This window comes from Hemiscyllium ocellatum, chromosome 3 (assembly GCF_020745735.1).
Source record: "Hemiscyllium ocellatum isolate sHemOce1 chromosome 3, sHemOce1.pat.X.cur, whole genome shotgun sequence".
NCBI classification, from domain to species: Eukaryota; Metazoa; Chordata; class Chondrichthyes; order Orectolobiformes; family Hemiscylliidae; genus Hemiscyllium; species Hemiscyllium ocellatum.
Window position 1 is genome coordinate 12,046,883 of NC_083403.1, and position 144,179 is coordinate 12,191,061.

At 46.3% G+C, this 144,179-nt stretch overlaps 2 protein-coding genes across 4 annotated transcripts in view; both read right to left on the reverse strand.

Annotated features, from left to right (window-relative positions):
• Positions 1-14,646: 14,646 nt before the first annotated feature.
• On the reverse strand, positions 14,647-92,349 carry LOC132830635 (zinc transporter ZIP9-like). Of its 2 annotated transcripts, XM_060848485.1 has the most exons (8): positions 92,133-92,349; positions 44,547-44,655; positions 42,837-43,016; positions 32,583-32,684; positions 27,693-27,761; positions 24,767-24,852; positions 19,773-19,907; positions 14,647-19,174 (listed from the first exon to the last, which is right to left on the reverse strand). In XM_060848485.1, exons 1-8 carry the CDS (start codon positions 92,226-92,228, stop codon positions 18,941-18,943), a joined length of 1,011 nt encoding a protein of 336 aa, XP_060704468.1. In that variant the 5' UTR covers positions 92,229-92,349; the 3' UTR covers positions 14,647-18,940. The 2 variants fall into 2 exon arrangements, with proteins under 2 accessions (XP_060704468.1, XP_060704469.1); XM_060848486.1 differs by lacking the exon at positions 32,583-32,684.
• Positions 92,350-106,700: 14,351 nt separating this feature from the next.
• The window catches only part of galnt14 (UDP-N-acetyl-alpha-D-galactosamine:polypeptide N-acetylgalactosaminyltransferase 14 (GalNAc-T14)), a 205,891-nt gene continuing 168,412 nt past the window's right edge, over positions 106,701-144,179 (reverse strand). For both annotated transcript variants that reach the window (XM_060855677.1, XM_060855685.1), the window contains 4 exons: positions 143,047-143,130; positions 122,701-122,845; positions 118,798-118,917; positions 106,701-108,522 (listed from right to left, as the gene is read on the reverse strand). In XM_060855677.1, coding sequence (XP_060711660.1) covers positions 108,367-108,522; positions 118,798-118,917; positions 122,701-122,845; positions 143,047-143,130 — 505 coding nt within the window. In that variant the 3' untranslated portion in view covers positions 106,701-108,366. The remainder of the gene's footprint in view (positions 108,523-118,797; positions 118,918-122,700; positions 122,846-143,046; positions 143,131-144,179) is intronic.

The window sequence follows — 144,179 nt, forward strand, 5'->3', positions numbered from 1 at the left end:
CATAAGCCCTGATGAAGGGCTTATGCTCGAAACGTCGAATTCTCTATTCCTGAGATGCTGCCTGGCCTGCTGTGCTTTGACCAGCAACACATTTGCAGCTATTCCATTATGGTCCATATGTCTATCCAATGACCGTTTAAATGCCCTTATAGTTGGTGAGTCTATTACTAATGCAGGCAGGCCGTTCCATGCCCCTACTGCTCACTGTGTAGAATAGAATATCCTTTGTTGTCACATGTACTCCAGTACAGAAGTACAGGAGTGCAGTGAAAAGCTTTTACAATGGCTGTCGTTAATGGCACCATCTTTGGTACAAATCTTGAGAAAAAAAGGATTAAAAGTAAAAGTAGCAGCATTATTTACAATGTCTAAAGAAATAAGTTACAAGTAAGATAATTATGACAGAGTTAAAAGAGTTACGTTAGAGTCTGCTAAAGAATTTCAAATAGCAGTAACTCAGCACGTGGCATAAAGAAACTACCTCTGATATCTGTCCTTTATCTATCACCTCTCAATTTAAAGCAATGTCCCCTTGTGCTAGCCATCACCATTCGAGAAAAAAGGCTCTTATTGTCCACCCTATCTAATCCTCTGATCATCTTGATGGGAAATGTATGTCACTGAATCACCTCTCAACCTTCTTCTCTTGAACGAAAACAGCCTCAAGTCCCTCAACCTTTCCTCATAAGACCTTCCCTCCGTACCAGGCAACATCCTGATAAAAATCCACTGCATCCTTTCCAATGTTTCTACATCATTCCTATAATGCAGTGATCAGAACTGTACACAATACTCCAAGTGCTGCTTCACCAGAGTTTTGTACAGCTGCAGCAGAACCTCATAGCTCCAAAACTCAATCCCTCTACCAATAAAAGCTAATACACTGTATGCCTTCTTAACAACCCTGTCAACCTGGGTGGCAACTTTCAGGGATCTAAGAACATGGATACCCAGATCTTTCTGTTAATCTACGCTACCAAGAATCTTACTATTAGCCCAGTACTCTGCATTTCCGTTACTTCTTCCAAAGTGAATCACCTCACTTTCTGCATTAAACTCCACTTGCCACCTCTCAGCACCGCTTTGCAGCTTATCTACGTCCCACTGTAACATACAACTTTCTCCAGCACTATCCACAACTCCACCGAACCTAGTTGCATCCACAAATTTACTAACCCACCCTTCTATGCCCTCATCCAGGTCATTTATAAACATGACAAACAGCAGTAACAGAACTTCAGGATGAACATTTCCCATCATCCACCAACCTCCGTCTTCTTTCAACTAGTCAGAATACCCTCCATCCCATACCTCGATGTTATGCGCAATAGCCTACCATGGGAACCTTATCAAACACCTTACTGAAATCCATATACACCACATCAACTGCTTTATCTTCATCCACCTGTTTGGTCACCATCTCAAAGAACTCAATAAGGTTTGAGAGGAATGGCCTACCTTTTACAAAACCGTGTTGATGGCACAGTGGTTAGCACTGCTGCCTCACAGCGCCAGGGACCTGGGTTCAATTCCCGCCTCAGGCGACTGACTGTGTGGAGTTTGCACATTCTCCCCGTGTCTGCGTGGGTTTCCTCCGGGTGCTCCGGTTTCCTCCCACAGTCCAAAGATGTGCGGGTCAGGTGAATTGGCCATGCTAAATTGCCCGAAGTGTTAGGTAAGGGGTATATGTAGGGGTATGGGTGGGTTGCGCTTCGGCGGGTCGGTGTGGACTTGTTGGGCCGAAGGGCCTGTTTCCACACTGTAAGTAATCTAATCAAAAAAATCTAATCAAATTATCCCTTTCTAGATGATTATAAATCCTATGTCTTTACCTGCAACCGAAGTAATGCTCACTGGTCCATAGTTACCTAGGTTGCCTCTACTCCCCTTCTGAAACAAGGGAACAACATTTACTATCTTCCAGTCTTCTGGCACTATTCCTGTAGATAACGGCAACAAAAAGATCCAAGCCAAAAGTTCTGCAATTTCCTCCCTGGCTTTCCAGAGAATCCTAGGATAAGTCCCTTGGGCCTGATAGGATTTATGTATTTTCACACTTTCCAGAATTGCTAACACCTCCTCCTTATGCACCTCAATCCCGTCTAGTCAGCCTGTATCTCAGTATTCTCTTTGACAACATTGTCATTTTCCAGTGTGAATACTGATGAAAAATATTCATTTATCGCTTGTCCTATCTTTTAAGGGGATTCTATCTCCTCTCCCTATCTCCTCAGACTCCACACACAACTTCCCACTGCTGTCCTTGACTGGCCCTAATCTTGCTCTAGTTATTCTTTTATTCCTGACATACCTGTAGAAAGTAAAAAATGAGGTCTGCAGATGCTGGAGATCACAGCTGAAAATGTGTTGCTGGTCAAAGCACAGCAGGCCAGGCAGCATCTCAGGAATAGGGAATTCGACGTTTCGAGCATAAGCCCTTTATACCTGTAGAAAGCTATAGGATTTTCCTTGATCCTACCTGCCAAAGACCTCTCCTGTTCCCTCCTGGCTCCTCTTAGCTCTGTCTATATGGAAATCTAGAACCTAAATGTGATCAGTTTACAGCTGAAGTGACCCATTAGACAATGATCTTTTTCTGGTTCCATGCCACATTTTTGGGCTTTTATAGAGTGTTAAGTCTAAGAAACTACCCAATCAGCTATACTGACTAAGTGGGTTCTCTGTGATCTGACATTGCAAGTTTCTGTCTGACATCCAAGGGCTGAATCTTACATGAGTGTCATTTTAGTTGAGTTTCATGGACAGTTTCTCTTCACGAGGCAATGTGTATTTTCTCACGCTGTCATTCCATGCTTGCTTCATTAACTATGTACAACAGTCAGTGGCCCCTGCCACCTAGTGCTCACCTGATTCTACCACTTGCCCTAAGTAGAAGAGCTGAACAGTGCCAGGATATCTCAGGCATCACCCCTGGCACTGGCACAATCTTTAAAAGGCCATTGTACAATAAGACAAGCACTGTCAGTCCGGGGCCGCCCTGCATAGTTTATGACGTTCACCACAGACTTGACTGAGAAGGGAAAATTGGTGTCCTGCTTTGAGGACTGAGACCTGGTCCTGGGCAGTAGTGCAGGTCACAACAGCACCAACCAGCCTGAGTGAAGGTTTCCACCTGGGTTGCTGTAGCCTCAGTCATCTTAGCCAGCAATGTAAGAAGAACATCAATGACCTTCTCTGCTCCACCAGGTTGTCACCACCCTCTCTCTGCCACCTCACACTAATTGTGCTGCTGCACCCACCTCTTACCATTCTCACCATGACAGCACCTTTCCTCATGTGTTCTTCATTAATTGACCCAGACTGCTAAGTCTGCATGCCCTCTGTGGCTCCTACTCCCTTGGGGCACCTGCATAACAGCTATACCAGCCACTTTCATCACATTCAGTCCCTTTCTCTCATTCCAGGGGGAAATGGTACATGATTGTGTGGAAGGAGCCAGGGATGATGACAAAGTGCTCTGCGAGAAAAAGGTCCTGAATCCCACTCCCTACTAAATGACCACTTAACCATGCCCAAGCCCTGGGCATGGTTTTGGGGGCTGTCTTTCATTTACTGGGCTAGAATCCCCTCCTAAAGGGTGTCTTCCTTAATGTGACTGAGCACTACTCATCTGACTTATAACTCTTTGATGAAACCCATGCATTATGTCTGTCACGTATGCTGCCAGCACATAGTGCAGGTATAACACTGATGCAGTACAGTAAAGTGCAGCAACATGTACACCCTATTGGCTGGTGACTACTGATAACTATGACAAATTGCTTGGCCTTGTGCCTGTGCTAAAAGGTAAGGCAAGGCAAAGATACAGTGAGCATTCATGTAGGCACAAGTTAGGCATGTGTTCAACCCCAAAATGCCTTTCAGAGTGCATAAAGCATCCAGGCAGCAGCATTGCAATGAGAGATGCTGGTGCAGCATTAACATGCAGGATTGTACTGTAAGAGAAATGGGAATGTCAATGATGACACAAAGAAACTGGCACATGTCGGATGCCAAGCCACTCGTGGGGTGCAATTACGATAGAGCGGGCTCAGGGGTTTTGGGGAATGCTGTCCAAGATTGAGGTCCAGAAACGCAAACCATGCTGTGGAGTCACCCAGCACCCCTCTAACTATCCTGTGGGGAAGTATAGGTGTTTACTTTTGATCTGGTAGCATTGGAGCCTCCGTGTCAATGGGGAAAGATTTGGTGTTGCTGAGAGTAACAATGAACACTAACCCCATTAACAGGCATCTTGCCACTCATACTGAAACTGTCATCTAGCTTTGTTCCTCCTGACATCAAGAAAGGCCTCACTGTACCTCCCATGCAATTCTTCCAGACTTCTTGCCATAGCTCCCGTCACTCGGGTCATTGAACTTCCACCCTAAATAATTAATACTTAGAAACAATAGTTAATTAAAACATATACTTTGTACATTGTCTGTTGGAATGTATCTTCTGATTGTATCCTTTGAAAGCAAACAATATGCAGTCTTTTTGGAATTTGGTTAGGTTTTAACGAAAAATGGTTTGTTTACATGACTCCAGTAACTTTGTCATAATGCTACTTTCCTTGAAACGCAGAACTAAAATGTCCCTTGCTTTTGCTCAGACCGTAGATCTGAAAAGTAAAGGTAATGTACTTGAAATATCCGCACAGAGGCTGGTATCTCATTACCAAGTCAATCTTTATTTACATGTGCTTTATTCATGGGCTGTGACTGGCCAGCTCAGAGCCAGTCCCTAGGGTGAGGAGATTCTCTGAATCCCCTGTTTATTATCTGTCAGCCAGGGTTTCCCGGTTGTTCCTTGGTTCCCAATCAAGGATCTCATTGTCAATGAGAACCACCTGATTCCAGTCACTACACTAATGCAGCTTGAACCTTCATTTTAAAAAATATGTTCCTAGGATATGACCATTAATGGATGGCCAGTGTTTGTTACTTACCGTTAATTGCTCTTGAGAAGATGGCAGTACACCACTTTCTTCAACTGCTGTCCAGTCATTGCACAGTACTTTTGAGGCAACTGACTGCTTACTAGGTTAGTTAATAGTCAACCACATTGGTGTGGGTCTGGAGTCTCAGGTGAGGATAGCAGACAACCTTCCCAAAAGAACTTTAGTGAGCCAGATGGTTGTTTAATAATCATTACTCTTGTAGTTTAATGATCATTTTTACTGAGATGTCAATTTTACTTCAGAATTGGTATTTGTTAATTTTATTTTGCAACTGCCTGTTGCTAATTACTACTAAGTAAGCATAAATACAGTTGCACCAATTACTCATGAGCTTAAAATAGTGCTGTTAGATTCCCATGGGAAAACAATCACATCTCTTGAAGTGTTGCAGAAAGACAAGATATTAGAAGACTGCATCTTTCATGTATATTAGATCAAACAATATTTCAGTAATTTGTGAATAATGAAATATCTAACACTAACTTTGACTTGTAAATGTTGATGTTAGACTGGGATGTACAAAGTTAAAAATCACATGACGCTAGGTTATAGTCCAACAGATTGGACTATGATCTGGCGTTGTGTGATTATTAATTCACTTTGACAATAGCAGGAGTTTTTGTGATTAACTGTAACATCTCTGACCATTAAAACAATGTATACTTTAGCTCCCAACTGCCTTCCACTATGCTGTTTGTACACAATCACATGTTGTAGAGTTTTGGCAGTCAAATATTCTAATGTCATTTTTCACACAACCACAGACCTATTACAAAAAGGTGTAAAAAGAGGCATCATGTCTATACCAGCTCTCTAAATAAGCATCATAATCCTCTTGTCTTTTCTCCATTCCCTTGCACATTGTTTTATTTTTATATAATCATCTAATTCCCTCTTGAATACCTCAATGGAACCTGCTTCAGCCACACTTCCAGCTGAGCTCTCATCCTCAGCCAATCGTGAAAAAGCTTTTCCTTGCAGATTTTTGACGATTGAAAATTGCTTTTTATGTTTACCCACTATTTTAGCAATGCAACGTAAAATTTAGAAAGGAATTACAGAAACCAGTTTATGTACATACCAATCTCCAATTGCAGTTGATTTCCTTACATCAGGAAACTAAGTTAGCAACAAAAAAAAATGATTGATTACATTCCAGGCTGTGGTAGAGTTGTGAAAATAGAAACTGAGATCTGCCAATTTGGTGATAAAGCACAGATTTCTTGAGTATCCTGAAGCCCTCGGGGAATGTAAAAGAATCCAGTGCCCCTGTTATGATAATATCACAAACAAGTGACTGGGTGTTACTTACACATTAATGATACTGTTTTGTAGGGTTTATGCAGACACTCAAGAAATTAATCCTTTTTAATTGTAAGAGGAAAGAAACCCGAGAGGCAACAGCCTGTGTACGTCAGTGGAATTTTTGTGATGGTCTTATTGCTAGTGAGGCCTAAGTATCGTGGTAAGGTTTGCAAAGTTGGTTCAGTTCTTTTTCCTTAAATAGGAAAGTCTTGGGAAAGAAAAATTAAGGTCAGAGGGAGTTGTTCAGGGCCTTTGTTAAGATTATTTAGTGTTAACAATGTGATTTCTGAAGTGTGACAGATATGCATTCATCATAGATGTGTAAAGATCAAAGTCACATATATAGTGAAGGCTGCCTGTGTAAACTTGTCCGTAAAGTCATCGTAGTCCCAGAAGGCTACTCTCTCTCATTAGACAGAGACAATGGTAGTGGTGTTTTAACCTGTGGCTGACCACAGTTCAGGCAAGGGCAAGGTGGAGAAGCAGTGCTTCATGGTAACCTCAGCCAATGTGGGAATGGAATCTGTGCTGTTGCTATTTCAAACCAGTCACCCAGCCAACTGAGCTAACTGACCCATCTCTGATGTAAAATAATCTACTTAAATCATCTCTCTCTCTCTCTCTCTCTTTCTCTTCCTTGCTCGCTCTCCTTCCATAGTGCCATAATATAGCAATGAATAATGTCAATTATATAAAAAGACTTTAACAAGTGAACTGAATTAAATTTGCACAATACAGCACATTTATGCTAGGAGGAGAAAGTGAGGACTGTAGATGCTGGAGATCAGAGCTGAGAATGTGGTGCTGGGAAAGCACAGCAGGTCATCCTGATGAAGGATTTATGCTTGAAACATTGACTCTCCTGCTCCTCAGATGCTGCCTGACCTGTTGTGATTTCCTAGCACCACACTCTTGAGCACATCTATGCTTGTTTGATAACTTTCCATGAGTTGAAAACTCTACTGTAAAAGCAGATAAATATTATATAAATTGTGTTTGTGTGACAGAATTAGGTGCCAGTTCTTCTGACTGTGCCTCTGAGATGCAAAAGTAAAGATGCTTTCATAACAGAGTCTCAGTTTTCCAATTTGGCCACCTTGTTTTTAACCAGTTGCACCTACTGAAGTGTTCCATTTCAATGGTTCATGAGCCTTTTTACTTGACTTCCTCAGGGGAAAGTTTGTTGGAAGTAACAAGTTAATATTTTGGTGGGCCAAAGCACAGCAGGTTAGGCAGCATCTCAGGAATAGAGAATTCTCTATTCCTGAGATGCTGCCTAACCTGCTGTGCTTTGACCAGCAACACATTTGCAGCTGTGATCTCCAGCATCTGCAGACCTCATTTTTTACTCGAATATTTTGGTGGGACCAGCAACTGTTTGTTGCATTTCCTTTTATCTCAGGGATAAATTTAATCATTTTCTCCCTATTTCACGTACTTACTTTGTATAATTCTCCATATCTTGCAGAGATGGACAATGATACTGTACCAATGTTCTCCTCAATGTTTAGTTCCGCTTGTAAGGCAGCACGACGCTACATTTCGTAGAAAGTAAATTTTTAGTGATCATAATGAAAGATTTCTTCACTCAGGGTGGCAAGTTTGTGAAATAATCTGTTAGGTAAGGTGGTGGAAGGGAAAATGCAGAACAGTTAGATGCATTGTACTGGCCACCAGAAAGATAGGTTCAGAGGATCTACTGTTTCATTTAGACCTGCACCTTTAAATACGTTCATTCTAAGACCAGACATTTCACTTGGGGATAGGTAAGTGAAACACAGGTGTGGTGTCTGTGTGTTATACAGAGACTGCAGTTCAATATAAAAATTCTAAAACATTAGCTCTGGTGGCTCAGTAGTTAGTGCTGCTGCCTCACAACACCTGGGACCCAGGTTCAACTCCAGCCTCGGGTGACTGTCTGTGTGGAGTATGCATGTTCTCCCCATATTTGTGTGGGTTTCCTCTGCGTGCTCCGGTTTTCTCACACAGTCCAAAGATAGATGGAGGACGGGAAAAATTTCTGGCTGTAAGAGCTGCTCCTTTTTTTTGAGGTATTTTAGGTGCTGGAGGTGATTTCCTCAAATTCCAGGAGCAGCAATTACTGTGTTATATGCTGTTAAATTGTTTTGGAACTTCGGAGAAAAAAAGTCAAAACAACATCAGTTTTAAAAGGGAGAAGAACAGACAAAGGAAGCACATGGTGGGGACAGTGCAGGGGGGAGAGAGAGAGACAGAGAGAGAGAGAGAACCTGCACAGTTACTGCCTTTGCTGTTTGAATTCATGTATCACTGGACATCGGAGTGCATCTGGGAAAATTAACAAACAGTGAAATTCACAACTAAACTTGGAGGAACTGTTTGGGCGAAGTTCACAGCACAGAATCAGATAAGTTAATCGTTGTTTTAAGTCTGCCCAATAGAAAGGCTGCAGTAGTGAGTAGAGTGGGTTCTTTCTTGATTATATGTTTTTGGAGATATGTTTCTTGATTAAACTTAAAATATAAGCCATAACTATTAATTTAACCTGGGGCAGTGTTTAGGAGAAGAATAAGACGGTGTTATTTTCTGGGTCTGTAGATTGTGAAGGAGCAAAAATGGCCTTTGCAATGATATGTACTTGTCAGATGTGGGAGTTTAAAGAGAGTTTAAGGGTTACTGTGGATTATATCTGCCATAAATGCTGCTGGATGCGAATCTTATCAGATTGAGTGGATCGGTTGGAGAGGCAGTTAGAAGTGATGAGGAATTTGCAACAGTATGTGATGGATGGCAGTTATAGGAATGGGGGAAAGTCTCAGATACAGTCACATAGATGGGCTAACTCCAGGAAGGGTAAGAGAGGAAGGCAGCTAGGGCAGAGGTCTTTTGTGGATATCCCCATTTCAAACAGGTATGCTGTTTTGGAAAATGTAAGGGGTGATGGATTCTCGGGGGAATGTAGCAAGAACAGCCAAGTTACTGGTATTGAGGATGTTCTCAAGGGGGAGAGGGCCAGCAAGAGGGCATTGTACACATTGGAACCAACAATATGGGAAGAGAAAAGGTTGAGATTCTGAAGGGAGATTACAGAGAGTTAAGCAGAAATTTAAAAAGGTCCTCAAGGGTAGTAATATCTGGATTACTCCCAGTGCTACGAGCTAGTGAGGGTAGGATTAGGAGGATTGAGCAGATGAATGCATGGCTGAGGAGCTAGTGTATGGGAGAAGGATTCACATTTTTGGATCATTGGAATCTCTTTTGGGGTAGAAGTGACCTGTACAAGAAGGATGGATTGCGCCTAAATTGGAAGGGGACTAATATACTGGCAGGGAAATTTGCTACAACTGCTTGGGAGGATTTAAACCAGTAAGGTGGGGAGGTGGGACTCAGGGAGATAGTGAGGACAGAGATCAATCTGAGACTGGTACAGTTGAGAACAGAAGCGAGTCAAACAGTCAGGGCAGGCAGGGACAAGGTAGGACTAATAAATTAAACTGCATTTATTTCAATGCAAGGGGCCTAACAGGGAAGGCAGATGAACTCAGGGCATGGTTAGGAACACGGGACTGGGATATCATAGCAATTACAGAAACATGGCTCAGGGATGGGCAGGACTGGCCGCTTAATGTTCCAGGATACAAATGCCACAGGAAGGATAGAAAGGGAGGCAAGAGAGGAGGGGGAGTGGCATTTTTGATAAGGGATAACATTACAGCTGTGCTGAGGGAGGATATTCCTGGAAATACATCCAGGGAAGTTATTTGGGTGGAACTGAGAAATAGGAAAGGAAGGATCACCTTATTGGGATTGTATTATAGACTCCCCAATAGTCAGAAGGAAATTGAGAAACAAACTTGTAAGGAGATCTCAGCTATCTGTAAGAATAATAAGGTGGTTATGGTAGGGGATTTTAAGTTTCCCAAACATCGACTGGGACTGCCATAATGTTAAAGGTTTAGATGGAGAGGAATTTGTTAAGTGTGTACAAGACAATTGTCTGATTCAGTATGTGGATGTACCGACTAGAGAAGGTGCAAAACTTGACTTACTCTTGGGAAATAAGGCAGGGCAGGTGACTGAGGTGTCAGTGGGGGAGCACTTTGGGGCCAGCGACCATAATTCTATTAGATTTAAAATAATGATGGAAAAGGATAGACCAGATCTAAAAGTTGAAGTTCTAAATTGGAGAAAGGCCAATTTTGACGGTATTAGACAAGAACTTTCAAAAGCTGATTGGGGGTAGATGTTCGCAGGTAAAGGGACGGCTGGAAAATGGGAAGCCTTCAGAAATGAGATAACGAGAATCCAGAGAAAGTATATTCCTGTCAGGGTGAAAGGGAAGGCTGGTAGGTATAGGGAACGCTGGATGACTAAAGAAACTGAGGGTTTGGTTAAGAAAAAGGAAAAGGTTTAGACAGGATAGATCGAGTGAGTCCTTAGAAGTGTATAAAGGCAGTAGGAGTATACTTAAGAGGGAAATCAGGAGGGCAAAATGGGGACATGAGATAGCTTTGGCAAATAGAATTAAGGAGAATCCAAAGGGTTTTTACAAATATATTAAGGACAAAAGGGTAACTAGAGAGAGAATAGGGCCCCTCAAAGATCAGCAAGGCGGCCTTTGTGTTCAGCCGCAGAAAATGGGGGCGATACTAAATGAATATTTTTCATCAGTATTTACTGTGGAAAAGGACATGGAAGATATAGACTGTAGGGAAATAGATGGTGACATCTTGCAAAATGTCCAGATTACAGAGGAGGAAGAGCTGGATGTCTTGAAATGGGTAAAGGTGGATAAATCCCCAGGACCTGATCAGGTGTACCCAAGAACTCTGTGGGAAGCTAGAGATGTGAAAAATGGGCCTCTTGCTGAGATATTTGTATCATTGATAGTCACAGGTGAGGTGCCGGAAGACTGGAGGTTAGTAAACGTGGTGCCACTGTTAAAGAAGGGTGGTAAGGACAAGCCAGAGAACTATAGACCGATGAGCCTGACCTCGGTGGTGGGCAAGTTGTTGGAGGGAATCCTGAGGGACAGGATGTACATGTATTTGGAAAGGCAAGGGCTGATTAGGAATAGTCAACATGGCTTTGTGCGTGGGAAATCATGTCTCACAAACTTGATTGAGTTTTTTGAAGAAGTAACAAAGAGGATTGATGAGGGCAGAGCAATAGATGTGACCTATATGGACTTCAATAAGGCGTTCAACAAGGTTCCCCATGGGAGAACTAGCCATTTGGATACAGAACTGGTTCAAAGGTAGAAGACAGAGGGTGGTGGTGGAGGGTTGTTTTTCAGACTGGAGGCCTGTGACCAGCGGAGTGCCACAAGGATTGGTGCTAGATCCTCTACTTTTTGTCATTTACATAAGTGATTTGGATGTGCTTATAAGAGGTGCAATTAGTAAGTTTGCAGATGACACCAAAATTGGAGGTGTAGTGGATAGTGACGAGGGTTACCTCAGATTACAACAGGATCTTGACCAGATGGGCCAATGGGCTGAGAAGTAGCAGATGAAGTTTAATTCAGATAGATCTGAGGTGCTGCATTTTGGGAAAGCAAATCTTAGCAGGACTTGTACACTTAATGGTAAGGTCCTAGGGAGTGTTGCTGAACAAAGAGATCTTGGAGTGCAGGTTCATAGCTCCTTGAAAGTGGAGTCATAGGTAGATAGGATAGTGAAGAAGGCGGTTGGTATGCTTTCCTTTATTGGTCAGAGTATTGAGTACAGGAGTTGGGAGGTCATGTTGTGGCTGTACAGGACATTGATTAGGCCACTGTTGGAATATTGCATGCAATTCTGGTCTCCTTTCTATTGGAAAATGTTGCGAAACTTGAAAGGGTTCAGAAAAGATTTACAAGAATGTTGCCAGGGTTGAAGGATTTGAGCTATAGGGAGGGGCTGAACAGGCTGGGTCTGTTTTCCCTGGAGCGTCGGAGGCTGAGGGGTGACCTTATAGAGGTTCACAAAATTATGAGGGGCCTGGATAGGATAAATAGGCAATGTCTTTTCCCTGGGGTTAGTGAGTCCAGAACTCGAGGGCATAGGTTTAGGGTGAGAGGGGAAAAGATATAAAAGAGACCTAAGGGGCAAAATTTTCAAGCAGAGGGTGGTACGAGTATGGAATGAGCTGCCAGAGGAATTGGTGGAGGCTGGTACAGTTGCAACATTTAAGAGGCATTTGGATGGGTATATGAACAGGAAGGGTTTGTAAGGATATGGGCCAGGTGCTGGCAGGTGGGACTAGATTGGGTTGGGATATCTGGTTGGCATGGACAGGTTGGACCGAAGGGTCTGTTTCCATGCTGTACATCTCTATGACTCTATATGCAGGTTCGGGTGAATTGGCCATGCTGAGTTGCCTATAGTGTTATGTACATTAGTTGGGGGAAATGGATCTGGGTGGGTTATTCTTTGGAGGGTGGGTGTGCACTTGTTGGGCTGAAGGGCCTGTTTTCACACTGTAGGTAACCTAATCTAATTCTCGGGCACATATCCGCACTGTTGTTGTTCTTGGCATAGTGTGACAGGATATCTTATTTCTTGACTGTGCCTTGGTGTCACATCTCAAATGAAAGGCTGGCAACTCTGTCAGTTCAGCACTCCTTCAGGCAGTGAGGTGGAATGGATTGTTGAGAGCTCACTTCCAGTGCTCCATGTTACAACATAACATTACACAGGAGAGCAACCAAAATTGCTGGAGGCAGATGATTGTAAACAGCACTGAATAAACAGAACACATTACCAGTGTGGATAAAAAGGGTCAGGTGAAATTATTGTTTTTAATATTCATTCTACAAACAGAACAGATTATGCTGACCATGTTAAGCTGTCTCTCCTCTCCCAAGTTTAAAAATCACACAACACCAGGTTATAGTCCAACAGGTTTAATTGGAAGCACACTAGCTTTTGGAGCGTCACACCTTCATCAGGTGATTGTGGAGGACACAATTGTAAGGCACAGAATTTATAGCAAAAGTTTACAGTGTGATGTGACTGAACTTATACATTGAAAAATACCTTGATTGTGTGTTGAGTCTTTCATCTGTTCGAATACCATGATAGTTTCACTTCTTTCATGTGTAAATCACAAAACCTTTTTTAAAAGTTGCATTCTCATGTTAACTGTAACAATTGGTGTTAGCTAGACAATATGTTGAAGGTGTTAGTCCCCTGTGTTCTCTGTCTATGCCACATATACACAGACATGCACACAGATACTCACACACAGCTTTACCGACACACACACTCCCACACCCACACAGGCATCCTCTCAAGAGACTTAGACCACTCTACACTCATGCACACACATATACACTCTCTCTCACACTCACAACCCCCAACCCAGACAGACACACACACAGACACAAAGACCCACATGCACACATATACATATATTTTGTGGGGGGAATTTGTACTTGCAGAGTTACATTGCACTTTGCTCAAGAACTGCATGAATTCATGTAAAACTCTGTTATCTCACTTTTTAGATTAGAATCAATCATCGTGGCATAGACAGAGAACACAGGGGGCTAACACCTTTAACATGTTGTCTAGCTAACACCCATTGTTACAGCTAACCTGAGAATGCAACTTTTAAAAAAAGGTTTTGTGATTTACACGTGAAAGAAGTGAAACTATCATGGTATTGGAACAGATGAAAGACTCAACAGACAATCAAGGTATTTTTCAATGTATAATTTCAGTTATGTCACACTGTAAATTTTTGCTATAAATTCTGCGTTACGATCGAGCCCTCCACTATCACCTGTTGGACTATAACCTGGTGTTGTGTGATTTTTAACTTTGTACATCCCATTCCAACACTGGCATCTCCAAATCATGTGTCCTTTCCCAGAGCATTAGCACCAAGTGACCCAGCCTGCAATTGAAGGAATTAAATTCATAAGCTAGTGTTAATTTATTCTCTTCAAATATTTACCAAAATTTCTTTTGAATTTTATTATCCAATCCACTTCCAGCACCGTTTCAGGCTGTTTATCTCATATCATAACTTGATGTGTGGGAAAAAAAAGCGTGTTCATTTTGTTTCAAGTTCTTAAGTATTTAATCTCTGAGGGGAATAAGTTACACTTAAGTCAACACACTTCAAAATTGAGAGTTGTTTCAACTGTTCTTTGTGTTCTATCTCTTCTAAACAAATGACTGGTATACTTCCACCAGTAGTTAATGTTAGACAGCTCACATATCTGAATCATTAATTGTACTGGATTATAAAAATACAGAGCTTTTCACAGCTTGAATCGAGTAGAAATTCCACACAACCATAATTACACCTCAAGTAGAATTGTAAAGGTATTACTGGGCTTGAATTTCCTCAGAGGTCATCCCAATCTACTGTGATTGTTTATCGCAGACATACCAATTATCCAACATGGATTGCTAAAGCAATAATATAGGTTCTTTATTTGAAGATAAGACCATACAGAGATCATGTTCACTTGGAGTCTATGTGGACATACCTGATCTGTGTTATTGCTGCTGTGTTCTGCCTGAAAAGTCAAAAGATTATATCATATTCAGTATAATGGCAGGGAAGGATGGACAAAGGTTAGGTTCCCTTAAACGTACATTTACATTACCACACAACAGTGTACGTAGAATGTGAAATGTTGGGTGGTATAAACGGTGGATGTTCAGCATCTTTGCAAGTAGATAAAAGTCTGGATGAAGTGTATCCCCAGCTGTTAAGAAGCAGAAGACATGAAATAGGGCTCTGACTAACATTTTGCAATCTTCTCTGACTATACGATGCTAAAATGGGGCTGTGAATATCGTAGCATTTTCTCAAAGTGAAAAAAGCAGAGATTAACATTAAGCTGAAACTCAAGAATTGGTCACATTTTGGCAAAGCTTTGAAGTACAGCAAATGAGGTTATTTCAGAGAGGATGTTTCCCCTCGTGGAAGGGTCTCAGAACAGAGGTCATAGTTTCAGCACCAATTTAAGACTGAAATGAAGAGGAATTTCTTCTCTAAGAGTTGAGAGTCTTTGGAACACCTTGCTGCAGAGAGTTGTGAGGATTGGTTCCTGGCACATAGTTAAGGCTGAAATAGATTATTGATCAGTAGGTAATCAAGGGTTAGAGGGAAAGGGCAGGAGAGTGGAGGTGAGAAAGATTCAGAACTGTAATTGAGAAAGATTCAAACTATAATTGAGAAAGATTTAGAACTGAAATTAAGAAAGGCTTAGAACTGTAATCAAGGGTTAGAGGGAAAGGGTAGGAAAGTGGAGGTGAGACAGATTCAAAACTGTAATTGAGAAAGATTCAGAACTGGTAATTGAGAAAGATTTAGTCAAAGACAGCAAAGGTCTGCGAGGGGAAGCTCATATCTGAATTCTTGAGGAGGATCAATAAGATTGGCACATTGATATAGATTATCTTGATTTCAACTAAGTTTTTTTTCCCTAAGGTCCCAAATGACAGACTGCCAGAGAAGTAAAACCCATTGACTGAAACAGTCCTAAATCAGTTCAGCCCCACGAAGCAGCTGGACCGGTGTTTGGTAACTGAAAGACTTCCAGTGAGAACAGACGGTTACTGATAAATCCCTGACAATCACAGGGCCGGTAGATAAGATAGTCAACATTGTATAGAATATTTCCCTTTGTTAATGGAGGCATAGAGTATAAGAGAAGGGAAGTGATACTGGAACAGTATAAAGCACCAGGTCAACTGCAGTTCAAGAATAGTGGACAGTTCTGTTCACTGCATCTGAAAGGATGAGTAAAGAGGGCACTGAAAAGACTTCTGAGAACTTTTGCAATACTGAGAAAGTTTAGCTATGAGGAATGATTAGTTAGGTTTATTTCTTTTGGAACAGAAGAGATTGAGTGGCGATTTGTTGAGGTGTATGAGGAGTCTGGATAGTGTGAATCAGGTGATCCTATTTCATGCATTACAGCGCATTGCTGCAGCAGAGATTTAAAATAACTTTCAAAGGACCAGAGCAGAGACTAGATCAGAAACACTCAGAGCATGAAATACTTGGATATTTCTGTAAAGCTAGGGCACTCGGGAAACAAATTGTGGTATCGTGAAAAATGTCCATATTACAGAAATGGAGGTGCTGGATGTCTTAAAACATATAAAAGTAGATAAATTTACAGGAGCTAAGCAGGTGTACCCTGGAACTCTGTGTGAAGCTAGGGAAGTGATTGCTGAACCTCTTACTGAAATATGTGTGCCATCTGTAGCCACAGGTGAGGTGCTGGAAGACTGGAGGTTGGCTAATATGCTGCTATTATTTAGAAAAGTGTTAAGGAAAAACCAGGGACTAGTGAGCCTGACATCAGCAGTGGGTAAGTTGATGCAGAGGACAGGATTTACATGTATTTGGGAAGGCAAGGACTAATTAGGGACAGACAGCATGGTTTTATGTATGGGGAATGTCTCACTAACTTGATTGAGTTTTAAGAAAAAAGTGACAAAGAAGATTGATGCAGGCAGATCGACGAAGGTTGTCTTTATGGATCTCGGTAGGGCTTTCAATAAGGTTCTACATGTTCGACTGGTTAGCAGGTTAGAGCACATGGAATACAGGGACAGCTATCTATTTAAATACAGAACTGGCTCAAAGGTAGGAGACACAGGGTGGTGGTGGAGGGTTGTTTTTCAGACGAGAGACCTGTGACCAGTGGAGTGTCACAAGGATCAATGCTGCACCCACTGCTTTTTCTCATTTATTTAATTGATTTGCATGTGAGTATGGTTGAGCTACGTTTGGAGTACTGTGATCAATTCTCATCTCCCTGCTACAGGAAAGATGTTGTGAAACTTGAAAGAGTTCAGAAAAGATTTACAAGGATGTTGCTGGGGTTGGAGGATCTGAGATGTAGGGAGAGGCTGAATAGATTGGGGCTGTCTTTGGAGCGTCAGAGGCTAAGGGGTGATCTTATAGAGGTTTATAAAATCATGAGGGGAATGGATAGAATAAATAGATGAGGTCTTTTTCCCAGGGTATGGGAATCCAAAACCTAGAGGGCATAAGTTTAAGGTGAGAGGGGAAAGACTTAAAAGGGATCTAAGGGGAAACTTTTTCACACACAGGGTGGTATGTGTATGGAATGAGCTGCCAGAGGAAGTAATGGAGGCTGGTACAATTACAACATTTAAAAAGCATCTGGGTGGGTATATGAATAGGAAGGGTTTAAAGGGATATGGCCAAATGCTGGCAAATGGGACTAGATTAACTTAGGATATCTGGTTGGCATGGACAAGTCGGACTGAAGTGTTTGTCTCCGTGCTGAACATCTCTATGACTCTAAAGTGTTGTAGACGATAAGGCACATGGACAAAGAGTTTGAAAATGGCATTAAGCTAGTTAGCTCATTCTTGCCTGTTACTGGCAAGATGGACAGAATGGCCATCTCCTATATCCTAACTTTCAAAAATTCTATAATTATTGAGCAAGTTCAGGGGAAATCCTTACACCTGTTTTTACAGCAGTGGAAACAGCCATGAGGGAACTCACACAGTAAGAAGCCTTTCTACAAGTATTTATGCTTTTCATTAATAATTCAGTCTTTGGACATTTTACACCAGTAATTCAGTCCTATGCAATTATCAACACTCACAATTCATTCCCTTTCCATAGGTTAGATGAGTAAATCCCTTAGTTTGCATTGCATTTGTAATTTAAACCCGAAGCAAGTTTTAAACCAGTAATTCACCCAATTAGTCTACTTCACAATAATAACAGCAGTCTGTGTTCACCCTGGCTTTCTGTACATTTCTCATCCATGTTACAGCATCTACGTCCTTCAGCTGATTTCAGCTGAAGTCACCAGTATTTCACTCAGACGTTCCTGACTCTTGGAATGAATCTCTTCCTGGACAGTGGTGGTTGGAGCTGTGAATCTACTCGGGAAAACTTCTGGTGTTGTGAGGGGGGTGTATGGGGGTTAATACTGGGTTCATGTCCAATGGACGTTAGCTAGCCTCCCTCCACTTACGACAGATCCAAACGGTAATTTCCTCTTCCTCTTCAGCCCACAGTAAGTATTTTAATTTTGCAGAGAGAATAGAAATATAAAATGACAAAGACTGAGCATATGAAATAGGAACACAGAAAATTCCAGACATTCACAGCAGGGCATACCTTAATAGAGAGTGAAACTCATTATCAAAGCTGGGACAAAAGATTTTGCCTGAAACATTAATTTGTGTTCTTCCCTTTCACAATTCTTTACTCATTAAGGATGCATTAAATGGCCCAGTAACATCAAACTAAACACCAAATAAAGCAGCTGCCCTTTTTATATTTGGGCAGAACTAGTAAGCATGTAATTAATGTAAGTAAAAGGAAACTTTAAAAACTAAATATTATCTACCAATATATACAGTAGGCCTCATGTACAGTGTGTGTCTGTCTGTGATAGTGATAGTAATACTAATGGATTAAATATAATCAAAGGACATTGACTGTTTGACTTGTCCTAATGATGCCCCCGATTCTCCCCAACCCTCTGTCATTCTAGTTCATACATCACCTCACTATAAATGCTCCTTGGCCACAGTAATTTTCCTATGTATGATTTGACATTGTGCCCACCCTTATGCGATGTTCACATGTATCACTGTCACAAGGGAAGGAGTGCCCCTCCTACTCAAGGTACACATTCTGCAGCCAGAATACAGGGCTGGCAATGGAGGGCTAGTTTCCAATTCCCAGTTAGGCATCATGGAGTCCCAGTGACAGGAGAACAGGAATAGTGCAGCCTACAATCAGCGTCAGGCTCTCCAGAATGCCCAGGCCTTTCCTGCCACCGTTGCTGGCGACTCTATGCTGAGTTTGACTGCTGACTTCAGGCAATACGTGTACAGACGCCACGTACAGGAAGGTCCCAGCGGAGAACAGCAGCCCGATGCCAGTGGCCTTGGTTTGGTGCAGTGAGCCCACGCTGCTCTGTGGAGGAGGTGGGTGAAAGAGAATGGTCAGACTCAAAGAACAGGCAAAAATCAGTCAACATTTACTGGCTGGTCAACTGCACAGTGCATTATACATCAATAAACCAACCCAGCTCCCACATTTGCTCTGGAATCGAACTGGCTAATAGATTGCATGACAGCACGGATTTAAAACAAAGGAAATCAAGAAGGGCAAGAGGGAGCAACATAGTGAAGAAGAACAGAAAGGGAGAGAGGAAGACCAAAGATAAGTGAAAAGGACCAAGAAGAGAGGGATGGAGAAGCACAGAAAGAAAGGCAAAGAGGAAGAGAGGAGGTGAAAGACCAGGAAGAAGTAAAAAAAAGGAGAAATGGAAGAAGAGGAAAATAAAAATACAAGAAAAGAAGTCCAGATGATGACATCACCATTGTGAACATGAATTCCACTGAAAGACTGAGAGACAGAGCGGAGGAGGAGGAGGATGGGGACTAGAGGAGGCAGAGGGTTAGAGGAAGCAGATGAGGATTTGAGGAGGCTGAGGATATAGAAGGAAGTAGTGGGGGGGGTCAGAGGTAGGTGTAGAGGTACAGACTGGAGGAGGGTCTGCAGGCCTTACCTTGCTGACTATAAAGTAGGTAGTGATGGCGAGGAGTGGTGCTGCTAGGGAGAAGATGAAGAGGTGTTTCTGAATCTGCTTCTTCTCTAAACCAGCATACATCAGATACGAGACCAAACCAAATGATGCAGGAGCCTGAAAATATCCAGCAATCAGAACAGAGTGAAGGAAAAACCTGGCAACCAATCTCTGTTGTTCGATAAGAGCTTTCATTCAAACATTCTGCACACCCTCATTCAATATTTAACACAATAACCTAGATGAACTTTTGGATTAGAGTTTAAAAGTAGGGAAATCTTTTTACAATTGTGAGGGTGGTGGTGATGCATCTGTCATTTTATTCCCTGCATTTAAGAAAGGTTGCCCTGACATTAGAACATAGAACATTACAGTGCAGTACAGGCCCTCGATGTTGTGCTGACCTCTGAAATCAATCTGAAGCCCATCTAATCTACACTATTCCATTTTCATTTATAGGTCTACCCAATGACCATTTAAATGCTCTTAGAGTTGGCAAGTCTACTACCATTGCAGGCATTGCATTCCATACCCTTACTACTCTGAGAAAAGGAACTACCTCTGACATCTGTCCTATATCTATCACCCCTCAATTTAAAGCTATGTCCACTCGTGCAAGCCATCACCATCTGAGGAAAAAGGCTCTCCCTGTCCACCCTATCTAACCCTCTGATTATCTTATATGTCTCTATTAAGTCACCTCTCAACCTTCTTCTCTCTAACGAAAACAGCCTCAAGTCCCTCAGCCTTTCCTTGTAAGATCTTCTTAGGCAACATGCTAGTAAATCTCTGCACCCTTTCCAAAGCTTCCAAATCCTTCCGATAATGCAGTGACCAGAACTGTACACAATACTCCAAATCCTGCCGCACCAGAGTTTTGTACAGCTGTAGCATGATCTCATGGTTCCGGAACTCAATCTCTCTACCAATAAAAGATAATACATTGTATGCCTTCTTAACAACCCGATCAACCTGGGTGGCAACTTTCAGGGATCTTTGTACATGGACACCGAGATCTCTCTGCTCATCTACACTGCCAAGAATCTTACCATTAGCCCAGTACTCTGTATTCCTGTTATCCCTTCCAAAATGAATCACCTCACACTTTTCTGCATAAAACCTCATTTGCCACCTCTCAACCCAGCTCTGCAGCTTATCTATGTCCTTCTGTAACTTGCAATATCTTTCAGCACTATCCACAACTTGACCAACCTTAGTGTCATCCACAAATTTACTAATCCATCCTTCTCTGCCCTCATCCAGGTCATTTATAAAAATGACGAACAGCAGTGGCCCCAAAACAGATCCTTGTGGTACACCACCAGTAACTGAACTCCAGGATGAACATTTCCCATCAACCACCACCCTATGTCTTCTTTCAACTAGCTAATTTCTTATCCAAACCACTAATTCACCCTCAATCCCATGCCTCTGTATTTTGTAAAATAGCCTACTGTGGGGAACCTTATCAAACACCTTACTGAAATCCATACAGACCACATCAATAACTCTATCCTCGTCCACCTGTCTGGTCACCTTCTCAAAAGAATTCAATAAGGTTTGTGAGGCACGACCTACCTTTCACAAAACCGTGCTGACTACCCCTAATCAAATTATTCTTTTCTAGATGATTATAAATCCTATCTCTGATAACCTTTTCCAACAGTTCACCCATAACTGAAATAAAGCTCACTGGTCTATAATTACCAGGGTTGTCTCTACTCCCCTTCTTGAGCAAGGAGACAACATTTGCTATCCTCCAGTCTTCTGACACTATTCCTGTAGACAATGATGACATAAAGATCAAAGCCAGAGGCTCGGTAGTCTCTTCCTTGGCTTCCTAGAGAATCCTAGGATAAATCTCATTCGGCCAAGAGGACTTATCTATTTTCACACTTTCCAGAATTGCTAAGTTAAAAATCACACAACACCAGGTTATAGTCCAACAGGTTTAATTGGAAGCACACTAGTATTCGAAGCGACACTCCTTCATCAGGTGACAATCACCTGATGAAGGAGCATCGCTCTGAAAGCTAGTGTGCTTCCAATTAAACCTGTTGGACTATAACCTGGTGTTGTGTGATTTTTAACTTTGTACACCCCAGTCCAACACCGGCATCTCCAAATCAGAATTGTTAACACCGTCTCCTTGTGAACATTAATCCTGTCTAGTCTAGTAGCCTGGATCTCAATATTCTCCTTGACAACATTGTCTTTTTCCAGTGTGAGTACTGACAAAAAATATTCATTTAGCACTTGCCCTATCTCCTCGGACTCCACACACAACTTCCCACTACTATCCTTGATTGGCCCTAATCTTACTCTAGTCATTCTTTTATTTCTGATATACCTATACAAAACCCATAGAAGGTTTTCCTTGATCCTACCTGCCAACGACTTCTCATGTCCCCTCCTGGTTCTTCTTAGCCCTCTCTTTGGGTCTGTCCTGGCTAACTTATAACTCTCAAGCGCCCTGACTGAGCCTTCACGTCTCACCCTAACATAAGCCGTCTTCTTCCTCTTGACAAGAGCTTCAACTTCTTTAGTAAACCACCGCTCCCTCACTCGACAACATCCTCCCTGCCTGACAGGTATGTACATATCAAATACACGCAGTAGCTGTTCCTTGAATAAGCTCCACATTTTAATTGTGTCCATTCCCTGCAGTTTCCTTCCCCATTCTATGCTTCCTAAATCTGACCTAATTACATGATAATTACCTTTCCCCCAGCTATAACTCTTGCCCTGCGGTATACATCTAAACCCTTTCCATTGCTAAAGTAAACATAAACGAATTCACCTACCTCCAAATCTAACACCTGGCTGTGTTCATTAGCCAGTACCAAATCCAATGTGGCCTCACCCCTTGTTGGCCTGTCTCCATACTGTGTCAGGAAACCCTCCTGCACACACTGGACAAAAACTGACCCATCTAAAGTACTTGAACAATATTAGAAGCAGTTCAAAAGAGATTCCCTCGGCTCAGTCCTGCGATGAAGGGGATTACTTGTCACAAACATCTAAAAAGATTAGGCCTTTATTTGTTCGAGTTTATAAAAATGAGGGATGATCTTATTGAAACATACAAGTTTCTGAGGGGGCTTGATAGAGTAGATATTGAGAAGATGTTTCCACTAGTGGGTGAATCTCAAACTCTGGGATATAGTGACAGAATAAGGGGACATTCACTTTAAACTAATATGCAAAGAAATGTCTTCTCTCTGGGCTTAATGAATATCTATAATTCTATATCCCGGAGAGTTGTGGAGGCTCACTAAAAGTCTTCAAAGAGGAGGTGGACAGATTTTTGAGATATCAGGGGGACTATGAGGGACTGGCAACAAAGAAGAGTTGAGGGCTATGGCAAGTCAGCTATGAGCTTATAGAGTAGTGGGCTGGTTTGAGGGGCTGAATGGCCCACTCCTGCTCCTATCTCTTATAGTCGTATGAAGTCCCAGAAAACTGGGGTGGCCCCTTTAAGCAGTCCATCTCGATCCTTTATTCCTGATGAAGGGCTTTTGCCCGAAACGTCGATTTTACTGCTCCTTGGATGTTGCCTGAACTGCTGTGCTCTTCCAGCACCACTGATCCAGAATCTGGTTTCTAGCATCTGCAGTCATTGTTTTTAACCATCTCTTTACATGGCAGCCCCAATGCCATCTCTGATCTTCGCCTGGCGGTGGTGGGTCTAACTCCAACATGTCCTCACTCTGCCCTGCCTCCCCCACAAACCCCCAAACAAAAATCCTAATATTCCGAGGCACCTTTTCCCAAAGTGGATGTGCTGAGCTGAAAGATTGCCTGATATTGCCCCCTGGGATTGATGAGTGACAGTGTTTCCCACTGACTGTGGTCAGTGAGATTAATTCTGTGGTCTTAGCCAATCATCACAGATTCCACCACAGCAAGGACAAAGCCACGCGCTTGTTCCCAGACCAGTTTATTTATCTTCTTTCAATTTCTCATTGCTAGCTTCCCATTATCTAATCTGAAAATGTGTTGCTGGAAAAGCGCAGCAGGTCAGGCAGCATCCAAGGAGCAGGAGAGTCGACGTTTCGGGCATGAGCCCTTCTTCAGGAATCATTCCCGAAACGTCGATTCTCCTGCTCCTTGGATGCTGCCTGACCTGCTGCGCTTTTCCAGCAACACATTTTCAGCTCTGATCTCCAGCATCTGCAGTCCTTACTTTCTCCCATTATCTAATCCTCACCATAAATAATTGAGCCTGTTTTCATTCTCTTTGTATCCTTGAATTCCCTGTGGTTATTCCTGAACCTCCAAGGGGTGCAGCAGCTGATGAAAGTCACTCACCAACAACACCTCCCCATGGGCTTTTAGGGATGCTTTATAAATGAAGTCAACAACCCCACGTCCCATAAATGAATACTTTTACAAGATTACAAAACTCAAGGTGCTTTAATTCCTAAATCCAATGGAGGGCAGTTTACAACTGGAGCTGAAAATGCAAGGGGAGGTTTACTTGGCTGAACTGAACTAGCCCCATTAACATTGGGTGGTTTCCAGAAGAACAGAACTAGCCCCATTAACATTGGGTGGTTTCCAGAAGAACAGATAGCTCACCTCCTGAGACGTCCCATCTATCAGGCATTCCACCTGATTGGTGCCCCAACAACACCCAAAAGACTCAGCGTCTTTGACCCTGTCCCTGCTACTGAGCATAGTCTCTGCCACTGTACCATACCATACTTGGAGCGAGAAATAACTTGTAGCATCTGCAACAATCTCGAGGTATCACAACATGGCCATCATCGGAATATTTCCCAAAGTGTTTCACTACATTGGCTACAGCAAGCTGCTAAAGACAGCAGTGAGAGAAACGACAGGGTTCTCTGATTTTTGAAATGCTGGCTGGGTGATAAATCAGGACTGGAATCGTTCATGGGGAGAGTCTCAGGGTCAGGATGGAAGGTGAGCTGCAGCAACACCAGATGTCAAAGTTTATTTGGTCTGCTCACCTTATGAAGGATGACAGCAAAGAACACAATGACTTGGAGAGAGATCTGCGATGATCCTGCTGCTGTCCCAAGTGCCACACCATCAGCTATGAGAGGGAAAATCACCAGTTAGTCAAGAGGCATTAAGCTACAGGACAGTGACGTTTCTAATGTGGAGGTTATTGTACAATTGTGTGGAGGTCTGCCTAGACTGTTATCTGTAACACCACATTCATCCTGAGCAGTGTTACTCAGGAAGGATCGATTGGTTTTGGAAGGAGCTGGAGGGCAGGTTCACCAGGATGTTACTGGAGACTGAGGGAAGATTCTGAGGGCAATCTGGACAAAATTAGCTTCGGTTTCCTTTGATGCAGGAAGTTGAAGAATTGAAGTGTTTAAGGTGATGAGAGGATCCCACAAGATTAAACAATTTCCCGAGTTAGGAGAGTGCAGATCCAGGCACAAACCTTAATGTGAGAGCTGCACCTGACAGGGTGAGGTCAGGAGATGCTATCTCACACAGAGTTGTGGGAATCTGGAACACTTCCACAAAAACACAGAAACATCAGAGCAGCAGCACGCCATTCAGCCCCTCACACCTGCCCTGCCACATGGTAGGATCAAAACATTCAGAACGCTGTTGAGGGGCATGCTGAGTGGGGTTGGTAGTGACTGTAACAAGATTCTGGATTAGTGGTGCTGGAAGAGCACAGCAGCTCAACCGGTTTCCAGCATCTGCAGTCATTGTTTTTACCTAGTGACTGTAACAAGGTCAGCCCGGGGAACCTCACGGAATTGGTGCTTCCCTGAGTGGGGCTGTTAACCCGGGTCCAATCAGGGAGCCCTGGCTGACAGGTATAAGCAGGAGTGTCAGAGGTTCTGCTCACTCTGAGAGCGGGTTCTGAGGGAGCTGGATCAGTGTCAGGGACTGTCCAAGAGCAAATAAAGGATGGGATATCAGTCTCTGTGGAGTTTTTTTCAGGATGGAAACTGGAAATACAAGATAAACATGGTTTCCAGACAGCAGACAAACAGACAGACTCACTGGGAAATGATGCTTGCTCCATTTGTGTGATTGGTTTCGAGATCTGGGAGCACTGGATTGTACACATGACCTTACCTCTTCATGTAATACTCTGTTAGAGAATCAAAGGCTCTACCTTCTGTCTGAGAGAGGGGACAGTGCAAAAGGAGAGCTAGTGAGAGTGGGAAAGAGGGGGGAGAGAGAGAGAGAGAGCAGAGATCAAGCAGGAAATTGTGAATGTGAGAGTGGGCAAAGGGGAGAAATAATGGGCAGAAATGCTGGCCAGAGCTGAAAATGTTGTGCTGGAAAAGCGCAGCAGGTCAGGCAGCATCCAAAGAGCAGGAGAATCGACGTTTCAGGCATGAGCCCTTCTTCATAAAGGCTGGCCAGTCAGTGACGCCCATATCCCCAAAATGAATAAAAATAACAAAAAACAGTAGCAGAGCAAAAGACAGAGAGTAGGAAAGGGGAGAGAGTGACAGACAGGTGGGAACTTTCTGAATGAATTTGTAGGTTGAGGTTTATTTTCTGACAGTGTGGTTTTCAATTTCTGAAGGATTTAACAGGGAGGGCTGATGAGGTTTACGTGGACTTGCAAAAGGCTCTTGAAATATTGTCAGACAAGACTTGTGAGCAAAGCTTATGGAGTCAATAAGGGCCACATGGATCTGGAATTGGCTACGAGACAGGAAACAGAGAGGAGTACCGTCAGCAGACCTTAGTTTATCTACTTTCCAGTTTGACAGGTTTGAATTTGGAACAAATGTTGTGAATAACAACATCTTTGTTAGTGACAGCAGACAGACGGAGGGTCATTGAGGCAAACTGACCACAGCCATTACATTAAAACAGCAGGTGAGCCCAATGTTTCAGTCTCCTTTTAAACAAAAAACAAGATTAAGCTGCCTTTCTTTTGGTGTGACCTTGTCTGATTTTCTCCATGGAAACACCCAGTAGTTTAAACACAGCACCTGAACTCCACCAGGAACCAACAGCTTTGTAGTGTGGGGGTATTAAAACCATAAAACATAGGAGCAGTATTAGGCCATTTGGCCCATCAATTCTGTTTCACCATTTGATCATGGCTGATAGGTGTCTCGACCCCATTTTCCTGCCCTCTCCCCATAACCCTTGATCCCCTTCCTAATCCAGAACCTCCTTATCTCTGTTTTAAATACGCTCAGTGACCTGGCTTCCACATCCTTGTGTGGCAATGAGTTCCCCAGATTCACCACCCTCTGGCTGAAGATATTCCTCCTCACCTCCGTTCTAGAGGGTCGTCAGTAGGCAGTGAAGAAGGCCTTCATAGTGAGAGGATTCAAGTACAGGAGCAGGGATGTGATTTTGTAATGATGCAGGGCCTTGGTGAGACCACACCTGGAGTATTGTGTGCAGTTTGTCTCCTTATCTGAGGAAAGATATTCTGGAGATGGAGGGAGACCAGTGAAGGTTTACCAGTCTGATTCCTGCAACGGCAGATCTGATGGACAGGCTGAAACTGGATTGGTCAGGACTATATTCACTGGAGTTTAGGAGAATGAGGAAACCTGTAAAGTTCTAACAGGACTAAAGAGGGCAAATATAGGAAGGACATTTCTGATGACTGGGGAGTCCAGCACCACGGATCACAGTCCAAGGGTATGGGACAAGTAATTTAGGACTGAGGTGAGGAGACATATCTTCACCCAGAGAGTGGGAGCCTGTGGAATTCTCTGCCACAGAAAGCAATTGAGGCCAAGATGTTGAATGTTTTTAAGATGGAGTTAGATAGAGGAATAAAGGGATTAAAGGGTTTGGGGGGTTGGGGAAGCAGGTATTGAGTTGGTTGATCAGCCATGATCATATTGAACGGTGGAGCAGGCTTGAAGGGTTGAATGGCCTACTCCAGCTCCCATGTTTCTACGCGGAGATCGAGTTGGGTACCTGCAGCATGAATAACCAGGCCAAGTGTTGCCGTCAGGCTGGATCCAGCAGCTGGGCCTGAGCTCGTTTCTGTGGTAAAAACATCAAATTCTATGTTAATGAAGCATAAGCAGAAATCTCGCCACATAACAACCCACCGTCTGAAGTACAGACAGGAATGTAATGTTGAGTAAACAATCTGTGCAATTTTAGTAACCTGAAGGGCCTACACTCATGAGTCTGATCTCCAACATTAATAAGCTTTCCAATTTGGCAATCTGAGATGGTTTCCAGAGAAAAGGTGTTTAAATAAAAGGAGATTTAATTTAGGTGTTGAGGGGTAAGAGTGGGGAAGTGGGTAAATTACTCTTGCAAGGACCACTAAGGATTGGAATGCACTGCTCTGTAAACATAAAGTGATTCTATGATAGCCATTTGCATGATCAAGCGTGGAAACAAAGAGCTGAAAAGTTATATGTGCCTTGATTCGTTGCTGGGATAGCCATAATCATTCACTATATTGTCACACCAGAGAGAGAGAAAAAGGCAGCTCAGACATGATACCACAATAAACAGCAGCAGGAATAGGCCATTCAGTCCCTCGAGCCTGCTTCACCATTTAATACTATCATGCCTGATCTCATCTCAATCATAGCTCCACTTTCCTGTTTTCTCTCTGACCCTTCAACCCATCGAGAGGACTATGTTCCAAACAAGCTAATCTGAGTGAGTCCCAACCATTTACCTCTGTACAGGACATAATAATAATACATCAAATCAAATCAAATCAAATCAGGCCGTTACTAATGAAAAATCTATGTCCTCCTGAAATCCAATGTCCCAGCATCTGCCACACTCTGAGGTAATGAATTGCGCAGAATTATGATCCTTTGAGAAAAGTAATTTCTCCTTATCTTTGTTTTAAGTCTGCTACTGCTTACCCTAAAACTGGGACCATTTGTTCTAGATTGTCACAAATAAGGAATCATCCTTTCTCCGTCTACTTTGTCAAACTCCTTTAGCATCTTATATCCCTCAATTACACACAATCTTATTAATTGCTATAGTCATAACAAGCTGCAGATAAGAACGATCCCATGGTTTGATACACAGGAAACAGGGAGGAGTTTGGCTGGTGCTTCTTCATCTGCCTGAATGATAGTGATGGTGTGGGGTGTAAGTCACTCAGCCCTTTATAAATGAAGGTTAATTCCACCCGCTCCAATGTACAAACACAATAGTTTTGTGACAAATGCACTGTGAATGGTTCTGTGTTTGATTTTTGTGAGACTGCGATTCACTGAAGTTGATTGGTCAGGTCTGGGTGCAGACTCAGGGAAAAGGAAACTGGAGAAGTGGCTGGAAGCCTCTGTTTGAGGAAATCAAACCTGCTACAAAACCGGGATCTTTGTACGGTGCTGAGGTATCAAACATACAGCATGCTACTCACTGTGGGCTGAATGGCCTGTTCCTGTGCTGTAATGTTCTTTTAACTGTGGTTCTTGAATCAAAACATGATTAAGAGGATCCCACAGCACACTTTGCCCTGGAAACCCAGAACTGTCAGATTTCCTCATCACAAGAATCACCAAAGTCCATGTTGTTGCTCAGAGATTCTAACTGCTCAATCGACTGCTGTAGTTGTGTTTTAGAAGTTGTCTGATCACTGCTCAGTCAGTGTGCTGCATAGGACTCTTATCCACTTCTCACACACCAAACAGGTCACCCTCCTTGTGAGCTGATGACCTGGGCTGATCCCTTCCTCACTGGAAATACAGAGAGGCCCAGAGAGACACCAGAATGAATGATACTGCTCAAATCTTGAAGCAGTATTAGTTCCATGTTCTAAAACCTTCCAATGGAAGAAGCTGAGAAGGATGAGGAGATTGATGAAGGAACTGGTGTGAACAGAGGATTTGGGCTCACATTTCTGGGTTCTAGGGACTAAAGCAGAAACAAAGAAACGTAGAGGATAGGAGCAGGAATAGGCCATTTGACCCCTTGAACCTGCTCCACCGTGACTAGTGGGTTACTCTTCGGACAGTCAGTGTGGACTTGTTGGGCCAAATGGCCTGTTTCTATAGCATAGGGCTTCTATGACGATTCTATGATGGCTGAGGATTGAGCTCAATACCCTGTGATGATGCTGTCAGTTTAAAAAGGTTCTTTTGACCTTGGCTTTTTTTTGAAGAGAAGTCACGCAGGCAGAGATGCCAAACAGTCCAGTTTAACAATGATATGGAGGTGCCAGCGTTGGACTGCGGTCGACAAAATTGCAAATCACACCACACCAGCTTATAGGCCAACAGGTCTATTTCGAAAATACAAGCTTTCGGAGCACTGCTCCTTTGTCAGGTAGCTAGTGGAGCTTGGTGAAGGAACAATGCTCCAAAAGCTTATATTTTCGAAATAAACCTGTTGGACTATAATCTGGTGTTGTGTGATTTTCAACTTAGTTTAACAATGTCAGAGGAGTTGCCAGTTCTCCCAGTTCAGATTTTTTCCCATTTGTTTTTAGCTGTAGCACTCACAAGATGTGTGAGCCCAGAGGAGTTGCAAGCTTCAGTAAAGAATTCCCCTGACTTTTCTTCTGAAATCTCTCTCTGGAAGTTGTTCCCTCCTACCTGTAAGAATCTGTGTTTGAATTTACCTTTATGCCAAGGGGGTGTTTGTTTATGGGATGTTACTGTGTTGGAATGGTTAATTAGTAATAGTTACTATAGCAGGTCGGTTAAGTTTTCCAATAGTTATTCTAAATTCTATTTTCTTTTCTTTGTGTTTCAACTGTGGTGTTCAAATAAATTCCAAGTGGTTTGACCAGCTGTATCACACCTGGACTACCCACATCACACCTGCCTTTAAAATAAGAAATAGTTAGGGTCTGGGCTACCTTCTTAAAATATTTTGAGGGGGACAGACCTGGTCCATAATAACACTAATCCCACCCTCCCAAACCTTTTCCCTGATTTCTTTAGTCACAAGATCTATATCCACCTCCATCTTGAAACCACAATGCTTTGGCCTGAACCACTTCCTGTGACAGTGAATTCCACAGGCTCACTATCTCTGGGTGAAGCAATGTTTCCTTAAATCAGATCTATCTTGCTTTTCCCCTTATTCGTAAACTATGACCCCTGGTTCTGCACTCCCTTGTCATCGGGAACATCCTTCCTGTCTAGTCCTGTTAGAATTTTATAGGTTTCTGTCAAATTCTCCCCTTGTTTTCCAAACTCCAGCGAATACAAGCCGAACCGACTCGATCTCTCCTCATTGCTGCCATCTCAGGAGTCAATGTGGTAAAGCTTTGCTGAATTCCCTCTATAGGGTGTGTCAAGGCCACTCCCTCCTGCAGTTCCCAAATGCCATCAGTATCAACCCTGGCTCTGTGAGTCACACTCACATCCACTTCAGATATTTGAGCTCAAACTCGCAATAAGTTAACACCCATCTGTCCTTTCAGTCTTAATGATCTCAAGGCATGAGAGAAGAACAGGAGAGAGGTTGGCGGTGATTTTCCTGATGTCCAGGTCAACATCGAGCTCTGCAGTTTCTGTACAGACGGTGGACAGTTTTATCATTAGGACATGAGAGAGATTTGGGGCGGTGATGGTGCTGTGGTATTGTCACTGAATCAGTCAACCAGAAGTCCAGGAGAACTGGGTTCAAACAGCCAGCTGGAGGATTTGTTCCATTCAATTCATTAATAAATCTGTGACATTAAAACCTAGGCTCAGTGACCATGAAACCACTGTCAATTAGTGTAAAAAAACCCCCACTAGTTCACTAATGTCCTGTAGGGAAGGACATTTGCCATCCTCACCTGGTCTGACCTACAGTGAAGCCAGACTAAATCATCCAATCTGAACTGGCCTTTCAAATGGCTAAGCAAACACTCAGTTTGTGGCTATTTAAGGATGGACAGCAGATGCTGGCCTAAGTGAGGCTGCCCACATTCCATAAAATAAAAAAAACAACAAATATGATAGTTTCCAATGTTACCCTAGCTGTGATATTGAAAACTGTGGTAGCACAACTATCCACTCTCCCTACTCAAACTCTTCTATACCACAGCAACACTGGCATCGATCTGAAAATTACTCGAAAAAAGAATCCAACTTGGCAAATTATCGGCCCACTAGTCTACTCTCAATCATTAGGAAAGTGATAGAAGAGGTTATTGACAGTGCCGTCAAGCTGCACCAGCTCACAGTTTGGTTATCAGTACCACCTGGCTCTCCAACCAATTACAACAAGGATTGATAGAGAGCTGAATTCCAGAGATGAACTGAGAGTGACTGCCCTTGATGTCAAGGCTGCAGTTAACTGAGTTTGGAGAAGCCCCAACCAAACTGGGGTTAATGGGTGTCAGGGCAGAATGTTTGCTGGTTGGAGTCGTACCTGGCATATCTCAATTTCTGGACATCTCTTCAGGAATTCCTCAGGGTAGTGTCCTAGACCCAACCATCTTTAGCTATTTCATCAATGACCTTCCCCTCATCTAAGGGTAGAAGTGGTGATGTATCATTGATGATTACACAATGTTTATCACCATCTGTTACTCCTTACCATCAATATCCTCCTTTCTTTGACCAGTTATTACAGTCCATTTCCTCATGTTTATGAACACTTTCTACCAATCCCCTCTCAGCAGTTCTCTCTCCCAAGGAGCACTACAGCAATATAAGAAAGCAGTATTGCATCATCTTTCAAGAGCATTTCAGGATAGGAATAAATGCTGACCCGTACAGACAATGCACATACCCCCTCAGCAAATACAAACCAGTTGGTGTAAATGGGCTGCGATGTTTCTTACATTACAAGAATAACTCCTAAACATGAGATGGTTTGGGATCTCCTGAGACCATGAAATAAAAATACTTTTTAAAAATCGATATGCCTGGGTTGATGTACCTGTGATGGTACTTGCTACAGGTTGAGTGTTTGATGCAGGGTGCTGGGAGGGGCTGGACTGTTGACCATCTGAGACTTGTTGGCATGCATTTGGGGACTCCCCTACAGAAACAGAAGAGGAACAAAGATTAGAATGCTCGCTGCAGAATGGACTGACATACAGCACATTAATGGCCACAGCAGGTATTATACAGGTGTACCGAAGTACAGGCAAGGAAGTTACATTGTATACACAGCTGTACTGTAATACAGGCAAGGAAGTTATACTGTATTATACAGGTGTACTGAAGTGCAGGCGAGAAAGTTACATTGTATTACTGTATATAGCTGTTCTGGGGTACAGGCAAGGAAGTTAGAATGTATTATACAGGTGTACTGAAGTACAGGCGAGGAAGTTACATTGTATTACTGTATATAGCTGTTCTGGGGTACAGGCAAGGAAGTTAGAAGGTATTATACAGGTGTACTGAAGTACAGGCAAGGAAGTTACATTGTATTAATGTATATAGCTGTTCTGGGGTACAGGCAAGGAAGTTAGAATGTATTATGCATTCTGGAGTACAGGGGAGCATGTTACAATGTATTGTATAGATATACCTAGCACAAGGAAGGAAGTTGCAATGAATTATACATGTGTACTGGAGTACAGATGAGGATATTACTATGTGTTATACAGATGTACTGGAGTACAGGTGAGGATGTTACTATGGGTTATACAGGCGTACTGGAGTACAGGTGAGTATGTTACACTGTATTATACAGGTGTACTGAAGTACATGTGAGGATGTTACACTATTATACAGGTGTACTGGAGTCAGGTGAGGCTGTTACTATGCGTTATACAGGTGTACTGGAGTACAGGTGAGGATGTTACACTATTATACAGGTGTACCGAAGTACAGGTGAGAATGTTACACTAATATACAGGTGTACTGGAGTACAGGTGAGGATGTTACTATGTATTACATTGGTGTACTGAAGTACTGGCAAGGGTATGATTTAGACATGTTACTGTACCATGTGCCATGCTCTATATGCCCTGCCTCTCAGACACTCAGAAATCCCTGGTCACTTTGAACAAGCCTATCCAATCTGCTCTAACCAGGCTGGGAATATGGAGGCAGTGCCACGTCTCACAAAGTTGTCAAAGCTACAGTTTTTAGGACAAGGTCATGAACTCCTTTCAGAGTGGGAAGGATTGTAACTGATGCCCACTGACAGAACAAAGGAGTTTCTGTTGACGGGCAGGAGCATGTTTGTCTCACATTTCCTGGGTCAAGTTCCAGGAAGCAGCCAAGCACAAACATTGCATTGTAAACCCAGTGTGAGCTAACTCACAATGATCTGGCTTCAATAAGCAGCTTGTTAGACAAGGAGGAGCAAGGAACACAAAAGCTCAGGACTTATCCAGTGCAGGAACAAACATCATGGCAGGCACTTGTGAGGTTTCAGTTTTTCACCCATGTATCCGTACATTGTCAAAGCCTATGACTGGCAATTACAGCATTGGAACAGGCCATTCAGTCCCACCAATTCATGCTGGTATCTAGCCTCCAATCTAACCCCGGATAGTTACCTTTCATTTCTTCTTTGAGGTGGAGTGGGCTGCTTGGTTGCCACCTCGTGTTTGAGGCTGACCTTCTGCAGTCTCCAGCAGAGTATCAAGCTGGTTGAAGAACTCAACATTCAAACTGTGCCAAAGATCTCTGCTCCCATACTCATTGAAAGGGAGAGGATGTTGTATCAACACAGAACTGCTCCAGTTGAACCAACTCAAATCTACCAAACAGTGTGATTTTTGCCACATGAAGAAACAGCGCTGACCACCACTGGTGCAGGCACAATGGGGCGAATGGCCTCTCTGCACTGGGAACAATTTGTTTTTGTATTCAGTCATGGGGTGTGGGTGTCACTGGCCACACTAGCATTTACTGCCTGCCTCTAATTGTCACATTGCTTTGGGTCTGGAGTCACAGGTAGGCCGAACCAATGAGGTGGTGAACATCAGATGGTTTTTTTTCCTGACAATTAGTCAAACATTCATGGTCATCAAAGACTATTCATTCCAGATTCATTTTGTCATCTGCCATGGTGGGATTCAAACCGGGTCCCCAGAACATTACCTGGAGAATACCACTGGAGCGTCACCTCTCCTGAATTCTGATGGCACAACACCTCATCTTCAACTGAGATACTGGCAGTCCTCAAGGGTCAACATTGAGGTTAACACTTTCAGAGTGTTGGGAGCTCCTCCCTTTGCCTTCGTTACCCAACCCCACATACCCAGATCCTGTTCTAGATCAGCTGCACCAACACAGCCAACCCATTTTCAATTACCCAGTTTCTATTATCACCTATTCAGCATTCTCTTTTTATTTATTCACTCGTGAGATGTGGGGTGTCGCTGGCTGGGCCAGCATTTACCACCCGTTCCCACCTGCCCCTTGAGAGGGTGGGGGTGAACTTCCTTCTTGAACCACTGCAGTCCATGTGCTGTAGGTTGACCCACAATGTCACTAGGGAGGGAATTCCAGGACTTTGACCCAACGAGAGTGAAGGAGCGATGATGTATTTCTAAGTCAAGGTGGTGAACAGATTGGAGGGGAATTTGCAGGTGGCATTCCCATATTTCTGCAGCCCTTGTCCTTTTAGATGGAAATATCGTGGATTTGGAAGGTGTTGTCTCAGGATTTTTGGTGAGTTTCTGGAATGTATCTTGTAGATAGTACACACTGCTGGTACTGAGTGTTGGTGGTGGAGGGAGCGGATGTTTGTGGATGTGGTGCCAATCAAGTGGGCTGCTTTGTCCCGGATGGTGCCAAGTTTCTTGAGTGTTGTTGGAGCTGCCCCCATCCAGGCAAGTGGGGAGTATTCCATCCTGACATGTGCCTTGTAGGTTGTGGACAGACTTTGGGAGACAGGAAGTGAGTTACTCGCCGTAGCATTCCTAGCCTCTGACCCACTCTTGTAACCACTGTGTGTATGTGTTGAAAGTTAGGACTGCAGATGCTGGAGACTACAGTCAATAGTGTGGAGCAGGAAAAGCACAGCAGGTCAGGCAGCATCTGAGGAACAGGAGAATCGATGTTTAGGCAAAAGCCCTTCATCAGGAATCTGTGCTGATATGATGAGTCCAGTCAATTTCTGGTCAATGGTCACCCCCAGGTTGTTGATAGTGAGGGATTCAGTGGTGGTGACATAACTGAATGTCAAGGGGTGATAGTTATAATTTCTTTTATTGGAGATGGTCATAGTCTGGCATTTGTGTAGTGTGAATGTAACTTGCCACTTGTCCAGATCTTGTTACATTTGAACATGGACTGCTTCAGTATCTGAGGAGTCACGAATGGTGCTGATTATTGTGTAATCATCAGCGTACATCCCGACTTCTGACCTTCTGATGGAGGGTAGGTCGTTGATGAAGCAGCTGAAGATGGTTGGTCCTAGGACACCACCCTGAGGAACTCCTGCAGAGATGTCACGGAGCTGAGATGACTGACCTCCAGCACCAACAACCATCTTCCTCTGTGCCAGGTATGACTCCAACCAGTGAACAGTTTGCCCCATGATGCCCACTGATTCTGTTTTTGCCAGGGCTTCTTGCTGGCACGCTCGGTCAAATGCCGCCTTGATACCAAGGCCTGTCCCTCTCACCTCCCCTCTGGAATTCAGCTCTTTTGTCCATGTCTGAACCAAGGCTGTAATGAGGTCAGGAGCTGAGTGGCCCTGGCAGAATCCCAAACTGGGCGTCACTGAGCAGGTTATTGCTGAGCTGGTGCTGCGTGGTAGCACTGTCAATGACACCTTCCAAAGTTTTACTGATGATTAAGGGCTTATGCTCGAAACGTTGAATTCTCTATTCCTGAGATGCTGCCTAACCTGCTGTGCTTTGACCAGCAACACATTTGCAGTTGAGAGTAAATGGGGCAAGAATTGGCTGAGGTGGATTTGTCCTGCTTTTTGTGTACAGGCTACACCTGGGCAATATTCCACATTGTTGGGTAGATGCCAATGTTATAATTGTACTGGAACAGCCTGGCTAAGGGAACAGCAAGTTCTGGAGCACACGTCTTCAGTACTATTACTGGAATATTGTCAGGGCCCATTGCCTTTACAGTATCGAGTGGCTCCAGCTGTTTCTTGATATCACGTGGAGTGAATAGAATTGGGTGGAGACTGGTATCTGTGATGCTGGGGACCACTGGAGGAACCCAAAATGGATGATCCACTCAGCACTTCTGGCTGAAGATTATTGAGAAAGCTTCAGCCTTATCTCTCACACCAATATGCAGGACTCTTCTATCATTGCAGTGAGTCCACCACCTTCATGACTGAATGTGGCAGGATTGCAGAGCTTCGATCTGATCCATTTGTTGTGGGATCACTTAGCTCTGTCTATCACTTGCTGCGTATGCTGTTCAAGGAATCCTGTTCACACCTCACCTTCAGGTATATCTGGTGCTGTTTCTGGTGTGCCCTCCTGCACTCTCCATTGAACCTAGGTTGATCCTCGGCTGATGGTCATGGTTGAGTGGGGGGGTATGGTAGGCCATGAGGGTGCAGGTTGTGATGGAGTACAGTTCTGTTGCTGTTGATGGCCCATAGCGCCTCATGGATGGCCAGTCTTGGTTTGCTAGGTCTGTCCGAAGTCTGTCCCATTTAGCATGGTGTAATGCCACACAACACGATGGAGGGTACTCTCAATGTGGAGGAGGGATTTCATTTCAACAAGGATTGTGCGGTGGGTCACTTTTACTAATATTGTCATGGACAGAAGAATCTGTACTGGCAGATTGGTAAGGATGAGATCAAGTATGTTTGTCAACATACCCCCTTGTTCCTGGCCAACATCTCTGCCTCAGACTTGCTGCAGGGCTCCAGCTAGGTTAACACAACCTGGAAGAGCAGCACCTCATTTTCCACTTGGGGACCTTGTAGCCTCTGGACTGAATATTGAGTTCAATAATTTTAGGGTTTGAGTTCTCCCATGTCCTTCGCCCAACCTCCACATATGGGACCTTATTATCACATGGTCTGCTATTACACATTGTTCGTCATTATTAACAGCTATTCAGCCTCCTACCCTGATCGTTATCCCCTTCTTTCTCTGTCCAACTGTTTACACGTCTCCACCTCCTGATGCTGCCTGGCTTGCTGTGTTCTTCCAGCCTCCTGCTTATCTACTTTCTCTCTCTTTGGTCTCTATCCTCACCTATCATTTACTCTTTACCCCCTCTCCCATCCTATCTTCTGCAAGTAAACTCATATTTTCCCAGCTCTTACCAGTTCTGAGCAAGGGTCACGCAACCCGAAACACTAACCCTCTCCACAGAAGCTGCCAGACTTGCTGACGTTTTCAGGAAATTTATGCTTTTGTTTCCAATTTACAGCATCTTTCAGTTTTGTGGCTCAGTGGTTAGCACTGCTGCCTCACAGCACCAGGGTACCAGGTTCGATTCCAGCCTCGGGCAACTGTCTGTGTGGAGTTTGCACATTCTCCCTGTGTCTGCGTGGGTTTCCTCCGGGTGCTCTGGTTTCCTCCCACAGTCCAAAAGATGTGCAGGTCAGGTGAATTGGCTATGCTAAATTACCCATAGTGTTAGGTGCATTGGTCAGAGGGAGGTGGGTCTGGGTGGGTTACTCTTCAGAGGGTCGGTGTGGACTGGTTGGGCCGAAGGGCCTGTTGCCGCACTGTAGGGAATCTAATCTGATCTAAATAGTTACTTATGTTTTTCCATCTTGTTGGTTCCCTCATTACCTGCCGCAGACCCAGTCTAGCAGTTATGTCCTTTAAAACGTGACCAGCTCCATCAGTAATGATGCTGTCGAGCCAGTCTTGGTGGTGCACATTGAAAAGCCCCATTCAGAGGACATTTTATGCCCTTGTCATCGTCCAGGCTTCCTTCAAGTGTTGTTCAACATGGAGGAGTGTCGATTCATCGGCCGAGGGAGGACGGGACGTGGTAATCAGGAGGTTTCCTTGCTCATGTTTAACCTGAAGCCAGGAGACTTCATGGGGTCCAGAGTCAATGTTGGGGACTCCCTCCCGACTGTATAACACTGCGCCATCACCTCTGCTGGGTCTGTCCTGCTGCTGGGTCACGACATATTCAGGAATGGTGATGGTGGTGTCTGGGACATTGTTTGTAAGGAAAAATACCCTGAGTACAACTATGTCAGGCTGTTACTAGAGTATAGAGGAACCTTGGTTATCCAAAGGACACGGGCAGGGAATGTTCCACTCGGTTACAAATGCCGAATTACACAGTTTAACCGAGCATCAGGACCGTGTGATCTAGTTTGTACAATCCAAAATTCAATCTGGTTAATTAAATGCCGGATAATCGAGGTTCCTCTATAGTCTGTCACACAGCTCGCCCAATTTTGACACCAGCCCCCAGGTGTTAGTGAGGAGTACTTTGCAGGGTTAACAGAGCATTTCCTGCTGTTGTCTTTCCTGATGCCAACGTCGATGCCAACGTCGATGCCAAGTGATCCTCTGGTTTCTTTTCTTTGTGGATCCTTCACAGTGATCGATCCAATCAAGTGGCTTCCTTGGTGATTTCAGAGGGCAGTTGAGGGTCAACCACATTGCTTTAGGTCTGGAGTCACATATAGGAGAAAGTGAGGACTGCAGATGCTGGAGATCAGAGCTGAAAAGGTGTTGCTGGAAAAGCACAGGCGGTCAGGCAGCAGGAGACTCGACATTTTGGGCATGAGCCCGAAGAAGGGCTTCCTGAAGAAGGGTTCGTGCCCGAAACGTCAATTCTCCTGCTCCTTGGATGCAGCCTGACCTGCTGCACTTTTCCAGCGACACATTTTCAGCTGGAGTCACGTATAGGCCAGACCAAATGAAGATAAGACCATAAAACAGAAGAGCAAAAATTGGGCCATTCAGCCCATCGAGTCTGCCCCACCATTCAATCATGGCTAATAAGTTTCTCAACCACCACTCTTCTGCTTTCTCCCTGTAACCCTTGGTCCCCTTGATACTCAAGAACCTATCTATCTCAGTCTTAAATATACTCAATGACCTGACCTCCACAGCCTTCTGTGGCAATGAATTCCACAGATTCCCCACTCTCTGGCTGAAGAAGTCTCTCCTTATTTCCGTTCTAAAAGGTCTTCCTTTTACTCTAAGGCTGTGGCCTTGGGTTCTACTCTCTCCTACCAATGGGAACATCTTCCCAACACCCACTCTATCCAGTCCATTCAGAATTCTGTATGTTTCAATTAGATCCCCCCTCATCCTTCTAAACTCCATCGAGTATAAACCCAGAGTCCTCAAGCTTTTCATTCCTGGGACCATTCTAATGAACCTCTTCTGATCACAGTCCAAGGCCAGTAAATCCTTCCTGAGATTTGGGGCCCAAAACTGTGCACAATATTCCACATGTGGTCTGACCAGAGCCTTGTAGAGTCTCAGAAATACATCCCTGCTTTTATATTTGTGGTAGATTCCCTTCCCTGAAGGATATCCCTGAATCAGATGGGTTTTCTTGACAATTGACAATTAATATTTCATGGTTATCAGTAGAAGCTTTATTCCAGATTTGTTTTATTGAATTTTAAATTTCACCATCTCTCCTGGCGGGATTCAAACTGCGTCCCCAGAACATTAGCTGAGTTTCAGAGTTAATATTCTAGTGACAATACCATTAGGGTCATCACTTCCCCAGGCTTTTCCTGATGAAGGGCTTCTGCCTGAGACATCGATTCTCCTGCCCCTCAGATGCTGCCTGACCTGCTGTGCTTCCCCAGCAGCCCCCTCTCAACTGAGGGCTCTTCCCCAGATGAGTATCAGCAATCCCTTTGTCTGCTCCCCCTCTCTTCTCTCTCTCTCTCTCTCTCTCTCTCTGTCACTGTTTCTCTCTCCCTCCTGTAACACAATCTCATCTATCTGTCTCCTCCCCCAGGCACCAAATTCCCAACCACAGTCCTATCATCATCCTATATATCACCTTTTCCCAGCTGCTAGCTGTTCTGAAGAAGGGTTACTGGATTCCAAAGTTAACTCTGTTTTATCTCTCCACAGCCAGACCCACTGTGTTTTTGTTCCCAATCTATTCAACATCTCCTCATACGACAGTTCCTCCAAACCTGGCCTCAGCCCAGTGGACCTTCTCTGTAATAATCTCCAATAGCAATATATGTTTCCTTTGATAAGGAGCCCAGAACTGTTCCCAGTATTCCTGGTGTAGTCTGACTCATGCCTTGTACCTTTTCAGGAAGATGTCCCTGTTTTTAAATTCCACTCCCTTTGAAATAAAGGCCAACATTTCACTTGCCAGAGCACGGTGAGGACAGCAGACTGTCCTTCTCAAAAGGGCAGATGATTTTTTTTATGACAATCAACATTGGAGGAGATGGCAGCCTTGGAGGATGCTTCAGCTGGAACTCACCGCCCCACTCTGCCCATTCTCCTTCCTTTCTTTCCCCCCTTCTTTCCCGTATGTATGCTTTCTTTTTCTTCTCACCTGGCATTTGAACGACCCCTGGTCTCTGGTGACCCCTGGTCCCTGATGATCCCTGGTCCCCGACGACTCCTGGTCTCTGATCACCCCTGGTCTCTGAAGACTCCCAACCTCAGAGTAGACACAGCGAGGGACCCTCCCAGCTTGGCACAGCAGCCTCCTGTTTTGACATGGTAATCTCCCAGTGTGGCGTGGTGCCTTCCTGGTTTGACATAGTGATCTCCCAGTGTGGCATGGTGCCCTCCTGGTTTGACATAGTGATCTCCCAGTGTGGCATGGTGCCCTCCTGTTTTGACATAGTGATCTCCCAGTGTGGCGTGGTGTCCCCTGGTTTGACATAGTGATTTCCCAGTGTGGCGTGGTGCCCCCCTGGTTTGACATAGTGATCTCCCAGTGTGGCGTGGTGCCCTCCTGGTTTGACATAGTGATTTCCCAGTGTGGCATGGTGCCCTCCTGGTTTGACATAGTGATCTCCCAGTGTGGCGTGGTGCCCTCCTGGTTTGACATAGTGATTTCCCAGTGTGGCATGGTGCCCTCCTGGTTTGACATAGTGATCTCCCAGTGTGGCGTGGTGTCCCCTGGTTTGACATAGTGATTTCCCAGTGTGGTGTGGTGCCCTCCTGGTTTGACATAGTGATTTCCCAGTGTGGCATGGTGCCCTCCTGGTTTGACGTAGTGACCTCCCAGTGTGGCGTGGTGCCCCCTGGTTTGACATAGTGACCTCCCAGTGTGGCGTGGTGTCCTCCCAGCCGGGCGTTCTCTCATCCTGGCATGGTCTCAGCATGGTCCCCTGGTTTTGAGGTGATTCCAGTGCGATCTCCCAGCCTCCTGATCCTTCCGGTGAAGCTCAGAGTGATCAGGAGCCTGGGCCCAGTGTGGACTGGAACCTTGGTGCCAGCGTGGTACGAGCTGGAAGAATTGTGGTTATGAACCTTTATTTCTGCAATGCTGGACATTTTATTTCTCGATCTTCTAGATTCTTGTATCTGAAGAAGCTGTACCGAGGTATGGATACTGTAAATGGTGACCTATAAACTTTTCACTGTACTCATTTGAGTACATGTAACAATACAGCTCATTCAATTTGACTTTGAATTCCAGATGTTTATAAAATTCATGTTTTAATTATCTGTCACCATGGGATTCAAACCCATGTACCCAGAATATTGGGCTGTATCTCTGGAGTATTAGTCTCGTGACAGTACCCTACATCATTGTTAGGATGCCCAAATCCCTCTGGTCCATAGCTTTCTTCTTATCTTTAAATAATGTTCACCATGAAAGCAGAAATGGCTGGAGAACTGCAGCATCTGAACAAAACTGAAGAAGGGTCACTGGATTTGAAATGTTAGCCCTGTTCTTCCCTCCATTAATACGTTTCTCCAGCAATTTCTGTTTTTGTTTCGTATTCCAGTTTTTGGTTTTTTTTTGTGAAATAATATTCAGCTCCACTACTTTTCCTGCTCATAACTTCCTATTTCCCCACATTATATTCCATCTGCAAAGTTTCTGCCCACTCACCCAACCTGTCCATATCCCTCTGCAGACTCTGTGAGGGACCCTAACCACTTGCCTTCCCAATGGTTTTGGTGATAGTACATACATGACCATGTTGTAAATAATTGTGGTCCCAACACTGATCCCTATGGCACTCCAAGGTGCTATATAAATACAAATCTTTATTTCTTCTCTCTCTGTCTCTCTCACTAGGCCAACTGGGAGAGAAAGGAGTTTGGTTTTAACGTTATCCAAGTTTCTGTTGTAAGAGAGATGAACATACCTCCTTGCCATGTAATGCAGTTGCCAATCTGATCAATGATGAACATAAGGAGGAAGCCCATGACGAGGGAAATGCCAATCACAAAATGGGGGGGTGCAAATTCCTTTGTGCCTGCCTGCTTTCCATCAGACACCTTGTATTCCATGATAACTTGCTTCTGTGATATATTCCTCTGCTGATCTGTAATTTCAGACGACAGAGTTTATCAAAATGCATACTTTCAAAGTGCTGACATATTTCCTCTTTGTGTTGTTTTTATCTCCTCACAGAAGCACACTGCCCTGTATTCACTGCCCCCTTCTCGGTGCATCAGGCATGAAACCTTGCCCCCAGGCCTCAGTTTGAAAAGAAACATTCAGAGGAATGAATAATTAAGCGGTCACTTTGGAAGCCAATTAGAGATGGTGAGGTTTTCCCACCTGAATCAGCAGCATTAAGCTGTCTCACCGACGAAGACAATATCTCAGCAGCTTCACTGAGAGAGTCAGGTCTCCAGGCTCTGGGTTCAGGTACTCACTGATGTGATGGAATCAGTGCATGGGACTCTGCTATTTCTCACAATGAGAGGGCTGTGTGTAACACGTCTGTTTGCAGATGATAGGAATTTGGTGGGAAAGTTAGCAGAGGAATAAGGGGCAGGTTGGACAAATAGGAAAGAATATCACACAAGGAATGTAATGTGGGCCAAGTGTGGAGATATCCTCTTTTACTATAAGAACAAGAAAGCAGAATATGTTTTGAATTGGGACAGACTGGGAAGTCCTTGGACATCACGGGGCGGCACGGTGGCACAGTGGTTAGCACTGCTGCCTCACAGCGCCAGAGACCCGGGTTCAATTCCTGACTCAGGCGACTGACTGTGTGGAGTTTGCACGTTCTCCCTGTGTCTGCGTGGGTTTCCTCCGGGTGCTCCGGTTTCCTCCCACAGTCCAAAGATGTGCGGGTCAGGTGAATTGGCCAAGCTAAATTGCCCGTAGTGTTAGGTAAAGGGTAACGTAGGGGTATGGGTGGGTTTCGCTTCGGCGGGTCGGTGTGGACTTGTTGGGCCGAAGGGCCTGTTTCCACACTGTAAGTCTAATCTAAGTCTAATCTAATCTAATCACTATACAAAGTTAACACGAAGGTACACCACATAATGAAGATCTCACATGGTATGTTGCCTTTGTGTACACAAGGAAGGATGTCCCTTCCCAAAAGGGATTGTAATGGAGGGTCACTCAACTCATTCCTGGGATGAGGGATTGTTGTATGAAGGAAGTCAAGGTTGACCAGATCTATATGAGCTGGAGTTTGGAGAGCATGGGCAAGGCGATGGTGGAGATGGGGCATAGATGGGAGGGAGGAAAGTGAAGGGGAGGGGATAGGGAAAGGGAAAGGGGCAAGACAGGGGGCAGGAAGGGCAGAGGAAGAGAACAGAGAGCTCATTGAGGACCATCTGCCCACTGCCAGGTAGATTTTCTGATTGTGTCAGTTTATTGACCAACTTGTATCGATCAATCTCTTTGAACCCCTTCGAGTCTCGCTGCTCCTTCTATAGTCACCCTTGTCACGTATATGCCCACTTTCCATCATTCACCTCGGCATGGATATGATATGGAGTGGTGCATCTCAATCTATATAACTCTTAACTCTCTCGAACACAAACTTATCTATGGCCCTACACAGGTTACGTCTTTATAGGAATAATAGTGCATGTAAGTGGGCACTGACCTGTCGTGAGATCTCCCAGCAGCAGCTCGATTCCTTCAGGGATAATGATGGCCAGAGCTGTCCCACACAATAATCCTGCTCCCAGAACTGTCACAAACTTGAGCTTCTCCTATACAGATACAGAGAGGGAGAAAAACAGCAGGATAAGACATTAACTTCCAGAACTGGATACGTACATATACACCGACTGTTCTGTAATCAGGCAGACAGTCACCCAAGGATGGAATCGAGTCCAGGTCCCTGGCACTGTGAGGCAGCAGTGCCAACCACACAGACTGTCTATCGGTCCTGTAACCGCACAGACTGTCTATCGGTCCTGTAACCGCACAGACTGTCTATCGGTCCTGTAACCGCACAGACTGTCTATCTGTCCTGTAACCGCACAGACTGTCTATCTGTCCTGTAACCGCACTGACTGACTGTCCTGTAATCGCACTGACTGACTGTCCTGTAACCGCACTGACTGACTGTCCTGTAACCGCACTGACTGACTGTCCTGTAATCGCACTGACTGACTGTCCTGTAATCGCACTGACTGACTGTCCTGTAATCGCACAGAAGAACTGGCTCAAAGGTAGAAGACAGAGGGTGGTGGTGGAGGGTCGTTTTTCAGACTGGAGGCCTGTGATCAGTGGAGTGCCACAAGGGTCAGTGCTGGGTCCTCTACTTTTTATCATTTACATAAATAATTTGGATGCGAGCATCAGAGGGACAGCTAGTAAGTTTGCAGCTGACACTGAAATTGGAGGTGTAGTGGACAGCAAAGAGAGTTACTTCAGATTACAATAGGATCTGGACCAGATGGGCCAATGGGCTGAGAAGTGGCAGATGGAGTTTAATTCAGATAAATGTGAGGTGCTGCATTTTAGGAAAGCAAATCTTAACAGGACTTATACACTTAATGGTAATGTCCTAGGGAGTATTGCTGAACAAAGAGACCTTGGAGTGCAGGTTCATAGCCCCTTGAAAGTGGAGTCACAGGTAGATAGGATAGTGAAAGCATTTGGTATGCTTTCCTTTATTGGTCAGAGTATTGAGTACAGGAGTTGGGAGGTCATGTTGCAGCTGTACAGGACATTGGTTAGGCCACTGTTGGAATATTGCGTGCAATTCTGGTTTCCTTCCTATCGGAAAGATGTTGTGAAACTTGAAATGGTTCAGAAAAGATTTACAAGGATGTTGCCAGGGTTGGAGGATTTGAGCCACAGGGAGAGGCTGAACAGGCTGGGGCTGTTTTCCCTGGAGCATCGGAGGCTGAGGGGTGACCTTATAGAGGTTCACAAAATTATGAGGGGCATGGATAGGGTAAATAGGCAAAGTCTTTTCCCTGGGGTTGGGGAGTCCAGAACTAGAGGGCATAGGTTTAGGGTGAGAGGGGAAAGCTATAAAAGAGACCTAAGGGGCAGCTTTTTCACACAGAGGGTGGTACGTGTATGGAATGAGCTGCCAGAGGATGTGGTGGAGGCTGGTACAATTGCAACATTTAAGAGGCATTTGGATGGGTATATGAATAGGAAGGGTTAAGAGGGATATGGGCCGGGTGCTGGCAGGTGGGACTAGATTGGGTTGGGATATCTGGTCAGCATGGATGTGTTGGACTGAAGGGTCTGTTTCTGTGCTGTACACCTCTATGACTGTCTGACTATGACTGACTGTCCTGTACTCACACAGACTGACTGTCCTGTACTCACGCGGCGAGATATTGAACAATTCTTCCGCCGCCTTCGCCTCCGTGCCTACTTTCACAACCAAGACTCCCGCCCACCCTCTGACGACCCCTTCTCCCGCCTCCAACACACCCCATCCACCTGGACACCCCGTGCAGGCCTCCTATCCGCCCTCGACCTCTTTATAGCCAACTGCCGCCGTGACATCAACCGACTCAACCTGTCCACCCCTCTCACCCACTCCAACCTCTCACCCTCAGAACGTGCAGCCCTCCACTCCCTCCGCTCCAATCCCAACCTCACCATCAAACCCGCAGACAAGGGAGGCGCGGTGGTAGTTTGGCGCACTGACCTGTACACCGCTGAAGCCAAACGCCAGCTCGCGGACGCCTCCTCTTATCGCCCCCTTGACCACGACCCCACCTCCCACCACCAAACCATCATCTCCCAGACCATCCAGGACCTCATCACCTCAGGGGATCTCCCATCCACCGCCTCCAACCTCATAGTCCCACAACCCCGCACCGCCCGTTTCTACCTCCTGCCCAAAATCCACAAACCTGCCTGCCCCGGCCGACCCATTGTCTCAGCCTGCTCCTGCCCCACCGAACTCATCTCCCAATACCTCGACACGGTCCTGTCCCCTTTAGTCCAAGAACTCCCCACCTACGTTCGGGACACCACCCACGCCCTCCACCTCCTCCAGGATTTTCGCTTCCCCGGTCCCCAACGCCTTATTTTCACTATGGACATCCAGTCCCTGTACACCTCCATCCCCCATCACGAAGGACTCAAAGCCCTCCGCTTCTTCCTTTCCCGCCGTACCAACCAGTACCCTTCCACTGACACCCTCCTTCGACTGACTGAACTGGTCCTCACCCTGAATAACTTCTCTTTTCAATCCTCCCACTTCCTCCAAACTAAAGGAGTTGCCATGGGCACCCGCATGGGCCCCAGCTATGCCTGCCTCTTCGTAGGATATGTGGAACAGTCCATCTTCCGCAACTACACTGGCACCACCCCCCACCTTTTCCTCCGCTACATCGATGACTGTATCGGCGCTGCCTCGTGCTCCCACGAGGAGGTTGAACAGTTCATCAACTTTACTAACACCTTCCATCCCGACCTGAAATTCACCTGGACTGTCTCAGACTCCTCCCTCCCCTTCCTAGACCTTTCCATTTCTATCTCGGGCGACCGACTCAACACAGACATCTATTATAAACCGACTGACTCCCACAGCTACCTGGACTACACCTCCTCCCACCCTGCCCCCTGTAAAAACGCCATCCCATATTCCCAATTCCTTCGTCTCCGCCGCATCTGCTCCCAGGAGGACCAATTCCAACACCGCACAGCCCAGATGGCCTCCTTCTTCAAGGACCGCAGATTCCCCCCAGACGTGATCGACGATGCCCTCCACCGCATCTCCTCCACTTCCCGCTCCTCCGCCCTTGAGCCCCGCTCCTCCAACCGCCACCAAGACAGAACCCCACTGGTTCTCACCTACCACCCCACCAACCTGCGCATACAACGTATTATCCGCCGCCATTTCCGCCACCTCCAAACGGACCCCACCACCAAGGATATATTTCCCTCCCCTCCCCTATCAGCGTTCCGCAAGGACCACTCCCTTCGTGACTCCCTTGTCAGATCCACACCCCCCACCAACCCAACCTCCACCCCCGGCACCTTCCCCTGCAACCGCAGGAAATGTAAAACTTGCGCCCACACCTCCACACTCACTTCCCTCCAAGGCCCCAAGGGATCCTTCCATATCCGCCACAAGTTCACCTGTACCTCCACACACATCATCTATTGCATCCGCTGCACCCGATGTGGCCTCCTCTATATTGGTGAGACAGGCCGCTTACTTGCGGAACGCTTCAGAGAACACCTCTGGGCCGCCCGAACCAACCAACCCAATCACCCCGTGGCTCAACACTTTAACTCCCCCTCCCACTCCACCGAGGACATGCAGGTCCTTGGACTCCTCCACCGGCAGAACACAACTACACGACGGCTGGAGGAGGAGCGCCTCATCTTCCGCCTGGGAACCCTCCAACCACAAGGTATGAATTCAGATTTCTCCAGCTTCCTCATTTCCCCTCCCCCCACCTTGTCTCAGTCGGTTCCCTCAACTCAGCACCGCCCTCCTAACCTGCAATCCTCTTCCTGACCTCTCCGCCCCCACCCCACTCCGGCCTATCACCCTCACCTTGACCTCCTTCCACCTATCCCACCTCCATCGCCCCTCCCCCTAGTCCCTCCTCCCTACCTTTTATCTCAGCCTGCTTGGCTCTCTCTCTCTTATTCCTGATGAAGGGCTTATGCTCGAAACGTCGAATTCTCTATTCCTGAGATGCTGCCTAACCTGCTGTGCTTTGACCAGCAACACATTTGCAGCTGTGATCTCCAGCATCTGCAGACCTCATTTTTTACTGTCCTGTACTCACACAGACTGTCCTGTAATCACACTGACTGTCAGTCCTGTAATCACACAGATTCGCTACTGTGTAATAATATGGGACCTTTCCACAGTCATGGTATTTTGGAAGGTGAGGATCAGTATCTGCTCTGGTTGCAGCCATGTACTGAAAGCTCATAGGAAGCCCATAGGGATGTGTCCGCCTTTAGTGTTTGTAGGCTTCCCAGTGCCTGTCCTAGGATTTGCTTTAATTCCTGGATGTTTTCTTATGTCTTAAACAGTGCATCACACACGATACCCTTTCAGTGCTTCTGCCATTTCCTTATCTTACATTATCAATTCCCCAAACTCTATGGTGACCAACCCTCCCTCCAGTTATACCCTGTTCCTTTACAATTATTTACAGAAAGTTTTCCTATCTCTTTAGATTTTCCATTTGGCTTTCGTTCATTCTCTTTGATTTAGTTTTGTCATTCTTTGCTGGTTTCTAAAATTTATCCCATTTTCTAACCCATCAGTAAACTTTTCTGGAGTGAATTTTTAAAATTCAATTTGATACCCTCTTTAATTTCCTCAGTCAGCCACTGGTGGTACATCTTTCTCATAGATTCTTTCTTCCTCAATAGAATATTTTTTTGAAATGAAATGAAGTGAAATATCTCATTGGTCCATAGACAACAGCAGGGAGAGGCCATTCAGCCCTTTGAGCCTGCCCTGTCACTCAGTACGATCAGGGCTGATCATCGAAATCATTTCCCACTTTTCCCTCAGATCCTTTGATTTCTTTAGTCTCAAGTGCTCTTTTCCTACTCCCTGAAATCATACAACGTTTTGGTCTCAACTGCTTTCAGTGGAAGCAAAATCATTTCCCTTGAATGGGTGAGTCCAAAACTAGAGGGCATAGATTTTGGGTGATTAAGAGGGACCTAAGGGACAACTTTTTCACACCGAGGGTGGTACGTGCATGGAATGTGCTGCCAGAGGAAGCTGGGACAATTAAAGCATTTAAAAGGCATCTGGATGGGTATATGGATAGGAAGGGTTTAGAGGGATCTGGGCTAAGTGCTGGCAAATAGGACTAAATTAATTTAGGATATCTGGTTGGCATGGACGAGTTGGGTTGGAGGGTCTGTGTCCGTGCTGTACTGGTCTCTGACTCGAAATACGTGCCAGAGACACAGCCACGCGGACAGGACAGACCAAGCTGGCTTCCTTGAAGATCGGGACGGACTCTTCCCAGTCACTGTACTTAGACTCAACTGGTTGGTTTCAAATTGAATTTCTGCAATACACCAACTGCATCCCTCCCACTTCCACCCCCTCCCCGACCCTGTATAACTACAGAACTATCAGTTACACCAATGGGATCATTGGCATATCGTTCACAACTGCATTCATATTCTGAGAATAATTCGTGAGACTCACAACACCATTTCCCTGGAAGGGAATAATCAGTAATATATCATTAACTAGAAAACAATGGAAATTCAGCTGCTTGAAGTTCAGATTAGGTACATCTGGTGTATGATTTCATTTTTCTGAATACACAGTGACTTTATATGGTCACAATGACAAAAACACTAACTGACCCTTACCCTGCTGAATACAGAGTGACTATGTACAGTTACACAGTGAGTAACCCTTACCCTGCTGAGTATACAGTGACTGTGTACAGTTACACAGTGAGTGACCATTACCCTGCTAAATATACAGTGACTGTGTACAGTTACACAGTGAGTGATCCTTAGCCTGCTGAATATACAGTGACTATGTATAGTTAGAAATCACACAGCATATAGCAAAAGATAAATTCTGTGCCTTATGATCCTGCCTCACTAGTTACCTGAAGAATGGGGACTAGTGCTCCGAAAGCTAGTGCTTCCAAATAAACTTGTTGAACTATGACCTGGTGTTGTGTGATTTTTCACTTTGTCCACCCTAGTCCAACTCCGGCATCTCCAAATCATGTGTAAGGTTCCAGAATGAGTTACACTTACCCTTGTGAGATATAGGTTATCTTTATTAACTCACTCACCAGCTCTCCATATTCATTAATACCGGATTCCTGTTCACTTCATTCCTCACCCCTTACTAACCCATTCTTTATTATTACACAGTTTCATTCATTCATAAAAGCATGGTTCTGTAATATATTTTACTATTCAAATTCAAAACAGTCCTTTCTAATCAAAACCACCCATTCAAACCCATTCCTGCATTTTCACACCTGATTAGTCCTTGCTACCAGCAGTGTTTCCCTTGGAGTAAGTGTAGCACACACAACAATACCACCCCCATCCAGTCTACACAAAACATTATAATATTAATCACCCTCACCAACCATCTCCTGGACCTGAATAGATTCCCCCAATTAGTATATACCTCTTAAATACTTTTTAATTGACCCATTACTCCTTTAAGAAACTAACCAACAAAACAGCACTTCCACTAAATTACATGAATGAGTTAAACTAACAATAGTAACCAAATAGGAAACAAACCTCCGAACCCAGCTGCAGTGATCACATTAATAACCAACACTCTTTTATTAAGTACAGGTTCAATTTCTAACCCATTTAGAACATATACACCTTGTGATTTTACGAGCATTTACTAAGTTAAAAGACAAAAGGACTAACACCTCCTAATTATGGAAGCAGACCAGACAGTCTCTTAATCCCATCAGAGGTCGTTGCCAACATTAACACATGTTTTAACCCATCTCCTGTCTTGCACCAAAGCACCTCAAACCTTTGAGTATGACAGACAAAACAATGTAACACCAGAGTAATAGAATTTCAATATATGTAAGAACTGTATAAAAGGGCTGGTGTAACAACTGTATTTCAGAATTTTATTGCTGCCTCAAACTTGTGTTGTGAATGCTGAACAAAAAGAGACTATTTTCACCACTAATCAAATTTGGTCATTACTGGAACACGATCCCTCAGCTGGCTGAATATACAGTGACTATGTACAGTTAAACAGTAAGTGACCCTTACCCTGCTGAATATACAGTGACTATGTACAGTTATACAGTGAGTGACCCTTACCCTGCTGAATATACAGTGACTGTGTACAGTTATACAGTGAGTGACCCTTACCCTGCTGAATATACAGTGACTGTGTACAGTTACACAGTGAGTGACCCTTACCCTGCTGAATATACAGTGACTATGTACAGTTACACAGTGAGTAACCCTTACCCTGCTGAATATACAGTGACTATGTACAGTTACACAGTGAGTAACCCTTACCCTGCTGAATATACAGTGACTATGTACAGTTACACAGTGAGTAACCCTTACCCTGCTGAATATACAGTGACTATGTACAGTTACACAGTGAGTGACCCTTACCCTGCTGAATATACAGTGACTATGTACAGTTATACAGTGAGTAACCCTTACCCTGCTGAATATACAGTGACTATGTACAGTTACACAGTGAGTGACCCTTACCCTGCTGAATATACAGTGACTATGTACAGTTATACAGTGAGTGACCCTTACCCTGCTGAATATACAGTGACTATGTACAGTTACACAGTGAGTAACCCTTACCCTGCTGAATATAGAGTGACTATGTACAGTTACACAGTGAGTGACCCTTACCCTGCTGAATATACAGTGACTATGTACAGTTATACAGTGAGTGACCCTTACCCTGCTGAATATACAGTGACTATGTACAGTTATACAGTGAGTGACCCTTACCCTGCTGAATATACAGTGACTATGTACAGTTACACAGTGAGTGACCCTTACCCTGCTGAATATAGAGTGACTATGTACAGTTATACAGTGAGTGACCCTTACCCTGCTGAATATACAGTGACTATGTACAGTTATACAGTGAGTGACCTTTACCCTGCTGAATATACAGTGACTATGTACGGTTACACAGTGAGTGACCCTTACCCTGCTGAATATACAGTGACTATGTACAGTTACATAGTGAGTGACCCTTACCCTGCTGAATATAGAGTGACTATGTACAGTTATACAGTGAGTGACCCTTACCCTGCTGAATATACAGTGACTATGTACAGTTATACAGTGAGTGACCCTTACCCTGCTGAATATACAGTGACTATGTACAGTTACACAGTGAGTGACCCTTACCCTGCTGAATATAGAGTGACTATGTACAGTTATACAGTGAGTGACCCTTACCCTGCTGAATATACAGTGACTATGTACAGTTATACAGTGAGTGACCCTTACCCTGCTGAATATACAATGACTATGTACGGTTACACAGTGAGTGACCCTTACCCTGCTGAATATACAGTGACTATGTACGGTTACACAGTGAGTGACCCTTACCCTGCTGAATATACAGTGACTATGTACGGTTACACAGTGAGTGACCCTTACCCTGCTGAATATACAGTGACCATGTGCAGTTACACAGTGAGTGACCCTTACCCTGCTGAATATACAGTGACTATGTACAGTTAAACAGTGAGTGACCCTTACCCTGCTGAATATACAGTGACCATGTACAATTATACAGTGAGTGACCCTTACCCTGCTGAATATACAGTGACCATGTGCAGTTACACAGTGAGTGACCCTTACCCTGCTGAATATACAGTGACTATGTACAGTTAAACAGTGAGTGACCCTTATCCTGCTGAATATACAGCGACTATGTACAGTTACACAGTGAGTGACCCTTATCCTGCTGAATATACAGTGACTACATACAGTTATACAGTGAGTGACCCTTACCCTGCTGAATATTAGGTGACCATGTACAGTTACACAGTAAGTGACCCTTACCCTGCTGAATATACAGTGACTATGTATGATTACACAGTGAGTGACCCTTACCCTGCTGAATATACAGTGACTATGTACAGTTACACAGTGAGTAACCCTTACCCTGCTGAATATACAGTGACTATGTACAGTTATACAGTGAGTAACCCTTACCCTGCTGAATATAGTGACTATGTTCAGTTACACAGTGAGTGACCCTTACCCTGCTGTGTGTGAGAGAGAGAGACAGCAACAATGAACAATAAGTTTTGACAACGTAAAGGAATTGTCTCAGCAGTTGCAATGGACAGAACAATTGAACAGTGTTCCCGGTCTTTCTCCCATCCTTAACACCAAGTCTTTTTCTTTGTGCCTATTTGTGTAGGTGTGCAGGGGGAGTTTTAAAAGGGGGTTAGAGGTTTAACTGGTGGAGTTAATTGTTGACAGTTCATAATTATGTATCTGTAACTCGAGTCCATTTGTCAGAAACAGATGTTCTGAAAGCAAGGAAAAATGATCATCAGCTTTAAATGATACACTTATAACTAGGCACAATGAAAGCTGTTATGAGCCCTGATGCAGAAATTCTGCGTCAAAATTAGAAATGCTGGAATAAGTGTTGACGCTTGCTTGGGCCCTTCCAAAATTGAAAGAATGTAGGGCCTTAACATCATTCGAGAAAATACCAAGATAAGTTAACTGATCAGAATAGGACAGGACATTGCTCATTTGGAGTAAATTGACAGGTAAAGGAAGGGAATCTGTGCTTCACTGTCAGAGATTTGTCAGGTGTATGATGCAATTAAAAAATGTTACTAGCTGCATCCAAGTTTAGGAATTTAAGTGAACAGTCTGTACAATCTGTGACTGAATATGAAATGGTCAGGCAAACTAACTTTGCCAGAGCAATAAAGTTAGTAGAAGCTGATGTTAAAAATCACACAACACCAGGTTAAAGTCCAACAGGTTTAATTGGAAGCACACTAGCTTTTGGAGCGACACTCCTTCATCCACTATCACCTGATGAAGGAGCGTCGCTCCAAAAGCTAGTGTGCTTCCAATTAAACCTGTTGGACTATAACCTGGGTGTGTGTGTGTGTGTGTGTGTGTGTATGTGTGTACTGCAGTGGTGTCACCTGTAGTGTGACATGAACCCAAGGTCCCGGTTGAGGCCCTCCCTATGGGTACCGAGCTTAGCTATCAGCCTCTGCTCGGCCACTTTCCTCTGCTGCCTGTCCCGAAGTCCACCTTGGAGGATGATCACCCGAAGGTTTGAGGCTGAATGTTCTGGACCACTGAAATGTTCCCCAACTGGGAGGGAACCCTCCTGTCTGTTGATTGTTGTGCGGTTGCTGGAACTGTGCAGAGGAGATGACCTGGGGGGTGCAGTGAGAGAGAGACTCACTGAAATCCTTGTAGAGGGAGGAAGAGAGCTTCTTCAAGGAAGGCATCCTTGTAAGAGGATTCGCAGTAGGTTAAAATCTTCGAGTAAAAAATGAGGTCTGCAGATGCTGGATCTGCAGACCTCATTTTTTACTCGAAGATTGTTGTGCGGTGCCCATTCATCCGTTGTCGTAGCCTTTGCTCGGTTTCCCCAATGTACCATGCCTCCGGGCATCCTTGCCTGCAACGTATAAGACAGACCACGTTGGCTGAGTCACATGAGTACCTGCCATGTACAAGGTGGGAGGTGTTCCCACCCATAATAGTGGTATCTATGTCCACAATCTGACAAGTCTTGCAGCACCTAACGTGACAGGGTTTTCTGGAGTTGTCCTGAGAGCCGGGCAGTTTACTATGAACAATGATCTGTTTGAGGTTTGGCGGTTGTTTAAAGGCAAGTAGTGGAGGTGGGGAAGGTCTTGGTGGGGTGCTCATCCTCATTGATAATGTGTTGCAGGTCACGAAGAACATGGCATAATTTTTCAGCTCCTGGGAAATACTGAACAACGAAGGGTACCCTGTCGGTCGCAGCACGTGTCTGTCTCCTGAGGAGGTCATTACAGTTTCTCACTGTGGCACCTCAGAACTGGTAGTCGATGAGTTGAGCACATACCCCGTTCTTGTGAAGGCATCCCTGAGTATTTCCAGGTGCCCGTCATGTTCCTCCTCATCTGAGCAGATCCGGTGTACGCGTAGGGCTTGTCCAGAGGGGATGGCTGTTTTAATATGTTTTGGGTGGAAGCTGGAGAAGAGTAGCATTGTGAGGTTGTCTGTGGGTTTGCGGTAGAGCGTGGTGCTGAGGTGTCCATCCTTGATGGAGACGCACGTGTCCAAGAATGAGACAGACAGTCGAGAGTAGCCCATGGTGAGTTTGATGGTGGGATGAAACTCGCTAATATCACTGTGTAGTTTTATCAGTGACCCCTCACCACGGGTCCAGAGGAAGAAAATGTCATCAATGTACCTGATGTATGGTGTTAGTTGGAGGTCCTGCATAGAGAAGAAGTCTTGTTCAAACCTGTGCATGAAGATGGTGGCATATTGGGGTGCAAATGTGTTTTCCATGGCTGTTCCGTGTCTCTGGATGAAGAACTGGCTGATAAAGGTGAAGACGTTGTGATCGAGAATAAACCGGATGAGTTGTAGGATGGTGTTTGGAGATTGGCAGTTGTTGGTGTTGAGTACTGAGGCTGTTGCCGCGATGTCAACATTGTGGGGGATGCTGGTGTAGAGTGCGGAAACATCCTTTGTGACGAGGAATGTTCCCGGTCCGACTGGTGCATGGGTGCTGGGTTTCTGTAAGAAATCTATAGTGTCACGACAGAAGCTGGGGGTCCCCTGTACAATCAGCTTCAAGATGCCTTTGACATAGAGAGATTCTCACAAAGGGTCCCATTGCCTGATACAAGAAAGGGTTAGCTTTTCCTGCAGAGAGATCAAGTATTGGAAACTGGGAAAGATTGGCAAATATATTCCATTTGTATTGTACAGAGTCCAGTTGAAGTGTGTTTAGTTGCCTGGAGGAGTGTGGTCAGGAAGGTTAAGAAATTGCCTCTGGATACAGTTGATTTACTTCTGGGGAATGATTTGGCTTTACCTACAATCACCGAGAGTCCAGTTGAGGCTGAAGGAACAGATGTGGAACAGGTTCCAGTTACTTTACCGTTGTGTGAAGTGACTGGAGCAATGACGAAAGCCCATCCACCACAAAGGCTACAGTAATGCCACATGCTGATGGGTGGGGGAGCTGAAACTCTAGTTAACCATGAGGATCTTTCCCAACCGTATTGACTTGTCTTTGTTAACATCGTGAAGTAAATGAGCATAGGCAGCTCACACTGATGCTGACACTGTACGGGTTCCAGTGTTATGGTATTAAACACAATGTTCTCATGGAGAGGATCAGGGACAGAATTCTTTGAAATTTGCGTCACAGGTAAACAGGGAGGTGAAGGAGATGTTTAGCGCGCTAGCCTTCATTACCGAGTATAGGAGTTGGGATGTCATGTTGTGGTTGTACAGGTGAGGCCGCTTGTGGAGTACTGTGTGCAGCTCTGGTTCGATATTATTAAAGTGGAGCAAGCTCAGAAAGGCTTGGCCAGGCTGTTGCTGGGAATCGAGAGTTTGGAATATAATAGTAGGCTGGATAGGCTGGGACTGTTTTACATGATAGCATAGGAGTTGAGAGGTGACCTTATTGAGGTTTAACAAATCACGAGGGGCAGGGTTAGGGTTAATACACAAGGGTCTTTTTCCTAGAGTGGGACAGTTCAAAACTCGGGGCATATTTTTAAGGTGAGAGGAGAAAGATTTAAAAAGGACATGAAAGGCAACTTCTCTACACAGAGAGTGGTTAGTGTGTGGAAGGAACTGCCAGAGGAAGTGGAGGATGCGGGTACAGTTACAACATTTAAAAGACATTCAGAGACGAACAAGAACAGGAAAGGTTTGGAATGCTAGTAGATGGGTGCAGTTCAATTCGGAAACATGGTTGCCATGGACTAATTAGGGTGAAAAGTCTGTTTCCACACTGTGTGACTCTATGGTTCTATGTGGAAATATCTCGCAAATATATGGACAAAGAAAGATTGACCATCAGAAAATGGTACTGCCCAGATATTAGAATGGCCTACTAACAGTGACACACAGGAATATACAAAATGTAGGCACCAATAAACAGGTATTTGATGTAACCTGGACATCAAAAAGACAAAGAACAAAGAAAATTCCAGCACAGGAACAGGCCCTTCGGCCCTCCAAGCCTGCACTGATCCAGATCCTCGATCTAATCCTGTCACCTATTTTCTAAGGATCTGTATCCCTCCGCTGCTCCCTGCCCATTCATGTACTTGTCTAGATGCATCTTAAAGGATGCTTTTGTGCCCGCCTCTACCACCTCTGCTGGCAATGTGTTCCAGGCACTCACCACCCTCTGTATAAAAATGTTCACACATATCTCCCCTAAATCTTTCCCCTCTCACTTTGAACTCGTGACCCCTAGTAATTGAGTTCTGCACTTGGGAAAAAGCCTCTTGCTATCCTCCCTATCTATACCTCTCATGGTTTTAGCGACCTCAATCAGGTCCCCCCTCAACCTCTGTCTTTCTAATGAAAATAATCTCAATCTATTCAATCTCTCTTCATAACTAGTGCCCTCCATACCAGGCAACATCCTGGTGAACCTCCTCTGCATCCTCTTCAAAGCATCCACATCCTTTTGGTAATGTGGTGACCAGAACTCTACACAGTATTCCAAATGTGGCCGAACCAAAGTCCTATACGACTGTAACATGAGCTGCCAACTCTTATACTCAATACCCCGTCTGATGAAGGAACGCGTGCTGTATGCCTTCTTGACCACTTTACTGACCTGCGTTGCCACCTTCAGGGAACAATGGACCTGAACACCCAGATCTCTCTGAACATCAGTTTTCCCCTGGACTTTTCCATTTACTGTATAGTTCACTCTTGAACTGGACCTTCTGAAATGCATCACCTCGCATTTGCCCGGATTGAACTCCTTCTGCCATTTCTCTGCCCAAGTCTCCAATCTATCAATATCTGCTGTATCCTCTGACAGTCCTCTTCACTATCTGCTACTCCACCAATCTTAGCATCATCTGCAAACATGCTAATCAGACCACCTATACCTTCCTTCAGATCATTTATGTATATCCCAAACAACAGTGGCCCCAGCACTGATCCCTGTGGAACACCGCTAGTCACCTTTCTCCATTTTGAGAAACTCCCTTCTACTACTACTCTCTGTGTCGTGGTGCCCAGCCAGTTCTCTACCCATCTAGCCAGTACACCCTGGACTCCAAATGACTTCACTTCCTGCATCAGCCTACCATGGGGAACCTTATCAAATGCCTTATTGAAGTCCATATATATGACATCTACAGCCCTTCCCTCATCAATCAACTTTGTCACTTCCTCAAAGAATGCTATTAAGTTGGTAAGACATGACCTTCCCTGCACAAAACCATGCTGCCCGTTACTGATAAGACCATTTTCTTCCAAATGGAAATAGATCCTATTCCTCAGTATCTTCTCCAGCAGCTTCCCTACCCCTTCCACAGTGATCAGCACTCCATACATGGCTTTGTGCATGGGAAATCATGTCTCATGAACTTGATTGGGTTTTTTGAAGAAGTAACAAAGAGGATTGATGAGGGCAGAATGGTTGACATGATCTATATGGACTTTGGTAAGGTTTTTGACAAGGTTCCCCAAGGGAGACTTGGTTAGCAAGGTTAGATCTCATGGAATACCAGAAGAGCTAGCCATTTGGATACAGAACTGGCTCAAAGGTAGAAGACAGAGGGTGGTGGTGGAGGGTTGTTTTTCAGACTGGAGGCCTGTGACCAGTGGAGTTCCACAAGGATTGGTGCTGGGTCCTCTCCTTTTTATCATTTATATAAGAGACTTGGATGTGAGCATAAGAGGTACAGTTAGTAAGTTTGCAGATGACACCAAAATTGGAGGTGTAGTGGACAGCGAAGAGGGTTACCTCAGATTACAACAGGATCTGGACCAGATGGGCCAATGGGCTGAGAAGTGGCAGATGGAGTTTAATTCAGATAAATGCGAGGTGCTGCGTTTTGGGAAAGCAAATCTTAGCAGGACATATACACTTAATGGTAAGGTCCTAGGGAGTGTTGCTGAACAAAGAGACCTTGGAGTGCAGGTTCACAGCTCCTTGAAAGTGGAGTCACAGGTAGATAGGATAGTGAAGAAGGCATTTGGTGTGCTTTCCTTTATTGGTCAGAGTATTGAGTATAGGAGTTGGGAGGTCATGTTGCAGCTGTACAGGACATTGGTTAGGCCATTGTTGGAATATTGCGTGCAATTCTGGTCTCCTTCCTATCGGAAAGATGTTGTGAAACTTGAAAGGGTTCAAAAAAGATTTACAAGGATGTTTCCAGGGTTGGAGAGTTTGAGCTACAGGGAGAGACTGAATAGACTGGGGCTGTTTTCCCTGGAGCATCGGAGGCTGAGAGGTGACCTTATGGAGGTTTACAAAATTATGAGGGCCATGGATAGGATAAATAGACAAAGTCTTTTCCCTGGGATGGGGGAGTCCAGAACTAGAGGACATAGGTTTAGGGTGAGAGAGGAAAAATATAAAAGGGACCTAAGGGGCAACTTTTTCATGCAGAGGGTGGTATGTGCGTGGAATGAGCTGCCAGAGGAGGTGGTGGAGGCTGGTACAATTGAATGATTTAAAAGGCATCTGGATGGGTATATGAATAGGAAGGGCTCAAGTGCTGGCAAATGGGACTTGATTAGGTCAGATATCTGGTTAGCATGGATAAATTGGACCGAAGGGTCTGTTTCTGGGCTGTACATCTCTGTGACTTTATTGTATCCGGTGCTCCTGATGCGGTCCTTTCTACATTGGGGAGAGTGGATGCCTTCTTGCAGAGCACTTTAGGGAACATCTCTGGGACACCCGCACCAAACAACCCCACCGCCCTGTGGACCAACATTTGAACTCCCCCTCCCCCTCTGCCGAGGATATGCAGATCTTAGGCCTCCTCCATTGCCACTCTGTCACCACCTGGAGGAAGAACGCCTCATCTTCCACCTCGGGACCCTCCAACCCCAGGGCATCAATGTGGACTTCACCAGTTTTCTCATTTCCCCTCCCCCCACCATATCCTAGATCCAACCTTCCAGCTCAACACCATCCCCATGACCTGTCCTACCTGTCCATCTTCCTTCCCACCTATCCACTCCACCCTCCTCTCTGACCTATCACCCTCACCCCCACCTCCATCACCTATTGCACTCTCAGCTACCTCCCTACCACCCCCCCCCCCCCAACCCACCCCTTTCCATTTATATCTCCGCCCCTGAGGCTCCCAGCCTCATTCCTGATGAAGGGCTTTTGCCCGAAACTTTGATCCTCCTGCTCCTTGGATGCTGCCTGACCTACTGTGCCTTTGCAGCACCATACTTTTGACTTTTTCCCTACCACTGACGTCAGGCTCACCAGTCTATAATCACCTGGATTATCCCTGCTACCCTTCTTAAACAAGGGGAGAATATGAGCAATTCTCTAGTACTCCGGGATCTCACCTATGTTCAAGGATGCTGCAGAGACATCTGTTAAGGCCTCAGCTATTTCCTCTCTCGCTTCCCTCAGTAACCTGGGATAGATTGCTTCTGGACCTGGGGACTTGTCCACCCAATGCCTTTTAGAATACCTAAGATTTTTTCCCTCCTTATGCCGACTTGACCTAAAGTACTTAAACATCTATTCCTAACCTCAATACACTGGAAACTGGGATTCAGGGATGGACAGTGAGACATGGAGCTGGGATTCATGGATGAACAATGACATAAGATATTGGGATTCAGGTATGGACAGTGACACAGGGAACTGGGTTCCAGGGCTGGAGAGTGAGACAGGGAGCTGGGATTCAGGGATGGACAGTGACACAGGGAACTGGGATTCATGGATGGACAGTGAGACAGGGAACTGCGTTTCACGGATGGACAGTGACACAAAATATTGGGATTCAGGGATGGACAGTGACACAGGGAACTGGGTTCCAGGGCTGGAGAGTGAGACAGGGAGCTGGGATTCAGGGATGGACAGTGACACAGGGAGCTGGGATTCACGGATAGACAGTGACACATGGAGCTGGGATTCATGGATGGACAGTGACACAGGGAGCTGGGATTCAGGGATGGACAGTGACACATGGAGCTGGGATTCATGGATGGACAGTGACACAGGGAGCTGGGATTCAGGGATAGACAGTGACACAGGGAACTGGGATTCATGGATGGACAGTGAGACAGGGAACTGGGATTCAGGGATGGACAGTGACACAGAGAACTGGGATTCAGAGAATGACAGTGAGGCAGGGAACTGGGATTCAGGGATGGACAGTGAGACAGGGAATGGGAATTCAGGGATGGACAGTGAGACAGGGAACTGGGATTCAGGGATGAACAGTGAGACATGGAGCTGGGACTCACGGATGGACAGTGACACAAGATATTGGGATTCAGGGATGGACAGTGACACAGAGAACTGGGATCCAGGGCTGGAGAGTGAGACAGGGAGCTGGGATTCAGGGATGGACAGTGACACAGGGAGCTGGGATTCATGGATAGACAGTGACACAGGGAACTGGGATTCAGGGATGGACAGTGAGACAGGGAGCTGGGATTCAGGGATGGACAGTGACACAGGGAGCTGGGATTCAGGGATAGACAGTGACACAGAGAACTGGGATTCAGGGATGGACCATGAGACAGGGAGCTGGGATTCATGGACAGATAGTGAGACAGGGAACTGGGATTCGGGGATGGACAGTGAGACAGGGAGCTGGGATTCAGGGATGGACAGTGAGACAAGGAGCTGGGATTCGGGGATGGACAGTGAGACAGGGAACCGGGATTCAGGGATGGACAGTGAGACAGGGAACCGGGATTCAGGGATGTACAGTGAGACAGGGAACTGGGATTCAGGGATGGACTCAGTGATTGAGTATTTGATTTGGATGAAATGAATAAATGCTTGGAATGTAGATTGTTACAGGGCAATTTGATTGTTACTTGAAATGGCATGTATTTGTTCCGGAACAATAACCCTTACGTTAAGGTAGTTAGTGCACTGAAAGCATTGTGAGCCTCTGGGAAGCCTGAGCAATGACTGCGGATACTGGGCCTGTGTTTATTTCACGACCGAGTTGATTATGATTAATAGAGACATGAAGTAGGGGCTGCGAAGGTCAAGTCACCCTCAATGCCAACACCAGAGTGGCTGGTTTCACATCAAGGGGGAGTGGAGTCCTTCATTATAACCTTAGCCACGGCCAGAATTAATCCCAGCCTGTTGGCATCACTCTACAGCATGGACTGGCTTTCCCAGCCAAATGAGCTAACCATATTGAGACTTCACTCACACACTGGCTCGGTATTTGTTTTCCTGGAATGCAGTTAATTAATAAACAGGGCTGCCTCCCTGCCTCCCTTCATAAGCAGTGATGTGGTCCTTATCCAAGCACGAATCTCAAAGCACCTTTTGTGTAATCACTGAGGTCAAATGTACAGCTTCTCACAGGCAATGCCAAGTATTCAGAGTACATGCAACCAGCCCCAACAACTGATGGGTTCCTTTGTACTGAGAATGAGGAAAGGTTCTGCTGGGGACACACAGCCAGACCTGCTCACGGAGAAACGGAATGAAAGGTATGATTGTGGAACTGATACAATAATGGGATGGACACGCCAAGGTGCTGCATTGGAGTCTGAGGGCCCACTTACTCAAGAGGCAACAGAGTGGTGACCCGACCTGTCACATTATGACAGCCTTGGGGTTTGTTGTTGATGTGCCTTACCTTTTAATACCATGTCTGCACCATTCCCTCTCTCCTTCCTTGAGAATTATTCCCCTGGCGACAGAGTAGGATTGCTAAGGGCAAGGAGGGTCATGGTCTATCTTGGTTTCTGGTTACAGAGGTAAGCAGAGGGACGCGGCTTTTAGGAGCGAGGAAGAAGACTATAAATCAGGGTCACAAAAACATCAAGGATTATTCCGTGAACCATGCACAGGGAGGTTTGGAGATGAGATGGAGGATTGCGTGGCTAGAGACATGGTGTAGGAGGAAGTGCTTGAGATTCCCAGGTAATTGGGATCAGTTCTAGGGGAGAGAGAGCCTTCGGAGGGGCTGTACCTCAACAGAGCTGGGATCAACATCCTTGTTAGGTGACTTGGAAGCATTTTGGGGAGGGGGCGTTTAACTGAACTTGCCAGGGCAGCAAGAACTTTACACAGAAAAAAACAAAGTGCCCAGTAAATAGGGAGACATGGGTCACATTGGAGCAACAGAGGCAAGAATAAAGTCTACATTAGGATTTGTGAGTGTGGAGAGAGTAATAAATTGGGTTGGAGTGTGGGATTCATGTGCAGATAGGCAAATGGGAAGCTGATATCGTGGTGAGGTCAATGAAAGATGAGGACGCTATCCGAAATATTCAGGGGCTTATCTCTGCATTCAACAATCTGACATCCTTTGATTTCAGTACTTTATATCAGTGTTAGAAAGGGACACACCAAAACCACTCTGCTACCTGACGCTGACATTGCAAAAGAATTGTATGCAACAGGAACAGCACCACACCGTATTACAGATTGACAGACCACAACCTAATATTACTGTACCCCACTGTATTACAGACTGACAGACCACAACCCAATATTACTGTGCCCCACTGCATTACAGACTGACAGACCACAACCCAATGTTACTGTGTCTCACAGTATTACAGATTGTCAGACCACAACCCAATATTACTGTGCCCCAATGTATTACAGTGACAGACCACAACCCAATATTAATGTGTCCCACTGTATTACTGACTGACAGACCACAACCCAATGTTACTGTACCCCACTGTCTTACCGTGACCGACCACAACCCAATATTACTGTACCCCACTGTATTACAAACTGACAGACCACAACCCAATATTACTGTACCCACTGTATTACAGACAGACAGAGCAACAACACAATATCACTGTACCCTCTTGTAATGCAGACTGACGGACCACAACCCAATATTAACGTGTCCCACTGTATTATTGACTGACAGACCACAACCCGGTGGGCGGCACGGTGGCACAGTGGTTAGCACTGCTGCCTCACAGCGCCTGTAGACCCGGGTTCAATTCCTGACTCAGGCGACTGACTGTGTGGAGTTTGCACGTTCTCCCCGTGTCTGCGTGGGTTTCCTCCGGGTGCTCCGGTTTCCTCCCACAGTCACAACGATGTGCGGGTCAGGTGAATTGGCCAAGCTAAATTGCCCGTAGTGTTAGGTAAGGGGTAAATGTATGGGTGGGTTGCGCTTCGGCGGGTCGGTGTGGACTTGTTGGGCCGAAGGGCCTGTTTCCACACTGTAAGTCTAATCTAAGTCTAATCTAATCTAACCCAATGTTACTGTGCCCCACTGTATTGCAGTGACAGACCACAAGCCAATATTACTGTGCCTCACAGTATTACAGACTGACAGACCACAAGCCCATATTACTGTACCCCACTGTATTACAGACTGACAGAACACAACCCAATATTACTGTGCCCCACTGTCTTACCGTGACCGACCACAGCCCAATATTACTGTGCCACACTGTATTACAAACTGACAGACCAAACCCAATATTACTGTACCCCACTGCATTACAGACAGAGCGAAAACCCAATATCACTGTACCCTCTTGTAATGCAGACAGACAGACCACAGCCCAATATTAATGTGTCCCACTGTATTACAGACTGACAGACGAAAAACCAATATTACTGTACCCCATTGTATTACAGTAACAGACCACAACCCAATATTACTGTACCCAGCTGTATAACAGTGACAGACCACAACCCAATATTACTGTGCCCCACTGTATTACAGACTGACAGACCACAACCCAATGTTACTGTACCCAGCTGTATTACAGTGACAGACCACAACCCAATATTACTGTGCCCCACTGCATTACAGACTGACAGACCACAACCCAATGTTACTGTGTCTCACAGTATTACAGATTGACAGACCACAACCCGGCACGGTGGCACAGTGGTTAGCACTGCTGCCTCACAGCGCCTGAAGACCCGGGTTCAATTCCCGACTCAGGCGACTGACTGTGTGGAGTTTGCACGTTCTCCCCGTGTCTGCGTGGGTTTCCTCCGGGTGCTCCGGTTTCCTCCCACAGTCCAAAGATGTGCGGGTCAGGTGAATTGGCCATGCTAAATTGCCCGTAGTGTTAGGTAAGGGGTAATGTAGGGGTATGGGTGGGTTTCGCTTCGGCGGGTCGGTGTGGACTTGTTGGGCCGAAGGGCCTGTTTCCACACTGTAAGTCTAATCTAAGTCTAATCTAAAAAAAAACCCAATATTACTGTGCCCCACTGTATTACAGTGACAGACCACAACCCAATATTAATGTGTCCCACTGTATTACTGACTGACAGACCACAACCCAATATTACTGTGTCTCACAGTATTACAGATTGTCAGACCACAACCCAATATTACTGTGCCCCAATGTATTACAGTGACAGACCACAACCCAATATTAATGTGTCCCACTGTATTACTGACTGACAGACCACAACCCAATGTTACTGTACCCCACTGACTTACCGTGACCGACCACAACTGAATATTACTGTACCCCACTGTATTACAAACTGACAGACCACAACCCAATATTACTGTACCCACTGTATTACAGACAGACAGAGCAACAACACAATATCACTGTACCCTCTTGTAATGCAGACTGACGGACCACAACCCAATATTAACGTGTCCCACTGTATTACTGACTGACAGACCACAACCCAATGTTACTGTGCCCCACTGTATTGCAGTGACAGACCACAAGCCAATATTACTGTGCCTCACAGTATTACAGACTGACAGACCACAAGCCCATATTACTGTACCCCACTGTATTACAGACTGACAGAACACAACCCAATATTACTGTGCCCCACTGTCTTACCGTGACCAACCACAGCCCAATATTACTGTGCCACACTGTATTACAAACTGACAGACCAAACCCAATATTACTGTACCCCACTGCATTACAGACAGAGCGAAAACCCAATATCACTGTACCCTCTTGTAATGCAGACAGACAGACCACAGCCCAATATTAATGTGTCCCACTGTATTACAGACTGACAGACGAAAAACCAATATTACTGTACCCCACTGTATTACAGTAACAGACCACAACCCAATATTACTGTACCCAGCTGACTAACAGTGACAGACCACAACCCAATATTACTGTGCCCCACTGTATTACAGACTGACAGACCACAACCCAATATTACTGTACCCAGCTGTATTACAGTGACAGACCACAACCCAATATTACTGTGCCCCACTGCATTACAGACTGACAGACCACAACCCAATGTTACTGTACCCCACTGTATTACAGACTGACAGACCACAACCCAATATTACTGTGCCCCACTGTATTACAGACTGACAGACCACAACCCAATAATACTGTGCCCCACTGTATTACAGATTGACAGACCACAACCCAATATTACTGTGCCCCTCTGTATTACTGACTGACAGACCACAACCCAATATTACTGTGCCCCTCTGTATTACTGACTGACAGACCACAACCCAATGTTACTGTACCCCAATGTATTACAGTGACAGACCACAACCCAATATTACTGTACCTCACTGTATTACAGACTGACAGACCACAACCCAATATTACTGTACCCCACTGTATTACAGATTGTCAGACCACAACCCAATATTACTGTGCCCCAATGTATTACAGTGACAGACCACAACCCAATATTAATGTGTCCCACTGTATTACTGACTGACAGACCACAACCCAATGTTACTGTACCCCACTGTCTTACCGTGACCGACCACAACCCAATATTACTGTACCCCACTGTATTACAAACTGACAGACCACAACCCAATATTACTGTACCCACTGTATTACAGACAGACAGAGCAACAACACAATATCACTGTACCCTCTTGTAATGCAGACTGACGGACCACAACCCAATATTAATGTGTCCCACTGTATTACTGACTGACAGACCACAACCCAATGTTACTGTACCCCACTGTATTGCAGTGACAGACCACAACCCAATGTTACTGTGCCTCACTGGATTACAGAGTGACAGACCACAAGCCAATATTACTGTGCCTCACTGTTTTACAGACTGACAGCCCACAAATGCAATATTACTGTGTCTCACAGAATTACAGACTGACAGACCACAAGCCCATATTACTGTACCCCACTGTATTACAGACTGACAGAACACAACCCAATATTACTGTGCCCCATTGTATTACAGACTGACAGTCCACAACCCAATATTACTGTGCCCCATAGTATTACAGAGTGACAGACCACATCCCAATATTACTGTGTCTCACTGTATTACAGACTGACAGCCCACAAACCCAATATCACTGTGCCTCACTGTATTACAGACTAACAGACCACAACCAAATATTACTGTACCCCACTGTATTACAGACTGACAGACCACAACCAAATATTACTCTACCCCACTGTATTACAGACTGACAGACCACAAACCCAATATTACTGTACCCCACTGCATTACAGACTGACAGACCACAACCCAATATTACTGTACACCACAGTATTACAGAGTGACAGACCACAACCCAATATTACTGTGTCTCACTGTATTACAGACTGACAGCCCACAAACCCAATATTACTGTGCCCCACTGTATTACAGACTAACAGACCACAACCAAATATTACTGTACCCCACTGTATTACAGACTAACAGACCACAACCAAATTTTACTGTACACCACTGTATTACAGACTGACAGACGAAAAACCAATATTACTGTACCCCACTGTATTACAGTAACAGACCACAACCCAATATTACTGTACCCCACTGTATTACAGTAACAGACCACAACCCAATATTACTGTGCCCCACTGCATTACAGACTGACAGACCACAACCCAATATTACTGTGCCCCACTGTATTACAGACTGACAGACCACAACCCAATATTACTGTGCCTCACTGTATTACAGACTGACAGACAACAACCCAATATTACTGTACCCAGCTGTATTACAGTGACAGACCACAACCCAATATTACTGTGCCCCACTGCATTACAGACTGACAGACCACAACCCAATATTACTGTGCCCCTCTGTATTACTGACTGACAGACCACAACCCAATGTTACTGTACCCCAATGTATTACAGTGACAGACCACAACCCAATATTACTGTACCCCACTGTATTACAGACTGACAGACCACAACCCAATATTACTGTGCCCCTCTGTATTACTGACTGACAGACCACAACCAAATATTACTGTGCCCCACTATATTACAGACTGACAGACCACAACCCAATGTTACTGTACCCCACTGTCTTACCGTGACCGACCACAACCCAATATTACTGTACCCCACTGTATTACAAACTGACAGACCAAACCCAATATTACTGTACCCACTGTATTACAGACAGACAGAGCAACAACACAATATCACTGTACCCACTTGTAATGCAGACTGACGGACCACAACCCAATATTAATGTGTCCCACTGTATTACTGACTGACAGACCACAACCCAATGTTACTGTACCCCACTGTATTGCAGTGACAGACCACAACCCAATGTTACTGTGCCTCACTGGATTACAGAGTGACAGACCACAAGCCAATATTACTGTGCCTCACTGTTTTACTGACTGACAGCCCACAAATGCAATATTACTGTGTCTGACTGTATTACAGTCTGACAGACCACAAGCCCATATTACTGTACCCCACTGTATTACAGACTGACAGAACACAACCCAATATTACTGTGCCCCATTGTATTACAGACTGACAGTCCACAACCCAATATTACTGTGCCCCATAGTATTACAGACTAAGAGACCACAGACAAATATTACTCTACCCCACTGTATTACAGACTGACAGACCACAAACCCAATATTACTGTTCCCCACTGCATTACAGACTGACAGACCACAACCCAATATTACTGTACACCACAGTATTACAGAGTGACAGACCACAACCCAATATTACTGTGCCCCACTGTATTACAGACTAACAGACCACAACCAAATATTACTCTACCCCACTGTATTACAGACTGACAGACCACAACCAAATTTTACTGTACACCACTGTATTACAGACTGACAGACGAAAAACCAAATATTACTGTACCCCACTGTATTACAGTAACAGACCACAACCCAATATTACTGTACCCCACTGTATTACAGTAACAGACCACAACCCAATATTACTGTGCCCCACTGCATTACAGACTGACAGACCACAACCCAATATTACTGTGCCCCACTGTATTACAGACTGACAGACCACAACCCAATATTACTGTACCCAGCTGTATTACAGTGACAGACCACAACCCAATATTACTGTGCCCCACTGCATTACAGACTGACAGACCACAACCCAATATTACTGTGCCCCTCTGTATTACTGACTGACAGACCACAACCCAATGTTACTGTACCCCAATGTATTACAGTGACAGACCACAACCCAATATTACTGTACCTCACTGTATTACAGACTGACAGACCACAACCCAATATTACTGTACCCCACTGTATTACAGACTGACAGACCACAACCCAATATTACTGTGCCCCTCTGTATTACTGACTGACAGACCACAACCAAATATTACTGTGCCCCACTATATTACAGACTGACAGACCACAACCCAATGTTACTGTACCCCACTGTCTTACCGTGACCGACCACAACCCAATATTACTGTACCCCACTGTATTACAAACTGACAGACCAAACCCAATATTACTGTACCCACTGTATTACAGACAGACAGAGCAACAACACAATATCACTGTACCCACTTGTAATGCAGACTGACGGACCACAACCCAATATTAATGTGTCCCACTGTATTACTGACTGACAGACCACAACCCAATGTTACTGTACCCCACTGTATTGCAGTGACAGACCACAACCCAATGTTACTGTGCCTCACTGGATTACAGAGTGACAGACCACAAGCCAATATTACTGTGCCTCACTGTTTTACTGACTGACAGCCCACAAATGCAATATTACTGTGTCTGACTGTATTACAGTCTGACAGACCACAAGCCCATATTACTGTACCTCACAGTATTACAGACTGACAGAACACAACCCAATATTACTGTGCCCCATTGTATTACAGACTGACAGTCCACAACCCAATATTACTGTGCCCCATAGTATTACAGACTAAGAGACCACAACCAAATATTACTCTACCCCACTGTATTACAGACTGACAGACCACAAACCCAATATTACTGTTCCCCACTGCATTACAGACTGACAGACCACAACCCAATATTACTGTACACCACAGTATTACAGAGTGACAGACCACATCCCAATATTACTGTGTCTCACTGTATTACAGACTGACAGCCCACAAACCCAATATTACTGTGCCTCACTGTATTACAGACTAACAGACCACAACCAAATATTACTGTACCCCACTGTATTACAGACTGACAGACCACAAACCCAATATTACTGTACCCCACTGCATTACAGACTGACAGACCACAACCCAATATTACTGTACACCACAGTATTACAGAGTGACAGACCACAACCCAATATTACTGTGTCTCACTGTATTACAGACTGACAGCCCACAAACCCAATATTACTGTGCCCCACTGTATTACAGACTAACAGACCACAACCAAATATTACTGTACCCCACTGTATTACAGACTGACAGACCACAACCAAATTTTACTGTACACCACTGTATTACTGACGGACAGACCACAACCCAATGTTACTGTACCCCACTGTATTACAGATTGACAGACCACAACCCAATATTACTGTGCCTCACTGTATTACAGTGACAGAACCAAACCCAATATTACTGTGCCCCGCTGTATTACAGACTGACAGCCCACAAACCCAATATTACTGTATCCCACTCTATTACAGACTGACAGACCACAACCCAATATTACTGTACCCCACTGTATTACAAACTTACAGACCAAACCCAATATTACTGTACCCACTGTATTACAGACAGACAGAGCAACAACACAATATCACTGTACCCTCTTGTAATGCAGACTGACGGACCACAAGCCCATATTACTGTACCCCACTGCATTACAGACTGACAGACCACAACCCAATGTTACTGTGTCTCACAGTATTACAGATTGACAGACCACAACCCAATATTACTGTGCCCCACTGTATTACAGTGACAGACCACAACCCAATATTAATGTGTCCCACTGTATTACTGACTGACATACCACAACCCAATATTACTGTGTCTCACAGTATTACAGATTGTCAGACCACAACCCAATATTACTGTGCCCCAATGTATTACAGTGACAGACCACAACCCAATATTAATGTGTCCCACTGTATTACTGACTGACAGACCACAACCCAATGTTACTGTACCCCACTGTATTGCAGTGACAGACCACAACCCAATGTTACTGTGCCTCACAGTATTACAGACTGACAGACCACAACCAAAAATTACTCTACCCTACTGTATTACAGACTAAGAGACCACAAACCCAATATTACTGTACCCCACTGCATTACAGACTGACAGACCACAACCCAATATTACTGTACACCACAGTATTACAGAGTGACAGACCACATCCCAATATTACTGTGTCTCACTGTATTACAGACTGACAGCCCACAAACCCAATATTACTGTGCCTCACTGTATCACAGACTAACAGACCACAACCAAATATTACTGTACCCCACTGTATTACAGACTGACAGACCACAACCAAATATTACTCTACCCCACTGTATTACAGACTGACCGACCACAAACCCAATATTACTGTACCCCACTGCATTACAGACTGACAGACCACAACCCAATATTACTGTACACCACAGTATTACAGAGTGACAGACCCCAACCCAATATTACTGTGCCTCACTGTTTTACAGACTGACAGCCCACAAATGCAATATTACTGTGTCTCACTGTATTACAGACTGACAGACCACAACCCAATATTACTGTACCCCACTGTATTACAGACTGACAGACCACAACCCAATATTACTGTGCCTCACTGTATTACACTGACAGAACCAAACCCAATATTACTGTGCCCCGCTGTATTACAGACTGACAGCCCACAAACCCAATATTACTGTATCCCACTCTATTACAGACTGACAGACCACAACCCAATATTACTGTACCCCACTGTATTACACACTGACAGACCAAACCCAATATTACTGTACCACACTTTATTAAAGACTGACAGACCACAACCCAATATTACTGTGCCCCACTGTATTACAGACTGACAGAGCACAACCCAATATTACTGTACCACACTGTATTAAAGACTGACAGTCCACAACCCAATATTATAGTACCCCACTTTATTACAGTGACAGAACACAAACCAATATTACCGGACCCCACTGCTGTACAGTGACACACCACTACCCAATATCATTGTGCCCCACTGTATTACCGTGACCGACCACAACCCAATATTACTGTACCCCACTGTATTACAAACTGACAGACCAAACCCAATATTACTGTACCCACTGTATTACAGACAGACAGAGCAACAACACAATATCACTGTACCCTCTTGTAATGCAGACTGACGGACCACAACCCAATACTAATGTGTCCCACTGTATTACTGACTGACAGACCACAACCCAATGTTACTGTACCCCACTGTATTGCAGTGACAGACCACAACCCAATGTTACTGTGCCTCACTGGATTACAGAGTGACAGAACACAACCCAATATTACTGTGCCCCATTGTATTACAGACTGACAGTTCACAACCCAATATTACTGTGCCCCATAGTATTACAGACTAAGAGACCACAACCAAATATTACTTTACCCCACTGTATTACAGACTGACAGACCACAAACCCAATATTACTGTTCCCCACTGCATTACAGACTGACAGACCACAACCCAATATTACTGTACACCACAGTATTACAGAGTGACAGACCACATCCCAATATTACTGTGTCTCACTGTATTACAGACTGACAGCCCACAAACCCAATATTACTGTGCCTCACTGTATTACAGACTAACAGACCACAACCAAATATTACTGTACCCCACTGTATTACAGACTGACAGACCACAACCAAATATTACTCTACCCCACTGTATTACAGACTGACAGACCACAAACCCAATATTACTGTACACCACAGTATTACAGAGTGACAGACCACAAACCCAATATTACTGTGCCCCACTGTATTACAGACTAACAGACCACAACCAAATATTACTGTACCCCACTGTATTACAGACTGACAGACCACAACCAAATTTTACTGTACACCACTGTATTACTGACGGACAGACCACAACCCAATGTTACTGTACCCCACTGTATTACAGATTGACAGACCACAACCCAATATTACTGTGCCTCACTGTATTACACTGACAGAACCAAACCCAATATTACTGTGCCCCGCTGTATTACAGACTGACAGCCCACAAATGCAATATTACTGTGTCTCACTGTATTACAGACTGACAGACCACAACCCAATATTACTGTACCCCACTGTATTACAGACTGACAGACCACAACCCAATATTACTGTGCCTCACTGTATTACAGTGACAGAACCAAACCCAATATTACTGTGCCCCGCTGTATTACAGACTGACAGCCCACAAACCCAATATTACTGTATCCCACTCTATTACAGACTGACAGACCACAACCCAATATTACTGTACCCCACTGTATTACAAACTTACAGACCAAACCCAATATTACTGTACCCACTGTATTACAGACAGACAGAGCAACAACACAATATCACTGTACCCTCTTGTAATGCAGACTGACGGACCACAACCCAATATTAATGTGTCCCACTGTATTACTGACTGACAGACCACAACCCAATGTTACTGTACCCCACTGTATTGCAGTGACAGACCACAACCCAATGTTACTGTGCCTCACAGTATTACAGACTGACAGACCACAAGCCCATATTACTGTACCCCACTGTATTACAGACTGACAGAACACAACCCAATATTACTGTGCCTCATAGTATTACAGACTAAGAGACCACAACCAAAAATTTCTCTACCCCACTGTATTACAGACTAAGAGACCACAAACCCAATATTACTGTACCCCACTGCATTACAGACTGACAGACCACAACCCAATATTACTGTACACCACAGTATTACAGAGTGACAGACCACATCCCAATATTACTGTGTCTCACTGTATTACAGACTGACAGCCCACAAATCCAATATTACTGTGCCTCACTGTATTACAGACTAACAGACCACAACCAAATATTACTGTACCCCACTGTATTACAGACTGACAGACGACAACCAAATATTACTCTACCCCACTGTATTACAGACTGACAGACCACAAACCCAATATTACTGTACCCCACTGCATTACAGACTGACAGACCACAACCCAATATTACTGTACACCACAGTATTACAGAGTGACAGACCACAACCCAATATTACTGTGCCTCGCTGTTTTACAGACTGACAGACCACAAACCCAATATTACTGTACCCCACTGCATTACAGACTGACAGACCACAACCCAATATTACTGTACACCACAGTATTACAGAGTGACAGACCACAACCCAATATTACTGTGTCTCACTGTATTACAGACTGACAGACCACAACCCAATATTACTGTACCCCACTGTATTACAGACTGACAGACCACAACCCAATATTACTGTGCCTCACTGTATTACACTGACAGAACCAAACCCAATATTACTGTGCCCCGCTGTATTACAGACTGACAGCCCACAAACCCAATATTACTGTATCCCACTCTATTACAGACTGACAGACCACAACCCAATATTACTGTACCCCACTGTATTACAAACTGACAGACCAAACCCAATATTACTGTACCACACTTTATTAAAGACTGACAGACCACAACCCAATATTACTGTGCCCCACTGTATTATAGACTGACAGAGCACAACCCAATATTACTGTACCACACTGTATTAAAGACTGACAGACCACAACCCAATATTATAGTACCCCACTTTATTACAGTGACAGAACACAAACCAATATTACCGGACCCCACTGCTGTACAGTGACACACCACAACCCAATATCATTGTGCCCCACTGTATTACAGTGACAGGCCACAACCATATTTTACTGTACACCACTGTATTACTGATGGACAGACCACAACCCAATGTTACTGTACCCCACTGTATTACAGACTGACAGACCACAACCCAATATTACTGTGCCTCACTGTATTACAGTGACAGAACCAAACCCAATATTACTGTGCCCCGCTGTATTACAGACTGACAGCCCACAAACCCAATATTACTGTATCCCACTCTATTACAGACTGACAGACCACAACCCAATATTACTGTACCCCACTGTATTACAAACTGACAGACCAAACCCAATATTACTGTACCCACTGTATTACAGACAGACAGAGCAACAACACAATATCACTGCACCCTCTTGTAATGCAGACTGACGGACCACAACCCAATATTAATGTGTCCCACTGTATTACAGACTGACAGACCACAACCCAATATTACTGTACCCCACTGTATTACAGACTGACAGACCACAACCCAATATTACTGTGCCTCACTGTATTACAGTGACAGCCCACAAACCCAATATTACTGTATCCCACTCTATTACAGACTGACAGACCACAACCCAATATTACTGTACCACACTTTATTAAAGACTGACAGACCACAACCCAATATTACTGTGCCCCACTGTATTACAGACTGACAGAGCACAACCCAATATTACTGTACCACACTGTATTAAAGACTGACAGACCACAACCCAATATTATAGTACCCCACGTTATTACAGTGACAGAACACAAACCAATATTACCGGACCCCACTGCTGTACAGTGACACACCACAACCCAATATCATTGTGCCCCACTGTATTACAGTGACAGGCCACAACCCAATATCACTGTACCCCACTGTATTACAAACTGATAGACCACAACCCACTATTACTGTGCCCCACTGTATTACAGACTGACAGACCACAACCCAATATTATAGTACCCCACTTTATTACAGTAACAGAACACAAACCAATATTACCGGACCCCACTGCTATACAGTGACACACCACAACCCAATATCATTGTGCCCCACTGTATTACAGTGACAGGCCACAACCCAATATTACGGTACCCCACTGTATTACAAACTGACAGACCACAACCCAATATTACTGGACCCCACTGTGTTACAGACTGACAGAGCACACCCCAATATTACTGTGCCCCAATGTATTACAGTGACAGAACACAACCCAATATTACTGTACCCCACTGTATTACAAACTCACAGACCACAACCCACTATTACTGTATTACAGACTGACAGAGCACGTAAACGTCGAATTCTCTATTCCTGAGATGCTGCCTGGCCTGCTGTGCTTTGACCAGCAACACATTTGCAGCTGTGATCTCCAGCATCTGCAGACCTCATTTTTTACTCCAATATTACGGTACCCCACTTTATTACAGTGACAGACCACAACCCAATATTACTGTACCTCACTGTATTACAGACTGACAGACCACAATCCAATATTACTGTACCCCACTGTATTACAGAGTGAGAGACCACAACCCAATATTACTGTGCCCCACTGCATTACAGTGACAGACCACAACCCAATATTACTGAGCCTGACTGTATTACAGTGACAGACAACAACCCAATATTACTATGCCCACTGTATTACAGTGACAGACAACAACCCAATATTACTGTGCCCCACTGTATAACAGACTGACAGACCACAACCCAATATTACTGTGCCCCACTGTATTACAGACTGACAGACCATAGCCCTATATTACTGTAATCGACTGTATTAGACTGACAGACCACAACACAATATTACTGCACCCTACTATATTACAGTGACAGACCACAACCCAATATTTCTGCACCCCACTGTATTACAAACTGACAGACCACAACCCAATATTACTGTACCCACCTGTATTACAGACTGACAGAGCACAGGGCGGCACGGTGGCACAGTGGAGGGCGGCACGGTGGCACAGTGGTTAGCACTGCTGCCTCACAGCGCCTGTAGACCTGGGTTCAATTCCCGACTCAGGCGACTGACTGTGTGGAGTTTGCACGTTCTCCCCGTGTCTGCGTGGGTTTCCACCAGGTGCTCCGGTTTCCTCCCACAGTCACAAAGATGTGCGGGTCAGGTGAATTGGCCAAGCTAAATTGCCCGTAGTGATAGGTAAGGGGTAAATGTAGGGGTAAGGGTGGGTTGCACTTCGGCGGGTCGGTGTGGACTTGTTGGGCCGAAGGGCCTGTTTCCACACTGTAAGTCTAAGTCTAAGTCTAAGTCTAAGTCTAAGAACCCAATATTACTGTACCACACTGTATTAAAGACAGGCAGACAACAACCCAAGATTACTGTGCCCCACTGTATTACAGACTGACAGACCACAACCAAATATTACTCTACCCCACTGTATTACAGAGTGACAGACCACAACCCAATGTTACTATACCCCACTGTATTACAGACTGACAGACCACAACCCAATATTACTGTGCCTCACTGTATTACAGTGACAGAACCAAACCCAATATTACTGTGCCCCGCTGTATTACAGACTGACAGCCCACAAACCCAATATTACTGTATCCCACTCTATTACAGACTGACAGACCACAACCCAATATTACTGTACCCCACTGTATTACAAACTTACAGACCAAACCCAATATTACTGTACCCACTGTATTACACACAGACAGAGCAACAACACAATATCACTGTACCCTCTTGTAATGCAGACTGACGGACCACAACCCAATATTAATGTGTCCCACTGTATTACTGACTGACAGACCACAACCCAATGTTACTGTATCCCACGGTATTGCAGTGACAGACCACAACCCAATGTTACTGTGCCTCACAGTATTACAGACTGACAGACCACAAGCCCATATTACTGTACCCCACTGTATTACAGACTGACAGAACACAACTCAATATTACTGTGCCTCATAGTATTACAGACTAAGAGACCACAACCAAAAATTACTCTACCCCACTGTATTACAGACTGACAGACCACAAACCCAATATTACTGTACCCCACTGCATTACAGACTGACAGACCACAACCCAATATTACTGTACACCACAGTATTACAGAGTGACAGACCACATCCCAATATTACTGTGTCTCACTATATTACAGACTGACAGCCCACAAACCCAATATTACTGTGCCCCACTGTATTACAGACTAACAGACCACAACCAAATATTACTGTACCCCACTGTATTACAGACTGACAGACCACAACCAAATATTACTCTACCCCACTGTATTACAGAGTGACAGACCACAACCCAATATTACTGTGTCTCACTTTATTACAGACTGACAGCCCACAAACCCAATATTACTGTGTCTCACTGTATTACAGACTGACAGACCACAACCAGGTAAATAGTGCTGTGAGGAAGGCATATGGTGTACTGGGCTTTATTGGCAGAGGAATTGAGTTCCGGAGTCCTGAGGTCATGTTGCAGTTGTATAAGACTCTGGTGAGGCCTCATCTGGAGTATTGTGTGCAGTTTTGGTCGCCATACTATAGGAAGGATGTGGAAGCTTTAGAACGAGTGCAGAGGAGGTTTACCAGGATGTTGCCTGGAATGGTAGGAAAATCTTATGAGGAAAGGCTGAGGCACTTGGGGCTGTTCTCATTGGAGAAGAGAAGGTTTAGGGGAGATCTGATAGAAGTGTATAAGATGATTAGGGGTTTAGATAGGGTAGATACTAGGAACCTTTTACCGCTAATGGAGTCAGGTGTTACTAGGGGACATAGCTTTAAATTAAGGGGTGGTAGGTATAGGACAGATGTTAGGGGTAGATTCTTCACACAGCGGGTTGTGAGTTCATGGAATGCCCTGCCCGTATCAGTGGTGAACTCTCCTTCTTTATGGTCATTTAAGCGGGCATTGGATAGGCATTTGGAAGTTATTGGGCTAGTATAGGTTAGGTAGGATTCGGTCGGCGCAACATCGAGGGCCGAAGGGCCTGTACTGCGCTGTATCCTTCTATGTTCTATGTTCTATGTAACCCAATATTACTATACCCCACTGTATTACAGACTGACAGACCACAACCCAATATTACTGTGCCTCACTGTATTACAGTGACAGAACCACACCCAATATTACTGTATCCCACTCTATTACACACTGACAGACCACAACCCAATATTACTGTACCCCACTGTATTAAAGACTGACAGACCACAACCCAATGTTACTGTGCCCCACTGTATTACAGACTGACAGAGCACAACCCAATATTACTGTACCACACTGTATTAAAGACTGACAGACAACAACCCAATATTACTGTGCCCCACTGTATTACAGACTGACAGAGCATAACCCAATATTACTGTACCACACTGTATTAAAGACTGACAGACCACAACCCAATATTATAGTACCCCACTTTATTAGAGTGACAGAACACAAACCAATATTACCGGACCCCACTGCTATACAGTGACACACCACAACCCAATATCATTGTGCCCCACTGTATTACAGTGACAGGCCACAACCCAATATTACTGTACCCCACTGTATTGCAGACTGACAGACCACAACCCAATATTATAGTACCCCACTTTATTACAGTGACAGAACACAAACCAATATTACTGGACCCCACTGCTATACAGTGACACACCACAACCCAATATCATTGTGCCCCACTGTATTACAGTGACAGGCCACAACCCAATATCACTGTACCCCACTGTATTACAAACTGATAGACCACAACCCACTATTACTGTGCCCCACTGTATTACAGACTGACAGAGCGCACCCCAATATTACTGTGCCCCAATGTATTACAGTGACAGAACACAACCCAATATTACTGTGCCCCACTGTATTACAGACTGACAGACCACAACCCAATATTACGGTACCCCACTTTATTACAGTGACAGACCACAACCCAATATTACTGTACCTCACTGTATTACAGACTGACAGACCACAATCCAATATTACTGTGCCCCACTGTATTACAAACTGACAGACCACAACCCACTATTACTGTATTACAGATGACAGAGCACACCCCAATATTACTGTGCCCCAATGTATTACAGTGACAGAACACAACCCAATATTACTGTGCCCCACTGTATTACAGACTGACAGACCACAACCCAATATTACGGTACCCCACTTTATTACAGTGACAGACCACAACCCAATATTACTGTACCTCACTGTATTACAGACTGACAGACCACAATCCAATATTACTGTGCCCCACTGTATTACAGTAACAGACCACAACCCAATAATAATGTACCCCACTGTATTACAGAGTGAGAGACCACAACCCAATATTACTGTGCCCCACTGTATAACAAACTGACAGACCACTACCCAATATTACTGTGCCCCACTGTATTACAGACTGACAGACCATAGCCCTATATTACTGTACCCGACTGTATTAGACTGACCGACCACAACCCAATATTACTCTGCCCTACTATATTACAGTGACAGACCACAACCCAATATTACTGCACCCCACTGTATTACAAACTGACAGAGCACACCCCAATATTACTGTGCCCCAATGTATTACAGTGACAGAACACAACCCAATATTACTGTACCTCACTGTATTACAGACGGACAGACCACAATCTAATATTACTGTGCCCCACCGTATTACAGACAGACAGACATCACCTAATACTACAGTGCCCCACTGTTTTACACACTGACAGACCACAACCCAAAATTACTGTGCCCCACTCTATTGCAGACTGACAGACCACAACCCAATATTACTGCACCCCAGTGTATTACAGTGACAGAGCACAACCCAATATTACTGTACCTCACTGTATTACAGACGGACAGACCACAATCCAATATTACTGTGCCCCACTGTATTACCGACTGACAGAACACAACCCAATATTACTATGTCCTACTGTATTACAGACTGACGGACCACAACCCAATATTACTCTGCCCTACTATATTACAGTGACAGACCACAACACAATATTACTGCTCCCCACTGTATTACAAACTGACAGAGCACACCCCAATATTACTGTGCCCCAATGTATTACAGTGACAGACCACAACCCAATATTACTGTGCCCCACTGTATTACAGATTGACAGACCATAGCCCTATATTACTGTACCTGACTGTATTAGACTGACAGACCACAACACAATATTACTGCGCCCTACTATATTACAGTGACAGACCACAACCCAATATTACGGCGCCCCACTGTATCACAAACTGACAGACCACAATCCAATATTACTGTACCCCACTGTATTACAGACTGACCGACCACAACCCAATATTACTCTGCCCTACTATATTACAGTGACAGACCACAACCCAATTTTACTGCGCCCCACTGTATTACAAACTGACAGAGCACACCCCAATATTACTGTGCCCCAATGTATTACGTGACAAAACACAACCCAATATTACTGTACCTCACTGTATTACAGACTGACAGACCACAATCCAATATTACTGTACCCCACTGTATTACAGACTGACAGAACACAACCCAATATCACTGTGTCCTACTGTATTACAGACTGACGGACCACAACCCAATATTACTCCGCCCTACTATATTACAGTGACAGACCACAACCCAATATTACTGTACCCCACTGTATTACAAACTGACAGAGCACACCCCAATATTACTGTGCCCCAATGTATTACAGACTGACAGAGCACAACCCAATATTACTTTGCCCCACAGCATTACAGACTGACAGACCACAACCTAATATTACTCTGCCCTACTATATTACAGTGACAGACCACAACCCAATATTACTGCGCCCCACTGTATTACAAACTGACAGAGCACACCCCAATATTACTGTGCCCCAATGTATTACAGTGACAGAACACAACCCAATATTACTGTGCCACACTATATTACAGACTGACAGACCACAACCTAATATTACTGTGCCCCACTGTATTACAGATTGACAGACCATAGCCCTATATTACTGTACCTGACTGTATTAGACTGACAGACCACAACACAATATTACTGCGCCCTACTATATTACAGTGACAGACCACAACCCAATATTACTGCGCCCCACTGTATTACAAACTGACAGACCACAACCCAATATTACTGTATCCCACTGTATTACAGACTGACAGACCACAACCCAATTTTACTGTACACCACTGTATTATAGTGACAGACGACAACCCAATATTACTGTGCCCCAGTGTATTATAGTGAGAGACCACAACCCAATATTACTGTACACCACTGTATTACAGACTGACAGACCACAACCCAACATTACGGTACCCCACTGTATTACAGACTAACAGAGCACAACCCAATATTACTGTGCCCCAATGTATTACAGTGACAGAACACAACCCAATATTACTGTGCCACACTGTATTACAGACTGACAGACCACAACCCAATATTACTGTGCCCCACTGTATTACAGACTAACAGACCATAGCCCTATACTACTGTAACCGACTGTATTAGACTGACAGACCACAACACAATATTACTGCGCCCTACTATATTACAGTGACAGACCACAACCCAATATTACTGCACCCCACTGTATTACAGACTGACAGACCACAACCCAATTTTACTGTACACCACTGTATTACAGACTGACAGGCTACAACCCAATATTACGGTACCCCACTCTATTGCAGACTGACAGACCACAACCCAATATTACTGCACCCCAGTGTATTACAGTGACAGACCACAACCCAATATTACTGTACCTCACTGTATTACAGACGGACAGACCACAATCCAATATTACTGTGCCCCACTGTATTACAAACTGACAGAACACAACCCAATATTACTGTGTCCTACTGTATTACAGACTGACCGACCACAACCCAATATTACTGTGCCCCAATGTATTACAGTGACAGACCACAACCCAATATTACTGTGCCCCACTGTATTACAGATTGACAGACCATAGCCCTATATTACTGTACCTGACTGTATTAGACTGACAGACCACAACACAATATTACTGCGCCCTACTATATTACAGTGACAGACCACAACCCAATATTACGGCGCCCCACTGTATCACAAACTGACAGAGCACACCCCAATATTACTGTACCCCAATGTATTACAGACTGACCGACCACAACCCAATATTACTCTGCCCTACTATATTACAGTGACAGACCACAACCCAATTTTACTGCGCCCCACTGTATTACAAACTGACAGAGCACACCCCAATATTACTGTGCCCCAATGTATTACGTGACAGAACACAACCCAATATTACTGTACCTCACTGTATTACAGACGGACAGACCACAATCCAATATTACTGTACCCCACTGTATTACAGACTGACAGAACACAACCCAATATTACTGTGTCCTACTGTATTACAGATTGACAGACCATAGCCCTATATTACTGTACCTGACTGTATTAGACTGACAGACCACAACACAATATTACTGCGCCCTACTATATTACAGTGACAGACCACAACCCAATATTACGGCGCCCCACTGTATCACAAACTGACAGAGCATACCCCAATATTACTGTACCCCAATGTATTACAGACTGACCGACCACAACCCAATATTACTCTGCCCTACTATATTACAGTGACAGACCACAACCCAATTTTACTGCGCCCCACTGTATTACAAACTAACAGAGCACACCCCAATATTACTGTGCCCCAATGTATTACGTGACAGAACACAACCCAATATTACTGTACCTCACTGTATTACAGACGGACAGACCACAATCCAATATTACTGTACCCCACTGTATTACAGACTGACAGAACACAACCCAATATTACTGTGTCCTACTGTATTACAGACTGACGGACCACAACCCAATATTACTCCGCCCTACTATATTACAGTGACAGACCACAACCAAATATTACTGCACCCCACTGTATTACAAACTGACAGAGCACACCCCAATATTACTGTGCCCCAATGTATTACAGTGACAGAACACAACCCAATATTACTGTGCCACACTATATTACAGACTGACAGACCACAACCTAATATTACTGTGCCCCACTGTATTACAGATTGACAGACCATAGCCCTATATTACTGTACCTGACTGTATTAGACTGACAGACCACAACACAATATTACTGCGCCCTACTATATTACTGTGACAGACCACAACCCAATATTACTGCGCCCCACTGTATTACAAACTGACAGACCACAACCCAATATTACTGTACCCCACTGTATTACAGACTGACAGACCACAACCCAATTTTACTGTACACCACTGTATTATAGTGACAGACGACAACCCAATATTACTGTGCCCCAGTGTATTATACTGAGATACCACAACCCAATATTACTGTACACCACTGTATTACAGACTGACAGACCACAACCCAATATTACGGTACCCCACTGTATTACAGACTGACAGAGCACAACCCAATATTACTGTGCCCCAATGTATTACAGTGACAGAACACAACCCAATATTACTGTGCCACACTGTATTACAGACTGACAGACCATAGCCCTATACTACTGTACCCGACTGTATTAGACTGACAGACCACAACACAATATTACTGCGCCCTACTATATTACAGTGACAGACCACAACCCAATATTACTGCGCCCCACTGTATTACAGACTGACAGACCACAACCCAATTTTCCTGTACACCACTATATTACAGACTGACAGGCTACAACCCAATATTACGGTACCCCACTGTATTACAGACTGACAGACCACAACCCAATATTACTGTGTCCCCTGTCTTACAGTAACAGACCACAACCCAAGATTACTGTGCCCCACTCTTCCAGAGTGATAGACTACAGCCCAGAATTACGGTACCCCACTGTTACACAGTGATAGACTACAACCCAAGATTGCTGTACCCCACTGTATTACAGTGACTGACCACAACCCAATATTACTGTACCCCGCTGTTACAGAGTGAAAGACCACAACCCAATATTACTGTAGCTCACTGTATTACAGTGACAGATGACAACCCAATAATATTATACCCTAATGTATTACAGACTGACAGATCACAACCCAATATACTCTACCCCACTGTATTATACAGTAAAATACCAGTATCTCTGCGATGTGCAGTGATGGACCAGGTCCCAATAGCTCAGTATTGTCCATGCTGATCATGTTAACGTTTGCCTGCATTTGTCCCATATCCATCCAGACCTTTCCCATTCATCTCCGCATCCAAATGTGTTTTTAATGTTGTACCTGTTCCCACAGCTGCAAATGTGTTGCTGGTCAAAGCACAGCAGGCCAGGCAGCATCTCAGGAATAGAGAATTCGACGTTTCGAGCATAAGCCCTTCATCAGGAATAAGAGAGAGAGCCAAGCAGGCTAAGATAAAAGGTAGGGAGGAGGGACTAGGGGGAGGGGCGATGGAGGTGGGATAGGTGGATGGAGGTCAAGGTGAGGGTGATAGGCCGGAGTGGGGTGGGGGTGGCGAGGTCAGGAAGAGGATTGCAGGTTAGGAGGGCGGTGCTGAGTTGAGGGAACCGACTGAGACAAGGTGGGGGGAGGGGAAATGAGGAAACTGGAGAAATCTGAGTTCATCCCTTGTGGTTGGAGGGTTCCCAGGCGGAAGATGAGGCGCTCCTCCTCCAGCCGTCGTGTTGTTGTGTTCTGCCGGTGGAGGAGTCCAAGGACCTGCATGTCCTTGGTGGAGTGGGAGGGAGAGTTAAAGTGTTGAGCCACGGGGTGATTGGGTTGGTTGGTTCGGGCGGCCCGGAGGTGTTCTCTGAAGCGTTCCGCAAGTAAGCGGCCTGTCTCACCAATATAGAGGAGGCCACATCGGGTGCAGCGGATGCAATAGATGATGTGTGTGTGGAGGTACAAGTGAACTTGTGGCGGATATGGAAGGATCCCTTGGGGCCTTGGAGGGAAGTGAGTGTGGAGGTGTGGGCGCAAGTTTTACATTTCCTGCGGTTGCAGGGGAAGGTTACATTTCCTGCGGTTGCAGGGGAAGGTTTACATTTCCTGCGGTTGCAGGGGAAGGTTTACATTTCCTGCGGTTGCAGGGGAAGGTTACTCCACCACTTCCTCAGGACGCTCACTCCCCACCTGAGCCGCTCTCTGTGGAGAAAGGCTGCCCTTGTATCTTGCTGAAAACCTTCTCCTCTCACCTTCAAAATACACTCCAAATTTTGAAATCTCCCAACTGCCATCCACCTTAGTAATACCCATCAGGTCACCCCTCATTCTCCTCAATCTCACCTTACTTTTATATCCCAAACCCTCCATTCCCAGCAACATCCTGGTCAATCCTGTCTGAACCCTCTCGTGTTTAATAATATCCTTCCTATAACAGGGCAACCAGAGCTGCACTCCAGAAAAGGCCTCACTAATGTCCTGTACCATCTCAACATGACGTTCCCAACACCCACACTCAATGCTCTGAATAATAAAGACAAGTGTACTAAACACCTTCTTAACCACCCTGTCTACCTCTTGGAGTTATAGGGATCTATGGAAACAGACCCTTCGGTCCAACCCGTCCTTGCCGACCAGATATCCCAACCCCATCTAGTCCCAACTGCCAGCACCCGGCCCATATCCCTCCAAACCCTTCCTATTCATATACCCATCCAAATGCCTCTTAAATGTTGCAATTGTACCAGCCTCCACCACTTCCTCTGGCAGCTCATTCCATACACGCACCACCCTCTGTGTGAAAAAGTTGCCCCTTAGGTCTCTTTTATATCTTTCCCCTCTCACCATAAACCTATGCCCTCTAGTTTTGGACACCCCGACCCCAGGGAAAATACTGTCCGTGCCCCTCATAATTTTGTAAACCTCTATAAGGTCATCCTTCAGCCTCCAAAGCTCCAGGGAAAACAGCCCCAGCCTGTTCAGCCTCTCCCTGTAGCTCAGATCCTCCAACCCTGGCAACATCCTTGTAAATCTTTTCTGAACCCTTTCAAGTTTCACAACATCTTTCCGATAGGAAGGAGACCAGAATTGCACACAATATTCCAACAGTGGCCTGACCAATGTCCTGTACAGCCGCAACATGACCTCCCAACTCCTGTCTCAATACTCTTGACCAATAAAGGAAAGCATACCAAACACCTTCTTCACTATCCTATCTACCTGTGACTCCACTTTCAAGGGGCTATGAACCTGCATTCCAAGGTGTCTTTGTTCAGCAACACTCCCTAGGACCTTACCATTAAGTGTATAAGTACTGCTAAGATTTGCTTTCCCAAAATGCAGCACTTCATATTTATCTGAATTAAACTCCATTTGCCACTTCTCAGCCCATTGGCCCATCTGGTCCAGATCCTGCTGTAATCTGAGGTAACCCTTTTTGCTGTCCATTACTCCTCCAATTTTGGTGTCATCTGCTCGCATCCAAATCATTTACATAAATGACAAAAAGTAGAGGGCCCAGCACCGATCCTTGTGGCACTCCACTGGTCACAGGCCTCCAGTCTGAAAAACAACCCTCCACCACCACCCTCTGTCTTCTACCTTTGAGCCAGTTCTGTATCCAAATGGCTAGTTCTCCCTGTATTCCGTGAGATCTAACCTTGCTCACGGTCTCCCATGGGGAACCTTGTCAAACGCCTTACTGAAGTCCGTATAGATCACATCTACTGCTCTGCCCTCATCAATCCTCTTTGTTATGTCCTCAAAACAATCAATCAAGTTTGTGAGACATGATTTCCCACGCACAAAGTGATGTTGACTATCCCTAATCAGTCCTTACCTTTCCAAAAACATGTACATCCTGTCCCTCAGGATTCCCTCCAACAACTTGCCCACCACTGAGGTCAGGCTCACCGGTCTACAGTTCCCTGGCTTGTCTTTACCGCCCTTCTTAAACAATGGCACCATATTAGCCAACCTCCAGTCTTCCGACACCTCACCTGTGACTATTGATGATACAAATATCTCAGCAAGAGGCCCAGCAATCACTTCTCTAGCTTCCCACAGAGTTCTCGGGTACACCTGATCAGGTCCTGGGGATTTATCCACCTTTAACCGTTTCAAGACATCCAGCACTTCCTCCTCTGTAATCTGGACATTTTGCAAGATGTCACCATCTATTTCCCTACAGTCTATATCTTCCATATCCTTTTCCACAATAAATACTAATTCAAAATACTCATTTAGTATACCCCCCATTTTCTGTGGCTCCACACAAAGGCTGCCTTACTGATCTTTGATGGGCCCTATTCTCTCCCTAGTTACCCTTTTGTCCTTAATGTATTTGTAAAATCCCTTTGGATTCTCCTTAATTCTGTTTGCCAAAGCTATCCCATGTCCTCTTTTTGCCTTCCTGATATCCCTCTTAAGTATACTCCTACTACCTTTATACTCTTCTAAGGATTCACTCGATCTATCCTGTCTATACCTGACATATGCTTCCTTCTTTTTCTTAACCAAACCCTCAATTTCTTTCGTCATCCAGCATTCCCTATACCTACCAGCCTTCCCTTTCACCCTGACAGGAATATACTTTCTCTGGATTCTTGTTATCTCATTTCTGAAGGCTTCCCATTTTCCAGCTGTCCCTTTACCTGCGAACATCTGCCTCCAATCAGCTTTCGAACGTTCTTGCCTAATACCGTCAAAATTGGCCTTTCTCCAATTTAGAACTTCAACTTTTAGATCTGGTCTATCCTTTTCCATCATTATCTTAAATCTAATAGAATTATGGTCGCTGGCCCCAAAGCACTCCCCCACTGACACCTCAGTCACCTGCCCTGCCTTATTTCCCAAGAGTAGGTCAAGTTTTGCACCTTCTCTAGTAGGTACATACACATACTGAATCAGCAAATTGTCCTGTACACACTTAACGAATTCCTCTCCATCTAAACCTTTAACACTATGGCAGTCCCAGTCTATGTTTGGAAAGTTAAAATCCTCTACCATAACCACCCTATTATTCTTACAGATAGCTGAGATCTCCTTACAAAGTTTGTTTCTCAGTTTCCCTCCGAATATTGGGGGGTCTATAATACAATCCCAATAAGGTGATCATCCCTTTCTTATTCCTCAGTTCCACCCAAATAACTTCCCTGGATGTATTTCCGGGAATATCCTCCCACAGCACAGCTGTAATGTTATCCCTTATCAAAAATGCCACTCCCCCTCCTCTCCTGCCCCCTTTCTATCCTTCCTGTAGCATTTGTATCCTGGAACATTAAGCTGCCAGTCCTGCCCATCCCTGAGCCATGTTTCTGTAATTGCCATGATATCCCAGTCCCATGTTCCTAACCATGCCCTGAGTTCATCTGCCTTCCCTGTTAGGCCCCTTGCATTGAAATAAATGCAGTTTAATTTATTAGTCCTACCCTGTCCCTGCCTGCCCTGACTGTTTGATTCACTTCTGTTCTCAACTGTACCAGTCTCAGATTGATCTCTTTCCTCACTATCTAGTGACACAACTTTGAAAGAATTATGTCCCTGGGTCTGTCTGGTGTACATAACTACCCAGGGCCCGACCATTAACTGTATGAATCCTGTACTGGGTTGTTTTCCCCAAAATGCAATTCCTTAGATTTATCCAAATTAAACTCCATCTGCCACTCCTCAGCCCATTGACCCAATTGATCGCTGTCTCTCTGTTATCTTCACTGTCCCCCATTTCCCCAATTCTGGAGTCACCTGCAAACTTACTAACCATACCTCCTATATTCTCATCCAAATCATTCATCTAAATGACAAACAAAAGTGGACCCAGCTCTGATCCCTGAGGAACACCGCTGGTCACAGACCTCCAGTCTGAAAAACATCCCTCCTCCAGCACTCCCTGTCTCCTGCCATGAAGCCAATTTTGTATCTAATTGGCAAGTTCACCCTGAATCCCTTGGGATCTAACTTTACTCATTAGCCTACCCTGGGGAACCTTATCAAAGGCTTTACTAACGCCTAAGTAAACAAAGCATATGGACAAGCATATGGAGGTTATTGGGCTAGTGTAGGTTAGGAAGGCTTCTGTCGGCGCAACATCGAGGGCCGAAGGGCTTGTACTGCGCTGTATTTTTCTATGTTCTATGTTCTAAAGCCTACTGCTCTATCTTCAATAATCTTTTCAGTCACTTCTTCAAAAATCTTAGTCAAGTTTGTGAGACACAATTTCCCTCAGACAAAGCCACGCTGGCTCTTCCTATTCAGTCCTCACCTCTCCAAATGTATGTAAATCCTAACGCTCAGACTCCCCTCCAACAGCTTCCCCACCACCGATATCAGACTCACAGGTCTGCAGTGCCCAGGCTTCACCTTAAATAAAGGTCCAACATTTGCCACCCTCCAGTTCTCTGGCATCTCACCCATGGCTGTAGGTTGTACAAGTATCTCTGCTCGAGGTCTTCCCTAATTATATCTTCCCTAACTTCCCACAAAGTCCGGGGATACACTTGATCAGGTCTGAGAGATTTTGCCATCTTTATAGAGGGACAGAGTAGGACACAATCCGACTGTTTCGCAACGTTATACAGCGACTGTCCAGAACACAAAATGACTGTACCCCACGACATACAGTGACACACCAGGCACAACACTGTTGTACTCTAGATGAGTGTGTGGTGATGGAAAAGCACAGCAGGTCAGGCAGCATCCGAGGAGCAGGAGACTCGACTTTTGCCTGAAACGTCGATTCTCCTGCTGTGCTTTTCCAGCACCACTCTAATCTTGACCCTGACCTCCAGCATCTGCAGTCCTCACTTTCTCCTGCAACACTGCTGTTCCTCAATATTACACAGTGACAGACCAGGACACAATATTACTGTATCCCAGTGTTATACAGACAGATCCTGTACCCACCAGTTCCATGCCCCAGTGTTATGCCCGCAGACTTGTGCCCACTGGTATTTTCCCCAGTGTCAAAGAACAGGAGACCTTTCTCCCAGGTTTTGCACTGTTACAGGACGTATGGATCTGATGCTCTGCTGGTGTCTTGCTGCATTGAATTGACCCTGAAATACACTGGGCTGGGAACAATGTTGGGAGATTGATCACTTGTAGATTCACAATGAGATTGGGGCAGTATCAGGCCAACTGCTGTCTGGAAAGCAACACAAGGAGGGAGGTGTGTGAGCTGAGGGAGAGCTGGGTCATCTTACCCGGATTATCCACTCCCAAAAGTCAAGCTTCCCTTTAGTATCCCAAACAGCGAAGTGAAAATAAATATGATCCACTTCAACGGTGAAGTTACAGCCTTCAATGTGGCTGACTGCGTTTTATTAACGGGAGTGTAATTACAATCTCCAGCTAATTGAGAAAGAAACATAACTGCGCTCAATTACAGGGAGGGGAGCAATAAACGGAGCCTTTTTATAGCAGGACTTTGACACAAGCTCCTGTCCCTGTAACACACAATGAAGGAACAGAGTCTGTTACCTGGGGCAGTCTGATGGTTAAAGGGATCATTCCCAGGAGCAGGCAGCCCCCGAACATCGCCAGAGACAGCAGGATGATAGTGATCGCTCCATCCATCGCCTCTCGGTCTCTCTGCACTCAGCAGGCGGCCGCAAACTCGCCCTCAGCTCCCATCGCCTCCACCTCCGGCTCCGCCAAACTTTCAATGAAACTTTTCCCAAACTTTCAGCCCATCCACGTCGCCTCACCGCGGAATGTTGCAAAATACCGCCACCTGCTGGGAGAGAGGGGAACTGCAAGGGGGGGCGCCGCCCGCTGGGAGAGAGGGGAACTGCAAGGGGGGGCGCCGCCCGCTGGGAGAGAGGGGAACTGCAAGGGGGCGCCACCCGCTGGGAGAGAGGGGAACTGCAAGGGGAGCGCCGCCCGCTGGGAGAGAGGGGAACTGCAAGGGGAGCACCCCCGTTTGGGGAGAGGGGAGCGTCACCCGCTGGGAGAGAGGGGAACTGCAAGGGGAGCGCCACCCGCTGGGAGAGAGGGGAACTGCAAAGGGAGCGCCACCCACTGGGAGAGAGGGGAACTGCAAGGGGAGCGCCGCCCGCTGGGAGAGAGGGGAACTGCTAGGGGAGCACCCCCGTTGGGGGAGAGGGGAACTGCAAGGCGGGCGCCACCCGCTGGGAGAGAGGGGAACTGCAAGGGAGGCGCCACCCGCTGGGAGAGAGGGGAACTGCAAGGGGGCGCCACCCGGTGGGAGAGAGGGGAACTGCAAGGGGAGCGCCACCCGGTGGGAGAGAGGGGAACTGCAAGGAGGGCGCCCCCCGTTGGGGGAGAGGGGAACTGCAAGGCGGGCGCCACCCGCTGGGAGAGAGGGGAACTGCAAGGGAAGCGCCACCCGCTGGGAGAGAGGGGAACTGCAGGGGGTCACAGCGCTCCCAGTGGGGAAGAGGGGAACTGCAGGGGGTCGGAGCGCCCCCTGGTGGTTGAACCTTCAGGAAGCTGCGGAGTTACACATCCCAGTTTGTTCCTGAGTAATCCTGAAGGATCTTATAGAGGTTTAAAAATCATGAGGGGCATGGATAGGATTTTCCCTGGATCGGGGAGTCCAGAACTAGCGGGGCATAGGTTTAGGGTGAGAGGGGAAAGATATAAAAGGGACCTAAGGGGCAACGTTTTCACACAGAGGGTGGTACGTGTATGGAATGAGCTGCCAGAGGAAGTGGTGGAGGCTGGTACAATTGCAACATTTAAGAGGCATCTGGATGGGTATATGAATAGGAAGGGTTTGGAGGGATATGGGCCGGGTGCTGGCAGGTGGGACTAGATTGGGTTGGGATATCTGGTCAGCATGTACAGGTTGGACCGAAGGGTCTGTTTCCATGCTGTACATCTCTATACAAATACTGCCTTGACACTGGAGGTCAGGTCCTGTGTTGTTTATTACCCTGTATTTGTTTGTTATGTTGTACGTTGTACTAATTGTGTATTATCCTGTATATGACTGTACTTTATTATCCAGTGGTTATATAGTTCTGCATTCGTGCATTGTTCATTTTATGTGAATTTTACTGTTTGTTCATTATTCAATATATTCGAACATAGAACATAAAACAGTACACCTGATGGTTCAATTGCACCCTCCCCCCTCCCAAGAATTGCTTTGTGCCATGTGGTTTTCTTTACTGTCAGGTATATTGGGTTACACTTTTTATCGGGACAATCGCGAGCTGGTCGGAAGGGGGGGTCCGGTGTACTGTGACAAGACCATTATACCAAGTACCATCCCCAAGGCCATCCCCATAGGACTTAAGATGTATCTTAGAGCTACGGTACTGTCTCTGATTATCTACATCCCCACAATTTACTAAGCTGCATGCATCAGTGTCTATTACTTGTGGATTATCAGACTCAGGAACCGTTAATAATACATATGAAAATGATATTTGACAAAATCCTAATACTAAGAGGGCTAGCATCATGACTCTAAGCATTCCCAGTACTCTAAACATCATGCTGAAACACAAAACGACTTAATATAAAATCCTACAGAAATAATCCCGCACTCGTGTCGCCACTGTGTAATCAGTTACTCAAAGTCTCTTTAGCCTGAGTTTCAGCGGGTCTTGTGTTGATTCGGCTGTCCAGACTTCTTCCTCAACTGGAGATTCCACTGGCCCTTTGATCCGAGTGTAGTGAGTCCAGCCTTTCTCCCCCGTCCTTATCGCTGTTTCGGTCAAAAGAGCCTGGTACGGCCCTTCCCAGTCCGGCTGCAATTTAGTCTCTGTCCATGATTTTACTCAGACCCAATCTCCCAGCTGGATGGGATGAACAGAGGGGCAGAGTCTATGCCAATAAACGCTGTTTCCTGAGGAAAGACAGAGAGGAGGACAAACCCAGTATATACTTCTTTAAGAACAAATCTTGAGTTTCTGGGATCGGCAGTGGCCAGAGATAGGAACTTCCCGAGGAGCTGGGACAGTAGGTATTAGGGAATAAACCACCACTTCCTGTGGCTTCAGGGCTGCTTCTTTCGTTATCTCATCAGGCAGTAATGTAGCTTTCCAGTCTTTAATTAACAACGAATTAATGCAGTCATGTTTTAAATTAACCAGGAATCAATATTCATGAGGCTGCATGAAGGGATCCTGTCAATTAATATTGATTCAGGCTAACACAATCGATTAATTATAAATGTTAATTATTAATTATATATTATATAATTCTAAAAATCATTATCTGTAATTCAGGATGGAAACGCAACAAATGACCAAAACATTTTTAAAACGGTAACTGTGCAGTTCTGTTTGTTTACCCGTCCCTTGTGCTTTCTCACTCTGTTTGTGTAATTGTTATGCTTGAACACATTCATTTTTAAGAACCTCAACAGATTCCATCGCACCATTTGCAGTTAATTCAGTCCCAGTTTGGTGGCAGTATTTTGTCATGAGCACAAAACTGATTCTTCGTGCCTCTCATCACAAAACTGTCGCCATAGTCGAATTAACTCTTTCGTTCCCACTGCCTTGGGCTTAAACGTTAAGGATGACCTTACTGCCCCTGTATCGACGAGGAAAGCTACATCCTCTTTGTAAGGTCCCACCTTTAAATTTATCAAGGGTTCCTGGTGGGTCCCTGGGGGCAGGTACGCCTGACACCTCTATTTTCATCAAGGTTCATAAATGGCACTGCCTTTACTTCCTTTTTCAAATCTGGACACTCTCTCTTAAAGTGACCCGTCCTTTCACAGTAATAACATCCCGCCTGTGGGGATTCCCACTTCGATCCTTGTTCGTCTCCAGCAGACCCCGGAACATCTCCTCCCTGACCATTCCGGTTTCTTGCTCCTTTTAGTTTTGTCCTTTGTTGTATTATCTCATCAGCCGTGGGCGAGCATTATTTTTGCCTTTTGTTTCTACTTCTCATGTTACGTTGCCAGATCAATTGCTGACCCAATTTAACCAACAGAACAGCCTTCGGGCCACCTAATGGCTATTCTTCATCACCCGATGTTTTATTTAGACCTTGAGAATTTTTTTTTAAAGAAATATTGCAATATTTCTAGCTCCCCATAACTTCAAACACCAATTCATCAATTCATGCTTGACTAACTTTAAAGCCTGTTCCTAACTTGTAAATATATTTATATATTTACATTCATTTATTCAGTATTCAATATTTAAAATGTAAAATGCATACAGTTCCCAACTTTGAAATCCACTATAATTAAACAGTTTTAGTCCCTTAATTTAAATCCAAAATTACACGATAATACGTGGCTTGGAAAGGGTGGACGCTAGGAAATTGTTTCCGTTAGGCGAGGAGACTAGGACCCGTGGACACAGCCTTAGAATTAGAGGGGGTCAATTCAGAACAGAAATGCGGAGACATTTCTTCAGCCAGAGAGTGGTGGGCCTGTGGAATTCATTGCTGCAGAGTGCAGTGGAGGCCGGGACACTAAATGTCTTCAAGGCCGAGATTGATAGATTCTTGATGTCACGAGGAATTAAGGGCTACGGGGAGAATGCTGGTAAGTGGAGTTGAAATGCCCATCAGCCATGATTGAATGGCGGAGTGGACTCGATGGGCTGAATGGCCTTACTTCCACTCCTATGTCTTATGGTCTTATGGTTTTCTTAAGTAGTCCTGACCAATCATTGCTCAATTACAATGCTATAGGTCGTGAAATAATCAGAGCCGCCTTAAAATAATTTGTCTATTCATGAACAATGGCTGAATCCAAGGTCACGGATATTAACCATAGGATTATGTTTTTACTACAATCTAATGTTGAACTGAAACTTCAACTGTCCTCCATAAATCACTTTTATGTAAGGATAAAAGAGATTAGTTAGAAACTGATAGTAAGGCAGTCATGACCTGTAAAAAAGAACAGGAGTTATCATTTTTTTTCATAATCTCTATAGAATCCTTAATCTTAAAAGAAATCATGTTAAGTTCCCATAATAAAAATCAGATTCAAAACAGTCCCAGATCTCAAGCTCCAGGGAATAAAGTGCAAACATTTAATCACCAACAAACAAATGTACATTCAAACCGAATCACAAAGGGTTCAACTTGCTACCAGCTGTACAGCTCTTGTCGTTCTCTCTCACACACTGTATCTCACCGACACTTCCTGAGCTTCCCACAACAACACCTCTGGGTGCTCCTCACTTCAGCTCTCTATCTTTGGAATATGTTTCTGGATGTCTGGCCATGATTTAGTTACAAAGTCTACCCTCAGTAGCCCTTCAGCCACTAACCCTTCCCACTTGAAGCGTAATCTGATTCCTCCTGACTGTAAGGCTGTTTTTCATTGACATATAAATTCAGATATTTACAAACCCAATCTTCATCCAACCCGTACTTTGGCCAGAAGATGGCGGGACGAGGAATGGATTCCTTAGTCCATACAAAGCAACAATATTTAATCGTCTTTTTCCCTTGTACAAGTATTATTTTCCAATTCCACAACATCCTGCCCAACGGACTTTCTGGAGGTATGTTGTAAGAGACCCCGCCTCCATTTCCATTGCTTTGTTCTTCTTCTGTTTTCCCGGAGGCTTTTTCCTTACCCACGGCACAACCCATATTGAGTTCCTTCGTTAGTCCCTTATTAACTACTAAAACGCAATCCCGGCCACCAAGGCAGTACTTAAAAGTCAATTTTCTTACCTTGGTCTGTGCACAGAGTAGCCTGGCCCCTTTTTGCCGTATTTTCTATCGACCTCCTTTCACTCTCTGAATCAGATGTCTCTCTTGTGGGATTCGTACCAGTCACCCAAGGAAGTGGACCAAACCGGGACACGAGACCGCTCCTCAATGGGGAATGGGATGTGACTTCCCAGTATACAAGGCCAGCCACTCCCCTCGGCGATGGAAGAACATCCCGGACGAGCCCCCAATTGTGAGATACAAAGCTCACTCACTTCAATAATTTCAGTCCGAGACAAGATCTGAATCAGTAGTGTCATTTATTTCACACTTGCACGTGGGTGCGATGTCCACTGTCCACAAGGCAGGGACAAAACACACCCTGAATTCAACGAATACACAATATTTATGTAATTTGGTTCCTTTTTTTTATCCCATTGCTCCTCCCCGTTTACATCTTCCCCTTCTCTAAGACCGGTACCCATTACTCCTGTTTATCTCTTGCCTTATCCGGCCTTGTCTGTGACAAAATGCTTATTTCTGGCCTCACAAGGCCATTTGACCACATCCAGCTGTGGGTCATTGTTAGGTACATCCTTTCTTCACCATTATCTACTCCCTCCATCTGTACCTCCCCCTACCATACTGATCCCCTATGACCTTTTAATTGGGGGTTGTTCCTGTGTTTCTGTAAAAGTGGGAAACAGATGTTTATACCTATTGTTTGTACAGGCGTATCGAGCTTAACTGCCTCCCCTCACAGCATCTTATCTAGTCGCCTGTAATATCTACCGTTGTTTTGCAGTCCTGTTTCATTCTAGCAAACATTTTTAGCTAACACAAAAAACAATTATGTATTTCCTCCAAATAGTTTCCATTTTAGTTGGCTCAGCTCCTGGCCTGAAACAATTACGCACTGGTGTGAGTTCATTGACCTTGCACAAGTAATTATAATTGCAGAAGTAACACTACTTTACCTACATCCCACAGCACCAGAACAGGCCATTTGGCCCACATGTCTGTGCTGACCGAGATGATATTCTAAACTAATCCCATCTGCCTGCACATGATCCATATCCCTCTATTCGATGTTCGTACACGTGTCTGTCCAAATACCTTTTCAATTTTGCTGAAATATCTCTTTCCATCACCTCTCCAACAGCAAGTTCCTCTCTGCGCAGGAAACCTGCCTCACACATCTCATTTAAACGCTACCCCTCTCAACTTCTGCCCCCTTGTATTTGACACTTCCACATGGGAAGGAGCACCCACTATCCACCCTATCTATAACTCTCCTCATTTTATATGTTTTTTATCAGATCGCCACCCTCAGCTTCCAATATTCTGGTGAAAACAGTTGAAGTTTCTCCAATCTCTCCTTATGGTTAATACACTCCAGTCCAGATATGACCCATCAAACCAGGTTTGCACTGTCTCTAAAAGCTCCACATCCCTGCACCACTGGGCCATGCAGACCTTACCCAATACGGTTAATGTCACCTGAACCAACGTTTCATACAGCTGCAGTCTACAGTGAGGTGCTGGAAAAGCACAGCAGGTCAGGCAGCAACTGAGGAGCAGGAAAAATCGACGTTTCAGGCATAAGCCCTTCATCAGGAATCCTGATTAAGGGTTTATACCTGAAACACTGATTCTCCTGCTCCTCGGATGCTGCCTGACCTGCTGTGCTTTTCCAGCACCTCACTCTCCTCTCTGCTTTCCAGCAGTGCGCACTTTCTCCTTTTATGCAGCGGCAAAATGACATCCCAACGTTGATACCTAACACCCTGGCTGATGGACAAACATGTCGGAAGCTTAGATTAGATTACTTACAGTGTGGAAACAGGCCCTTCGGCCCAACAAGTCCACACCGACCCGCCGAAGCGCAACCCACCCCTACCCCTACATTTTCCCCTTACCTAACACTATGGGCAATTTAGCATGGCCAATTCACCTGACCCGCACATCTTTGGACTGTGGGAGGAAACCAGAGCACCCGCAGGAAACCCACGCAGACACGGGGAGAACGTGCAAACTCCACACAGTCAGTCGCGTGAGGCAGGAATTGAACCCGGGTCCCTGGCGCTGTGAGGCAGCAGTGCTAACCACTGCGCCACCGTGCCTCTCTCATCACTTTATCCACATGCATTGCCACTTTCAGGGAGCGATGGACTTGCATCCCAAGATCCCTCTCTATATCAATGCTCCATTTACACTTACATGGTGAGCCCTCCCTCAGCTCCACATACTCCGTGCGGCCAATCAGGAGCAAGAGCTCAATGCGTTTCCTGTGTATGTCATCACCATGGAAACGGGCAGAGTGCCTGACTTGCTGTAGGTTTCAGGAGGATCACTCCATTTCTAACCTGGCCAATTAGAAACCAGTTACACGCCTGTACCCACGAGTCACCAACACCGGACTTCCCACTCACCCTCCCTGTTCTGAACAAACTACAAACGGTAATACGTGACCCACGCACTCGAACCTGACATTCCTCATTCAGTCTGCTCCCTGAGCAGCCAAAGCCGCCTGTCTCAGTCACAGCGTTACCCGGGTGCTTCGAGTTGGCATTCCCATCAATTCCCACCTCATTCCCAATCCGACTGACCCTGTCCCAATCCGACCATCCCCGATCCCACACCAACTGTCCCCAATCCCACTTGGACTGATCCACTCACCATCACTGACCTACTCACCAACACTGACACAATCACTATCACTGACCCACTCACCATCATTAATCCAATCACCTTCAATGATATAATCACCATTCTTGATCCACTCACCATCACTGACCCATTCACCATCACTTACCCACTCAACAACACTGATCCACTCACCATCTACTCACCAACACTGACACACTTACCATCACTGACACACTCACCATCACTGACCCATTCACCATCACTGACCCACTCACCATCACTGACCCACTCACCATCACTGACCCATTCACCATCACTGACCCACTCACCATCACTGACCCACTCACCAACACTGACACACTTACCATCACTGACCCACTCACCATCACTGACCCATTCACCATCACTGACCCACTCACCATCACTGACCCACTCACCATCACTGACCCATTCACCATCACTGACCCACTCACCATCACTGACACACTCACCATCACTGACCCACTCACCAACACTGACACACTTACCATCACTGACCCACTCACCATCACTGACCCACTCACCATCACTGACCCACTCACCATCACTGACCCACTCGACATCACTGACCCACTCACCATCACTGACCCACTCACCATCACTGACCCACTCACCATCAATGACCCACTCACCAACACTGACCCACTCACCATCACTGACCCCCTCACTATCACTGACCCACTCACCATCACTGACTCACTTGACATTACTGACCCACTCACCATCATTGATCCAGTCACCATCACTGACCCACTCACTGTCACTGACCCACTCACCAACACTGACCCACTCACCATCACTGACCCACTCACCATCACTGACCCACTCACCATCACTGACCCACTCGACATCACTGACCCCCTCACCATCACTGACCCCCTCACCATCACTGACCCCCTCACCATCACTGACCCACTCGACATCACTGACCCCCTCACCATTACTGACCCACTCGACATCACTGACCCACTCACCATCATTGACCCACGCACCATCACTGATCTAATCACCATCATTGATCCGCACACCATAAGTAATCCACCCGCCATCACGGATCCACTGGCCATCACTGACCCACTCACTATCATGCATCCAATCACCATCACTGATCAACTCAAGAAGAATCCATTCACCAGATCTGATCTACTCACCATCACAGGGAGCGTGCCAGAGGACTCCAAGTCAGCCAACTATTATTCAATAAGGGTGGTGGGGTAAACTTGGAAACTATGTGCCAGTCAGTCTCACATCAATGATCAGAAAACTCTTGGAGAAAGTTCTGAGGGACAAAATTAATCTCCACTTGGAAAGGCAAGGATTAATCAGGGATAGTAAGCATAGCTTTGTTCGGGGGACATCATTACTGACAAATTTGACTGAAATGTTTCGAGGATGTGACCTGGTGTGTAGTGCTGTTGTTTTCCACAAGGACTTCAATTAGGGTTTTAATAAGGTCTCATATAACAGACTGGTCTAAAAGCTACGAGCCCATGGGGTCCAGGGCAATATGATAAATTGTTTTTTGTGGGAAGAAGCAGTGGATGACGGTCAAAGTGTGTTTGTGTAACCAGGAGCCTGTGCCCAGTGATGTACCACAATGTTCAGAACTAGGACTCTCTGTTGGTTGTGTCCCTGAGTGATCCTAACGTGAATGATCTGTAAGTTCACAAAGAACATGAAAATTGGTGATGTCAAAAATAGTGAGGAAGAAGGGCTAGATGACAGGACCGATTTGGATATGGAGCACTGAAGGTGATTTACTGGGATGGAATCAATAGGATGATTTCCTTTGGTCCCTAAGATGGAGAACAGATGTGGAAAGGCCTCACCTGCACAGTGAGCACTGGATCTCTGACTGTTATTCCTGATGTTCCACATTCTCAGGGAATGCCTATGATTATTGCTGACAGATCTCCTGTTTGCCAGTGTGAGGAATGCACAAATGGAAATTTTGCCCATTGGTGAGGGTGATGAGTGCAGAATACTGTGGTTATCTCAGTCCCTCCCTCCCACATGAACTCTCTGCTATCAGCTTCATCACCGGGATGAAGATAATCTCTGCACTTGCTCCATTAAAACCATCGCTGTCTTACACCTTTACCAGGGGACCCCACTCCCCACAACCTTCCTTTATTCAAGACAATTCGTTCTTGTTGTGTAAACTCCACAGATTTCTGGTGCCTTCCTTGTTAATCTTCTCTGTACTCTCTCTGCTGAAGCTATCTCATTTTATATGATGGTGATCAGAACTCCGCTGAGATACAATTGTGGTGGAACACAGGTTCCACACAGGTTTCACATCCATGCCCTATCTTTCAAATATATTCCTCTACAATTAAACCATTGGTTAGTTCGCTTTTTAATGGCCAGGCTAATGTGTGGTACCCTTTCTAATAATTGGTGTGTCAATATTGCAATCCCCCTTCCACACTAAGACCTACAACTTTCCAATAGCATTGCTCTTTATTCAATTTTAATTCCCAATGATTGGCTAATTTACAAGCTTCAATATGTTTCTACTCAAGGTATTCATAGCTGTTATAAGACACTTTTGGATGCAGATGGGATTTGAACCTGGACCTCCTGGTCCAGATGTAGGGATACTAACACTGCACCATATCTGCAGTTGCATTGCTCTCTCTTATTTGCAGAAGTGCTCTTACACACAACTGAACATTTTGTTTCTCCATCATGTGTGATACTTTTTCATCTATTAACCACCCCTAGTAAAATCACCCAAATTTTCCAGCAGATTAGTTTATATGCAAAGCCCTGTAAGGACAATGCTGACCATCAATCTGCAAGTTTATGAATGTTCATATAACAGATTCACTGGGACGGGGTGGGGAGGGGAGGGGGGGCTCATAGAATATGAGTTCCCTGATTGGGGCTGTTAAACCGGTCACTCTGAGAGCTGGCTCTGAGCGAGCTGGATCAGTATCAAGGATTCTCCATGTGTAAATACAGGGGGCCTTGGTGACAGGAAACTGGCCTCTGTGGAATTATTCCAGTGGCGACAAGAGGAAAGCACGCTCCTGAAGAAATTCACTGACAACACTTACCTCAGAGTCATAGAGATGTACAGCATGGAGACAGACCCTTCGGTCCAACCCGTCCATGCCGACCAGATATCCCAACCCAATCTAGTCCCACTTGCCATCACCCAGCCCCATCTCCCTCCAAACCCTTCCTATTCATATACCCATCCAAATGCCTCTTAAATGTTGCAATTGTACCATCCTCCATCACACCCTCCTTGTAGCTCATTTCATACACGTACCACCCTCTGTATGAAAATGTTGCCCCTTAGGTCTCTTTTATATCTTTCCCCTTTCACCCTAAACCTATGCCCTCTAGTTTTGTACTCCCCCATCCCGGGAAAGAGACTTTGCCTATTTACCCAATCCATGCCCCTCATAATTTTATAGACCTCTATAAGGTCACCCCTCAGCCTCCAACGCGCCAGGGAAAACAGCCCCAGCCTGTTCAGCCTCTCCCTGTAGCTCAGATCCTCCAACCCTGGCAACATTTGTATAAATCTTTTCTGAACCCTTTCAAGTTTCACAACATTAGGAAGGAGACCAGAATTGCACGCAATATTCCAACAGTGGCCTAACCAATGTCCTGTACAGCCGCAACATGACGTCCCAACTCTTGTACTCAATACTCTGACCAATAAAGGAAAGCATATCATACACCTTTTTCACTATCCTATCCACTTTCAAGGAGCTATGAACCTGCACTCCAAGGTCTCTTTGTTCAGCAACACTCCCTAGGACCTTACCATTAAGTGTATAAGTCCTGCTAAGATTTGCTTTCCCAAAATGCAGCACCTCGCATTTATCTGAATTAAACCCCATCTGCCACTTCTTGGTTTTTGAGTTGGGGCAAGGATTTCTGGCATCATGCTGTCATTCAGGAAGCCTGACCTGTTCGATCCTGCCCTCGAAGGCTGGGCCCAGGATGTGGAAAGAATGTGTCACCTGTTTCAGACAAGTGACGGGGGGGGGGGGGGGGGGGGGAGTGAAAAACAGCAAGTAATTTTCCTGACAGCTTGTGGACCCGCAGCTTTTTCAGTTGTTAGGAGACTAACTGGCCGAGGCACCAGCTACTAAAACTGTTCAAGAGTTGACGGATTTAATTGAGGGACATTATGACCGCCAGCCTCCTCTAATTCTGAGACGCTACCAGTTTTACTCAACAATTTGAGAATCAAGGGAATCCATATCGGGATTTTTCACCAGGTTAAGACTCCTGGCAGAGGTATGTAATTTTGGATGAACCCTGAATGAGATGCTGACAGACCATGTGGCATTAATGATGTAACCATGCAGAAGTGTCTACGAGTTGAAACCCACCTGAACTTCAAACAGGAACTACAAATGGCTTTGCCAATGGAAAATGCAGCAAGGGGAGTATTGGAGTTACAGTGGAATTGGATACACTCGCTGGGCTGAATGAGCCGAGGGGGACATCACCGCAGTGAAGGCAATTGCCTTATGGGCAAAAGTAGAGGCAGAACTCGGGAGGCTGGGAAACGAAGGAATCATCAAACCAGAAAGGACAGCATCGAGCATACTGATTGTGAAGCCCGATAGGCCGGTTCGTCTTTGTGGGGATTTTAAGTAAATGGTAAACCACTCTTTGCAGCTGGATAAATACCCAATCCGTTGCACAGAGGATTTATATGTAAAGCTGTTATTCATGAAGCTGAATTTGAGCCATGCATACTTGCAATCAGATGAGGATTCCCAGACGTATGCTACAATTAATGCCCATTCAGGATTTGTACCAATATACCAGACTGCCATTTCAGATATTGTCAGCCTGTGCAGTTTTCAACGGATGATGGAGAACGTTTTACAAGGTGTACCCCAGGTCACTGTTTATCGATATAATGTGCTAATAACAGGGAAGACCAATAAGGAGCACACGGAGACCTTGGATAAAGTCCTTAAGCATTTCTCCCAGGCAGGCTAGGCACTTTCAAAGGGAAACATATGTGGTTCAGCCACACTCCAAATGATCTACCTGGGCAACAGAGTCAATAAGACTGGGTTACGAATGTTGGAAGGTAAGGTGTGCGCGATCACGTATGTACCAGAGCTTAGGTCTTCCCTTGGGCTGGTGAACTATTCCGGAAAATTCATACATAACCTGGCCTCCATCCTGGCACTTATAAAAGGGTCAGCCTTGGAAATAGTCGCTTAGCCAAGGCACAGCTTTCAGGGAAGTGAAGAAACAGTATCCTCCTCGAAGGTGGTGGCACACTGTGATCTAAGCAAGACTGATATTGTTGGATAAGGCTGAAGGAACTGAGAAGAGGCTTAACAATGGGCTGAAATGTGAATGAGGCATGCAGGTCTGCTAAGAGTTAAAACTGCAGCAAATCACTAACTGCTGGCTGTAGCAAATAAGGCAAACATTTGACCAAAACATTCAGAATTGGTCATGTGCAGGGATAATTCCAAACAAGGCACACATTTGGCACAGAGACTGGGGTATGAAAAGCCTGAAGAAATCCTTTTGTTCAGCATAACTTCAAAGATTAACGTTACAAGAAGTACCCTACATCCGGAGGTTTGGTGAAGACATCGAGCAGAGTTTCAGCCTGGCCAGCTGCCAACTCTGCTGGGTAAGAATGTTTGAGTTTAGTTCCAGAAATCAGGATTGTGCAAGACAGTGATTGAGATATCTCTAATAGGTAAACGTGTGTGTTATTTGTTTAAGTATTTAATAAACTAATTGTGGTTTTATAAAGCTCTAAAGTGTCTTCATTTATATGTGTACTGCTAACTCTCAGAGACAAGCGACAGAGTTGATTTGTGATTGCTCCCCCTATGGCACCAGGATAGTATGAGCTCATGCTTGGCCCAATGGAAAGCAATGCCCAATAGCATATACATCTCGGACTTTGGTTAATACAGAGCTTAAAACACCCAAATAGAGAAGGAAGGTTTGACACATATAGTTGGAGTCAGGAAGTTCCAACAAAACCTTTATGGATGTAAATATGTAATAATAATGGACCATAAACCCCTGCTGGGTCTACTTCAAGAGGACAATGCAGTGTCGCCCATAGCTTCAGACCTAATCCAGCGGTGGGCTGGAATACTAACAGTGTATAATTGCAAGTTGGAACACCATTTGGGAAGCCAAGTGGCAAATGCGGATGAATCGAGCCACCTCCCTCTGGCAGAGAGGCCGCCGGTGATATTGCCACTGGAAGAGTCCATGATGGTTTTAAATTTTCTGGTGACATGTCCAGTCACAGCTGACAATATGAGAGTTTGGAGTCAGAAAGATCCGGTCCTGACAAAACAGAAACAGCTGCTGGCGAGGAGGGAAACCACAGTGCCATCACACCCAGCACTGAAACCTTTTTTGACCCAGAGAAAGCAGATCACAGACAAGGACAGCGTATTACTATGGGAGCAAGAGTGATTGTCTCCAGCAGAGGTTGCTGCTAGACCCTGGCTGAACTCCCCCAGGGTCATTCAGGGGTTTCCAAAATGGAGATGTTGGTGAGAAGTGATGTCTCTGGCCAGGATTGGATGCAGACATAGCTGCGTTGGTAGGGCAATGCCCAGAGTGTCAACGAGGACTAAATCTCCCACCAGCAGCTCACCCATATTCATGGGAATGGCTGGCTGAACCCTGGACTCTGTTACACATTGACTATGCATGTCCTTTCATGGGCTCAATGGTTTTAGTCAGAGTGGATGCACATTCAAAGTGACTGGATGTGGATAGAGTTTATTAATCAAATATGGGGACGCTGATAGAAAAACTGCACACAGCTATTGCAATACACAGACTCCCAGACGTGTTGGGCACAGATAACGGGCCATCATTTATCAGCAGGAAATTTGAATATTTTCTAGTCAAATGGTATTGATACATAAGGACAGTTCCATACCATCCATCATCCAATGGTTGGGCAGAAAGAGCAGTCCAAACTTTGAAGGCAGACTTAAAGAAACACTGCACAGCTTCACTAGAAACCGAACTGTCCCGATTCCTGTCTAATTATAGGATCGCCCCTCATGCAACTGCAGGGAGAGCTCCAGCAGAGTTGCTAATGAGAAGCAGGTTAAATCTGATCGTCCCAGACCTGTGAGGGAGGATGTAACAGCATCAGGAATGCCAATGCACAAGACTCTGCCAAGTGAGAGAGACCGTTTACTTCAGGGGACAAAATGTGGTGTAGGAACCACAAGAATGGCGCTGCATGGGTAAGAGGTATGGTCCAGTGATGTGTAATGTTCAGGGAGGTGCGATGGTCCTGAACAAGCATGTGGACCATATGAAAGGGCAAACTTGCAAATGGTGTGGGAGCAAAACATGCCCGGGCGCCTCTACTGTCTTTCTGACTATTCCTGAACCTGTGGTGTCTCCCCCTCTGTCAAGCTTTGAAGTTACCTTGGAATCTGAGAGGGACACACTGGATGTCATCGCCTCAATGCCTTTGCCGCCTGAAGAGGAGAATGAATTTCTTCCGTGACTCTCTAGGTTCAAGAGGCAAACTACTGTGCGTTTCATACCGTCTGTATCAGAGGCAGAGTGGGACAAACCTGACCTGGTGCTAAAATGCCCCGGGGAGCTACGTAAACAAGAATCAACCTCGGTTCTTGGAACCAGAGGGGAAGTGATGTCGTGATTGTAATGAGGTCAGCCAGAAGGACCTCATAGAACAGGAGTTCCCTGATTGGGGCTTTTAAATTTGGTCCAGTCAGGGAGCCCTGGCTGACAGGTATAAACAGGAGAGTCAGAGATTCTGTATTTCTCTGGAAAGGAAATCCGCCATTCTTACCTGGTCTGGCCTACCTGTGACCCCAAACACAAAGTCAATGTGGCTGAGTCTTAACAGCCCTCTGGGCAATTAGGGATGGGCAATAAATGCAGGCCTGGCCAGGAGTGCCCTCATCCCAAAACTGGATAAGAAACATTCGGTTCGGAATTGTGTCCCCCTTCCTTCAAATAACCACATGTGGCTCAAACTATTCCCCTTCAGGCCAATAACAAGTTTACAGAAGGTATTTATGTCGCAAAAGGACAGAATATGTAGCTCCGACTTCAACAGTTACTCTTTCTTTAAACTCTCCAATGAAAACAAGTCATTTGTTTCCAACGAGTTGTTAGATTTGTCCACTTTGATGAATCTTCATCTCGAGGATCTCCATCGCCATGGCAATAACATTTCGGGCATATCACTTTGAGTCAGGCCTTTCTTATCACAACGATAAACTCATCAAAGGCAAGGGTCCAACATCTTTTCAGGACATAAAGATCTGAAAGGTTAGATTTCAAACTGTCCCTCTCAGAATGGGAAACAGTATTTAATCTCTCGGTGGTTCATCACTTTTTACATCCAAAGGTGAAGGTGGACATCCCGCTACCCTCCTCATTCCTTCGGGCGCTACTCCATTTCCCACCTTTGGCTGAGCATCGTCATCTCACACGGGTTGATCACCAGGATCTTTGTAATGTCATCCTCATCACTGGCCAACAGCTCACTGTCCAAACAGTAGCGAGATGCCTGATGCTCGATACGGGAGCCAGTCCTCTGCCAGAGCTGGGGGAACACACAATACAACAGAGACAAATATTAGGAGGGTTGTAATGAGCACGTGGTGTGCACCAAAACCCTGGAGTTGTTCAGGGAGAGGTGGGCGCCGCAGGGAGTGGAGTGCATCATTTCCTCCTCCAACTCTATTTTGATTTAGTCCCTGCCCTCCCCTTCACTGTTTGATCACACAGCATTGCCCTTTGATGTGAAGGGTACTGCTTGTCACTGGCCACTCGGGTGTTTCCTTTCTTCCTGCTGGTGGAAATTAAATAAAGTTTCGTGCACTTTCTGTCTCTCACTGTGTCTCACACCTGCACACACACACCATGGGTGCTGGGGAACAAATAAGTACGACCGCAGTTAGGCGGTAGGGTGGGGGTAAAATATAAGAAACAAAAAACAAAAACAATTTTTAAAAAGACAAAAATGAAAAAAATTAGGAAAGTTGTTTATCTCTCTCTCTCTCTCACGGACACACAAACAGAGAAACACACACTCACAGACACGCACACACAGACACAGAGAAACACACACTCACAGACAGGCACACACAGACACAGAGAAACACACACTCACAGACAGGCACACACAGACACAGAGAAACACACACTCACAGACACGCACACACAGACACAGAGAAACACACACAGTCACGGGCACGCACACACAGACACAGAGAAACATACACACTCACGGACACGCGCACACAGACACAGAGAAACATACACACTCATGGACACGCACACACAGACACAGACACAGAGAAACACACACCCTCACGGACACGCGCTCGGACACACAGACACAGACACAGAGAAACACACACATTCATGGACACGCGCTCGGACACACACACACAGACACAGAGAAACATACACACTCACGGACGCGCACACAGACACAAACACACACACTCACGGACACGCGCACACAGACACAGACAAACATACACACTCACGGACACGCGCACACAGACACAAACACACACACTCACGGACACGCACACACAGACACAGAGAAACACACACACTCACGGACACGCGCTCGGACACACACACACAGACACAGAGAAACACACACACTCACGGACACGCACACGCACGCACACACAGACACAGAGAAACACACACACTCACGGACACGCACACACAGACACAGACACAGAGAAACACACACACTCATGGACACACACACACAGACACAGAGAAACACAGAACATGGACACACACACTGATCTCTCCATAACACATATCCCATAAACATTGTGGTACCTGTACAGTATAGACCGAAAGGTCTGCAGCAGAAGGAAGGTCAACATCAACTGAAACTGCTTTCATCTCGCCCCTACCTACATACAGATGGAAACAAGGAGCTGATTTCACACTCAGCCCTCCTGGGTGATGTTGTCATACAATATTCAACATTACAAACGACTTGGAAAAAAACCTCTTATTCTCCATTTCTTGATGACTTTCACGTAATGACCAAGATCCTGGTTAAAAGAGGAGATCATTTTTTAAGGACTCCATCTTTCGGAACTCTGTGAAGGCCTTTGATCAGTCTTGGCCTGGGACGGAGGAGACATTTTCAGCGCCACCGACTGAATTTGTTCTTCACCTTCAATCACATTATCCCTGTCCGCAGATAAATCTAACTGAGTGGGTCTCCATCGGACAAATCTATCTCACTCTGCCCACCTTCAGAGATATCTATCTGACTCTGTCCCCCATCAGACATATCTATGTGACTCTGTCCACCATTGGACATATCTATCTGATTCTGTCCACCATCAGACACATCTGCCTGACCCTGTTCACCATCGTACATATCTATCTGACTCTGTCCCCCATTGGACATATCTATCTGACTCTGTCCCCCATTGGACATATCTATCTGTCTCTGCCCACCATCGGACATATCTATCTGACTGTGTCCACCATCAGACACATCTGCCTGACCCTGTCCACCATCGGACATATCATTCTGACTCTGTCCCCCATCGGAAATATCTATCTGGATCTGTCCTACATCGGACATATCTATCTGACTCTGTCCCCCATCGAATATATCTATCTCACTCTGTCCATCATCGGACATATCTGTCTTACTCTGTCCCCCATCGGACATATCTATCTCACTCTGTCCACCATTGGACATATCTATCTGACCCGGTCCATCATCGGACATATCTATCTGACTCTGTCCCCCATCGAATATATCTATCTCACTCTGTCCATCATCGGACATATCTGTCTCACTCTGTCCCCCATCGGACATATCTATCTCACTCTGTCCCCCATCGGACATATCTATGTGTCTCTGTCCACCATCGGTCATATCTATCTGACTCTGTCCCCCATCGGATATATCCATCTCACTCTGCCCACCATCCGACATATCTATCTGACTCTGTCCCCCATCGGACATATCCATCTGACTCTGCCCACCATCCGACATATCCATCTGACTCTGCCCACCATCCGACATATCTATCTGACTCTGTCCCCCATCGGACATATCTATGTGTCTCTGTCCACCATCGGTCATATCTATCTGACTCTGTCCCCCATCGGATATATCCATCTCACTCTGCCCACCATCCGACATATCTATCTGACTCTGTCCCCCATCGGACATATCCATCTGACTCTGCCCACCATCCGACATATCCATCTGACTCTGCCCACCATCCGACATATCTATCTGACTCTGTCCCCCATCGGACATATCTATCTGACTCTGCCCACCATCCGACATATCTATCTGACTCTGTCTACCATCGGTGATATCTATCTGAGTCCATCCTCCATCTGAATTAGTTTCTGTTGGGACTCATGACCCAACCAATTCACCAGATTTATTTGAGTTTTAACTCTCTGCCTCTTCCTGAACCCCTGAAGGAAAAACTGTACAAACCCGGCCTATCAATCATCTTGACCTTTCTCCCACTGCACCTTTTGCTGCCTCTCCCTGTCAGCCCACTTTCACCATTTCCAATGATATTGTTTCACCGCAACGTTCTGGTTCAAATTCAGACTTCTTCTCTCTCACTCTAACAAGGGGATACTGAACATTTGACCCGATATGTCCTGCTGATCTATTCAAAACAGGATGAGAAGGGAAACTCCAGTGTTTTGTTCATTCATTCACGGGATGTGGGTGTTGCTGGCTGGGCCAGTATTTATTGTCCATCTCTAATTACCCAGAGGGCAGTTTTAAGTCAACTACATTGCTGTGGGTCTGGAGTCACACACCGGCCAGACCATGTCAGGACGGCAGATTTCCCTCCCCAGATGACATTGATTTTGTGATTGTCATTAGACCCTTAATTCCAGATTCTTTATCCAATTCAAATTCTCCCATCTGTCACATTGGGATTTGAACCCAGATCCCAGGTCATTCACTGAGTAGCTGGATTAATGCCACCACGCCATTGCCTTCCCATTGCATTGTAACCCTCTCCTGAACCAAACGGAGGACCAGTGACAGACAGCCGCTTGGGACTCGACACAGCAATTAATTTCGGCAAACGTTTGTAACAATTTGCTCGTCATTCCAAATGCCTCACTCCACACTGAATGGTTACCTCTTACAGTGACGAGCTGACTCCCTTGAAGTAATCAGAATGTAGCCTCCATCACACTCTCACTGGCCATTCCCATGTTGGGAAAGATACTGATGGTCGATTCTTTCCTAAGGTATGTCACCCTCTTTCCTGTTTTACTGGGTGTTCCACAACTTTGTCTAACTCTGGCCACACAGACAAAGACACAGTCACAGATAGACAGTGACCCAGATTAACACATACACATAGAGACACAGTCACAGACAGAGACACAGACACAGATAGACAGTGACCCAGATAAACACATACACATAGAGACACAGTCACAGACAGAGACACAGACACAGATAGACAGTGACCCAGATTAACACATACACATAGAGACACAGTCACAGACAGAGACACAGACACAGATAGACAGTGACCCAGATAAACACATACACATAGAGACACAGTCACAGACAAAGACACAGACACAGATAGACAGTGACCCAGATTAACACATACACATAGAGACACAGTCACAGACACAGACACAGATACAGATAGACAGTGACCCAGATTAACACATACACATAGACTCACAGTTACAGACAGAGACACGGTCACAGACAGAGACATAGGCACAGACACAGATAGACAGTGACCCAGATTAACACATACACATAGAGACACAGTCACAGACAGAGACACAGATACAGATAGACAGTGACCCAGATAAACACATACACATAGAGACACAGTTACAGACAGAGACACGGTCACAGTCACAGACACAGACACAGACACAGATAGACAGAGACCCAGATAAACACATACACATAGAGACACAGTCACAGACAGAGATACAGACACAGATAGACAGTGACACAGATAAACACATACACAGAGACACAGCCACAGAGACACAGACACAGACACAGATAGACAGTGACCCAGATAAACACATACACATAGAGACACAGTTACAGACAGAGACACGGTCACAGACAGAGACACAGGCACAGACACAGATAGACAGTGACCCAGATTAACACATACACATAGAGACACAGTCACAGACAGAGACACAGATACAGATAGACAGTGACCCAGATAAACACATACACATAGAGACACAGTCACAGACAGAGATACAGACACAGATAGACAGTGACACAGATAAACACATACACATAGAGACACAGTCACAGACAGAGATACAGACACAGATAGACAGTGACCCAGATAAACACATACACATAGAGACACAGTTACAGACAGAGACACGGTCACAGACAGAGACACAGGCACAGACACAGATAGACAGTGACCCAGATTAACACATACACATAGAGACACAGTCACAGACAGAGACACAGATACAGATAGACAGTGACCCAGATAAACACATACACATAGAGACACAGTCACAGACAGAGATACAGACACAGATAGACAGTGACACAGATAAACACATACACATAGAGACACAGTCACAGACAGAGATACAGACACAGATAGACAGTGACACAGATAAACACATACACAGAGACACAGCCACAGAGACACAGACACAGATAGACAGTGACCCAGATAAACACATACACATAGAGACACAGTTACAGACAGAGACACGGTCACAGACAGAGACACAGGCACAGACACAGATAGACAGTGACCCAGATAAACACATACACATAGAGACACAGTCACAGACAGAGACACGGTCACCGTCACAGTCACAGACACAGACACAGACACAGATAGACAGAGACCCAGATAAACACATACACATAGAGACACAGTCACAGACAGAGATACAGACACAGATAGACAGTGACACAGATAAACACATACACAGAGACACAGCCACAGAGACACAGCCACAGACACAGATAGACAGTGACCCAGATAAACACATACACATAGAGACACTGTCACTGACAGAGACACAGATAGACAGTGACCCAGATTAACACATACACATTGTCTGTAACTGTGAGTCTATGTGTATGTGTTTATCTGGGTCACTGTCTATCTGTGTCTGTGTCTCTGTCTGTGACTGTGTCTCTATGTGTATGTGTTTATCTGGGTCACTGTCTGTCTGTGTCTGTGTCTCTGTCAGTGACTGTGTCTCTATGTGTATGTGTTAATCTGGGTCACTGTCTATCTGTGTCTGTGCCTGTGTCTCTGTCTGTGACCGTGTCTCTGTCTGTAACTGTGAGTCTGAGACACGGTCACAGACAGAGACACAGGCACAGACACAGATAGACAGTGACCCAGATTAACACATACACATAGAGACACAGTCACTGACAGAGACACAGACACAGACAGACAGTGACCCAGATAAACACATACACATAGAGACACAGTCACAGACAGAGACACAGACACAGATAGACAGTGACCCAGATAAACACACACACATAGAGACACAGACACAGAGACACAGTCACAGATAAACAGTGACCCAGATTAACACACACACATAGAGACACAGTCACAGACAGAGACACAGTCATAGACACAGATCGATAGTGACCCAGATAAACACATACACATAGAGACACAGTCACAGACACAAACACAAATAGACAGTGACCTAGATTAACACATACACAAAGAGACACAGTCACAGACACAGACACAGACACAGACAGACAGTGACCCAGATTAACACATACACATAGACACACAGTCACTGACTCAGACACAGTCACAGACACAGATACAGATAGACAGAGACACAGATTAACACATACACATAGAGACACAGTCACAGGCAGAGACACAGTCACAGGCAGAGACACAGACACAGATAGACAGTGACCCAGATTAACACATACACTTAGAGACACAGACACAGATAAGATCGTTCTTCCCTATCAGGACAGTTGTATTCCTCTGCAACCCCACACTATAGAAAATTGATTCATGGAAAACCGTGTTGAAAATCATGCTCTAGAAAACCCTATAGACAATTGCGCTATAGAAAACCCTGTAGTAAATCATGATATAGAAAACCCTGTAGAGAATCACACTACATAAACCCCTATAGAAAATCACACCACAGAAAATCACACCATAGAAAACCCTATAGAAAATCACTCTGTTGAAAACCATATAGAAAATCACGCTATAGAAAACCTCATAGAAAATCACGCTAAAGTAAATCCTGTGGAAAATCACACTATATAAAACCCTATAGAAAACTATGCAATAGAAAACCCTATAGCAACTCACATGATAGAAAACCCAATAGAAAATCACACTATAGAAAACCCTGTAGAAAATCATACTATTGAAACACCTATAGAAAATCACATTACAGAAAACCCCGTAGAAAATCATGCTTTAGAAAACCCTATAGAAATCATGCTGTAGAAAACCCTATAGAAAGTCATGCTATGGAAAACCCTATAGAAAATCATGCTATTGAAAACCTATAGAAAATCACACGGCAGAAAATCTGTAGAAAGTCATGCTATAGAAAATCACACTATAGAAAACCCTGTAGAAAGTCGTTCAACAGAAACCCTATAGAAAATCATGCTACAGAAAACCCTGTAGAAAATTGCTCTATATAAAACCCTATAGAAAAGTACATGATAGAAAACCCGACAGAAAATTGCATTCAGTAGAAAGTTCACATTCTCCAAACTGTGGCCACAATTCATTCGTCTCGTTCTAGTCAATTCACCTTCACCAAATCCGTGTTATAGCAGAACAGCCGGTCGATACAAATACATAAACACACTGAGACACAGTCTCACAGAGACATATTCTCAGACAGAAACACACACACACACACACAGAGATACATGCATAAACACATACACACAGACACACATGCACAGACACACACACAAACATAGACACATGCGTGCGCACACACAGACACATACATGCAGACACACACATACACATGCAGCCATACATGCATCCACATACAGACATGCACACACACACATACACAGACACGCACACACAGACACATACAGACACAGCATAGACACACACAAACAGACATACAGACACACATTTAGACATTCACGAACACACATACACACGATGCATGCACACAGAAACACACAGACACACGCACAGACACATACACAGGCACACACACATACAGACAGAGACACACACACACACACACACACACACACACGCACACACACACAGACATGCATGCACACAGACACATAGACACACAGGCACACATGTACACAAATAGATATATGTGCGCACACACAGGCAGACACATGCATACACACAGGCCCACAGACACACGCGCACACAAACACACACTGAGACAGATACATACACACAGACAGACAGACACACATACACACACACACACACACACACACACACACACACTAACCTGAGCTCACAGATGGGATGAGATTCTGGTAGTGAGTGTCAGTAGAGTCATAGAGATGTACAGCACAGAAACAGACCCTTCGGTCCAACTCGTCCATGCTGACCAGATATCCCAACCCAATCTAGTCCCACCTGCCAGCACCCGGCCCATATCCCTCCAAACCCTTCCTATTCATATACCCATCCAAATGCCTCTTAAATGTTGCAATTGTACCAGCCTCCACCACTTCCTCTGGCAGCTCATTCCATACACGCACCATCCTCTGCGTGAAAAAGTTGCCCCTTAGGTCTCTTTTATATCTTTCCCCTCTCACCCTAAATCTATACCCTCTAGTTCTGGACTCCCCGACCCCAAGGAAAAGACTTTGCTATTTACTCTATCCATGCCCCTCATAATTTTGTAAACCTCTATAAGGTCACCCCTCAGCCTCCGATGCTCCAGGGAAAACAGCCCCAGCCTGTTCAGCCTCTCCCTACAGCTCAGATCCTCCAACCCTGGCAACATCCTTGTAAATCTTTTCTGAACCCTTTCAAGTTTCACAACATCTTTCCGATAGGAAGGAGACCAGAATTGCACGCAATATTCCAACAGTGGCCGAACCAATGTCCTGTACAGCCGCAACATGACCTCTCAACCCCTGTATTCAATACTCTGACCAATAAAGGAAAGCTTACTAAACGCCTTCTTCACTAAGCTATCTATCTGCGACTCCACTTTCAAGGAGCTATGAACCTGCACTCCAAGGTCTCTTTGTTCAGCAACACTCCCTAGGACCTTACCATTAAGTGTATAAGTCCTGCTAAGATTTGCTTTCCCAAAATGCAGCACCTCACATTTATCTGAATTAAACTCCATCTGCCACTTCTCAGCCCATTGGCCCATCTGGTCAAGGTTCTGTTGTAATCTGAGGTAACCCTCTTTGCTGTCCACTACACCTCCAATTTTGGTGTCATCTGAAAACTTACTAACTGTACCTCTTATGCTCGCATCCAAATCATTTATTTAAATGACAAAAAGTAGAGTTCTCCCTGTATTCCATGAGATCTAACCTTGCTAATCAGTCTCCCATGAGGAACCTTGTCGAACGCCTTACTGAAGTCCATATAGATCACATCTACCGCTCTGCCCTCATCAATCTTCTTTGTTACTTCTTCAAAAAACTCAATCAAGTTTGTGAGACATGATTTCCCACACACAAAGCCATGTTGACTTTCCCTAATCAGTCCTTGCCTTTCCAAATACATGTACATCCTGTCCCTCAGGATTCCCTCCAACAACTTGCCCACCACCGAGGTCAGGCTCACCGGTCTATAGTTCCCTGGCTTGTCTTTACCGCCCTTCTTAAACAGTGGCACCACGTTTGCCAACCTCCAGTCTTCGGGCACCTCACCTGTGACTATCGATGACACAAATATCTCAGCAAGAGGCCCAGCAATCACTTCTCTAGCTTCCCACAGAGTTCTCGGGTACACCTGATCAGGTCCTGGGGATTTCTCCACCTTTAACCATTTTAAGATATCCAGCACTTCCTCCTCTGTAATATGGACATTTTGCAAGATGTCACCATCTATTTCCCTACAGTCTATATCTTCCATATCCTTTTCCACAGTAAATACTGATGCAAAATATTCATTTAGTATCTCCCCCATTTTCTGCGGCTCCACACAAAGGCCGCCTTGCTGATCTTTGAGGGGCCCTATTCTCTCCCTAGTTACTCTTTTGTCCTTAATATATTTGTAAAATCCCTTTGGATTCTCCTTAATTCTGTTTGCCAAAGCTATCTCATGTCCCCTTTTTGCCCTCCTGATTTCCCTCTTAAGTATACTCCTACTTCCTATATACTCTTCTAAGTATTCACTCGATCTATCCTGTCTATACCTGACATATGCTTCCTTCTTTTTCTTAACCAAACCCTCAATTTCTTTAGTCATCCCACATTCCCCGTACCTACCAGCCTTCCCTTTCACCCTGACAGGAATATACTTTCTCTGGATTCTCGTTATCTCATTTCTGAAGGCTTCCCATTTTCCAGCCGTCCCTTTACCTGTGAACATCTGCCTCCAGTCAGCTTTCGAACGTTCTTGCCTAATACCGTCAAAATTGGCCTTGCTCCAGTTTAGAACTTCAACTTTTAGATCTGGTCTATCCTTTTCCATCACTATTTTAAAACAAATAGAATTATGGTCGCTGGCCCCAAAGTGCTCCCCACTGACCCCTCAGTCACTTGTCCTGCCTTATTCCCCAAGAGTAGGTCAAGTTTTGCACCTTCTCTGGTAGGTACATCCACATACTGAATCAGAAAATTGTCTTGTACACACTTAACAAATTCCTCACCAGTACTTACCTGTTTGCTATCTTTGTCTCGACAGGACATTAAAATAACCTGGGCACCTGGGTACAGGCTGGCAGCAGAGAGACACTGCTGGTTCTGACGGATCTGCTGGTCTCGGGTATATATCCATTCCTAGAGAGAGATTAAAAACAGCGAATTTCAGTCCCTGTTGAAGATGGGACCTGGGCTTTGGCACTGATCCCGATCCCATCAGCTGCTGTGGGTCACGGGACAGAGACACTGACCCCGGTCGCATCAGCTGCTGTGGGTCACGGGACAGGCACACTGATCCCGATCCCATCAGCTGCTGTGGGTCACGGGACAGAGACACTGACCCCGGTCGCATCAGCTGCTGTGGGTCACGGGACAGAGACACTGACCCCGATCCCATCAGCTGCTGTGGGTCACGGGACAGAGACCCTGACCCCGATCCCATCAGCTGCTGTGGGTCACGGGACAGGCACACTGACCCCGATCCCATCAGCTGCTGTGGGTCACGGGACAGAGACACTGACACCGATCCCATCAGCTGCTGTGGGTCACGGGACAGAGACACTGACCCCGATCCCATCAGCTGCTGTGGGTCACGGGACAGGCACACTGACCCCGATCCCATCAGCTGCTGTGGGTCACGGGACAGAGACACTGATCCCGATCCCATCAGCTGCTGTGGGTCACGGGCCAGAGACACTGACCCCGATCTCATCAGCTGCTGTGGGTCACGGGACAGAGACACTGACCCCGATCCCATCAGCTGCTGTGGGTCACGGGCCAGAGACACTGACCCCGATCTCATCAGCTGCTGTGGGTCACGGGACAGAGACCCTGACCCCGATCCCATCAGCTGCTGTGGGTCACGGGACAGAGACACTGACCCCGATCCCATCAGCTGCTGTGGGTCACGGGCCAGAGACACTGACCCCGATCTCATCAGCTGCTGTGGGTCACGGGACAGAGACACTGACCCCGATCCCATCAGCTGCTGTGGGTCACGGGACAGAGACACTGACCCCGATCCCATCAGCTGCTGTGGGTCACGGGACAGAGACACTGACCCCGATCCCATCAGCTGCTGTGGGTCACGGGACAGAGACACTGACCCCGATCTCATCAGCTGCTGTGGGTCACGGGACAGGCACACTGACCCCGATCCCATCAGCTGCTGTGGGTCACGAGACAGAGACACTGACCCCGATCCCATCAGCTGCTGTGGGTCACGGGACAGGCACCCTGACCCCGATCCCATCAGCTGCTGTGGGTCACGGGACAGAGACACTGACCCCGATCCCATCAGCTGCTGTGGGTCACGGGACAGAGACACTGACCCCGATCCCATCAGCTGCTGTGGGTCACGGGACAGGCACACTGACCCCGATCCCATCAGCTGCTGTGGGTCACGGGACAGAGACACTGACCCCGATCCCATCAGCTGCTGTGGGTCACGGGACAGAGACACTGACCCCGATCCCATCAGCTGCTGTGGGTCACGGGACAGAGACACTGACCCCGATCCCATCAGCTGCTGTGGGTCACGGGACAGAGACCCTGACCCCGATCCCATCAGCTGCTGTGGGTCACGGGACAGAGACACTGACCCCGATCCCATCAGCTGCTGTGGGTCACGGGACAGAGACACTGACCCCGATCCCATCAGCTGCTGTGGGTCACGGGACAGAGACACTGACCCCGATCCCATCAGCTGCTGTGGGTCACGGGACAGAGACCCTGACCCCGATCCCATCAGCTGCTGTGGGTCACGGGACAGAGACCCTGACCCCGATCCCATCAGCTGTTGTGGGTCACGGGACAGAGACACTGACCCTGATACCATTATCAGACTCTGGTGGATGAATGGAGGATGGGACTGGGCCCATTGGAAGCAGGCCCCATACTGACTGGTGAGGGGACGCGGTCAGGGCTTGAATCAATCCAGCTAAAAGCCCTATCTCTGCAGGGACATTCATGATTGGTGCTGAACTGAAATATCAGTCAGGCCTCTGATTTCCACTGACGTCCCTCCCGAACTGTGCTCCTGCAGGTCACATCTATTGACTCTGCCTTCCACTCACCCTGTCCATGCCTGTCAAAATCTCTGTCACGTTCCCCCCTCAACCTTTTCTGTTCTAAAGGAATATCCTGAGCTTCTCTGGCCTCTCTCCATCGCTGAAATGCTCCATCCCAGGCAGCGTCCTGGTGAGTCTCCTCCACACCCCCTCCCCCTCCAGTGTAACCCCAGTCCTTCCTACAGCGTGGTGACCAGAACAACACACACACTGCTCCAGCTGGGGCCTCACTAACCCTAACAATAACCTCCCTGCTCGGATAATCTACAGCAAGTGTTGTGTGTGCCTCCTAATCTCCTCTATCAATCGATCTGGCCACCTACAGGAATTCATGGAGAAACCCCCAACCCCATCCCATACCTCCCCCCACCCCACCGCCCCCCCCCCCCACAAGATCCCTCTGCTCCTGTGAGCTTCCTCCTTCCTCCCCACCACTAAATCACCAGCCAGTGATTTCAAAACCTCTCAAACCGCTTGTGGGGGTGGGGGGGGGGGGGGATGGTGGGGTGCAGGGTGGAGTTTGGAGTTTGTACATTTTGATGGACAGATTTAAGGAGCTGTTCAAGGATTAGCTGACCTTAGCGTGGTCGGGGGTGGGGGAGACGTTTGTGTGTTTTGAAGGCAGGTTGAACATGTCGAGGATTTTCAAAGGGGTTGCTGAACTCTGGATCACGCGTGCGAGCTCTTTCAGATTGTCCAATGTTTAGTTTTTTTTTGTTGCAAGTGATTATCGTTCTTTGTCGGGGTTGGTCTTGTAACTGCTCCCTTTCTCCACAGGCGCTGGCAAATCACAGGAGTTTCCCTCTGGCCCGCTCCCTGTCATGGGTCCATCCTGACTCACCACGGTTTCTCAGAATCAGAATCCGCCCTTTGGCCCAACCAGCCCACTCCCACACTCTGAAGGGGAACCCACCCTCTGAAGGGGAACCCACCCAGGCCCATTCCCCGACCCTATGTTCACCCCTAACTTACACATCCCTGATACACTATGGGGCAATTTAGCATGACCAATCCACCTGACCTGCCCATCTTTGGACTGTGGGAGGAAACCGGAGCACCCGGAGGGAACTCATGCAGACACGGGGGGAATGTGCAAACCCCACACAGCCCAAGGCTGGAATCGAACCTGGGACCCTGGTGATATGAGGCAGCAGTGCTAACCACTGAGCCACCTACTCAGATCACTGGATTCAGAGTGCTCACCATTACACCATTACCCATGCCTACATGACAAGTTATAATGTCCCTCAGGATCATTTCCACTAGTTTGCCCACCTCTGACAGACTGACATTCCCACTGTCAGCCTGGGATGTGATTGTGGGGTGTGGGGTCTGAACTTATTAACCCCACCTACAAAGGGTACAAAACACGCTCTCTCTCTCTCTCGATCATTACCTCTTCCCAAATGTCTCCAAACTAACTTATATCTTCAAGTAGCTATTTCCAGTCCATTTTTGCATCTCAGCTTCAGAAAACTGGCCTTTCCACAATTAGGAAGATTACCTCTGGGTATCTTTTCCATGAATACATTACAATTCAACCATTAAAGGTCTCTCCTGTGGATACCCTGACAGCTGCCCAGCGATATCCCTGCAAAGTAAACCCAGAACTGGCCCCTCTCACACTGGCCTGAAGGAGCTCCTTGAGAATTCTGCACCTTCCAGACCTTTCCCACTGATCTCTCCCAGTTAATGTTTGAATAATTGTAAGCACCCCTTTATTACTGCCCCACCGTTCCTGCAATTTGCTGCGATTTGCTCCCCCTGACTTGGGGTGGGCGCAGTCCCTATCCCTATCGATGCTGAATTCTGTGGGGCGTGTTCCTGAGGGAGAGACAGTGAGGCCGCGTACCTGATTACTTGCTGGGACATTGTTTTCCTGGACACAGTGCCTGAGAGTGACAGTTAGCGAATCCTGATCGCCTGCTTTCCGACTCTCCACACAATCCCGTCTTTGCTGGATCACTCCCGGCCGGGAATCAGATTCCACAGGGATTCTGCATTCAAAGACCAAAGCGACATTTGAGCGAGACTTCTCTGTTGTGTCTGACCTCTAGGCAAGGGGATCAGTGGGGTGAGAGACAGAGAGAGAGACAGAGAGAGAGAGAGAGAGAGAGAGAGAGACAGAGAGAGAGAGAGAGAGAGCTGGAGGAGACAGAGAGAGAGAGAGAGGAGGAGACAGAGAGAGAGCAGGAGGAGATGGAGAGAGAGAGAGAGAGAGAGAGGAGGAGACAGAGAGAGAACAGGAGGAGACGGAGAGAGCAGGAGGAGACAGAGAGAGAGCAGGAGGAGAGAGAGAGAGAGCAGGAGACGACGGAGAGAGAGAGAGAGCAGAAGGAGATGGAGAGAGAGAGGAGGAGACAGAGAGAGCGAGCAGGAGGAGACAGAGAGAGAGAGAGAGCAGGAGGAGGCAGAGAGAGAGAGAGAGCAGGAGGAGACAGAGAGAGAGAGCAGGAGGAGACAGAGAGAGAGAGCAGGAGGAGACAGAGAGAGAGAGAGGAGGAGACAGAGAGAGAGCAGGAGGAGACGGAGAGAGCAGGAGGAGACAGAGAGAGAGAGAGAGAGAGCAGGAGGAGACACAGAGAGAGAGAGAGAGAGGAGGAGGAGACAGAGAGAGAGCAGGAGGAGACAGAGAGAGAGCAGGAGGAGACGGAGAGAGCAGGAGGAGACAGAGAGAGAGAGAGAGAGAGAGCAGGAGGAGACACAGAGAGAGAGAGAGAGAGAGAGGAGGAGGAGACAGAGAGAGAGCAGGAGGAGACAGAGAGAGAGAGGAGGAGGAGACAGAGAGAGAGAGAGCAGGAGGAGACAGAGAGAGAGAGCAGGAGGAGAGAGAGAGAGCAGGAGGAGACGGAGAGAGAGAGAGCAGGAGGAGACAGAGAGAGAGAGCAGGAGGAGAGAGAGAGAGCAGGAGGAGACGGAGAGAGAGAGCAGGAGGAGAGAGAGAGAGCAGGAGGAGACGGAGAGAGAGAGCAGGAGGAGAGAGAGAGAGCAGGAGGAGACGGAGAGAGAGAGAGCAGGAGGAGACAGAGAGAGAGAGCAGGAGGAGAGAGAGAGAGCAGGAGGAGAGAGAGAGAGCAGGAGGAGAAGGAGAGAGCAGGAGGAGACAGAGAGAGAGAGAGCAGGAGGAGACAGAGAGAGAGAGCAGGAGGAGAGAGAGAGAGCAGGAGGAGACGGAGAGAGAGAGCAGGAGGAGACAGAGAGAGGAGGAGGAGACAGATAGAGAGCAGGAGGAGACGGAGAGAGCAGGAGGAGACAGAGAGAGAGAGAGAGAGAGAGAGCAGGAGGAGACACAGAGAGCGAGAGAGAGAGAGAGAGAGAGGAGGAGGAGACAGAGAGAGAGCAGGAGGAGACAGAGAGAGAGAGGAGGAGGAGACAGAGAGAGAGAGAGGAGGAGACAGAGAGAGAACAGGAGGAGACGGAGAGAGCAGGAGGAGACAGAGAGAGAGCAGGAGGAGACAGAGAGAGAGAGAGAGCAGAAGGAGATGTAGAGAGATAGGAGGAGACAGAGAGAGCGAGCAGAAGGAGACAGAGAGAGAGAGAGAGCAGGAGGAGGCAGAGAGAGAGAGCAGGAGGAGACAGACAGAGGAGGAGGAGACAGAGAGAGAGAGAGAGAGAGAGAGAGAGAGAGAGAGAGAGAGAAAGAGGAGGAGACAGAGAGAGAGAGAGAGAGGAGGAGACACAGAGAGAGCAGGAGGAGACGGAGAGAGAGAGAGAGAGAGCAGGAGGAGACAGAGAGAGAGAGAGAGGAGGAGACAGAGAGAGAGCAGGAGGAGACAGAGAGAGCAGGAGGAGACAGAGAGAGAGAGCAGGAGGAGACAGAGAGAGAGAGAGGAGGAGACAGAGAGAGAGCAGGAGGAGACGGAGAGAGCAGGAGGAGACAGAGAGCGAGCAGGAGGAGACAGAGAGAGAGAGAGAGGAGGAGACAGAGAGAGAGCAGGAGGAGACAGAGAGAGAGCAGGAGGAGACGGAGAGAGCAGGAGGAGACAGAGAGAGAGAGCAGGAGGAGACAGAGAGAGAGAGAGGAGGAGACAGAGAGAGAGCAGGAGGAGACGGAGAGAGCAGGAGAAGACAGAGAGCGAGCAGGAGGAGACAGAGAGAGAGAGAGAGGAGGAGACAGAGAGAGAGCAGAAGGAGATGGAGAGAGAGAGGAAGAGACAGAGAGAGCAGGAGAAGACAGAGAGAGGAGGAGGAGACAGTGACAGAGAGAGAGAGAGCAGGAGACATAGAGACAGAGGAGGAGACAGAGAGAGACAGAGAGAGAGAGAGAGGAGGAGTCAGAGAGAGAGCAGGAGGAGAGAGAGAGAGAGAGCAAGAGGAGACGGAGAGAGAGAGGAGGAGACAGAGAGAGTGAGCAGGAGAAGACAGAGAGAGAGCAGGAGGAGTCGGAGAGAGAGCAGGAGGAGACAGAGAGAGAGAGAGAGAGAGAGAGAGAGAGAAAGCAGGAGGAGACAGAGAGAGAGAGAGAGGAGGAGGAGACAGAGAGAGAGCAGGAGGAGACAGAGAGTGAGCAGGAGGAGACAGAGAGAGAGAGAGAGGAGGAGGAGACAGAGAGAGAGCAGGAGGAGACAGAGAGAGAAAGAGAGAGCAGGAGTAGACAGAGAGAGAGAGAGAGAAAGAGGAGGAGACAGAGAGAGAGAGAGAGAGAGAGAGGAGGAGACACAGAGAGAGCAGGAGGAGACGGAGAGAGAGAGAGAGAGGAGGAGACAGAGAGAGAGCAGGAGGAGACAGAGAGCGAGCAGGAGGAGACAGAGAGCGAGCAGGAGGAGACAGAGAGCGAGCAGGAGGAGACAGAGAGAGAGAGCAGAAGGAGATGGAGAGAGAGGAAGAGACAGAGAGAGCGAGGAGGAGACAGAGAGAGAGAGAGAGCAGGAGGAGACAGAGAGAGGAGGAGGAGACAGTGACAGAGAGAGAGAGAGAGAGAGAGAGAGAGAGAGGAGGAGACAGAGAGAGAGAGAGCAGGAGACATAAAGACAGAGGAGGAGACAGAGAGAGAGAGCAGGAGGAGACAGAGAGAGAGCAGGAGGAGACGGAGAGAGAGAGCAAGAGGAGACGGAGAGAGAGGAGGAGACAGAGAGAGTGAGCAGGAGAAGACAGAGAGAGAGCAGGAGGAGACAGAGAGAGAGCAGGAGGAGACAGAGAGAGAGAGAGAGCAGGAGGAGACAGAGAGAGAGAGAGAGAGCAGGAGGAGACAGAGAGAGTGAGCAGGAGAAGACAGAGAGAGAGCAGGAGGAGACAGAGAGAGAGAGAGAGAGAGAGAGAGAGAGCAGGAGGAGACAGAGAGAGACGAGGAGGAGACAGAGAGAGAGAGAGCAGGAGTAGACAGAGAGAGAGAGAGAGAGGAGGAGACAGAGAGAGAGAGAGAGAGAGAGGAGGAGGAGACAGAGAGAGAGCAGGAGGAGACAGAGAGAGAGAGAGAGAGGAGGAGACAGAGAGAGAACAGAAGGAGACGGAGAGAGCAGGAGGAGACAGAGAGAGACAGACAGCAGGAGGAGACAGAGAGAGAGCTGGAGGAGACAGAGAGAGAGAGCAGGGGGAGACAGAGAGAGAGAGAGAGAGAGAGAGAGAGAGGAGGAGGAGACAGAGAGAGAGCAGGAGGAGACAGAGAGAGAGAGAGAGAGGAGGAGACAGAGAGAGAGCAGGAGGAGACAGAGAGAGAGAGAGAGAGGAGGAGACAGAGAGAGAGCAGAAGGAGACGGAGAGAGCAGGAGGAGACAGAGAGAGAGAGAGCAGGAGACATAAAGACAGAGGAGGAGACAGAGAGAGAGAGCAGGAGGAGACAGAGAGAGAGAGAGAGGAGGAGTCAGAGAGAGAGCAGGAGGAGAGAGAGAGAGCAAGAGGAGACGGAGAGAGAGAGAGAGAGAGAGAGAGAGAGAAAGCAGGAGGAGACAGAGAGAGAGAGAGGAGGAGACAGAGAGAGAGAGAGAGAGAGAGAGAGAGAGAGAGAGAGAGAGAAAGCAGGAGGAGACAGAGAGAGAGAGAGGAGGAGACAGAGAGAGAGAGAGAGAGAGCAGGAGGAGACAGAGAGAGAGAGAGAGGAGGAGGAGACAGAGAGAGAGCAGGAGGAGACAGAGAGAGAGCAGGAGGAGACAGAGAGAGAAAGAGAGAGCAGGAGTAGACAGAGAGAGAGAGAGAGAAAGAGGAGGAGACAGAGAGAGAGAGAGAGAGAGAGAGAGGAGGAGACACAGAGAGAGCAGGAGGAGACGGAGAGAGCAGGAGGAGACGGAGAGAGAGAGAGAGAGGAGGAGACACAGAGAGAGCAGGAGGAGACGGAGAGAGCAGGAGGAGACGGAGAGAGAGAGCGAGCAGGAGGAGACAGAGAGCGAGCAGGAGGAGACAGAGAGAGAGAGCAGAAGGAGATGGAGAGAGAGGAAGAGACAGAGAGAGCGAGGAGGAGACAGAGAGAGAGAGAGAGCAGGAGGAGACAGAGAGAGGAGGAGGAGACAGTGACAGAGAGAGAGAGAGAGAGAGAGGAGGAGACAGAGAGAGAGAGAGAGAGCAGGAGACATAAAGACAGAGGAGGAGACAGAGAGAGAGAGCAGGAGGAGACAGAGAGAGAGAGAGAGGAGGAGACAGAGAGAGAGCAGGAGGAGAGAGAGAGAGAGAGAGAGCAAGAGGAGACGGAGAGAGAGAGAGGAGGAGACAGAGAGAGAGCAGGAGGAGACAGAGAGAGAGCAGGAGGAGACGGAGAGAGAGAGCAAGAGGAGACGGAGAGAGAGAGGAGGAGACAGAGAGAGTGAGCAGGAGAAGACAGAGAGAGAGCAGGAGGAGACAGAGAGAGAGAGAGACAGAGAGAGAGAGAGCAGGAGGAGACAGAGAGACAGACAGAGAGCAGGTGGAGACAGAGAGAGCAGGAGGAGACAGAGAGAGAGCAGGAGGAGACAGAGAGAGAGAGAGAGAGGAGGAGACAGAGAGAGAGCTGGAGGAGACAGAGAGAGAGAGAGAGAGAGAGAGAGAGAGAGCAGGAGGAGACAGAGAGAGAGAGAGAGGAGGAGACAGAGAGAGAGCAGAAGGAGACGGAGAGAGCAGGAGGAGACAGAGAGAGAGAGAGCAGGAGGAGAGAGAGAGAGAGCAGGAGGAGACGGAGAGAGAGAGCAAGAGGAGACAGAGAGAGAGAGGAGGAGACAGAGAGAGTGAGCAGGAGAAGACAGAGAGAGAGCAGGAGGAGACAGAGAGACAGACAGAGAGCAGGAGGAGACAGAGAGAGAGAGAGAGCAGGAGGAGACAGAGAGAGAGAGAGCAGGAGGAGACAGAGAGACAGACAGAGAGCAGGAGGAGACAGAGAGAGAGAGAGAGAGAGAGAGAGGAGGAGACAGAGAGAGAGCAGGAGGAGACAGAGAGCGAGAGCAGAAGGAGATGGAGAGAGAGGAAGAGACAGAGAGAGCGAGGAGGAGACAGAGAGAGAGAGAGAGCAGGAGAAGACAGAGAGAGAGCAGAAGGAGACGGAGAGAGCAGGAGGAGACAGAGAGAGAGAGAGCAGGAGACATAAAGACAGAGGAGGAGACAGAGAGAGAGAGCAGGAGGAGACAGAGAGAGAGAGAGAGGAGGAGACAGAGAGAGAGCAGGAGGAGACGGAGAGAGAGAGCAAGAGGAGACGGAGAGAGAGAGGAGGAGACAGAGAGAGTGAGCAGGAGAAGACAGAGAGAGAGCAGGAGGAGACAGAGAGAGAGAGAGGAGGAGACAGAGAGAGTGAGCAGGAGAAGACAGAGAGAGACGGAGAGCAGGAGGAGACAGAGAGAGAGAGAGAGAGAGAGAGAGAGCAGGAGGAGACAGAGAGACAGACAGAGAGCAGGTGGAGACAGAGAGAGCAGGAGGAGACAGAGAGAGAGAGAGAGGAGGAGACAGAGAGAGAGAGAGAGAGAGCAGGAGGAGACAGAGAGAGAACAGAAGGAGACGGAGAGAGAGCAGGAGGAGACAGAGAGAGAGAGAGCAGGGGGAGACAGAGAGAGAGCTGGAGGAGACAGAGAGAGAGAGCAGGGGGAGACAGAGAGAGAGAGAGAGAGAGAGAGAGAGAGAGAGGAGGAGGAGACAGAGAGAGAGCAGGAGGAGACAGAGAGAGAGAGAGCAGGAGGAGACAGAGAGAGAGAGAGAGGAGGAGAGAGAGAGAGAGCAGGAGGAGACAGAGAGAGTGAGCAGGAGAAGACAGAGAGAGAGCAGGAGGAGACAGAGAGAGACGGAGAGCAGGAGGAGACAGAGAGAGAGAGAGAGAGAGAGAGAGAGAGAGCAGGAGGAGACAGAGAGAGAGAGAGAGGAGGAGACAGAGAGACAGACAGAGAGCAGGTGGAGACAGAGAGAGAGCAGGAGGAGACAGAGAGAGAGAGAGAGGAGGAGACAGAGAGAGAGAGAGCAGGAGTAGACAGAGAGAGAGAGAGGAGGAGACAGAGAGAGAGAGAGAGAGAGAGGAGGAGGAGACAGAGAGAGAGAGGAGGAGACAGAGAGAGAGAGGAGGAGACAGAGAGAGAGAGAGAGAGGAGGAGACAGAGAGAGAACAGAAGGAGACGGAGAGAGAAGGAGGAGACAGAGAGAGACAGAGAGCAGGAGGAGACAGAGAGAGAGCTGGAGGAGACAGAGAGAGAGAGCAGGGGGAGACAGAGAGAGAGAGAGGGAGAGAGAGGAGGAGACAGAGAGAGAGAGAGAGAGAGAGGAGGAGGAGACAGAGAGAGAGCAGGAGGAGACAGAGAGAGAGAGAGAGAGGAGGAGACAGAGAGAGAGCAGAAGGAGACGGAGAGAGCAGGAGGACACAGGGAGAGAGCAGGAGGAGACATAGAGAGAGAGAGAGAGAGAGAGGAGGAGGAGACAGAGAGAGAGCAGGAGGAGACAGAGAGAGAGAGAGAGAGGAGGAGACAGAGAGAGAACAGGAGGAGACAGAGAGAGAGAGCAGGAGGAGACAGAGAGAGAGAGAGAGCAGAAGGAGATGGAGAGAGAGAGGAGGAGACGGAGACAGAGAGAGAGGAGGAGACAGAGAGAGAGAGAGCAGGAGTAGGCAGAACATCGGTAATAACTGGACAGTGAGTCAAAGTATCACACACAGGACAGTGAGTCTCAGTATCACACACTGGACAGTGAGTCTCAGTATCACACACTGGGCAGTGAGTCTCAGTATCTCACACTGGGCAGTGAGTCTCAGTATCTCACACTGGGCAGTGAGTCTCAGGATCACACACTGGACAGTGAGTCTCAGTATCACACACTGGGCAGTGAGTCTCAGTATCACACACTGGACAGTGAGTCTCAGTATCACACACTGGACAGTGAGTCTCAGTAACACACACTGGGCAGTGAGTCTCAGTATCTCACACTGGACAGTGAGTCTCAGTATCACACACTGGGCAGTGAGTCTCAGTATCACACACTGGGCAGTGAGTCTCAGTATCACACACTGGACAGTGAGTCTCAGTATCTTACAATGGACAGTGAATCACAGTATCACACGTGGGCAGTGAGTCTCAGTATCACACAATGGACAGTGTGTCCCAGTATCACACACTGGACAGTGAGTCTCAGTATCACACACTGGACAGTGAGTCATAATATCACACACTGGACAGTGAGTCATAATATCACACACTGGACAGTGAGTCTCATTATCACACACTGGACAGTCAGTCTCAGTATCACACACTGGACAGTGAGTCTCAGTATCACACACTGGACAGTGAGTCTCAGTATCACACACTGGACAGTGTGTCTCAGTATCACACACTGGACAGTGTGTCTCAGTAACACACACTGGACAGTGAGTCTCAGTATCACACACTGGACAGTGAGTCTCAGTATCACACAATGGACAGTGAGTCCCAGTATCACACACTGGACAGTGAGTCATAATATCACACACTGGACAGTGAGTCTCATTATCACACACTGGACAGTCAGTCTCAGTATCACACACTGGACAGTGAGTCTCAGTATCACACAATGGACAGTGAGTCCCAGTATCACACACTGGACAGTGAGTCTCATTATCACACACTGGACAGTCAGTCTCAGTATCACACACTGGACAGTGAGTCTCAGTATCACACACTGGACAGTGTGTCTCAGTAACACACACTGGACAGTGTGTCTCAGTAACACACACTGGACAGTGAGTCTCAGTAACACACACTGGACAGTGAGTCTCAGTATCGCACACTGGGCAGTGAGTCTCAGTATCGCTCACTGGGCAGTGAGTCTCAGTATCACACACTGGACAGTGAGTCTCAGTAACACACACTGGACAGTGAGTCTCAGTAACACACACTGGACAGTGAGTCTCAGTATCACACACTGGGCAGTGAGTCTCAGTATCACACACTGAGCAGTGAGTCTCAGTATCACACACTGGACAGTGAGTCACAGTATCACACACTGGACAGTGAGTCTCAGTATCACACACTGGGCAGTGAGTCTCAGTATCTCACACTGGGCAGTGAGTCTCAGTATCTCACACTGGGCAGTGTGTCTCAGTATCACACACTGGACAGTGAGTTTCAGTTTCACACACTGGACAGTGAGTCTTAATATCACACACTGGACTGTGAGTCTCAGTATCACACACTGGACAGTGAGTCTTAATATTACACACTGGACAGTGAGTCTTAATATCACATACTGGACAGTGAGTTTCAGTATCACACACTGGACAGTGAGTCTTAATATCACACACTGGACAGTGAGTTTCAGTATCACACACTGGACAGTGAGTCTCAGTATCACTCAATGCACAGTGAGTCCCAGTATCACACACTGGACAGTGTGTCTCAGTATCACACACTGGACAGTGTGTCTCAGTATCACACACTGGACAGTGAGTCCCAGTATCACACACTGGACAGTGAGTCTCAGTATCTCACAATGGACAGTGAGTCTCAGTATCATACACTGGGCAGTCAGTCTCAGTATCACACAGTGGACAGTGAGTCCCAGTATCACACACTGGACAGTGAGTCTCAGTATCACACAATGGACAGTGAGTCACAATATCACACACTGGACAGTGAGTCTCAGTATCACACACTGGGCATTGAGTCTCAGTATCATACACTGGGCAGTGAGTCTCAGTATCACACACTGGACAGTGAGTCACAGTTTCACACACTGGGCAGTGAGTCTCAGTATCTCACACTGGACAGTGAGTCTCAGTATCACACACTGGACAGTGAGTCTCAGTATCACACACTGGACAGTGAGTCTCAGTATCACACACTGGGCAGTGAGTCTCAGTATCACACACTGGACAGTGAGTCACAGTATCACACACTGGACAGTGAGTCTTAATATCTCACACTGGACAGTGAGTCTTAATATCTCACACTGGACAGTGAGTCACAGTATCACACACTGGACAGTGAGTCACAGTATCACACACTGGACAGCGAGTCACAGTATCACACACTGGGCAGCGAGTCTCAGTATCACACACTGGGCAGTGAGTCACAGTATCACACACTGGACAGCGAGTCTCAGTATCACACACTGGGCAGCGAGTCTCAGTATCACACACTGGGCAGTGAGTCTCAGTATCACACACTGGACAGTGAGTCACAGTATCACACACTGGACAGTGAATCTTAATATCTCACACTGGACAGTGAGTCTCAGTATCACTCAATGCACAGTGAGTCCCAGTATCACACACTGGACAGTGTGTCTCAGTATCACACACTGGACAGTGTGTCTCAGTATCACACACTGGACAGTGAGTCCCAGTATCACACACTGGACAGTGAGTCTCAGTATCTCACAATGGACAGTGAGTCTCAGTATCACACAGTGGACAGTGAGTCCCAGTATCACACACTGGACAGTGAGTCTCAGTATCACACAATGGACAGTGAGTCACAATATCACACACTGGGCAGTGAGTCTCAGTATCACACACTGGACAGTGAGTCTCAGTATCACACACTGGGCATTGAGTCTCAGTATCATACACTGGGCAGTGAGTCTCAGTATCACACACTGGGCATTGAGTCTCAGTATCACACAATGGGCAGTGAGTCTCAGTATCACACACTGGACAGTGAGTCACAGTTTCACACACTGGACAGTGAGTCTCAGTATCTCACACTGGGCAGTGAGTCTCAGTATCTCACACTGGGCAGTGAGTCTCAGTATCTCACACTGGGCAGTGAGTCCCAGTATCACACACTGGACAGTGTGTCTCAGTATCACACACTGGGCAGTGAGTCCCAGTATCACACACTGGACAGTGAGTCTCAGTATCACACACTGGACAGTGAGTCTCAGTATCACACAATGGACAGTGAGTCCCAGTATCACACACTGGACAGTGAGTCTCAGTATCACACACTGGGCAGTGAGTCCCAGTATCACACACTGGGCAGTGAGTCTCAGTATCTCACACTGGGCAGTGAGTCTCAGTATCTCACACTGGGCAGTGTGTCTCTGTATCACACACTGGACAGTGAGTCACAGTATCACACACTGGACAGTGAGTCACAGTATCACACACTGGGCAGTGATTCTCAGTATCACACACTGGACAGTGAGTCTCAGTATCACACAATGGACAGTGAGTCCCAGTATCACACACTGGACAGTGAGTCACAGTATCACACACTGGACAGTGAGTCACAGTTTCACACACTGGGCAGTGAGTCTCAGTATCTCACACTGGACAGTGAGTCTCAGTATCACACACTGGACAGTGAGTCTCAGTATCACACACTGGACAGTGAGTCTCAGTATCACACACTGGGCATTGAGTCTCAGTATCACACAATGGGCAGTGAGTCTCAGTATCACACACTGGACAGTGAGTCTCAGTATCTCACACTGGGCAGTGAGTCTCAGTATCACTCAATGGACAGTGAGTCCCAGTATCACACACTGGACAGTGAGTCACAGTATCACACACTGGACAGTGAGTCACAGTATCACACACTGGGCAGTGATTCTCAGTATCACACACTGGACAGTGAGTCTCAGTATCACACAATGGACAGTGAGTCCCAGTATCACACACTGGACAGTGAGTCACAGTATCACACACTGGACAGTGAGTCTCAGTATCATACACTGGGCAGTGAGTCTCAGTATCACACACTGGACAGTGAGTCTCAGTATCACACAATGGACAGTGAGTCACAGTATCACACACTGGACAGTGAGTCTCAGTATCACACACTGGGCATTGAGTCTCAGTATCATACACTGGGCAGTGAGTCTCAGTATCACACACTGGGCAGTGAGTCTCAGTATCTCACACTGGGCAGTGAGTCTCAGTATCACACACTGGACAGTGAGTCACAGTATCACACACTGGACAGTGAGTCTCAGTATCACACACTGGACAGTGACTCTCAGTATCACACACTGGGCAGTGAGTTTCAGTATCACACACTGGACAGTGAGTCCCAGTATCACACACTGGACAGTGAGTCCCAGTATCACACACTGGACAGTGAGTCTCAGTATCATACACTGGGCAGTGAGTCTCAGTATCACACACTGGACAGTGAGTCTCAGTATCACACAATGGACAGTGAGTCACAGTATCACACACTGGACAGTGAGTCTCAGTATCACACACTGGGCAGTGAGTTTCAGTATCACACACTGGACAGTGAGTCATAATACCACACACTGGACAGTGAGTTTCAGTATCACACACTGGACAGTGAGTCTCAGTATCACACACTGGGCAGTGAGTCTCAGTATCACACACTGGGCAGTGAGTCACATTATCACACACTGGACAGTGAGTCTCAGTATCACACACTGGACAGTGAGTCTCAGTATCACACACTGGACAGTGAGTCTCAGTATCAGCCACTGGGCGGTGAGTCTCAGTATCTCACACTGGGCGGTGAGTCTCAGTATCACACAATGGAGAGTGAGTCTCAGTATCACAGACTGGACAGTGAGTCTCAGTATCACACACTGGGCAGTGAGTCTCAGTATCTCACACTGGACAGTGAGTCTCAGTATCACTCAATGGACAGTGAGTCCCAGTATCACACACTGGACAGTGTGTCTCAGTATCACACACTGGGCAGTGAGTCCCAGTATCACACACTGGGCAGTGAGTCTCAGTATCTCACACTGGGCAGTGAGTCCCAGTATCACACAATGGACAGTGAGTCCCAGTATCACACACTGGACAGTGAGTCCCAGTATCACACACTGGACAGTGAGTCCCAGTATCACACACTGGACAGTGTGTCTCTGTATCACACACTGGACAGTGTGTCTCTGTATCACACACTGGACAGTGAGTCTCAGTATCACACACTGGACAGTGAGTCACAGTATCACACACTGGGCAGTGAGTCTCAGTATCATACACTGGGCAGTGAGTCTCAGTATCACACAATGGACAGTGAGTCACAATATCACACACTGGACAGTGAGTCTCAGTATCACACACTGGACAGTGAGTCTCAGTATCACACACTGGGCATTGAGTCTCAGTATCATACACTGGGCAGTGAGTCTCAGTATCACACACTGGACAGTGAGTCACAGTTTCACACAATGGACAGTGAGTCTCAGTATCTCACACTGGGCAGTGAGTCTCAGTATCACACACTGGGCAGTGAGTCTCAGTATCTCACACTGGACAGTGAGTCTCAGTATCACACACTGGACAGTGAGTCTCAGTATCACACACTGGACAGTGAGTCTCAGTATCACACACTGGGCAGTGAGTCTAAGTATCACACACTGGGCAGTGAGTCTCAGTATCACACACTGGACAGTGAATCTTAATATCACACAATGGACAGTGAGTTTCAGTATCACACACTGGACAGTGAGTCATAATATCACACAATGGACAGTGAGTCCCAGTATCACACACTGGACAGTGAGTCCCAGTATCACACACTGGGCAGTGAGTCTCAGTATCTCACACTGGGCAGTGAGTCCCAGTATCACACAATGGACAGTGAGTCCCAGTATCACACACTGGGCAGTGAGTCTCAGTATCATACACTGGGCAGTGAGTCTCAGTATCACACAATGGACAGTGAGTCACAATATCACACACTGGACAGTGAGTCTCAGTATCACACACTGGACAGTGAGTCTCAGTATCACACACTGGGCATTGAGTCTCAGTATCATACACTGGGCAGTGAGTCTCAGTATCACACACTGGACAGTGAGTCACAGTTTCACACAATGGACAGTGAGTCTCAGTATCTCACACTGGGCAGTGAGTCTCAGTATCACACACTGGGCAGTGAGTCTCAGTATCTCACACTGGACAGTGAGTCTCAGTATCACACACTGGACAGTGAGTCTCAGTATCACACACTGGACAGTGAGTCTCAGTATCACACACTGGACAGTGAGTCTAAGTATCACACACTGGGCAGTGAGTCTCAGTATCACACACTGGACAGTGAATCTTAATATCACACAATGGACAGTGAGTTTCAGTATCACACACTGGACAGTGAGTCATAATATCACACAATGGACAGTGAGTCCCAGTATCACACACTGGACAGTGAGTCTCAGTATCACACACTGGACAGTGAGTCTCAGTATCACACACTGGACAGTGAGTCTCAGTATCACTCAATGGACAGTGAGTCCCAGTATCACACACTGGACAGTGTGTCTCAGTATCTCACACTGGACAGTGAGTCTCAGTATCACACGCTGGGCAGTGAGTCTCAGTATCACACAATGGACAGTGTGTCTCTGTATCACACACTGGACAGTGAGTCCCAGTATCACACACTGGACAGTGAGTCACAGTATCACACAATGGACAGTGAGTCACAGTATCACACAATGGACAGTGAGACCCAGTATCACACACTGGGCAATGAGTCTCAGTATCTCACACTGGACAGTGAGTCTCAGTATCACACAATGGACAGTGAGTCACAGTATCACACACTGGACAGTGTGTCTCTGTATCACACACTGGACAGTGAGTCCCAGTATCACACACTGGACAGTGAGTCACAGTATCACACAATGGACAGTGAATCACAGTATCACACAATGGACAGTGTGTCTCTGTATCACACACTGGACAGTGTGTCTCTGTATCACACACTGGACAGTGAGTCTCTGTATCACACACTGGACAGTGAGTCCCAGTATCACACACTGGACAGTGAGTCACAGTAACACACACTGGACAGTGAGTCTCAGTATCACACACTGGACAGTGAGTCTCAGTATCACACACTGGACAGTGAATCACAGTATCACACACTGGACAGTGAGTCTCAGTATCACACACTGGACAGTGAGTCTCAGTATCACAAACTGGACAGTGAGTCCCAGTATCACACACTGGGCAGTGAGTCTCAGTATCGCACACTGGGCAATGAGTCTCAGTATCTCACACTGGACAGTGAGTCTCAGTATCACACAATGGACAGTGAGTCACAGTATCACACACTGGACAGTGTGTCTCTGTATCACACACTGGACAGTGAGTCCCAGTATCACACACTGGACAGTGAGTCACAGTATCACACAATGGACAGTGAGTCACAGTATCACACACTGGACAGTGAGTCTCAGTATCACACACTGGACAGTGAATCACAGTATCACACACTGGACAGTGAGTCTCAGTATCACACACTGGACAGTGAGTCTCAGTATCACACAATGGACAGTGAGTCCCAGTATCACACACTGGACAGTGAGACCCAGTATCACACACTGGGCAATGAGTCTCAGTATCTCACACTGGACAGTGAGTCTCAGTATCACACAATGGACAGTGAGTCACAGTATCACACACTGGACAGTGTGTCTCTGTATCACACACTGGACAGTGAGTCCCAGTATCACACACTGGACAGTGAGTCACAGTATCACACAATGGACAGTGAGTCACAGTATCACACAATGGACAGTGTGTCTCTGTATCACACACTGGACAGTGTGTCTCTGTATCACACACTGGACAGTGAGTCACAGTAACACACACTGGACAGTGAGTCTCAGTATCACACACTGGACAGTGAGTCTCAGTATCACACACTGGACAGTGAATCACAGTATCACACACTGGACAGTGAGTCTCAGTATCACACACTGGACAGTGAGTCTCAGTATCACAAACTGGACAGTGAGTCCCAGTATCACACACTGGGCAGTGAGTCTCAGTATCGCACACTGGGCAGCGAGTCTCAGTATCACAGAATGGACAGTGAGTCCCAGTATCACACAATGGACAGTGAGTCCCAGTATCACACACTGGACAGTGAGTCACAATATCACACACTGGACAGTGAGTCTCAGTATCATACACTGGGCAGTGAGTCTCAGTATCATACACTGGGCAGTGAGTCTCAGTATCACACAGTGGACAGTGAGTCTCAGTATCACACACTGGACAGTGAGTCTCAGTATCACACACTGGACAGTGAGTCTCAGTATCACACACTGGACAGTGACTCTCAGTATCACACACTGGACAGTGAGTCACAATATCACACACTGGGCAGTGAGTCTCAGTATCACACACTGGACAGTGAGTCTCAGTATCATACACTGGGCAGTGAGTCTCAGTATCACACACTGGGCAGTGAGTCTCAGTATCACACAGTGGACAGTGAGTCATAACATCACACACTGGACAGTGAGTCTCAGTATCACACACTGGACAGTGAGTTTCAGTATCACACACTGGACAGTGAGTCATAATATCACACACTGGACAGTGAGTTTCAGTATCTCACAATGGCCAGTGACTCTCATTATCACACAGTGGGCAGTGAGTCTCAGTATCACACACTGGACAGTGAGACTCAGTATCACACACTGGACAGTGAGACTCAGTATCACACACTGGGCAGTGAGTCTCAGTATCACACAGTGGACAGTGAGTCACATTATCACACAGTGGACAGTGAGTCTCAGTATCACACACTGGGCAGTGAGTCTCAGTATCACATACTGGACAGTGAGTCTCAGTATCACACACTGGACAGTGAGTCTCAGTATCTCACACTGGACAGTGAGTCTCAGTATCTCACACTGGGCAGTGAGTCTCAGTATCTCACACTGGACACTGAGTCTCAGTATCGCACACTGGGCAGTGAGTCTCAGTATCGCACACTGGGCAGTGAGTCTCATTATCACACAGTGGACAGTGAGTCTCAGTATCACACACTGGGCAGTGAGTCTCAGTATCACACAATGGACAGTGACTCACATTATCACATACTGGACAGTGACTCTCATTATCACACAGTGGACAGTGAGTCTCAGTATCGCACACTGGGCAGTGAGTCTCAGTATCTCACACTGGACAGTGAGTCTCAGTAACACACACTGGGCATAGAGTCTCAATATCACACACTGGGCAGCGAGTGTCAGTATCACACACTGGGCAGTGAGTCTCATTATTACACACTGGACAGTGAGTCTCAGTATCACACACTGGACAGTGAGTCCCAGTATCACACACTGGACAGTGAGTCCCAGTATCACACACTGGGCAATGAGTCTCAGTATCTCACACTGGACAGTGAGTCCCAGTATCTCACACTGGACAGTGAGTCCCAGTATCACACACTGGACAGTGAGTCTCAGTATCACACACTGGACAGTGAATCACAGTATCACACACTGGACAGTGAGTCACAGTATCACACACTGGGCAGTGAGTCTCAGTATCACACACTGGGCAGTGAGTCTCAGTATCACACAGTGGACAGTGAGTCACATTATCACACAGTGGACAGTGAGTCTCAGTATCACACACTGGGCAGTGAGTCTCAGTATCACATACTGGACAGTGAGTCTCAGTATCACACACTGGACAGTGAGTCTCAGTATCTCACACTGGACAGTGAGTCTCAGTATCTCACACTGGGCAGTGAGTCACAGTATCTCACACTGGACACTGAGTCTCAGTATCGCACACTGGGCAGTGAGTCTCAGTATCTCACACTGGACAGTGAGTCTCAGTATCTCACACTGGACAGTGAGTCTCAGGAACACACACTGGGCAGTGAGTCTCAGTATCACACACTGGACAGTGAGTCTCAGTATCACACACTGGACAGTGAGTCTCAGTATCACACACTGGGCAGTGAGTCTCATTATCACACAGTGGACAGTGAGTCTCAGTATCACACACTGGGCAGTGAGTCTCAGTATCACACAATGGACAGTGACTCACATTATCACATACTGGACAGTGACTCTCATTATCACACAGTGGACAGTGAGTCTCAGTATCGCACACTGGGCAGTGAGTCTCAGTATCTCACACTGGACAGTGAGTCTCAGTAACACACACTGGGCATAGAGTCTCAGTAACACACACTGGGCATAGAGTCTCAATATCACACACTGGGCAGTGAGTGTCAGTATCACACACTGGGCAGTGAGTCTCATTATCACACACTGGACAGTGAGTCTCATTATCACACACTGGACAGTGAGTCTCATTATCACACACTGGACAGTGAGTCTCAGTATCACACACTGGGCAGTGAGTCTCAGTATCACATACTGGACAGTGAGTCTCAGTATCACACACTGGACAGTGAGTCTCAGTATCTCACACTGGACAGTGAGTCTCAGTATCACACACTGGGCAGTGAGTCTCAGTATCACACACTGGACAGTGAGTCTCAGTAGCAAATGTGTTGCTGGTCAAAGCACAGCAGGTCAGGCAGCATCTCAGGAATAGGGAATTCGACGTTTCGAACATAAGCCCTTCATCAGGAATAAGAGAGAGAGAGCCAAGCAGGCTAAGATAAAAGGTAGGGAGGAGGGACTAGGGGGAGGGGCGATGGAGGTGGGATAGGTGGAAGGAGGTCAAGGTGAGGGTGATAGGCCGGAGTGGGGTGGGGGCGGAGAGGTCAGGAAGAGGATTGCAGGTTAGGAGGGCGGTGCTGAGTTGAGGGAACCGACTGAGACAAGGTGGGGGGAGGGGAAATGAGGAAACTGGAGCAATCTGAATTCATATCTTGTGGTTGGAGGGTTCCCAGGCGGAAGATGAGGCGCTCCTCCTCCAGCCGTCGTGTTGTTGTGTTCTGCCGATGGAGGAGTCCAAGGACCTGCATGTCCTCGGTGGAGTGGGAGGGAGAGTTAAAGTGTTGAGCCACGGGGTGATTGGGTTGGTTGATTCGGGCGGCCCGGAGGTGTTCTCTGAAGCGTTCCGCAAGTAAGCGGCCTGTCTCACCAACATGGAGGAGGCCACATCGGGTGCAGCGGATGCAATAGATGATGTGTGTGGAGGTACAGGTGAACTTGTGGCGGATATGGAAGGATCCCTTGGGGCCTTGGAGGGAAGTGAGTGTGGAGGTGTGGGCGCAAGTTTTACATTTCCTGCGGTTGCAGGGGAAGGTGCCGGGGGTGGAGGTTGGGTTGGTGGGGGGTGTGGATCTGACGAGGGAGTCACGAAGGGAGTGGTCCTTGCGGAACGCTGATAGGGGAGGGGAGGGAAATATATCCCTGGTGGTGGGGTCCGTTTGGAGGTGGCGGAAATGGCGGCGGATGATACGTTGTATGCGGAGGTTGGTGGGGTGGTAGGTGAGAACCAGTGGGGTTCTGTCTTGGTGGCGGTTGGAGGAGCGGGGCTCAAGGGCGGAGGAGCGGGGAGTGGAGGAGATGCGGTGGAGGGCATCGTCGATCACGTCTTGGGGGAATCTGCGGTCCTTGAAGAAGGTGGCCATCTGGGCTGTGCGGTGTTGGAATTGGTCCTCCTGGGAGCAGATGCGGCGGAGACGAAGGAATTGGGAATATGGGATGGCGTTTTTACAGGGGGCAGGGTGGGAGGAGGTGTAGTCCAGGTAGCTGTGGGAGTCAGTCGGTTTATAATAGATGTGAGTCTCAGTAACACACACTGGGCAGTGAGTCTCAGTATCACACACTGGGCAGTGAGTCTCATTATCACACACTGGACAGTGAGTCTCAGTATCACACACTGGGCAGTGAGTCTCAGTAACACACACTGGGCAGTGACTCTCAGTATCACACACTGGACAGTGACTCTCAGTATCACACACTGGACAGTGAGTCTCAGTATCACACACTGGACAGTGAGTCTCAGTATCACACACTGGGCAGTGAGTCTCAGTAACACACACTGGGCAGTGAGTCTCAGTAACACACACTGGGCAGTGAGTCTCAGTATCACACACTGGACAGTGAGTCTCAGTATCACACACTGGACAGTGAGTCTCAGTATCATACACTGGGCAGTGAGTCTCAGTATCTCACACTGGACAGTGAGTCACAGTAACACACACTGGACAGTGAGTCTCAGTAACACACACTGGACAGTGAGTCTCAGTATCACACGCTGGACAGTGAGTCACAGTATCACACGCTGGACAGTGAGTCTCAGTATCACACGCTGGACAGTGAGTCTCAGTATCACACACTGGACAGTGAGTTTCAGTATCACACACTGGGCAGAGAGTCTCAGCATCTCACACTGGGCAGTGTGTCTCAGTATCACACACTGGACAGTGAGTCTCAGTATCTCACACTGGACAGTGTGTCTCAGTATCACACACTGGACAGTGAGTCTCAGTATCTCACACTGGGCAGTGTGTCTCAGTATCACACACTGGACAGTGAGTCTCAGTATCTCACACTGGACAGTGTGTCTCAGTATCACACACTGGACAGTGAGTCTCAGCATCACACACTGGACAGTGAGTCTCAGTATCACACACTGGACAGTGAGTCTCAGCATCACACACTGGACAGTGAGTCTCAGTATCACACACTGGGCAGTGAGTCACAGTATCACACACTGGGCAGTGAGTCTCAGCATCACACACTGGGCAGTGAGTCTCAGCATCACACACTGGACAGTGAGTCTCAGCATCACACACTGGACAGTGAGTCTCAGTATCACACACTGGGCAGTGAGTCACAGTATCACACACTGGGCAGTGAGTCTCAGCATCACACACTGGGCAGTGAGTCTCAGCATCACACACTGGGCAGTGAGTCTCAGTATCACACACTGGACAGTGAGTCTCAGTATCACACACTGGATAGTGAGTCTCAGTATCACACACTGGACAGTGAGTCTCAGTATCACACACTGGATAGTGAGTCTCAGTAACACACACTGGACAGTGTGCCTCAGTATCACACCCACTGGGCAATTAATCTTCTTCAGTGGTGAATCTGTGAACAGAGAGACAGGTTGTAAAGTTATATTTATATGACGACAGAATAGCTGACCCCCCCACCATGTCTGTATGTGTTGTCATAGCGGTCATGCCTTACAGGAACCTACTTGAGGTCGGGGTATACGTTCTCCAGGTACCATCGGAAGGATTTGCAGTTGAGATTCCTCCGCAGTTCCAGTCTGCTGCTGACACTGCAAGGGAAACGGAGACCGTGTGAGACCCAGGGACAGGACCCCTTACTCACTTCCCCAATCTCCCTCAAACCTTTCAGCTCAGAGACATCCCAAGTTCCTGCCAGCTGCATTTATGTGGCCCCTTCCAGGTTGCAAAATGGCCCCTGGCTGTGACAAATTACACGTTTGAACTGAACAACAGAAGCTGACAATGCATGATGGAAAGCAGGCTGATGTGGTTGGATTCTGGGAGACAGAGAGGGAATCCTGGAGTTTATGGACCGGGTTACTGAAGGGATGGCAGAGCAGGTCAAATGAGGATTTGGAATGGGGACAGATACCTTGGGAGGTTGTGGGACTGGATGAGGTTGTGGAAACAGGGAAAAGGCCGGAGAGGCAATTAAAGTTAAGCAGCAACATGATAAAGGTGTGATATTGTCTGACCAGGGGCCAGTCACACTGGGCTGAGAGCAGGGAATGTGACTGTCCAAATGAAGACACAAAACCTTGGATGAGCTTGGCTTTATACAGGGTGCGGGGGATAGGCTGGCTTCGGACAATGCGGGAATGTTTAAGACATGATGTAATTAAACAATAAGAACAGACAAACTTCAAGATGAGAACAACTTTGAACCAAGTGCGGGGATCAGTCAAAGCTGACATTACAGTTTGTCTTTAAGGGATCAATGGGTTGAGCTTTAGAGAAGAATTTGAGAGAAGGTGATTGTTCAGACAGAGTGAAAGACTGTCTGCCAATGGGAGAATTCAGAAGGAGGGCTGATGTTTTTCAATACAATGTGGCTGGTTTTTCACAGAGGAAGATGCAAGTGGATATATCTCGAATACAAATAGCACCATCGGATGAGCAATCAACAAAAACATTACAATCCGAGATGACAACTGAACTGTGAGCTCGGAATATGAAGGAGTACGAGACTGAGAGGGGAGGGAGGAATTATTTTACAGAACAACAGGGAGGGGACAGAATAGCAGACAGGTACAAGGGGCAGAAGGGCCACAATACTCTGCGAATCAGTGCGGCTTCCCTTTCGATCTGTCGCTGATAC

Excerpts from the sequence above, each read along its gene's own strand:
- LOC132830635 (XM_060848485.1), bottom strand. The coding sequence starts at position 92,228 with ATGGATGGAGCGATCACTATCATCCTGCTGTCTCTGGCGATGTTCGGG. Across the intron at positions 27,762-32,582 it reads TGTAGCAAGTACCATCACAG|AAACGAGCTCAGGCCCAGCT; the intron begins GTACATCAACCC and ends TTTTTACCACAG. Across the intron at positions 19,175-19,772 it reads CCTACTTTATAGTCAGCAAG|AGCAGCGTGGGCTCACTGCA; the intron begins GTAAGGCCTGCA and ends CCTCCTCCACAG.